Source organism: Urocitellus parryii, unplaced genomic scaffold, assembly GCF_045843805.1.
Source record: "Urocitellus parryii isolate mUroPar1 unplaced genomic scaffold, mUroPar1.hap1 Scaffold_145, whole genome shotgun sequence".
Taxonomy (NCBI): Eukaryota; Metazoa; Chordata; class Mammalia; order Rodentia; family Sciuridae; genus Urocitellus; species Urocitellus parryii.
Window position 1 is genome coordinate 36048 of NW_027552032.1, and position 144179 is coordinate 180226.

At 39.8% G+C, this 144179-nt stretch overlaps 1 protein-coding gene across 1 annotated transcript; it reads left to right on the top strand.

The window, feature by feature from the left end:
- The first annotated feature begins 8464 nt into the window (after window positions 1–8464).
- LOC144251650 (DNA polymerase alpha catalytic subunit-like) lies at window positions 8465–76080 on the top strand. The gene is given in 11 exon segments (XM_077794460.1): window positions 8465–8684; window positions 13688–13803; window positions 17848–17944; window positions 18974–19054; window positions 25038–25153; window positions 25621–25683; window positions 26515–26607; window positions 27039–27126; window positions 27383–27584; window positions 28125–28300; window positions 75999–76080. Coding segments are annotated over 11 exon segments (1305 nt in total). The 3' UTR covers window positions 76052–76080.
- The last annotated feature ends 68099 nt before the right edge of the window (window positions 76081–144179 follow it).

Here is a 144179-nt window from a genome sequence, read left to right on the forward strand (position 1 = left end):
CTAGATATAAATCACAAAATCCTCATGCTGCCATCCTCTGCTGAAATTCACTATTGACCAATTTATATGATTCATACTTTAACAACAATTCTTCTAATAACTTTAATACCTCCTAGACGAGTTCTAGTTTTCTATTCCTATTAATTAAAAATGCTAGTTTAGAGGGTTCTGAAGTATATAGCAGGTTTTAGTACAACTACAATGCATGTTTATACTGTGAGTCATGCCTAAGTTGTCACAAAGGATCTGCCAGGTCAATAATTCATGTTAGATCACTTGAGAGCAGGGATCTAACATTGCTCTCTAGGAGGGAAGGACTAAAGACATTATGCACTAGTGGGTCTGAGGAAAGGATACAGATGTATTGATCTGGATGGCTAAAATTAGCTATATAAATGTGGGACTCAAAGATGGTTAATTCTCACTGAGTTCTTGGCTTAATTAATACTCTTTAGTTAAGATATACATGTAGATGTCTTTGTTTTTTATTGTTTTCTAATTAATTTATTTTCATGGCTGTCCTAAGAAAATGAAATTTTCTGTCCAGAAGCCACTAGGGCTGTGGGGGTTAGGATTCAAGTCATTCAAGAATATACTTTCTAGATTCAATGTTTTGTATTCTAGTCTCTAGGATTAAATATCAGAGGGTATAATATGCAGCACACATCTACATGACCAGGACACAGTAAATTGCTGCTGGTTTTTCTGGAATCAGGTAATAGGTAAATTATTACTAGCAGATATGAGATGGAATGGATATGAAGTGGAATAATTAATGGATAATTCTAGTAAGTCTTCTCACTTCTCTCAATTTTATAGATCTAGAAAACCACACCTTACAAAATGATTTTTTGTCTGAAAAGGATGAATGAATACAAATGTCAAAGTCATTTTTCAATGAATTAATACTGTGAGAGACAAGACAGAGATGTACTCATGAAGGTGAAGCCCCATAGGAAGGTTCCCTGGTTAGAGAGGATTGTGGTCTGGAAGTGCCAATTTCTCATTGTTGTAGGAAAGCCTTCTTAGGGTCACCTTTCTTGGTCTTCACAGTCTCCAGGGTCCTGTCCTTAGTGTTTTGGGTATTGACCAGATTCCTTTAGAGCACCCATATATGGTCTTTTAGGGACAGTTCTACTCGACACTTGAATTAAACTCATAACAGGTTATTTTATTTTTATTTTTTATACTGGAGATTGAATGCAGGGGTGCTTAACAACTGGGTGACATTTCCAGCCCTTTTTATTTTATATTTTGAGACAGGGTCTAGCTGAGTTGCTGAGAACCTTGCTAAGTTGCTGAGGCTGGCCTTGAACTTGCAATCCTCCTGTCTCAACCTCCTGAGCTGCTGGGATTACAGGTGTTCACCACTGTGCCCAGCCATAATAGACATTTTAACTAGAATAGGCACCTATTGATTGATTGTGGGGACCATCATGTTCTAAATGCTGAAACTGCAATATTTTTATCCACCCTTTGTTTATCATTCTTCTGCCCTAGTTTTAAGCTTTTTAAATACTAACCAGAAGATTTCTTGATGAGCCTGGCATGAGAATAAAGCAGATAAATAGAATGGTGTATCAGCCAGGGATATTATTTGCAAGCAACAGAAATTAACTTCTGGCTTATTTGAGAAAAGAGGAGGAAGAGAAGAGGAAGAGAGAGAGGAGAAGGAGTGTGTAGAGGAGGATGAAAAGAAGTTTGTGAGAGAATAGCAGATAGTTCACACAATCACTAAGCATCCAGAGGAACCAGGCTCAAGTGGACAGACACAAAGGGAGCCTCTAAGTTGAAATCATGGATAAAAATCACGTTTCTGAGGCACTTGACAAATAGCATCCTAACCATTTCTGCCATTGAAGGTGGCCTAGATGCTGGCTGACCTTTGCAGTGACTCTGAAGAGTTTGCTGCCCAGAAGGAAGCAAAAAACTGCTACTGCCAACACAAAGAATTTTCCTTATTTTTGTGCCAGTAGCTCCAAAATTAAAATCTCTTGTGGAAATGGCCAATAGACATGCTCATGCTGTAACTGGCAGGGTTGCTGGAACAAAAACATTTTCAATGTGTAGTTATAGTTAGGTTGGCTTCCCTCAAAACTTAGAATGTGGAAAATTCCCCAGACACAGGAAAGGGGCATTAGGTATTAGGTAGCTAAAACAATGACAGGTGTCCATCATGAATTAATTAAGGGGTTGTTATCAACATCAGGAAAACCTAATGTGTGTATTTATGTATTTATATCTATTTAGAGATCATATCTAAGGAACAAGTAGTTTGCTTTTCTTCCCCAGTGTCTCTTTCACTAGCGCAATGTTAGATCCATTTGATTTTCAGGAAGTTATCCTGTTTTACTTTACAGGTGATTATATAGAGTCCATTCTTAAGTCAAAGTTTCTCTTACATTGTGTTTTGATTCACTTAGTATCAGCCTCAGAATCATTGTTGTTTTAAGCAAATGACTTAAACAACCACCTTGAAGATTACACAGCATAGGTACCACATGACCACATGGATACAGGATGGCAAATACCATCCAGAGAGGTGTGTTTTGTCTATGAACAGTGGGATGCATCAAGGGTTGTGCTAGTGAGGGGGCCTACACACTGTCATTACACTTTTTTTTAATAGTCAAGTAAGGTAAGAAAAGGGAACTTGCAACTTAGGTGGAAGGGGAAATTGTTTGAGCTTGGGCACTGCTAGCTGTCCAGGGGAGCTGTATACATTTTCCTATCAATAGGACTCTTTGTGGGATGTTGAGAGCATATGTAGCCCCTGTCACTGCTTGCCTATTTCCAGCTGGTAGACAATTCTCTCACCATATCTATGTAAAGAACATCCTAGTTGTAATTTTGTGGATTGGTCTCTGTGTCCTCTATTCTGTACCACTGGTCTACCCACCTGTTTTGGTACCAGTACCATGCTGTTTTGTTACTATTGCTCTATAATATAGTTTGAAATCTGGTATGGCTATACCACCTGTTTCACTCTTCCTGCTTAGGATTACTTTAGCTATTCTGGGTCTTGTTTCTCCAGATGAATTTCATGATTGCTTTTTCTATTTCTGCGAGGAATGCCATTGGGATTTTGATTGGCATTGCATTAAACCTATAGACAAAGGTGCTAAAAGCATGCAATGGAGAAAGGATAGCATCTTCAACAAATGTTGCTGGGAAAATTAGAAATCCATATGCATCAAAATGAAATTGAATCTCTTTCTCTCACCATGCACAAAAGTTAACTCGAAATGGATAAAAGAACTAGGAATCAAACCAGAGACTCTGCATCTAATAGAAGAAAAAGTTGTCCCTAATCTCCATCTCATGGGATAGGGCTCCAAATTCCTTAATAGGACACCTATAGCATGAGAGTTAAAATCAGGAATCAACAAATGGGACATATTCAAACTAAAGTTTTTTTCTCAGCAAGAGAAATAATAAGTGAGGTAAATAGAGAGCCTACATCCTGGAAACAAAGTTTTACCCCTCACACTTCAGATAGAGTGCTAATCTCCAGAGTATACAAAGAACTCAAAAAGTTAAACAACAACAACAAAAAATAACCCAATCAACAAATGGGCCAAAGATCTAAACAGACACTTCACAGAGGAAGATATACAAGCAATCAACAAATACACGCAAAAAATGCTCACCATCTCTAGCTATCAGAGAAATGCAAATTAAACCACTCTAAGATACCATCTCACTCCAGTAAGAAAGGCAGCCATTATGAAGTCAAACAATAACAAGTGCTGGCAAGGATGTGGAGAAAAAGGTACACTCGTACATTGCTGGTGGGACTGCAAACTGGTGCAGCCAATTTGGAGAACAGTATGGAGATTCCTTGGAAAGCTAGGAATGGAACCACCATTTGACCCAGCTATTGCCCTTCTCGGACTGTACCCAAAAGACCTAAAAAGAGCATACTACAGGGACACAGCTACATCAATGTTCATAGCAGCACAATTCACAATAGCTAGACTGTGGAACCAACCCAGATGCCCTTCAACAGATGAATGGATTAAAAAATGTGGCATTTATACACAATGGAGTATTACTCTGCATTAAAAAATAACAAAATCATGGCATTTGCAGGGAAATGGATGGCACTAGAGCAAATTATGCTAAGCGAAATTAGCTAATCCCTAAAAAACAAATGCCCAATGTCTTCACTGATATAAGGGAGGTGACTCAAAACAGAGTAGGAAGGAAGAGCATGAGAAGAAGATTACCACGAAATAAGGAAAAGAGGAGGGAGGGAAAGGGAGGGAGAAGGGAAAATGCATGGAAGACAGAAGGAGACCCTCATGGGTTTACAAAATACATATACGATGGTGTGAGGGGGAAGGGAAGGGAAAAAAAAGAGATAAGTGTCACAGTAGTATGAGTAGACAATAGGGAAGGGAGAGGAGGGGAGGGAGGGGAGATAGGGAGGGCAGCAGAATACAACTGACACTAGGATTGCTGTATGTATACACATGGATGTATAACCAATGTGATTCTGCAGTTTGTACACGTGGAAAAATGAGAATTCATACCCTATTTGAATCAAATGTATGATATGTCAAGATCATTGTATTGTCTTGAACAACTAATAAAAAAATAAAAATTTTTAAAAAAGAATATCCTAGTTGAACTAAGAATCTTTGTATAGCCACAAAGCTGGTTTTGACAATACAAAGAAAATCAGACTTGAGGCCTAGACTCATACTAACAAACTCACGCAGATATTGATTGACACCAGAGTGCTAATTTATTAATTTACAATGAGAAATAAACCTGACAGAGTATAATCTGGTTGACTGTTTCTTTCCCTGCTTTTTTTTTTTTTGTTAGTAGGGATTGAACTCAGGGTGCTTAACCACTGAGCCACATCCCTAGTCCTTTCTGTTTTTTTTTATTTTGAGACTGGGTCTTGCTAAGTTGCTGAGGCTTGCTTTGAGCTTGCCATCCTCCTGCCTCAGCCTCCCAAGCCACTGGGGGATATGTGCCACCATGCCTGGCTTTTTGTTTCCCTCTGAAGAAAAAAATCTAGTTTACAAAAGAAAGATTGCTTGAGGAGTAGAAAATATTTGATTTGGGGGCTGAGGTTATGGTTCAGCAGTACAGCACTCATCTAGCATGTGGGAGGCCCTGGGTTCCATCTTCAGTACCAATGAAAATAAATCAAATAAAGGTATTGTGTCCAACTACAACTAAAAAATAAATATTTTAAAAAAAGAAAGAAAATATTTGATTTTGCTTACCATCTTATCCCTAGGGTCTTGAGTAGTGTCAGAAAGAGAACAGGCACTCAATAAACATTTGATGAATGAATGAGTGCTATGAAAGTTGTTCATAGGGTCTTAACTGCTACTGCCATTGAGATAGACACCCGTTCACCAGAAATAGAGAAGTTACACAATGTAAAAAATGGGTCAGTTTTGGTGTTAGACAAATAAGAGGCTAGATTCCCCCATCTGAAACTTACTTTACTGTTTCAATTAGTAAAGTAAGTAAAGTGAAAGTAAAATAAGTATAATTCATATAATTAGGTTTGATTATATATAAACCCCCCAAACAACTTCTTTGAATATGTTCAATGTTTAGTTCTCCATCATGGAAAAGACTGGAGGAGGGCAGCTCAGGGATGGTGTAACAGCTTCACAATGTTTATGGACTCACATTGTTACCACTCTATTCCAACATCTCAGTGTGTGACTTTCATTTTTACAGTTATATCATGACCCAAGATGGCTTCTGAGCTTCAGCCATCACATCTGCATTGCAAGAAGAAATACATGGAAAAGGCAAAATGGCAAAACAGAATCCCCTTTCAGACATGCCAGATTTCTTTAAATAGCCTTCCCTCAAATCCCCTCACAACACTACCACTTATATTTTGTGGTCCAGAAATCTGTCATATAGCTAAAACTTGTTGCAAAGAAGACTGGGAAATGTGGTCTTTTCATCCTTCTGCCAATGTGCCCAGTTGAAAATCCACATTCTATTACTAGAAAAAATGGGGAGAAATGCCTGTATGGATAAATAACTTGAAATTTCTTGAATAGAGATTTAATATAATAGGTAAAGCACCAACATGCTCCAAAAAATGATCATAACCAAATATATTCACTGAAAGAAATTTCTGCCAGCTGATACACTTAATTAGTTTAACTATCATATCCCTTTGATTATGTTGATACCAACACACTGACAAAGTGATAAGAATAGCTGTTTATTAAATGCTTTTTAGGTGTGGACTTCATGATGGCACTATACATGTATTATTTCAATTAAATTTCACAATAGCTTCTTAGGTAAGTATAAACATTTTATAAAAGAAGAGCCTGAGATCTCAATAATCAGCACAAGTTTAAACAGAAGTAGAATTCTAAGAGTCAACTCCCAAATCTGATTCTACATGATGCTTTAATCCTTCCAATATAATATTAAAGAGAACAAATTATAAACAATATTTTAAAATAATAATTCTACCATCTCAGAAGATACAGTCCATTTTGCATATCGCATTCACATAATTATTCAATATATTGTTGCAATTAAATGAGCATACATCATTTTGCCCTCTGCTGTTTTCACTTTATGAAATATCATAAACAATTTCCAGGTTTTGCATTTTCCTAATTACTTTCCTTTTGATATCACATCATTAATCTGCTGCTCTGGAGTGGACGTTTAGATCCCAAATTTTTGCTAACATAAATGGCACGCATTAACATCTTTGCATTTCTTTTCATCTTTATTATTTCTTACAAAACTTTTATATGTGAGTTGGGCATGGTGGTACATGCCTATAATCCCAGCTATGCAGAAGGCTGAGACAGGAGGATTGCAAATTGGAGGCCAGCCTGGGCAATTTAGAAAGACCTGGTTTCAAAAGAAAATAAAAAGGGCTGGGAATGTTGCTCAGTGGTAGAGTGCTTGCCTAGCATGCATAAGACTTGGATTCAATCCTCATTACTGAAAAAAATTTACATAGGGAAATAATGGCTTAAAATATATAACCATGCTTATTGTACTCACATTGCAATGTTATGTTCCAAAATATTGTACCAATTTACACTGCCACCTTTAACACAGGAGCAGTGCACACTTCACGTTACCAGCAGTGGATAGTGTTTATATAAAGAGCTATAGAGAGTTAAAAAGGCAAAATTATATTGTTATGCATGTATGAATATGTAACAAAAAAATCCCATTCCTATGTACAACTCTAATGCACAATAAAAAAAAAAGTAGAAACATATCAAGACCAGGCACATAAGAATTTTGAATGGGATTCAAAAATATTTTGTAGGTTATGTTATGGACTGAATATGTGTCAGAAGGAGAAACAGGGAGTAAAAATAGGTTTATTGGGTATTAAGTAATGTTACTAATCATTATTTAAACAAAATGGTCATCACACGAAGAAGAGGTCTACAAGCATGTGGGCAAAAGTGTAGAGAAAATATTACCAATGTACAGTAAGCATTATTCAATAAAATATACCTATTTGGAAAAAGAAAAAAATGAGATGCTTACATTGCATGTATTGTACCATACACAAGAATCTAATGCCCTTTTGTCTTTCAAAACATTAACATTTTGGAGGAGTCCAGGCAAGATGCTTTGTAAGTCATCCTGCACTGTGTATCTATAAGTGGTCCTATACTTTGAAAAAGTCTGATTGTTTCTTCATGTTTAGATTCAGGCTAGTGTGTGTTGTATTTGCAAGAAGAGCATATAGGCGATGTTGTTCTTTTCTCAAGTGCATCACATCAGGTCAAATGTGATGAGGTTAGACTGCCACTTATTAGTGATGCTTCTTTTGGTCATTTGGTTAAGATGATGCATATACTTTTTTTTTTTTTCTTTTGTACCAGGGATTGAACCCAAGGGTGTTTAACCACAGAGCCACATCAAAGCCCTTTCCATGTTTTTTTTTTAATTTATTATTAATTTTGAGATAGAGTCTCACTAAGTTGTTCAGGGCCTTGCTAAGTTGCTGAGGGTCGCTTTGAACTCATGATTCTCCAGCCTCAGTTTCCCAAGTTGCTGGGATTACAGGCGTGAGCCACTGCTCTGAGCGGTGCATATACCTTTAAGTTAGGACACACACACACACACACACACACACACACACACACACACAGTGTTCACATTCCTTGAGGCAAAGGATCAGACAAAACTCAGAGTGCGCACCAGGAGGCAGTCGTTTTCCGGGTTTGGGGGAGGGGGACCAGGGGGCCAGCCCTACCACGCCCACCTTCCTGCCCGCCCGCGCCTCTTTGCTTAGAAAATCATTTCTCAGAACCAGAGAGCCCCTACTCCCACGAGCCCAAATCTTTTCCCAGTAGCTTGCGTGCGCCTGCGCAGATCCTCTGCCAAGCTCCTTTACAGACCTGACCGCTTCTTTCTCCAGCTCTCTTCCGGTCTCTTCTCAGCTCAAGTTTTTCCCTGAGGGGTCATCACAGGGCGCCAAATGCGCGCCCGCGGGAAGGCCCGGGGGGCGGGGCGCGGTGCTGTGCGGCACGTCAGTGGCCTTCCTGGCGGAAGTCCACAGCCTCCCAAGCCTCTGTTTGGCTTTCAGGCTGGCGCCTATCTCGGCCCCCGCGCCAGTTTCGGGCTGGTTGGCGCGGAATCGGGAGACTGCGGGACTATAGCGCCTGTGCACGGTGACGACTGCGAACTGGGGGCAAGCGGTGAGGGACGACTCCGCACTCAGAGCACTGGTTGGGTGTGTGGGGACAGCAGCGTGATTGCGTGTGGTGGTGGTGGTGGTGGTGGTGGTGGGGTCTTTGCTTTATTTTTTCCGAAGGAGGCGTGCGCCGGGTTCGCTGTGCGGGTCTGCTTTGGCTCAGACCTTGTGGTTCAGGGCGGGGGGCCTTTCGGGTTCAGAACCAGCATTCTAGTAGGGCGGCTTGCAAATCCGAGCCACCCTTTGCAGGGTTTTCTGTTTGGGAGACTGTCACATCTCTGTCAGCAAGTGACCCCTTTTAAAAATTCCTTTGGTAAGTCATACCCACGTGTGGGAACAACTTCAGCGAGACTGGGGTCGGTGGGGCACTGGCCTGATCGAGGGTATTTCACTTCTCCCACCCGCTTGAGGACTACGACAGAAGATATTTGCCCCTCCCTTGCTAGAAACTCCCAGAAAATTGTTACACTTTCTAACTAGGCAGGAGAGAAAGCTGCAAGTGCTGACACCATATACAAATGCGTTTTGTCTTTTTAGTAATGGATTTCTATTTTATGCAGTAACACTTTTTCTTTCAAATTATTCTATGGAAAGTTCTTCAAGTGCTGCTATTTTTTAGCGTTCAAATCTAATCATTTTGGCGAAGTTCCTAAAAAATACATCAATTCAGCATTTCGGGTACATTGTATATCACTCAGTTTGTCAGTGATAATCTTTTACTTCCAAAAATAGAATACAAAAATGCAAATAGATTCGTCTGATTTCTGATTTTTGAACAGTGTTCAACTAAAATGTGACTTAACTTCCGTGAACTTCTAACATAAAATCAGATGCTTCACTTTTTTAGCCCAAGCATCTCCTGTCACTCAAATACATCACCATTAATGAGAACTTGCTTCCTAATCAGCTTCCTTTGCATTCAGCTAGTTGTAAATCACAGATTTCAATTTGTTCTTTAGCCTTTCGTTTTTTAAGACAATTTATTTTGGAGAGTCGACTAGCCTGGATTACAAATGGGATATGGGATGTGAGTATCTGAACAGTCTTTGCAGCCTTCTATCAGTGATTTGCCACTAAGCCCTTTCTTCACCCTAAAAACTGTATGCCATCCATGAACATCAAGAAATCACTCTCTGGAGGATACTGTGCAATCTTGAGACCCCTCTTAAGTCATGATGTTGATTAAGTACTTGCTGAGAACTTGTGACTGGAATTTTTCCTTTAGAGCAGACTGAAAGATTGTTACCTGAAAGACTTCTTTTGCAAGCTAGTGTCTTGGCCTGCTTTTGGGGAGGATGGAGGTACTCCAGATAGTAATTTTAAAACAAATATTTAAGTCTTTGAAAATGGATTTTTTTCATGCTTATTCCTTTATTTACTAGTTACTTACATGAAGCATTAGAGACATGTTCCAAAAAGGGAAATCTGGATTTTGTTTCTTTTAAATGTTAGTAGGTGGAGCACCTTGACAATAGCAGTGAAAAGTTGAAATATCTATAACTATTTTTATGGATGAAAAGAGATCAAGGGGAGTTTAGTGATCAAAAAAGTGGGTATAATGGTTCATTTGTAAATATTTATTATGTACATACCAGGCATAGGTATTCTGCCAGGCTCTGATGATGGGTAGACTAGGCATGGTTTTTGTCCTCATGAGTTGAGATGAATTTCCAGTTATATGCAGTGCTGTGATGAATCTTCCCTGATGAAACTGCTTTGCTTTATTTTTGCTCTCTGAAACCAGACTATGTATGTGGGAGTATATGTATGTGTATTTGACTGCCCTGCATCTACACAAAGAGAAACAAATATAAACATTAAATTAGTTTATGTTGCTAAGTACAAATGAAGATAGCCATCCTCATGTAATCCTTGCAGCTTTATGAAGTAGACAGATGTGGTTTATTTCCATTTCACAGGACCCTCAGGTTCTGCATTAGTCAGAGAGCTTTGGTATAAGCTGAAGGAACCAACTCTAGCTAATTTAAACTGAAAAGGAATTTATTAGAATTCCATAGCATTTGCACAAATCCTGAAGGACTGGAAATCTGGTCTGCAGGTTGCTTAGCCAGAAACAGTGATTAAAATTGTGCCACAAAACTGGGCCACTGAGGAGGTCATTACCAACCATGACTAAATACTTGATGCTAGATCTTGTACCTTGGGACATTGCTGGCACTGTTGCTTCACATTCTCAATCTTCCTGCAACTCTTACTACTTCTAGAATCTTCCTTAAGTCCATATATCTCTTATTGGGACATTAGCCACTGGGCAGGTTTTTCTAATCATTAGAGCCTATTTTAATGCCCTAGCTCCAGCTGCAAGAGTGTTTGGGAAAGGGAACTTTCAGCTTGTATAGGCATAGGCTCTGTGAACCCATGGGACTTAAAGTGTGTGTGTGTGTGTGGCGTGGGGGGGGTTCCACAGATTGTTTCAGATGCTGGGCAGCTTCAAATAAAACAGCTGTCCACTGCTGAACTGGTTAACTTGTAGTCTCATATTACCTACTAAATGGCAGAGCTGGGATGTGCTACATCTTAATTTCTCATTTGTACTGCTCACTTTACACTCATGTCAAACTTACCTTCTGCACTGATTTTCTCTTGATTCCTGAGTACACTTTGGATTTGAATACCTTTGTAGTTTGTCTCACACCTCTTCCTCTGTTTGTTCCACTTTTTACCCTGTTCTGTGCTGGTGAAATTCCTTCTAGGCTTGTATTGGAGACCTCCCCTATGAAAACTGACCTGATTTCTCACGGAAAATTAATGGTTCTCTTCTCTACATTTCCTGTCTGCTGTTCTTACCTCTTCTATGGCACTATATTTGTATTATGATGGTAGTCTCAGGGTCTTTTGCTTTACTTGACTGTGAACCTCTTGAGGCTACAGGCAGCTCTGTCTTATTTGTAATTGTACCACAAACCCTGTGTAGTGGAGCAGTGTTTCCTGTGGAGTAAGTCCATTTGAAGACCTTTAGATTTTGTCAGATGTCAAGGGAGTCTTAAAGGGAATATACAGCGGCTAGCTTTTCACTCTTATTGATTGTGTTTAATAATCTCTGAAACCTTTTCATGTAAGCCTACTCAAAAATTTTAAATCATTTGAATTATACCCAAGATTTTGTGACTATCATCATTAAGTACCCACATTACTTAATTTTTACTTAATGCCTTTCCAAAAATGGATTTAAAAGTCAAATGTGAAAGTCAAACAATAGGCTAAGATGTTATAGAGATTCCATTTACAGGAAGCTAAAAAATAAGATTCTCTAATTATACTTGACCTTTAAGATATAATTTTCAACAGTTTATTGCCAGTATTTGGTACATGTTCTTTAGATTGTTTCTTATACTTCAAACAGTCAAACAACTTAGTGTTGTTATGAATATGCCATTAGGGTTGGAGCTTTTAAGATGCCTCTTTATCAATACATCTCCCTTTTTGTGCCTACTCATTTTAATAAATTAGCATGGAATATAGTAGATGGCTGCTGAGCCCAAACTTATGGCTGGCAGGCAGCACTGTCATCTTGATTTGATTATTCATCAGCTGGTATCTGTGGATGAATTCATTTCAGTATGTGTGTGGGGTGGTCAGTTTGTAATGACCAAAAGCATGAAGAGTTAAAAAGTTGAATGAGTGAATGCTGAGGCCCTCTGGTATTTCAATCAGTTTTGACAAAATATATTTTAACCTTGGTAATGTGTTATTATTAACCTGTAATATCATGGTCCACTGAGGTCTTGAAGTCAGTGATAGAATTAATAAGATGGTTCCTTAGAACCATCTTTGTTTTTGTTGTTGTTTTGTTGTCCTCTAATCCTGTCATGATCTTTCAATACCACTATGAACTTTTTTTTTAAATATTTTTTTTTAGTTGTCAATGGCTCTTTATTTATATGTGGAGCTGAGAATCAACCCTGTACCTGACACATGCTAGGCAAGTGCTTTACCACTGAGCCATGACCTCAGCTCACCACTATGAACTTTAAAATTCCACTTTTTTTTTTTGGTTTTAGATGGACACTTTATTTATTTTTTATGTGGTGCTGAGGATCAAACCCAGTGCTTCACACGTGCTAGGCAAGTGCTCTACCACTGAGCTACAGCCCCAGCCCAAGAATAATTCCACTTTTAATGTTTTTACTTTTGCATCTTTATATAGTATCATCTTGTATTAGAATTATGGTACCATCTTTGTTAAATACCCCCAGTCTCTAATGTATTTCTCTTTGAAATTCCAGGTACTTTACCTGAACTTCTATTAGGGCATGTGTTCTACATATTCTTTAAGATCCAATTGCTACTTATCTCCTACATTAGATTGTAGGTAAGGTAAACACAAAGACCATATTTTTTGATCTTTTAGTCCATCATAGCACCTAGTATTTTGCAAAGAACAGATCCTTCTTAAAGACTTTCAAATGTTGATTAATAGGAAGCAAAATGAATTGTTCTTTTATGACCTACTGGATTATTTGTGGCCTGTCATTTCCAATGGAAAGGCTGTAGACTTGCTAACAGCTAATATTTCTGTAGGGTATCAGTTGGCTTTGAGACTTTCCTTTTTTTTTCCTGGAAAAAATTAACATTGGCTTCAGTTGTAACAGGATCTTAGAGAAGATTTTTGAAGAACTACAGGATCTGCATATTTGGCCATGAGCTTTGTGAATTATTTTACATTATAATATTTAATTTAATATTACATATAATAAAATTGCATATTATTGTTGACTAGAAGTGTTCTTCATTTTTTGGGGGGGGGTACTGGGGATTGAACTCAGGGGCACTTTACCACTGAGCTACATCCCCCAGCCCTTTTTATTTTGAGACAGAGTCTCATGAAGTTGCTTAGAGCCTTACTAAGTTGCTGAGGCTGGCCTTGAGCTTGCAATTCTTCTGTCTCAGCCTCTCTAGTCACTGGGATTACAGGCATGCACCACCATGCCTGGCTGTGATTTTGTAACATCTCCTATACCTTTCTGTTTTTATCACCTGTGTCAGATTCAGGAAGTTTTGTAACTTCTCGGGCTCGTCGAGAAAAAAAGTCAAAGAAAGGTCGCCAAGAAGCTCTAGAAAGACTGAAAAAGGCTAAAGCCGGTGAGAAGTATAAATAAGAAGTAAGTAACCATTTTTCTTCCTGTACTTTATCTAATTTATAGCCTGCTGGTAGTGTGTGTCACCTCTGTAACTGTATTAGTCATCTTTTTGTCCCAGTGACCAAAAGACCTGACAGGAACAACATAGAGGAGGAAAAGTTTGCTTTGGCTCTCTGTTTCAGAGATTGAATTCATAGTTGGCCAATTCCATAGCTCTTGGGCTATGGAGAGAGGCAGAACATTGTGGCATAAAGGCATGGCAGAGAAAAAGCAGCTCAGAATATGGCAATGGGGGGAAGGAGGGAGAGAGAGAGAGAGAGAGAGAGAGTGAGAGAGAGAGAGAGAGAGATTGATTGATTGATTTCTGCTCACCAAGGACAAAATATAAACCCCAAAGGCACACCCCAGTGACCTACCTCCTATAGCCACACCTTATCTGCCTATAGTTAATGCCCAGTCAATCGATCCACCGATCAGGTTAAGGCTTTTATAACCTAATCATTTCACCTCTGAACATTCTTGCATTGTCTCACACATGAGCTTTTGGGGCATACCGTATACCTAAACTGTAACCTGCTTGAAATAATACTTTCCCAGAATAGCTTCAGTTGAGGACTGAATACAAGTCATTAGTAACAAAGCAAAACTACAAAACACCCTTTGACTCTTATAAAGTTGTTTTAGGGTTTACAAAGTGTTTTCACACATATTTGAGCCACCAAAGAAGAAATCACATGGATTTAGAAATATTTGTGTATTTCTAAATACTAATTTAATTTAATAGTAATTATGAGGTAGATTTATAGATTATGGAGAGTACTCATTCCTTAAAAGTTCCTGTAAGGCACTTTACAGATGAGTTTAAAATTCCAAAATTAAAGTAGCTATATCTATACTTTCCTTATTTGGTGTGCTGTGTCTCTGCTAGGTCCCTTGGCTTCGCTGGGGGAACTGAGCGGTGCTTTAACTTTAAAGTCTTTAGCAGCCTAGTTAAGTACCTTCTCCTTGGACAGTATTGTTTTAATTTGCAAGGGAATGGAGACTTGGACCTTACTTCTGCAATGTCCTGCTTGTAAGATTGAATGTAATACACTTTTGGTGGTTTTCCTCTGCTCATTATTTTTGCCCTGTATGCAAAAAGTAAAGTGATTACCATCTATATATCATGGTTTAGCTTTACCTTCAGCACTCTTTCTGAGTATCTTAACTGCCAAGGCTAGAAAGTGATTAATGCTAGAAAATAATAATACCTAACTTTATTTTTCAGCTGACACTATTATAAGTGATTTTACTAATATATTTATTCATTTAATCCATCTAGTAACCATATATAAATTAGATACTATGACTAACAACAGTTTGAGGTGAGGGCACAGAAATTCAGTGAGATCACATGGCAGATCCTTTATTTAGACCCAGGCAGTCTGGGTTTGGAATATGCACATTTCACTATGGCCTTTACTGTACTGGGCAATTAAGCAAATAGAAGAGGATTTTTTGCCATGTGGCTGGCACCATTTGTTCAGTTAAGGGAGGCAATCAGATAATAAAATGTTGCTAAAAGAATTAGAGTGAAGCAAAAGTAAAGCATTTTTAATGTAGGTTTTGTGGGGCATTTCTGATGTTGGCACAATTTGGCTGATTTCTCTTTAAACACTGTGATATTAATTGTATGGCTCCCCAGCACTAATAAATAAAGAGTCAGGGCCTGGGATTGTGGCTCAGTGGTAGAGCGCTTGCTTAGTGCGTGTGGGGCCCTGGGTTTGACCCTTAGCACCACTTATAAAATAAATAAATAATAAATAAAACAAAGGTATTGTGTCCACTGCAACTAAAAAATATTGAAAAAATAAAGAGTCAAAAGAACTTTTTATTCAAAATGATTTTTTTAAATATTTATTTTTTAGTTGTAGGTGGACACAATATCTTTATTTTATTTTTATGTGGTGCTGAGGATCAAACCCAGTGCTCCACACATGCCAGGAGAGTGCTATACCTCTGAGCCACACCCCAGCCCCCAAAATGATTTTTAAAAATAGTTTTCTTAGCCAGGTGCAGTGGTGCATGCCTATAATCCCAGCAACTTGGGAGGTTGAGGCAGGAGGATCACAAGGTAGAGGCCAGCCTAAGCAACTTAGTGAGACACTATCTCAAAAAATAAAAAAGGCTGGGGCTGGGGCTCAGTGGCAGAGCACTTGCCTAGCATGTGTGAGGCACTAGATTTGATCCTTAGCACTGCATACAAAAATAAAATAAAGTCATGCTGTCCATCTACAACCAAAAAGAAAAACAAAAAGGACTGGGGATTTAGCTCAATGGTAAAGCACCCGTGAATTCAATCCTCAGTATCAAAAAGAGAAAGTTTTCTAGGATCTTCTTAATATTATATAAATCAACTGGGCACAGTGGCACCTGCCTATGGTCTCAATGGCTCAGGAGGCTGAGGTAGGAGGATCACAAATTCAAGGCCAACCTCAGAAACTTAGCAAGACTCTATCTCAATATAAAAAGTAAAAGGGTTTGGGGATGTAGCTCAGTGGTAAAGTGCCCCTGGGTTCAATCCCCAGTACCATCCCCTCAAAAATAGTATATAAATCAGTTGGACGTGATGGCACATGCCTATAATCCCAGTGGCTTGGGAGGCTGAGGCAGTAGGATCACGAGTTCAAAGCCAGCCTCAATAATGGCAAGGTGCAAATCAATCCAGTGAGACCCTGTCTCTAAATAAAATATAAAAAATGGTTGGGGATATGGCTCAGTGGTCAAGTGCCCCTGAGTTCAATCCCCGGTACCCCCCCAAATAGCTTATAAATCAATTATTTAAATAAAAAACAACAGTATCCCTTCAACCAACAATAATAATTATGCCAGCCTCCCCTCCCAAAAAAGAAAATTGGTTAATATGATAATATTAATTGGACTAGTTTACATTTGGCTTGTTAATAAGTTTGGTAGAGTAGGTCGTTTTTTATCAAATGGTAAAAGGCCAAATCAGTACCTGCCAGTGATCCCTAGAGAGTAAGTTAAAAAAGAGGTGAAACAAAGCCTAGTCCTGTAATCATTATATGCTTTATAGGTGTGGCAGAAATCAGTCAGCTCTGTTCATCAAGCTCTCAAATCTCTGTGTCCCAGGTTTTTCCTAGAGTCTTAGCTCTTCAGGTAGAGTTAGTCATCTCCCCTGATATCCTATTTGAAAAATGCAGAACTCTTGAGAGAAGGCGGATATTTTTCATGAGATATCTATGAAATCTTCCTAACCAGCTCACCAGATTCTCATTTGGGGTGTATGTGGCCTATTACCATGGGCAGTGGCAGCAATGGTGCACTTCTGTTATTTTGTGCAGAGGTATTCTACTTTAGTTGTACCAGTAGCTCATGGTACTATGACCCTTTGACAGGCAGCTAGTGTGGCTACTTTCTCTGGACTTGCCTTTCAAACAGCTCAGCATATAAATCCCTGTGCAGTTTCAAAACCTGAGAGTGGTGGAGGATCAGTGGTGAAGCAAAGAGCGAACACTCAAAAGCCTTTTCTTGTTGGCTTATAGAAGAATATGCTTGTTTTGCCAAATTTTTGTAGGGGGCTGGATGAGGGAGATTTTCCTTTTGCATTTTATTTAGTCAAACAGGCATTAAAATTGTTGTCTATTTGTAGAACATCCATCAGTAATGGAGAAAGAGGTGGTATGCCTTACAGGTTTGCTAAGTATAGGAGCAACCAGTCTAGAAATTACAAGTGAATAATCCCCAAAGCAGCTAATGAAGAATTGGCTATAATTCAGTTTGTTTTTTATGAAGTAGATGAGTAATTGATGGTGTGACAAGTATATTATGCTAATGGAATCATTTAATATCTTATGTTAACACCCACCTAAAAGGAATACTAAGTTAATTGATGTCTATTTAAGGAAAACCCTGTAGTGGTATTGAATGTCAGAACTCATGATTTGGTTGCAGCTTCTCCATCAGGCTGCCATTCCAGTTTCAATTTGACAATTTTTTTTTCATAAGAATTGTTTAACACTTTCACTCCATTTGAAGCTTTTTCTCAAACTTGTATAATGGCAGATCGAGGACTTCACAAGTGTTTATGAAGAAGTTGATGAAGATCAGTATTCGAAGCTGGTTCAGGCACGGAAGGATGATGACTGGATTGTGGATGATGGTATGTAGGAGGAAATTACCTGCCAGGCACTGTGTTAGTTGCTTTTTGTAGGTTTTCATGTGGAGTTTCTACTTTGCCTGGGTGGAGGGAAGGCATTGTTAGAATCATACCTTTGGTTTGGATCATTTTTAGTTATTTGAGGATGAGGAAGCAGAACAATAAGAAGTTGATTTGGCAACATTTTGGAGAATCAAGGCACATACCTCAAGATATAGTAAAAATCATCCAGGAAACAACTCTGTGGGAATTGTGAAGATGCATGAGACCCTGCATTCAACCCCCAACACCAAAGTGGGGAAGGGTGAATTGGGAGGAGGGTGAATTGGAGTGAATTGTTTCTGTGGGGCCAAAACACAGCATCTGAATTAAGGGACAGAGGTTGAGGTTCTCTTTTCTCCTTTGCAACTGTGTGACTGTGGCCAAGTTACTTAATGCCATTGAGCCACAAGTTTTTATTCTATAAATGGAGATAAGAAAACTATCTCCCTGATTGCTGCAAGGAGCAGGTGAAGTTTTAGGTATGAGAGGTAATATGAGCAATGGAAAGTACTGTAAAAGCTGGTTCTTTTCTACTGTTCTTCTGTCCCTTGTATAAAGCTTCCTGCTTATATGATTGCTGACCACAGGAAGGAGATATAGACTGTGTCTGTGATTATGTTTCTATTTCTGTAATAGAGCTCAGCTATGTTCTAATTTTCCCATGTAGACTAGGGTTTTTAAAAAATTCTTCTGGTAGAGTAAAATACCTGTGAAGCAAGCTTTTGTAGCTAAGTTTTTGATCCTATGGGACCAGATCATTTCCCTGTTTCACCTAGCTAGGTATAGTATATATTTGGTTTTGATGCCACATCTGCTGTGTGGATGACCTGCATTGTCTGAGACCTGTTTGAATAGGATTCTGCTGTACTTATAAATGGAACAGACTAGGAGAACATCTGAGTGGGTACAAAAGTATTCTTTTTGCCAAGGCTAAAATATTGTTGATGACTTGTGAAAACTTGATCCCAATATTAAATTTTGTTCCTGCAGATGGTATTGGTTATGTGGAAGACAGCCGAGAGATTTTTGATGATGATCTTGAAGATAATGCTCTTGAAACCAGTGAGAAAGGTACCTACAAGAGAATGTCATTTTGAGATTTGAAGAATTGTCTAAACTTTTAAGATGACTTGGTATTCTGAAACAGTCTCCTTTTGAGGGAGAAGAACCTACACAATTATTTTTAGATAGAGTATATGTTCTGACAGTGAGAGAATCACAGTTGTGTAGAAAATTAAATATAAGAAACAAAAACAGTACCAGAAAGTATGAAATTTTTAGTCCTATGGTCAGTTTAGAGTTGTTGATATTGAGGACTGCCATAGTAAGTGATGTGTTTTAATTCCTACTGAAATGATGAACTCAGAATTTTAGCTCTTCAGTAATTGTACAGTACAATAATAAAGTTTAATACTAGTGTAATCAGCTTGCTTTGTTTAATTGAAATTTAAAATGATATGAATGAATGTGTTAAATTTTCTTAACTGTACAATCTTGGCATTTTTTTCAGGTAAACAAGCCAGATTTAGTTCTGTAAAATGAGAATGGGAAATACTCCTTGGTTTTGTTTTTTTTTTTTTTTGGTTTAGTTTGTTAATTGGTCTTCTACCACCAAGTGATAGATAAGTGGTCAGCAAACTGTGGCTTAATTTTTTTGGAAAAAAAACCACTTCATTGAGATATAACTCACATGCTGTGTAATTCACTCATTTAAAGTATAAAATTCATCACAGAATTGTGCAGCTATAACCATAGGTTATTTTAGAACATTCTCCATTAACAGCCCCCCCCATATCATCAAATCATATCTGTTTTTATACAGCCATTGAGCTAAGGAAAGGTTTTTATGTTTCCAAAGTGCGTCGTGTGTGTGTTTGGTGCTGGAGATTGAACCCAGGGCCTTGTGCATGGGAGGCAAACACTCTACTAACTGAACTATATCCCCAGCCCCCAAAGTGTGTTTTTTGAAAAAACGATAAATATAAAGAATACATAATCATGTTACAGAATCCTATTTGGCCACAAAGCCTTACGTCTCTGCTATCATGCTCTTACAGAGGGAGTGGACTCTCATTTGCACATTAATGTTTTGCAACATTTGTTTCCTCTCCCCTTTCCAACCACTGACACAGACTAATTGTTGGTGAAATTTTTGAACTTCAGAAGTCCCTTTCTAAGAATAAAGGCTCTCATCTGCTTAACCACAGTAATATTATCATTTATCATTGTCTATAGTAATATGTGTCCAGTTTGCTGAGTCTTTTGCAGCCTTTTTTTTTTTTTTTTGCAGTATTGGAAATTGACCCTGGGCTTGCTTCGCATACACAAGGCCCTGAATTCATGCCCTCTGTAAAGAGCATTCCATTCCCTTAGTGTTGATAATAAATTTGATCTCCTGGTTAAGATGATATGTCAGATTCCTTCTAAAGCTACCTTTCCCCCTTTATGATTAACGCAAATAAGTGGTGATAATTTGAGACCATGTGTATATCCCATTTTCCCATGAATTTTCACCCAGTGCTTTCAGCATCTGTTGATGATTCTCTCCTTTTAAATTTTTTCTATTATTTTTGAGATAGAGTCTTGCTACGTTGCCCAGGCTGGCCTTGAACTTCTAGGGTCAGGTGATCTTCGTGCTTAAGCCTCCTTAGTGGCTGGGTCTACAGGTGCATGCCACTGCACTCAGCTTCTTTCCTTTTTAAAATTATCAATTCAAACTCATGGGTTTCTAGAAAATTTACTGTTATAATTCAGTGCTACCATTTCTCCTTTCGGTGTTCAAATTATCCCAGATTTAGCTGGTAGGAGTGAAACCCCTTTTAGTTGGTGCCTGCATCCTTTTGATGTGATCCAATCAGTCTGAGCATTTCCTATCTATCAGGGCTGAGAAGATGTTCAAAGTTTACCTTGTACTCCTCCTGTACCAGACTTGGAATCAACTGTTTCTAGCCACTATCTGGTTCCTTTCATGGGGAATATTATTCAGATCTGGGAGAAGGATGTGTTTATTGCTCTTGGGGTATGATGGTTTCTAGCTTCTAGGCCCTTTTGGTGAACAGAACTAGGAAATTATGTATGTTTTGAATTCATACTGATAAATTTTATCCCAGTCCAATACTACTGAATTCATCTTCTCAATTCATATTTTTACACTTTCAATGAAAATCCTTGTTTTCTGAAATATACACAGTTGATTTAGAATTACTAAACCAACAACCTTTCTGTTTATTTTAAGGTACATTTTTTTTAGTTATAGGTGGACACAATATATTTTATTTTGAGGATCGAACGCAGTGCCTTATGCATGCTAGGCAAGCACTCTACCTCTGAGCCACAACCCCAGCCCTCTATTAACAACCTTTCTAAGTAAAGTTTATGATTTCTTTGCAATTTTACTTGTTCTTGGTGTATATCCCTCTAAAGATTTATTGTGAGAGTTTATAGGTTCATTTGTTTTTGTATTCAAATTTTTAAAAGTCTTTAACTTTTTACAATATTATAAAATAACTATATAATGTCAAAATCAAAATGATATCAAGAGATATATGCAGAAAAGTCTTGCTCTTATTCCTATGCCTTCTGACTTATTTCTACCCATCTCTATAAATAACCATTTTAATTAATTTCTGGTTTATCTTTCCTTTATTCACAGTTATTAAAAAAAACATATGTTTGGTTTTCCCTCAGAGGGGATGTTATTTATTCATTCATCCATCCATTAGAGTATGAATGGACCAATTTCTGCCAAACTGTAGTGTAGAAACTCTATACACTGGGACCCTTTTGTAGAATTGTGGCGAATTGTGTATTTGTAGTTTATATGTGTCCTGGAAGATAGAATGAACCCATTTACTGTATTATGTCCCAGAATCAAGGAGACCTGTGTTATGGCTATATTGTTAATTATATCAACTGGACATAGTCCCGAACACCTATGTAGATTTTAGTTTTGGTCAGCTGCAAATTAGGATGTTGGACTGGTTAAGGAGCTTCTCAAAGAAAGGACCCATGTCCCACTCACTCCAGGGCTGATCACAGCAGCAGACATGAAAGAAGTATGCAGTATTTGTTGAATAAATGAGCCACCACTGTTTCTTTTCATATTGTTATCTGTTTTGGCAATACATTAGTAAAGAGAATGAGTTGATATTCTGGAAGACAGCTAGTCTTAGAAATTTTTATTTCATGCTTTGCCACTGTCATTCACCCACAAATCCCCATTGTTTCAGTGAACCTCACTAAGAGCCCACGTAAGGTCACAAGATATTATGAAGGCAAACAGAATTCTGAAATCCATTTTAAAAATTTACAAGAAATTGTAGTTTTGAGTATAAAGTCAGCTCCTTATGGTGTGAATCCAGTCCCTGGCATGCTGTTTTCAAATAGAGAAAAATATTGGTCAAGTCCAAATGAAGAAAAATAACTGGAAAAGCACAATAAAACAAACACTAATTGTGGATTTCTGCATACTAAACTGTGTGTGTGGGGGCGGTTGCTGGGGTTTGAACCCAGGGCCTTGTGCATGCAAGGCAAGCACTCTACCAACTGACCTATATCCCCATATCCCCAGCTCCCTTGCATACTAAACATTTTAACCATTAGGTATATTCTGTCTTCAAACTGCTCCAGTTGGTCTCAATAAAGATACAAGTTCCTTAATGCAATTCTCTGGTCTCACATATTTTACAAATGTCCTGTAAACCTTTTCATAGCCTTGCCATGTGAAAAATGCCTGTTTTTATTATGGTAGAATACATATCACAGAATTTACCATGACATTCAGTACATTTGCAGTGTTTGCAGCCATCACCATTATCTAATTTCAGAATATTTTCATTGCCCCAGATGGAAACCCCATACTCATTAAGCAGTCACTCTCTAGTCTTCCTTCCCTCAGCACCTGGCAACCATTAATCTGCTTTCTGTTTCTATGGTTTTGCCTGTTGTGGATGTTTTATATAACTGGGATCATACAATATGTAACCTTTTTTGTCTGGCATCTTTCACTTAGCATAATGTTTTAAAGTTCCTTCCATGCTATAGCATGTATTAGTGCTTTATTCTTTTTTGTGGCTGAATAATATTATCTGGATATGTGTTGCCCATTTTGTTTACCCATTCATCAGTTGATGGGCACTGAGTTATCTACCTTTTTTAATGCTGCTATGAACATGTATGTTGAAGCTTTTGTTTGAATACCTGTTTTCATTTCTTTTGGATATATACCTAGGAATGGAATTGTGTGTATGTATTTCTATTTTCTTTCTTAGACAAAAGATATCATCTATAGATAGTTTTGTAGTTTGCTTTTTTCATTTAAGATATTCTGAAAATCACTTCATATTAGTACTTAACAGATTTTTCTTATTTATGTCTTTATGGCTGCATAGTACTCCATTATATTGATATGCTATCATTTATTAAAATAATTATTTTGGGTAGACATTTATTTTCAATAATTTATTATTACAAATAGTGCCACACATCCAGTAACTCTTGTGCATATTATGTTTTCCTTGGAAAATTCCTAGAAGTGGAATTGTTGGCTCAGAGAGTAAATGCTCACAAAATTTTTATTAGGCGTTGACAAGATATTGCCAAGTTCTCAAGTTCTTCTAGGAGTTTTTCTTTTGTACCCTCCTATGAACAGTGTCTGAGTGTGTATTTCCCCAAAGCCCTGCTGATAGTATGTTGTTAAGCTGAATTTTTGTGAGTCTGATATGCGAGAAATGGCATCTCAGTGTGGTGTTCATTTGCATTTCTTTTATACATAAAGTTGTGGATCTTCTCATAAAACTTTGTATTTATTGCTCACATTCCTTTTGAGTTTCAATTGGTTGTTTTAGATCTTTATATCAGGGAAATGTTTGTCAGGGTAATGGATACTTTATCTGTGATACATATTGTAAATATTTTCTCCAGGTTTTTCTTTAAATTCCTTTTCTGGTGTAATTGAATTTATCAATCTGTTTTTTCCTTGAAAGTGGATTTTGAATTAGTGTTAGATTTTTACTATACCCAGGTTACAAAGGAATTTGCTTTTCTAAAGTACTTGCATAGTTTTATTTTTAAAATTTCCTTTTGATGTTTATATGGATCTTACAAATGGCTAGCCGACACTATTTATTTATAAATCTATTTTTCCCCAAGTGATGTAAGTTGTCACCTTTATTATATGCTAAATTTCCATATGTGATGGGGTCTTTTTTCTAGATTGTATTTTTTACTCATCTGGTCTCTCTATGTATATGCCACTACCACACTATTTTAATTATTCATTTAGTTTTTTTGAGATTGAGACTATTTGGGGATGAATCAGAAAGTGAGATTAAAATCGACAGTATTAGGAAAGTTGATTTACACATGGTCAGAAGAGATTAAATGGCAAAAGTTTTCTTTTAATGAGCAAATGCCTCTGTGCTGTTTAGTGTTAATGTGACATAGTTGCATGTGTCTAGTTGCTGTTCTCATAAAAATGGAAATCAGGATGCTACAGTATCATAACTGGTAATTCCATTTCTTTACAGTTAAGTTGTTCTGTCAAATTACATATAAAATCAAAGATATGATCTCATGAAGGTTACTAGGATAATATCTTGATTCCAGCTTGGCTTTATCTTTCCTATATCACTTTTTTTTACACAATACTTTTATTTATTTTTATGTGATGCTGAGAATTGAACCCAGTGCTTCACACGTGCCAGGCAAGTGCTCTACCATTGAGCTACAACCCCAGCCCTCCTGTCTCACTTAAAAAAAAAGACTTTTTATTAACACTAACATTAGCAATTAAATAGTCACACTTAACTCATCCTGATATTTAACTTGTGTTTTATCAGTTTTTGTAATAACGTTTAGCCTGAGTTTTTGAATTTAGCTTATTTTAAAGTTTCTTCTTTATGTACCTCGTGTAAAATCTTATATATTTGTATTTTGAAGTTTTAATATTTTCTTCCCAAATTCCCATATATGGAGAACAAGTGACTACTAGGCTTTTTGTTTTCCAATTTGAACTGGGACCTTTTGTGTTTCTAAATAATATATGTTCCAATAGGAAAGGATGCTAAAGCACGCAACAGAGACAAGAAGAATGTAAAGAAACTTGCAGTGACAAAACCAAACAATATCAAGTCAATGTTCATTGCCAGTGCTGGAAAGAAAACCACAGATGTGAGTTTCATGGTTTCTGTATATTTTGTCTTTTCCTTTGTGAAATGAATTTAGAATATGATTATACAGATATTAGAAACTTAATACATATTTAAATAACATTTTCCTAGCTTCACTCACTAAGTTGACTTTAGTTTTCAAATGATTTAAGCACCTCAATGATTAGAATTTGGGACATAGAAAAGAAAGATTGAACAGGAAAACTGAATTGAAAGTGTGTTTAATTTCAGTGACTAGAAGGAATATCATGTAATGAGAATTAAAATAGAGGATGGGAGCTATAAATTTAGAATTTATGTATACACAGGTGGTAGTTAAAATCTGAATAGATTTGAGCACTTAGAGTGAATGAAATGAAGATGTAAGGACTGATTGGTTAGGTTCTTCCTTTCATAGTCATGTGTGTGGTCTGGGTGAAAATTTAATGTGCAGGGCTTTCTCATTTTGCCTTCCTTTATAATCTCTAGAAAGCTGTAGATTTGCCTAAGGATGAACTGCTAGGTGACATTCTACAAGATCTGAACACTGAGGTAAGTGATTCTTTGGGAGTTATAAAATGTGCAGGGAACATTGGTTCTAGAAATAATTCAGAAGTTGTATGGAATAGACTTTTGCTAGAATTTAAAAAAATGCAAGGACAGTACCACCAAAAGAAATATCCCACAAAAATAAAAAGAAAAATAAAATCTTCCAGTTAGTTTCTTCTCACCATTTTAGGTGAGTAGTTTCTAGCTGTTACAGCTATGCGATTATGTAGATGGGGCTGTGTGGGTGTATGTTGGAAGTAGTAAGAATACACCCAGGAATCAGTTCTGTGAATGCTCACTGCTTGTGTTCAGTTGCTATAGCATATGTTCCCTAAATAGATTGAAGCCTGTCAGTCTTTAATTCTGAGTGGGAGTGAAGAAAGAGTTAGTGTCCTATTCCTGATAGAACTCAAATAGGCTCACCTACACTGCGAATTTGAAATTTGGGCATTTCTCATAAATTCTAAGTGCTTATTTAGAAGTGTATTTCTTTCTAAATGGCCATAGATCAAAATAATCTAGCATCAACACTATGCAGTCATATGTATCTTGATTGTTTTTAAATGTAATATTCTGGAAGGATAAGTGAAAGACTGCGTTAAATTTTAAAAAGAAAAGAATTGGTGAGGGGTGGATTCAGTATCTATTCAGGTTTTCTAGTGACTTCTGTAGTATTGTTGCTATAGTAACCACAGTGTATGAACATAGATCCTGCGGGGGGCGGGGGGCAGGGAAGTAAAAATGCTTATTGGGTTTCAGTGAGCGAAATGCACTTTCTCTGTTACGTGGTAAACCAAGCATGGCAGTGAATATCTGTCTTACCCTTCCTTTTAGAAACCTCAAATAACTCTTCCACCTATAATAATACCTAAGAAGAAAAGATCTACTGGAGCTTCTCTGAATCCTTTTGCTGTGTACACCCCCAAGGTAAAGTGTATAGAGATACCCTTTCTGGATTTATGATATTGTTTTAAATTTATGTATTTTTGCTTTTCTATGTGAAGGAAATGCCTTTGAATTTATTTTTGATTTTTTTTTAAATTAGGACTGCCATTCAATATATAGTTTTGTGTATTTCAAAAATAGCATGTGCCTGCTTTTTTCATAGTAAATTTTGTAGTAACTAATATGTGTTTATTATAGGTATCACAACTGTGCTAAATGCAATAATTTTCCTCCTGGAAACAAGTATTTTTTTCTGTAAATCTAGGTAACAGTAAAATAATTGAAGCTATTACATTAATAATACATAAAATCTTTTTATAAATGGGAACTGTCATTATCTTTGGTCAGGGTAGGACAGTTACATATTTTTAGTATGCAAGTCTAAGTGACTAAACATTTAAAAATGTTTACAGGCAATTCCTTCAGGAAAAACTGCTTCCCCTGTCGCCAGGAAGGAGCTTTCATTAACTCCTGCTCCTCTTAAACGAGCTGAATTTGCTGGTAAGTCTGATGTCAGGCAGAAGTGCAAGGGTGTTGAGCAGTTGTTTTTACAGCAGTAGAAGAAGTGGAGGTATTGTGATGGCAAGTCTAAGTGTGAAAGATTTGGATTTGTAGCACTAAAAGTTAAAAACATCCAATTTGGAGACTAAAGAGAAATACAAGTGTAGGAAAAGGGATGTGCTGATGTTTCAGTGTTGGGTAAACCATTGTGCCCCAGGTACTAGCATGTGACAGGAATATATGCTGATGTCTATAGGAGAGCTGGTGCAGCCAGAGTGTCCGGATGATGAGTTTGAGTCAGGGGAAATGGAGTTTGAAGATGGTGACTTTGATGAGCCCATGGAAGCTGAGGAGGTGGATATGAAGCCTGTGGCTGCCAAGACTTGGGACCAAGAGAGTGAGCCAGCAGAGAGGATGAAACATAAGGCGGATCCTAGGAAAGAGACCACGTCTTGCTTGTAAGAGCATTTTCTGGTATTTTTTTTCCTGGCAGATAGCACTCTAATCAATCTGTTAGATTTTTTTTGAATTTTTTTTAATATTTATTTTTTAGTTTTTGGTGGACATAACATCTTTGTATGTGGTGCTGAGGATCGAACCCAGGCCGCACGCATACCAGGCGAGCACGCTACCGCTTAAGCCGCATCCCCAGCCCCTCTGTTAGATTAAAAAAAAAAATTTTTTTTTCATTGTAGATGGACACAATACCTTTATTTTATTTATTTATTTTTATGTGGTGCTGAGGATTGAACCCAGTGCCTCACATGTGCTAGGCAAGTGCTCTACCACTGAGCTACAGTCCCAGCCAAGATTTAAAAAAAAAAAAAAAGTTTTCATAGTTATAGATGGACAGCATGCCTTTATTTGTTTAGGTCTTTATGCAGTGTTAAGGATTGAACCCAGTGCCTCACACGTTAGGCAAGTGCTCTGCCACTGAGCAGTAGCACCAGCCCTACTCTGTTAGATTTTGAAAAGGTTGGAAAATTTAATTTCTGCAGGGGAAGTTTTCTCCCAGATGACTCTTGTTGGGGCATTGATCAGGAAGATGATAGTTTCTCAGCACAAGAAATTCAAGTGGATTCCAGTCAACTCCCATTGGTAAAAGGGACAGATGAAGAACAAGTGTTCCAGTTTTATTGGTTGGATGCTTATGAAGATCAGTATAACCAACCAGGTAATCAAAGATAAAGTAACCATATGTCTTGATGGAGTAGCAAGTTTTCCTTTGAATATTTAGTGCTGAACATTGGCACAGGCTCTGCCCTCATGTAAGTGTGTTATAGGAGAGCAGGACTTGTTCATTGTAAAGTGTGTGAGCCACCGTGTGGTGTGAATAGTCCTTAAAATGCTTATTCCAAAAATCAGTTATTTGTGATTTTTGAATGTGCTTGTACTTTGCCATCGATGTATCTGAAGTTGCAGGATTATTCTGCAAATGGAATCAGTCATTAATTTGTCTCTTTATTTAGCAAATTGGACACATGTTATGTTTAAGGCACTGAGAGGGGGTGAACAAACTGCACAAATTCCCTATGCTATAATGTTGCTTATATTTTAATGGGGTGGGAGTGGGTGGGGAGAAATTGGCTATAAATAAAAGAAACTGATGTAAAAGGGAGTTAGTTGTAGGATGCTCAGTGAAGGCCTGTCTTAAGAGATGATCCCTGGGCTAAGATGTGAGGCACATACAGAGTCGAGGAAAGGACATTTCAGCTTAAGAATCCAGTAAGTGGGAAGGACTGACACGAAGAAGGTGGCCTGTGTGATAGTAGCATAGTTATCAAGTGATAAGATTGGTATGCAGAGAAGTTGGAGATAAAGGTAAAAGGCCATATAATGATGGATGGTCCCATAATTGACTTTGCCTTTAAACAGGAATTCTCTTGTCTGTGAAGAGAATAACAGACATGTTATTCTGTGTGTGCATGCTTGTATATATAGCTGTAGAAGGGTGAGCTAGAGTGGGGTGGTAGGAAATTATAGAAGCCCTGGAGATCAGTCATTCCAGGGCAGAGGTACTAGTTACTTGGACCCTGGAGGCTGGGAAGGAGAGAAATGAAGGCATTTAACAAGTATTTTGATACAAACTTGTTGATGGATTGAATCTGAGCATTGATGGAAAGAAGAAATCAAGACTGATTCCCAGGTCATCCTAATGAACTAGTATTGTGAATTCTTGATTCACAAAATGCTAGGGATAAATTGAAGAAGAGGGCCACACAACAAATGAAACAAAAAGTTTATTCTCTTTTAGAATTCATAGGCCTGACCTTCTGATGAGGGGAGCCTTACTAACTCCCTCTTTGTAGAGGAAAAAAAAATCATCTTACAAGAGCCAAGAATGCCCTTAAGATGACAGAGGAGGGTCATTCCATTTTTAACAACAGTAACTGTTAGAAAAGACCCTCCTCAAATTGAACAAATATGTTTCTGGTGGTGCTTCTGGGCCTGTTTCTCTTTAACCAAATTGAATATGTATTATTTCAGTTCTTCAGGATAACTTTTTTTAAAATTTAAAAATCACCTCCAAATGAATGTTTTTTCATTAAACAGAAATAGTGGAGATTCTCTGTTTTTAATCTTTACCCTTTGCCTAAAAGATAGGAGGCAAAATAATTTTGACATATCTCATTTGTTTCTCATCTCTGAATTTGAGTAGCTGCCTGTTAATTCTGGGATTTTTTTAAGTCCTGTTTTTTTTTTAACCTTCTTCCTGTTTTCTAAGACCTCTGAGAGAACTTCTCAACTTCATGGAACTGAGAGGTGTAATAGGTAGCATAATGACCCCTCTCCCTAAAGATGTCTATGTACTAACATTTGGAGCTTGTGATGTTTCCTTGCATGGTAAAAGGGACCTTATAGATTTGATTAATTATTAACCCATTGGTTAATGGTTCCATCAAAACCAGAAACCTGGAAGCCATCCTTGATTCCCTCCTTTTCCTCACTTGTTAGTTTACTTCTTCTAAAGTAGATAATCTATCTCCTCATAACTGGTGCCCTGAACCCTTCTTGCCTACCGAATTCATTGTACCAGCCTCCTAATTGATCTCTAAACTGTTGTCTTCCACATTACTGCCAGAGTGATTGATCAGAAGAGTAACATTGACTATATCATTTCCTCATTTAAAAAAAATCCTCAGTAGCTATTGCTTATAACACAGAGTCCAAGCTCCTTAGCAAGGTTTCTGATGCCTGCTGTCTATGAATTTTTGCCCTAGAAATTGCTGCTGCGTGTCCCTTTACTCATAGTATTTGTCTGACTGGGATGCCCTTATCTGACACATTCTTCAAGATTCAGCTCAGTTGTCATTTCCTGAAAGTTTTCCTAAACCTCTAGATGGACCTTAGAGTCCTATGACCCCATCATACCCTTTCTCATTGTAGTTTTGTCATCTGATTTTGAAATGATCTGAATCAGTTTTTTTTCTCTATCTCAAAGCCTTTAAGCTGCTAGAAATCTTTCATTTCCAGTATTCAGTATAATGCCAGGTCCATAGTAGGCATTCAGTAAATGGTCTCTGAAATAAACTACACAGTGATTGACAGTCTGGTGGATGCACATGGAGAGTTACAGAGCACCAGAGTTGAATTTGCTGCCATTATTTAGTTTGCTTCCTAAATTCTTGTAGCAGTGTGAAATAAGAATGAGTAAAACAAAAGTGGATGGTGACCCCCTCCCAAGTAAGTGCCTATAAAGCATCATTGCCAGCATTGGTTGCCAAGGATCAGAACCTTAAACAACAGTTCTGGGTTGGGGTTTTAGCTCAGTGGAAAAGTGTTGGCCTATTATGTATGGTGCACGGAGTTTGATCCTCAGCACCACATAAAAATAAGATATTGTGTCCATCCACAACTAAACTCTTTGTGAAAGAGAGTTTGTTATTTTTATCGTTTGTTTTTTTGGTTTATACTCTTATTAGTAAATACCATTGTTTCACAAGGCAGGGATCTACTAAGGTACCATAATGTCCAATATAATGGCCATTTGTAGTTCTTTTAATTTATACTGTTTAAAAGGAAATAAAATTTAAAATTCAGTTTCTCAACCAGTAGCCACCTTTTAAGTGCTTAATGGCCACATGTGAAAAGTAGCTACTATATTGGATGGGTCAGATACCAAATAAATAGATATCATCACAGACATTTTTCTTAATTAGTGATGGTTTGTAGTAAGGGATATTGGAGGCTAAGATTGAAACATGGAGGCACAACTAAATTTTCAAAGTAATTAATTTCTGATATCAGGCCAGTGTCATAGATAGGTTTTTTTTTTTGTACTGGAGATTGAACTGGGGGGCACTTGACCACTGAGCCACATCCCCACCCCTGTTTGATATTTTATTATAGACAGGGTCTCACTGAGTTTCTTGCACCCTGCTTTTTTGCTGAGGCTGGCTTTGAACTCGTGATCCTCTTGCCTTAGCCTCCCAAACCTCTGGGATTATAGGCATGCACCACCACGCCCGGCCATGGATAGGCTTTTAAAATCAATAGTGGGGAAAAATTTTTTGGTGGTGCTAAGAATTGAACCAGGGTATGTACTCTACCACTGAGTTGTACCTCTGGCCCAGGGAAACATTTCACAATTATCTTTCTTTGATGGGGGAATCTCACTATGTTGCCCCTGTTGGACTCAGACTTACGGGCTCAAGTGATGCTCCAGCTGGACTCAAGCAGTTTTCCTGTCTCAGCTGCCTGAGTAGCTGGGGCTACAGGCACATGTCATGATGGCCAGCTCAGTTAATATTTTTTTTTGTCATACAAGTGCTGAAAAAAGCTTCAGAGATTATCTAGTCTAGTTATTCACTTAGTAGGAAACAAGCTCTGGGGAAAAAAAGTAGTTGACTCTTCAGTGGCAGAAGTCGGGCCTTCTCATTGTCAGTCCACTTTGCCATTCTGTGGTACTTTGCAAGTTGTGTTCTCTGAGGTGGCACATCTTTCTCTGTTTTTGATGCCAATGGGTTAAATAAAATAGCTTTTTTTAAAAGTCCTTTAATTTCAGAGGGTTGAACAGTTTCATCGTGATAGTAGGTAATGATCACTGAGCTTTGTGAAATCAATGATGCTAATAAAAACGAAGTACTCCCAAAGACCCTGTTATTGTTTCTCACTTTCTTACAGATTCTAAGTCAGTCAGTTGTTGCTGAATGCACCATAATTATGAAAAGAATCTTACTCTTTGCATATGGGAAGATATCCTGTCTTCATTATGACTTTTTCAAGGTTGAATAATCCTGACTGCACCTGGTTTCAGCTAGTAACTTTGGGGGGAATGTAATCTTTGTTTACCATGATCTTTTTGTGGCAAACGAGGCATAAACAGTGTCAAATGTGTTGCATGAAGTGTGATATTAGTTTGACTGTAAAATGAGCTATTTGAATCTTTGAATCCAATATTAGAGTCTTTATTTTTCTTTGCATGGAATTTTGTTTTCCCATCTTTAACTGTCGTGAGGATGACTTCTAAATTTCTGTGCTACTGTGATTTTTTCCTTTAAATCGTCCCACGGTCCGCCCTTTCCTCTCCCTTATCTTCCCCACTTCCCTCACCCCAGCTGAAAATCACACAACTCTTGTAAGAATTTTAATCATCTGCAGAAATGAAAATCCTTAGATAGTCTTATTTCTACTAGAATAAGTGACAAAAGGAAATACTGATGATGAGCTGTCTTGTGAAACTGGGGTAATTGGCTTTGTGATGTACCACAATTTTCTTAGTGTCTCAGATAAGTGGCTATGTTGATTACTGCTGTCTAGTTCATGGAGCCTGGGAATTTTTTTACAGTGACCATCTCTTGGGTTGACTATCAGATCTTAGGAGTCCTTTCTTTCTTTGTTTTTAAAAATATTTTTTAGTTGTAATTGGACAGAATACCTTTATTTTATTAATTTTTATGTGATGCTGAGGATTGAATCCAGGGCTTTGAACGTGCTAGGCAAGTGCTCTACTGCTGAGCCACAACTCCAGCCCAGCAGTCCTTTCTTAATGGCTAGTTTTCTGTTGAAGAGACGGGAGAACAATAACTTGATGTTTAGAAAGGCATGTTTTTACTTTGTTGTGTATATTTCTGAGGGTCACAAAAGAAGGATATCTACTGATTTTATTAGTAAACCATTTGTTAAATAGAAGCAGAAGAGAAAGGAACAGTATAAATACTACCTAGCTAGATATGTTAAGTAACTTGTGATATAGAAAGGGTGAAATAGATTATAATAGAACCCTGTTATGAGATATATATGTTTATATAGAATAAGAGATGTGTTAGGCAGCTTTTTATCACTATGATCAAATACCTGACAAGAACAACTTAGAGGAGGAAAAGTTCATTTGGGGCTTATGGTTTCAGAGGTTCAGTCCATGAACGACTGTCTGACTACTGCTCTGGGCCCAAGGTGTGGCAGAACATGGCAGAAGGGTACAGTGAGTCTTTTCTGCTCTTTGACTTCCAAGAGAACCCATTCAAATAGAGAGTTTTAGTCACTTCATACTTTGCCAGTTTTGAATATTAGCAAGATAGGAAAAACCAGAGGGACCTCTTTGTGATGCTCTCACCCGTCCAGGAACTCCAGTATGTAAATTTCCAGAAGAAAATAGCTCAAGCACTGCCCACTGGCCAGCGATGCTGCTTAGATTTTTAGAAACCACATGGGCTCCCTGTCAGACACCATTCTATGAGCTTTAGTATGGCTTGGAGTGTCAAGGAATGGGAAGAGGACCCCCAACTGACCGTGGTATGCAAGACAAACCAAGTCCTGAAACCCTGAGAGAGTGACAATCAGAGCCTTTCCCTGAAGTTCTCTGCATGCCCCACTAGAGTGCTTTGGGGTGGCCTGTGGGTTGGTCAGCTTTTCATTGCTGTGACAAAATTCCTGGGAAAAACAAAGAAGGAAAGATTTATTTTGGTTCATGTTTCAGTCCATGGTCACTTGGCTCTGATGGTTCTGGGCCTGGGTGAGGCAGAACTTCATGGTGGGAAGGGCACGGAGGAGCACAGCTGACCACCCCAGGAGGCTGGGAGGCAAAAAGAGACAGAGAGGAGGGTCCAGGGACACAGCATAGCCTCTGGGACCCACCTCTTCCAGCCAGCCCCCACCAACACCCTATTGCACCACCAGCTGGAAACTGGGCCTTAGACACATAAGCCTTTGGGGACATTCCAGATGCAGTCGATGACAGCCTGTGACCTTCTTATATCTCCACTAGACTCAACTGCTCACGGAAAACACCCCAGGCCTCTCTCGCCTCATTTTCAGTCCTGGGATCCCTTTTACCTACAACTTCCCAAACCTCTCTTGTAGTATCCACCCTAGTTCTGCCTTATGGTAAAATTATTCATATTCTTGCCTTTGCCTCTCACCCAACCTCACTCCAACACTAAATTTTTATCCAGGAAGCCCAGAACTACAAGAGACTCATTTAAAACCCATCCTCCTTTAGATACCTGCATGGTGGGTTCAACATGAGTTCACAGTACCAGAAAGAAAGATTCAGTGCCATCAATGGCCCAATTCATTCAAAGGTGGGATCACTAGAGATAAAGAAAGAAGTCTGGCTCGATCCTCGTGACTGAATACCAGAGCTCAAGAATCAGCCCCAAACCCAATATTATGTATAGTGCATTAATAGGCATTAATAGAAACATTTAAAAAAGAATCAGCCCCAACAGGCTGTCCTTCTGCAGAGGAAATGTTTAGGCAAAGGATAGCCAAGGTGTGATGGAGGCGGAATCTGTTACAGGAATGTCCCTGAAGCTCCCATGTCACTGACTGGCCAATAAATTGGTTAGAACCCAAATAAAACAAAAGGAAAATACCTGGCCTCCATCAGATCCTTCCCCCATATGGGGGCTCTCTGGTGTGCCCTTAGCAACAAAATCTTAGTAAGGACACAAAGACCTGTGTAGAAACAGTTTGCCTCGCTCTCAAGTGACATTATTCCACATAGTTTAAGAATGATATTCCCCTCCAGCTGGCTCTGGAGACAGCCAGGGAAAATAGCAGGTCAGGAAGCCAAGGAGGGAGTTGGCATTTTACTGTTCTGCAGAAGGACTTCAGTGTGGGTTTGCAGGTGATGCAACTGTGGGGACAATCAGGGCAGCTCTCAGACCTGGCTGTCCCCACTGGGGCGCCTGCCATAGCTGAGCCATGCAAGGAGGAAGTGATAAGAAATCATCGGATCCCTGTGGAGCATTGGTTTGCCACTGAAGCAGTTTCCTTTTCCTGGTTTTCTGGTTATATAATTCTTTGGCAATGAGGGACATGCAGGGATATGGGATATGGGACATTTCACCTGGAGGAGGGAGAATAGGGTTGAGGATGTGCATATTCACCCTCCCACACATAGATCCCTTTGTCTGGCTCTGTTGCCTCTCACCTCCTTTTCGTAAGGTTCCAAACCCATAAGCAGCACGTTATGGTGTGTTGCCTTATTGTATCTCTGTCCATGATGCTGTCATTCACCAGAGAGCAGAATGTTTTAGCAGCTCAAAGTAAACCTTTTCCTTCCCTGTGCTAGTCAGTTTTCCATTACTGTGACAAAAAAACAGAGATAAACTATTTGAGAAGAAAGAAAGATTTATTTTGGCTCATAGTGGTTTCAGTGGTTTCCGTCCATGGTCACTTGGCCCCATTGTCTGTGGGGAAACAGAAAATCATGGAGGGACGTGTGCATGGTGAAGAAGTTGCTCATCTCATGGTCGCCAGGAAGCAGCAAGAGAAAGCAAGGATGTACTCTTCGTATATCCCCATTTCCTTCCTTCAACTAGGCTCCACTTCCTAAATGTTGTACCACTTCCTAATAGCCTAGGAAGTGGATTAATCCATCAGTGGATTAATCCATTGATGAAGTCAAAGCCCTCACAACCCAATGACTTCCCAAAGGCCCACCTTGGAACACTGTTGCAATGGGGACCTGGCCTTCAACACGTGAGCTTCGGGGGACACTTAAGAAGGAAACCACAACACTGCCATAATAACAGTGGTCAATGTCGGGAAGGCTTTATTTACAGTGTTCTCTGGTTCTTTTGTGCCTCTTCATACGTGGTATTTGTGAATGGGCTGTTGAAACAACTTTATTACTTGATGGTGGCAAAATTCTATAATTCCACACACCATTACTACATAGAAATGAATACTAGGGGCTTGTAGCCAAATTGGAAGAGACCATGGTCAGCAGTCCCTATCCACATCATTCCATCTGTGCTTATAAATGGACAGAGCCTGCTGTCACTAGGTGCATGTGAGTGGCCAGTAGCCTGCCTGATGATGTTTCTCCTAAGCACCCAATTCATTCATTTATTCCCTTAGTGGGTGGCAAATGTCTCCTGTAAGCACAATCTTAATAAGAACTAACATTTCTGGAGCACTTACTCTTTACCAGACATGTCCCCAATCCTCTACATGTGGGGACTCGTTGAATCCTTAGAAGGAACCCTGTAACCCTCCCCGTGTGAGAGATAAGGAAGGCTGAGACGTGTTGAGCAGCTGCTTTCTCTTGGCAGGCCTGTCCTTGAATCCAGACAGCCCAGGCTTTACATTGCCTCACATGTATGTCTGTCTCTTGATCTGTTCCAAATAGATATGAAAAATTGTTTTTATGTCCGGGTGATGTGGGAGAGGTTCTTACATTTTGCTGTCTGAACTGTAGTGTCAGGAAGCACGGATGGTGGACATTGGTGTGGCAGGTACAGCTCTTGTTTGGCAGCTGGGAAAGAAATACGCCCATCAAAGATGCAACGAGGGTAAGGGATGCTCCTGGGAAAAGAGCTGGCATGCTCACAGTGAAGAAGCAGGCACGCCCGGAGTTAATGAAGTTCCAGCCAGACCTAGTTCTTGATTGTAAGCGCTACCATTTGCATGGGCTGGCCGACCCTCTGCCCGTGGTGAATATCTGTAATTCCGTTTCACCCTGACATGGCAGCTGTGGCCCATCATTTGATCTGTCATTTCCAAGGAACTCCTGAGGTTTCTTCTCTTCCTTCTACCCGTCTGTGTACTTGCAATTGGTTTTAATCAGAGGCAAAGATGCTGAATCAGCTTCTAGCCTGAATTTTTTCAGCTGGTGCAAAGATTCCATGACAGGGCTGCTTTGACATTTTTATCACTGTCTCTTAGACCTGAATAATTTATCATGTCCTCCCAGCCCTCTCCTCTCTTCCCCCTATCATTTTACATAACCAGAGTGAAGCTCTTGCCTTAAAAACCAAACGCACTTGGGATGTGCCTGCCTATTCTCATGGACTTCTACACACTCTTTTTTTCTGTCAGTGTGAATTTTGTATAACCACCCCCCTTCTCTCCTCCTACTAATTCAGCTTAGTTTTGTGGGTGGATTCTATGTATGAACTCCTCTTTGAAAGGTATAGATTCTGCAGCAAATGAAATGATTCTTGATTAAAGATTCTTGGTTAGGAATCTGATCTGTTCCTTAGAAATGAATTATTTTTTTCCTACTAAAGAGATTAAAAAAAAATAAAGGGAGACTATTTGAAAGACCCCTCCTGCGAGCTTCTTCCCTGGGCAGTTTCAATGTTCAAACATAGAAATAATAGTTCTAGCAATACCAACCCATTATGTTTGTGGAGTTCTTCCCTCCATGCCAATAACTGCCATGTTGTGCTTGAATGTCCATGTGCCTGCTCAGGAACCGCTTTATCAGACCTGAATGGAGTTATTTCCTCCATTTATAAGCTAAGAAAATTAACACAGAGATGAACAAAGAAGAAACACATCCATGCCCCAGCCCAGCTAAAGGCCATGGAACTTTGGGGTTTGATATTAGACACACAGGAAGGTTTCCTCCATCTGGACAAAGAAAACTACTGAATTTATTATTTCGTGAAAAGATTCATCTTGGGGTCCATCAGAAAGCAAGGTCCTTTTGTAGACATAAAATAGATTTTTAATTACCAGCCCTTAAGAACTACTCAGTCTATTTCAGCGATCTGCTTTGGAGCTAGGTTATGTCGGGATTTATGACTATCCATGGTATTAAAATATTCAACTAAATATGAGCTAATGTGTTTCCTTCCCCACCCCAAGCCACAACTTCCTCTGAGGGTCTGGAGCCCATAGCACATCAGGCTTTAGAGACTCTGCCTTCCCAAATCCAGTAGGTTTCCAGATGGAAAATTATAATCCTTTCTGGGAGAGATTAATACATGACCAACCGTGATAAAATGATTGTTAAATTTTTGGAGATTTTGCTGGGGATTGAACCCAGGGGTTCCCGTGTATCACTGAGCTACATCCCCAGGTCTTTTAAAAATGTATTTTGAGACAGGGTCTCACTGAATTGCTGAGAGTCTCACTAAGTAACTGAGGCTGGCCTCAAACTTGCTCTCCTCCTGTCTCTGTCTTTTGAATCACTGAGATGACAGGCGTGCGCCACCACACCCAGTTGATGATTGTTAATTGTATGTGTCAGCTTGGCTAGGATGTGATATGGGTGGCCTCATTCAATCCACTGATGGTCCTAAGAATAAAGACTGAGTTCAGGGATACAGCTCAGTGATAGGGTGCTTGCTTAGCACACAGGAGGTTCCTGGGTGAAATCCACCAAAAACAGACAAAAAAACAAAAATCAAGACAAAGACTGTCTTGGGGAGAAGATATTTGACCTTGAGACAGCATTTCAGAAGCTTGGCCTGAGTCTTTGCTGCTGACCTGCTTGTGGACTCAGGGCAGCAACATTGACTCTCCAGAATCTCCCCCATTGGCCTACGCTGTGGCCACACTACAGCCACACAACAGCTACTCCTTAAAACCTCCCCCTCCCACCCCACCCCACCCCACCCCACCTCTCCTGTCACGTCGGTTTCTCTGGGGAATCTTGACTAATCCAAATGGCAGCAAGTCCTCCTGCTCAATCTTCTCTGACAGGTGACACCCCTTGGGCCAGCCCAGTGGGCTGGGCTCTCTCCACCCATGATACTTTTTTTGTTTCTTTTAATGAAAAAATTCAGTACATTTTTGCTTGTTAGATTTAAACTGCAATTTGTAGCAGTTGATTCTTAGTGGTAAATGCTGAAGTCCCAGCCATTTCCTTGGCCAAACCTCAGTGACATCCTTGGACTCTGCTCACAGGCCACCTCTTCCAGTAAGCTTGCCCTGAGGCCCCTCCCAGCCTTCCCACGGCTCCCCTCAGCTCCACTCTACGCTCCCACGGCACCATCTGCACAGATATAGCTATCACTGGATGTGGCCTATTCTATTGGAAGGTGTTTTGTGTATAGCTTTTTTCCTGCCATAATCTGGGCTCTTTAAGGCTGGGATTAGGTTTATTTATGTTTGTATCCTTGGTGGATAACATGGTGTCTGCCCACGATAGGGGTGCATGTATTTGACCAAGTTAGTAAAAGGATAGTTTTATATCAGTGTTTCCATGTCATTTCTAGAAGGTTCTCCTATGCCCCCAGAGTGGGCTGGAAAGGATATGCCCTTCTGTGCCTGCACCCTGCTCTTAGTCCAACTACCTCCTTTTCTAACCTCGGCAGGTCTTTCAACCTCCTCGGCATTCCTTTCCTTTCTGTGCAGTGGAAATAATGTGCACCTGCCCCACGGGGTCACCATGAGGCACCACTGGGTCACCATGAGGATTAAGTGATCTGGGAGTGGGATGTTCTAGGAATGGGAGTGGCAGCCCCATATCACTAAGCATTTGTTCAACACACATGTTCTCAAGTTCTCTGAAGCTGAATATGCAGAACAACCCAGTCCTCTCTGGCTGCACCCTCAGTTCCCATGTTTTCCTTCTCTTGCTAAGACGAGGGCATTGCCTGGGCCCTGCCTCAGTCCTAGTTCAGGATAGCCTCTCCCTGCAACCTAAGAAGCCTCCTGGGGTCTCTCAGGCAGGCAGGTTTGATTTCAGAGGCAGAGTGATGATTTTCTTTGCTTTCAGAGATTCCTTAGATATGTGATCTCAAGTGGGGGTGGTTTTGCCCCCCCCCACTCCAGGGACCTTTGGTAATGTCTGGGGACACTTTTTATGCCACAATTGGAGAATGGAAAATGCAATTAGGATCTAGTGCATAGAGATCAGAGAAGATGCTCAATGTCCTGCAATGCACAGGACATCCCTAGATAACAAAGCATTGTCTGATCCAAGAAATCATTAATGCTGGGGTTAAGAAGCCCTGTTCTATGCAATAGTCACGACCTTATGCAAAAGATGCGTCCTTCTTCAACACACAAAGGCAGGCAAAACAGGCCACAAGTGTATGTCAAAAAGGTTCTCCAGTGACACAACACTGGTAAATATCTCCATTCATTGTTCCTCTCGGTTTCCAAACTAGATCACTACTTAATTATTTCTCCTCTATACTAACATTATCACAGAGGATATGTTTACTTAATATTGATATGGGATTTGATTGGGGAGGTAGGTAGTGACAGAAATTGATTGGCATTCGATGACTATATTGGATAATAAAGGAAATGAGATGCATTAACAGACATTAAGATGTCTACTTGTTTTATCAGTGGGTAGAGACATTCAGCAACATAGCTTGTGGTTCAAAGTGTCTTTTCTCCACATAGGCCTGGTTCTGCCCTGGCTCTGACACAAGCTGTGTAGTATTTCCCAAGTTACCTAACTGCTCTGTTCTTTGGCTTCCTCACTGTACAATAGGAATAACACACCCCTCACAGAGTTATTGGGAAGGTAAGGGACATAAAACAAGGAAGCATCCAACTTCAAAAACCCTGGCTCTACAATTTTCTAGTTATGTGACCCTGGACAAAAACATTAACCCTTTGGAGCCTCAAGTGCTGCGTCCATGAGATGGAAATACTAATATTATCTATTCCACAGCACTGTTGTAAACATAAAATAAAATATGGGAAGTGCTTCTTTTACAGTAAGCTGTGTCTAAAAAAAACTGTACAAGGTTTTTTTTTTTTTTCATTTTCAAACAGCTGTTTTTTGGGATTCAGAAAGAAGGACTGAGTATGGAATTCTTTACTGACTGAAAGCAAAGCTTGTGTGGTGTCTAATTTTAGGTGTGATTTAGCTAAATGAAGAAATACCTAGATAAAGTATTATTTGGGGTGTGTCTGGGAGTACTTTCAGGAAAAGGTTAGCCCATGAGTCAGGGTGGACTGGGTGGGAAACTCTGCCCTTGTTAGGGTGAGCATCACCTGGATGACCAGGACCTGGAGACCACCAAGTGGGGCACCCTCACCTCCCATGTGACATCAGGGGTCCAGGCTCTCCGGCCACTGGACTGCAAGACTCTTCCAGCAGCCTCTTCCCCAAGGTTCCCAGGCTTTCAGCCTCAAACCAAGAGCTACACTGTTGGTGACCCTGTTTGGGGGGACTTCAGATGTGCCATGAGAGTCTGCCACTGTCCCAGGGCTGCACAAGCAGGCATCCTGACCTGGGATCTCTCTGCTGCCTCAGTCACGTGAGTCAATTTCTCTTCTCTCCTATGTCTCTGTGCATGTTTTGTTGGTTCTCTCTGAACAATGCTGGCTGATGAATACAGCTTAGTAAGGAGCATTCAAGATCGCCTATGAACTTCCCGTCCTTCCTTCTGGCCCAAGAGACATGGAAGTCATTTGCAGCTAGGTGAGAGGAACCTCAGCACTGCCCTGTCTTAAGAGGCCAAGGAAAAATGTAGGCTGTGTGTAAATACTCCCTTCTCTCATCCCTATTTCCAGCAAAACACCCACAGTCCCTTGTTCTAATGACATTCTGAAATTCCAGAGTAGGAAATTTGCTTAGTAACAGAGTCAACATGGTGATGTTTGGGGAGAAGAAAAAAAAACCTTTTTCAATCCACAATAATCACTCCTCAGTTCAAGCCTAAAGTCACGATCTTTCATGGAACGAGGGCTGAGGAACGTGTCCCTTGGGCTTCTGGGAAAGATCAGAGACACAGTGTGGGACGGTCATGTGAACCCTGCCTAATGGGTTGGGGCGAAGAGCAGTGGGCCATCAATCTGTCCTTGAGTTCAGCCTTGCCCATGACAATTATAGGCAAATTTGAGCATAATTTTGTAGATAATTGAGATCAGAAGTTCGTGCCACTTGCATGGTGACCACTAACATGACACATTCTGCCATCAAGGCAGAAGACGGATGGAAGGAGCTCTGGAATCTTATTTTCATAAGGGGTTATTATTAGTGCTCATCATAACTCACAGGGAGACATGCCTTACTTTATGTTTGGGATATGTAAAAACAATGGGGTGTAGAAAATTAATCAGAAGATATCTAAAGTTCTTAAAGGAAAAGGAGATACTAAAACTGGCTCCAAAGCAGAATCAAACCGCATCATCTGCAGCCCATGCCAATCCAGTTCACTTTACTGGGATTCCCTCAAACAAACAAGTGGAAGTAATCAGGCACACAAAGACTGCGAGTGACCAGGCAGATAGAAAGAGATCAGAATAGGGGGCTGGGGCTCAGGTAGTACCCATTCCTGGCATGAGTGACACACTGGGTTTGATTCTTAGCACCACATGTAAATAAATAAAATAAATGTTTAACAACAACTAAAAAATTATTTAAGAAAAGATTAGAATAGAACATAAAAATGAAAAATGAAGTTGTTATAATGAAATGTTCCATGTATTTTAGATTTAAATTGGGTGAACAGGAAGATGTGTGGAATAAATCACCCTTAATGCAAAAAGAAGAGACAGGGAAGCATGTTAAGAGATGTGCAGATGTAATGAGGGTCTAACATCCAGAAATTATAAGAAGGGGGAGATGGAGACACTGAGGGAGATCCAGTCTTTTAAGAGAAAAATGACTAAGATTTTCTAGAGCTGATTAGCGAATAACAGTGAACACTTAGGAAATACAATGTATACCACCATTTGACCCAGTTATCCCAAGCCTTGGCTTATACCCAGAGGACTTAATATCAGCATACTACAGTGATGCAGCCACATCAATGTTTATAGCAGCTCAATTCACAATAGCTAAACTATGGAACCAACCTAGGTGCCCTCTAACATGAATGGATAAAGAAAATGTGGTATATATACACAATGGAATACTACTCAGTCCCAAAGAATGACATTTGCTGGTAAATAGATGGATCTGGAGACTATCATACTAAGTGAAGTAAGCCAATCCCAATAAGCCAAAGGTTGAATGTTTCTCTGATATGTAGATGCTAACATACAATAAGGTGGGGGGAAGGGAAGAACAGAAATATAGTAATTAGACAGAGGGGAGTGAAAGGAGGGGAGAGGATATGGAGTAGATAGGACAATGGAATGAATCAGGACATTGCTATCCTATTTGCATATATGATTACATGATAATATAATGAAGGATCACATTATAATTCTACATCATGTACAACCAGAAGAATAAGAAGTTATACTCCATTTATGGATGATATGTCAAAATGCATTCTACTGTCCTGTATAACTAATTAGAACAAATTAAAAAAACAGAGAATTAGAAAAAAAGAAAAACTAATGTAAAATATGTAAATAGAGACACAATGTATTGAAAATCCAGAACTCTAAAGATAAACAGTGAGCCAGAGAAAAGATTAATTCAAAGAGTTGGAAAATCGGACTGTTAAAAAACTCATGCAGACAGTCCCATCCCCCACAGAGGACACTCCACCGAGGCAGTCAGCGGCCACCATCCGGTAAAGCTGAAGGATACACCGCCACTCTCCTTCAGAGTGCAACATCAAAACAGGTTTGTGTCATTCAGCTCACCCCCCAGACAGCGGGAATTCGCATAAAATCTCTCCTAGGCTTGCCGGGAGACGGAGTATCAAGCTGAGCCTCCATAAAGACTAGGGGGAAACTAGAGACACCTGACCTCCAACCCCTCCTCCCAGTAGCAGCCAAAACGAAACCTGGCTAGCCAGCGCTGGGGGAGGGGCAAGCAGAAAAAATCAAAGTGATAGAGTGCCAGGGATCCCAACAGCCAGCAGCAGGACCCGGGAGATCCAGGCCAACTGATTCGCGCAGCCTGCCCTGCGGCTACAGAAGGCGTGGCTCCTCAGAGAAGCCATTAATTAGCAATCAGGGATGTTAGGGCCTGCCATTAGGTGGAATCCCGCCAGCCAAGCCCACACGGACCCTTGGGCCGAGCACGGGATCTCAGAAGGGGAAGGAAGCGGTACAGTCCAGTCCCATCCCCCACAGCGGACACTCCATCTAGGCAGTCAGCAGCCACCATCCGGGAAAGCTGAAGGATACACCACCACTCTCCAACAGCTTGCAACATCAAAACAGCCAGCAGCAGGACCCCGGAGATCCAGGCCAATTGATTCGCGCGGCCTGCCCTGCAGCTACAGAAGGTGTGGCGCCTCAGAGAAGCCATTAATTAGCAAGCAGGGAGGTTAGGGACTGCCATTAGGTGGAATCCCGCCAGCCAAGCCCACACGGACCCTTGGGCCGAGCAAGGGATCTCAGAAGGGGAAGGAAGCGGTACAGTCCCATCCCCCACAGTGGACATTCCACCGAGGCAGTCAGCGGCCACCATCCCGTAAAGCTGAAGGATACACCGCCACTCTCCTTCAGAGTGCAACATCAAAACAGGTTTGTGTCATTCAGCTCACCCCCCAGACAGCGGGAATTCGCATAAAATCTCTCCTAGTCTTGCCGGGAGACGGAGTATCAAGCTGAGCCTCCATAAAGACTAGGGGGAAACTAGAGACACCTGACCTACAACCCCTTCTCCCAGTAGCAGCCAAAACGAAACCTGGCTAGCCAGCGCTGGGGGAGGGGCAAGCAGAAAAAAATCAAAGTGATAGAGTGCCAGGGATCCCAACAGCCAGCAGCAGGACCCGGGAGATCCAGGCCAACTGATTCGAGCGGCCTGCCCCGCGGCTACAGAAGACGTGGCGCCTCAGAGAAGGCATTAATTAGCAAGCAGGGAGGTTAGGGCCTGCCATTAGGTGGAATCCCGCCAGCCAAGCCCACACGGACCCTTGGGCCGAGTACGGGATTTCAGAAGGGGAAGGAAGCAGTACAGTCCCGTCCCATCCCCCACAGCGGACACTCCATCCAGGCAGTCAGCGGCCACCATCCGGGAAAGCTGAAGGATACACCACCACTCTCCAACAGCTTGCAACATCAAAACAGCCAGCAGCAGGACCCCAGAGATCCAGGCCAACTGATTTGCGCGGCCTGCCCCGCGGCTACAGAAGGTGTGGCGCCTCAGAGAAGCCATTAATTAGCAAGCAGGGAGGTTAGGGACTACCATTAGGTGGAATCCCGCCAGCCAAGCCCACCGCCCACGCCCGGAACAGGCCCAGCGACCTGCCAGCATGGTAGTAACGACACCCCAATTGGAATAGGGGCAGAGCAGAGCCGCCTTCCACTCCCGGAACAGGCCCAGAGAGCCGCCAGCGTGGTAGACACGTCACCCCAATTGGAGTAGGGGCACAGCTGCCGCCCGCACCTGCAAGGGAGACTTTTCAACTATACAAGAGCAACATAAATAAATAGGGGGTAAATTTCAAAAACACAACAGTTGCACCAAGCAGAAAGAAACGTGAGCAGTATGAAAAGACAAGGAAAGAAAGGACCACAAGCAATGCAGGTCAACTCAACTTTAGAAGAGGTAATAGCTGCAACAGATGGAATATCAGATAAAGAGTTCAGGATATATATGCTTCAGATGATCTGGAGTCTCAAGGAAGACATGAGACAGCAAAATCAGACAATGAAAGATCACATTGACAAACATATCCAGGAAGTAAAAGATCAATTTCACAGGGAGATAGAGGTAATAAAAAACAAACAAATAGAAATTCTAGAAATGCAGGAAACAATAAACCAACTTAAAAACTCAATTGAGAATACTACCAGCAGAGTAGATCACTTAGAAGAGAGAACATCAGACAATGAAGACAAAGTATTTCAACTGGAAAAGAACATAGACAGCTCAGCAAGTCTGCTAAGAAACCATGAGCAGAACATCCAAGAATTATGGGACAATATCAAAAGACCAAATTTAAGAGTCATTGGGATACAGGAAGGCACAGAGCTCCATTCCAAAGGAATAAACAGTCTATTCAGTGAAATAATACGAGAAAACTTCCCAGAATTGAACAATGAGACAGAATCCCAAATCCTAGAAGCCTACAGGACGCCGAATGTGCAAAATCATAAGAGATCCACACCTAGACACATTATAATGAAGATGTCCAACATACAGAATAAGGAGAGAATTTTAAAAGCTGCAAGAGAAAGAAAGCAGATTACATTTAGGGGTAAACCAGTCAGGATAACAGCTGATCTCTCAACACAGACTCTGAAAGCTAGAAGATCCTGGAATAACATATTTCAAACACTGAAAGACAATGGGCTCCAACCAAGAATCGTGTATCCGGCGAAAGTAAGCTTCAGGTTAGAAGATGAAATTAAAACCTTCCACGATAAACAAAAGTTAAAAGAATTCGCAGCTAGAAAACCATCTCTTCAAAAAATCCTTGGCAAAACATTACAGGAAGAGGAAATGGAAAATAACATTGAAAACCAACAATGGGAGGTAGGACAGTAAAGGGGGGAAAGTAGTCAAAGAGGATAACAAATCAGGTTTAGTAACATCAATAAACAAATATGGATAGAAGAACAAACCATATCTCAATAATAACCTTAAATGTTAATGGCTTAAACTCACCAATTAAGAGACACAGGCTAGTAGAATGGATCAAAAAACAAGACCCAACAATATGCTGTCTACAGGAGACACATTTGATAGGAAAAGATATACATAGACTGAAGGTGAAAGGTTGGGAAAAATCATATCACTCATATGGACCGCGGAAACAAGCAGGAGTGTCCATACTCATATCTAATAAAATAGATTTCAAGCCAAAGCTAATCAAAAGGGATAAAGAAGGACACTTCATACTGCTCAAGGGAACCATACACCAACAAGACATAACAATCATAAATATATATGCCCCAAATAATGGTGCAGCTGTGTTCATCAAGCAAACTCTTCTCAAGTTCAAGAGTCTAATAGACCACCATACAATAATCATGGGAGACTTCAACACACCTCTCTCACCACTGGACAGATCTTCCAAACAAAAGTTAAATAAGGAAACTATAGAACTCAATAACACAATTAACAACCTAGACTTAATTGACATATATAGACTATACCACCCAACATCAAGTAGCTACACTTTTTTCTCAGCAGCACATGGAACCTTCTCAAAAATAGACCACATACTATGTCCCAGGGCAACTCTTAGACAATACAAAGGGGTAGAGATAATACCATGCATCTTATCTGATCATAATGGAATGAAACTGAAAATCAATGATAAAAGAAGAAAGGAAAAATCAAGCATCACCTGGAGAATGAACAATAGGTTGCTGAGTGATCAATGGGTTTTAGAAGACATCAAGAAGGAAATTTAAAAATTCCTAGAGTTAAATGAAAACACAGACACAACATATCGGAATCTATGGGACACATTGAAAGCAGTTCTAAGAGGAAAATTCATTGCTTGGAGTTCATTCCTCAAAAAAAGAAAAAACCAACAAATAAATGATCTCATACTTCATCTCAAAATCCTAGAAAAAGAAGAGCAAAACAACAGCAAAAGAAGTAGAAGGCAAGAAATAATTAAAATCAGAGCTGAAATTAATGAAATTGAAACAAAAGAAACAATTGAAAAAATTGACAAAACTAAAAGCTGGTTCTTTGAAAAAATAAATAAAATTGACAGACCCTTAGCCATGCTAACGAAGAGAAGAAGAGAGAGAACCCAAATTACTAGCATACGGGATGAAAAAGGCAATATCCAACAGACACTTCAGAAATACAGAAGATAATCAGAAATTACTTTGAATCCTTATACTCCAATAAAATAGAAGATAGTGAAGGCATAGATAAATTCCTTGAGTCTTATGATCTGCCCAGATTGAGCCAGGAGGATATAGACAACCTAAACCGACCAATAACAATAGAGGAAATAGAAGAAACCATCAAAAGACTACCAACTAAGAAAAGCCCAGGACCGGATGGTTATACAGCAGAGTTTTACAAAACCTTTAAAGAGGAACTAACACCAATACTTTTCAAGCTATTTCAGGAAATAGAAAAAGAAGGAGAACTTCCAAATTCATTCTACGAGGCCAACATCACCCTGATTCCGAAACCAGACAAAGACACTTCAAAGAAGGAAAACTACAGACCAATATCTCTAATGAACCTTGACGCAAAAAATCCTCAATAAAATTCTGGCGAATCGGATTCAAATACATATCAAAAAAATTATACATCATGATCAAGTAGGATTCATCCCTGGGATGCAAGGCTGGTTTAATATACGGAAATCAATAAATGTTATTCACCACATCAATAGACTTAAAAATAAGAACCATATGATCATCTCAATAGATGCAGAAAAAGCATTCGATAAAGTACAGCATCCCTTTATGTTCAAAACGCTAGAAAAATTAGGGATAACAGGATCATACCTCAACATTGTAAAAGCAATCTATGATAAGCCACAGGCCAGCATCATTCTGAATGGAGAAAAATTGAAGGCATTCCCTCTAAGATCTGGTACAAGACAGGGATGCACTCTCTCACCACTTCTGTTCAACATAGTCCTCGAAACACTGGCCAGAGCAATTAGACAGACAAAAGAAATTAAAGGCATAAAAATAGGAAAAGAAGAACTTAAATTATCACTATTTGCAGATGATATGATTCTATACCTAGCAGACCCAAAAGGGTCTACAAAGAAGCTATTAGAACTAATAAATGAATTCAGCAAAGTGGCAGGATATAAGATCAAGACGCATAAATCAAAGGCATTCCTGTATATCAGCGACAAATCCTCTGAAACGGAAATGAGGACAACTACTCCATTCACAATATCCCCCCAAAAAATAAAATACTTGGGAATCAACCTAACAAAAGAGGTGAAAGATTTATACAATGAAAATTACAGAACCCTAAAGAAAGATATAGAAGAAGACCTTAGAAGATGGAAAAATATACCCTGCTCATGGATAGGCAGAACCAACATCATCAAGATGGCGATATTACCAAAAGTTCTCTATAAGTTTAATGCAATGCCAATCAAAATCCCAGCAGCATTTCTTGTAGAAATAGATAAAAGAATCATGAAATTCATATGGAATAATAAAAGACCCAGAATAGCAAAAACAATGCTAAGCAGGAAGTGTGAATCAGGCGGTATAGCGATACCAGACTTCAAACTATACTACAGAGCAATAGTAACTAAAACAGCATGGTACTGGTACCAAAACAGGCGAGTGGACCAATGGTACAGAATAGAGGACACAGTAACCAACCCACAAAACTACAACTATCTTATATTTGATAAAGGGTCTAAAAGCATGCAATGGAGGAAGGATAGCATCTTCAACAAATGGTGCTTGGAAAACTGGAAATCCATTTGCATCAAAATGAATCTGAATCCCTATCTCTCGCCATGCACAAAAGTTAATTCAAAATGGATCAAGGAGCTTGATGTTAAATCAGAGCCACGGCATCTGATAGAAGAAAAAGTAGGGTATGATCTACATACTGTGGGATCGGGCTCCAAATTCCTCAATAGGACACCCATAGCGCAAAAGTTAACAACTAGAATCAACAAATGGGACTTACTCAAACTAAAAAGTTTTTTCGCAGCAAAAGAAACAATAAGAGAGATAAACAGGGAGCCTACATCCTGGGAACAAATCTTTACTCCACACACTTCAGATAGAGCCCTAATAACCAGAATATACAAAGAACTCAAAAAATTAGACAATAAGATAACAAATAACCCAATCAATAAATGGGCCAAGGACCTGAACAGACACTTCTCAGAGGAGGACATACAATCAATCAATAAGTACATGAAAAAATGCTCACCATCGCTAGCAGTCAGAGAAATGCAAATCAAAACTACCCTAAGATACCATCTCACCCCAGTAAGATTGGCAGCCATTAGAAAGTCAAACAACAATAAGTGCTGGAGAGGATGCGGGGAAAAGGGCACTCTTGTTCATTGCTGGTGGGACTGCAAATTGGTGCAGCCAATTTGGAAAGCAGTATGGAGATTTCTTGGAAAGCTGGGAATGGAACCACCATTTGACCCAGCTATTCCCCTTCTCGGTCTATTCCCTAAAGACCTAATAAGAGCATGCTACAGGGACACTGCTACATCGATGTTCATAGCAGCACAATTCACGATAGCAAGATTGTGGAATCAGCCTAGATGCTCTTCAATAGATGAATGGATAAAAAAATGTGGCATTTATACACAATGGAGTATTACTCTGCATTAAAAAATGACAAAATCATAGAATTTGGAGGGAAATGGATGGCATTAGAGCAGATTATGCTAAGTGAAGCTAGTCAATCTTTAAAAAACAAATACCAAATGACTCCTTTGATATAAGGGGTGTAAACAAGGACAGGGTAGGGACGAAGAGCTTGAGAAGAATATTTACAGTAAACAGGGATGAGAGGTGGGAGGGAAAGGGAGTGAGAAGGGAAATTGCATGGAAATGGAAGGCGATCCTCAGGGTTATACAAAATGTCATATAAGAGGTAAGGAGGGGTAAGTCAAGAGAATACAAATGGAAGACATGATTTACAGTAGAAGGGGTAGAGAGAGAAAAGGGGAGGGGAGGGGAGGGGAGGGGAGGGGGGATAGTAGACAATAGGACAGACAGCAGAATACATCAGACACTAGAAAGGCAATATGTCAATCAATGGAAGGGTAACTGATGTGATACAGCAATTTGTATACGGGGTAAAAGCGGGAGTTCATAATCCACTTGAATCAAACCGTGTAATATGATGTATTAAGAACTATGTAATGTTATGAACGACCAATAAAAAAAAAAAAAAAAAATATTGTGCTAAAAAAAAAAAAAAAAAAAAATAATGTGAGTTGTCTATAGGTGTATTATGTCTATTTTTCTATGGATTTTTGGTGTGTCATTTAAAGCATAAGTGTACCTATTTTCTTTAGTCTGCACCTTATTCTTTTACTCCATATGTGATGATATTATCATGCAGATATTTAAGGTTATAAAATCTAAGACTTATCAAAAAAAAAAAAAAAATAAATAAATAAATAAAAAAATAAAAAACAAATACCAAATGACTCCTTTGATATAAGGGGTGTAAACAAGGACAGGGTAGGGACGAAGAGCTTGAGAAGAATATTTACAGTAAACAGGGATGAGAGGTGGGAGGGAAAGGGAGTGAGAAGGGAAATTGCATGGAAATGGAAGGCGATCCTCAGGGTTATACAAAATGTCATATAAGAGGTAAGGAGGGGTAAGTCAAGAGAATACAAATGGAAGACATGATTTACAGTAGAAGGGGTAGAGAGAGAAAAGGGGAGGGGAGGGGAGGGGAGGGGAGGGGGGATAGTAGACAATAGGACAGACAGCAGAATACATCAGACACTAGAAAGGCAATATGTCAATCAATGGAAGGGTAACTGATGTGATACAGCAATTTGTATACGGGGTAAAAGCGGGAGTTCATAATCCACTTGAATCAAACCGTGTAATATGATGTATTAAGAACTATGTAATGTTATGAATGACCAATAAAAAAAAAAATAAAACCCCCCCAAAAAAAAATGACAAAATCATAGAATTTGGAGGGAAATGGATGGCATTAGAGCAGATTATGCTAAGTGAAGCTAGTCAATCTTTAAAAAATAAATACCAAATGACCCCTTTGATATAAGGGGAGTAAACAAGGACAGGGTAGGGATGAAAGTTTGAGAAGAAGATTTACATTAAACAGGGATGAGAGGTGGGAGGGAAAGGGAGTGAGAAGGGAAATTGCATGGAAATGGAAGGCGATCCTCAGGGTTATACAAAATGACATATAAGAGGAAAGGAGGGGTAAGACAAAATAATACAAATCGAAGAAATGATTTACAGTAGAAGGGGTAGAGAGAGAAAAGGGGAGGGGAGGGGAGGGGAGGGGGGATAGTAGAGAATAGGACAGACAGCAGAATACATCAGACACTAGAAAGGCAATTTGTCAATCAATGGAAGGGTAACTGATGTGATACAGCAATCTGTATACGGGGTAAAATTGGGAGTTCATAACCCACTTGAATCAAACTGTGAAATATGATGTATTAAGAACTATGTAATGTTTTGAACGACCAACAATAAAAAAAAAAAAAAAAACTCAATGCAGGAACAATGGAACTGATACTCAAAATATTAACATCTTCAAAGATCTAAGAAAAACATTGTCAACCTAAAAAACATATTCCTAGCAATATGACCTTTCTAGACTAGGACACAACAAAAGTAAGTAGAGCTCAATCTCAAAAATACGATATTGCATGGAAGAAGCTAATTGTAGAAAACTTTGTAATGTATCATGCCATTTTTATACAGTTCAGAAATCAGCAAAAATACACAATTATTTTAGCTTTTTAGTTAAATATATGTGGGACAAAATTATCATAAAAAGCAAGAAATTATTGTAACTAAAAGGGGTTACCTCTGGGAGACAGGAAATGGGAAAGGAGGCAGTACACAGGGAGAGAGAACAGGACTCATAATGGTCTGGTGCAAACTGGAATGTAGTACAGGAATGCATCTTATTACTGTGCTTCAAAACTTAAAAACTATCTCTGGGATGCATCAGAAATATGTGTTTTAGTCAGCATTTTTGCCTCTGTGAACGATAGACCTCTGACTACAAGAACCTCAAGGAGGAAAAGTTTACTTATTCCAGAGGTCTCAGTCCACAGCGGGCTGGCTTCACCCTTGGGGGTCAAGGTGAGGCAGAACATCACTATGGAAGGGTGTGGCAGAGAAAAGCAAGTCAGGACATGGCACCAGGAAGCAGAAAGAGAGAGCTCCACTCCAAAGTCTCTCCGCCAGGAGCCCACCTCCTCCAGCTACACCTTGCCTTCCTACAGTTACACCCAGTTAATTCCTATAGAGGATTAATGCAATGATCAGATTAAACCTCTTATAATCCAATCATTTACCTATGAACTTTTGGGGGACATCTTATCTGTGTGTGTGTATGTGTGTGTGTGTGTGTGTGTGTATTTATATACATAGATCCATATATATTATACAGACAGATCTACCTCTCTCTATATATATAGATTGATCTCTATATAATATAGATCTTATATATTATATAGATACATATATGGAGAGTAATATCAATTATTTAAGTGGCAGTTCTCTTTGATTAGGCACACTAAATTTTAATATAATATAGTCAGAAGAATTTTCTAAAAATTTAGAGAGTGGGTTCCAGTAATCTGAAACAAAATACTAAAATGAGAGCTCCATAAAGTTTCAAATAAATAGTGGGAAACACACTCTATCACCCCAAGCCCACCCTTTGGAGTATAAGCAGGACCTGTGACTTACTTGCTTTTAACCAACACAATATAGCAAAGGTGTTGGGATGACACTCTCTTGATGAGGTTTGTTATCTGGTAAAGGTGCTCCATGATATCACTCTTGTGACAAAGTTTCATTGCATAAGAAGGTCCTAGCAAACCGGAGAAGTTCTCCCACTGGCCTTGCAGATGGAAGAAACCACATTGTCAACTGCCTATGGAACGTGCAGAGAGGCAGGGCACTGAGGAGCAGAAACCCCTTAGAAGCCGGCCTCACTCCTAGGCACAAGGAAATGAATTCTGCCAATGCTTGTATGAGCTTGGATGTGGATTCCTCCCTAGAAGGGTCTTTAGATGAGAAAGTAGCCTGGTCAGCCCCTTGTTTGAGATAATACATACTTGTTTTTTCAAAACCGCTAGAATTGGGGTGATTTGTAACAAAGCAATAGAAAACTGATGCTTGCTGTATTCGTTATCTTTGTATCATTCCTGTGACACAGTGCAGTGTTTAACTCAGCGTACTGTGTAAATATTTTTTTTCTTTATTTGTCTGCTTATTTATTTATTTAGTGAATAAATGGAAGAATTAAAACAAGCCCTCACCCCTCCAAGCCTGTCCCATCAGGATGCTAATGGAATGATGGAATGTTCTGGCAACAGAGGGAGCTTCCTGTTCTGGGAGGTGAATAGATAAGAAGCCAGATTCACACAATGCCATGGGCCCATGGGCTGGTGGGCAGAGGAAAAGAAAGGGCCTGAACCTGGTCTGTTTTCTCAAGTCCCTGAGGCCTAAAGGAACACGTTCTATACAGTAGCAATAGATTCACCAAGAAGCAAATGAACTTAAGCTTTAGAGCCCTTAATTTCCACCTGCTTCTTCCAAAGCAGTTTTGCATATAATACTTTGAGAGGGTCTCAAAGACTCCATATGCTCGAGGTGCCATCAAACCTGTATCCACCTACCTCTGATAAATTATAGAGAACAGGGACACTAAGTATTCTCCTCTGCAACTGAGGGACACCAAATAGGTTGATTGCAAAAAGAGGTACCAAATAAATGCTTAAACTGAATTGCTATTTTTCTAGAGGTATCACAAAAAAAACAACTCTAAAGATTTCATTCATTCATTCATGCTTAAATCTAGAGTTATTGGTTGTAGACAATTGTATATAAATTGTTACAGTGTATAATTTTTACCCCTTGGTGTGTGCACTTTTGTCTGTGTGGTTAACCCCTCTGTAACAGATAGACTATTGGAAATACTCATGTTTTCTGTTTGCTTCTTTCTGTCTGGTGGTGGCCTTGAGCCTGGTCATCCCTCTAGGGATATAGTCAGGAGGCAGGGACTAAGATTCTATAATCTACTGAGGTCTTTTCCAAGTTCAGATCCTTCTTAAGATTACTCTCTCCAATATTTCTCAGTGAATAAATTGTTTTATGGAGGGACAATATCTCTTTTAGATTATATTGGTTTGGTTTGAATAAGTTCAAGTAGAAGGCAGAGCAGAGACCTCAGTGGTGAAAACTAAATAGAAGTACTAATAAAATCGTACCTGGTGAGTACTATCATTGGTGGATTTCTTCTCTTTCTTTCTTTGATTTTTTAGTTATTGGGTGCTTACTATTTTCCTGGGCCTCTGGGTCCTAGTAAATGGAGATTCTTTTAATATTCTTTATAACTATTTCCTCTCTTCAGTACAGATATAAATTAAAGGTACAACTTCTTGATCATTTAGTAAAAGTATTTGAATAATGTTGATTGCATGAAAACTATCCATATGTCATTTCTTCCACCACCTTCTTCAATCTGCCAGAAAAAAAGACAGCTCTTTGTAGAAATTCTAATGTTCTGACTACCCTTGTTCTACATCTTGCTTCCCCTTCTCTCTGGGGAGTGAGTCCATGTAAATGCTCCATGTTCCTCAGCTCCTGGAACTAACCCCTTGCCCTGATCACCCTTTTGCATTTAAGACTACATAAGATCTTACCAGTTTCACTTTAGCCTATTAGGCTCAAGTTCAACCTCCATCCAAGCTGAAACTACCCAGGGCCAAGAGTCTTACATTTTGTAGGCACTTGTACTTCTGTTCCTAGGGCCTCAGGCCATACTTATCCTACAGGGACTGTTCTGCTACTACTTGCATTTCTGTAATGCACATTGATGTCTCCCCTTGACATATGAGAGAGTGACGTCGGTGTAACATGGATCAGTGGGAGGAAAGAAGACAAGCTCTCAGTGTAGCCATGGTGTAGGCACAGGGATGTTTTCACTGCATTTTAAGAAAATTAAGAATTTTTATTGCAGCTGGGAATTCTTCCCCAGGAAGGTCACCCCAGGTGTGTGTTGGCAACTTGCGGCTGTTCTTTGGCAGCCTTAAGAGCTGACCCAACAGCCCGAGGCTCCAGGGTCATCAGCACTGCCCAGTACCCACTGGACTTGCTCTAAATGAAGGGCTTCTGACACACTCACTTGGTTACCATTATGCATGTTTGATGTCTGGCCACACTGAGGTTCCAGCTGCTTTTGCTCATTCTCTGACACCTAGGCAGGATTTAGGTGGAATGTCCTACCCTACTTTTCCATTGGCCCTGTCATTTGTAGGGGGCAGGGTTTTCAAGGGTCTGTGTCATGTGGCTGCAAGTGTACTTACCTGGGGGCAGCGCTGAGCCTTCAGCAGCATGTCCTGATGCTCATAGGATCTTGGGAGCTTTGCCCATCAGCCTTTAGTCTGCCTATATCAGAAACCATGATGATGACTCCTGTCCAGCATCTGTAACTTAGTGTCCCCAGCTCTCCTGTTCTTCCTCTGAGTCTGGCAATCAGAGAACTGCACTGTCCTGAATTCTTCAGCTTCTCACCTGCTGTGGGCATTTTCTCAACCCTGAGGCCAATGGTGTCATTGGCGTCTTTGTGAAATGCCACAGTGCCTGAGCATCTGGGATGGCTACTGCATTTGCTTTGAGGGAAGAGGCTCAACACAAGGATAGAGCTCAACACTGCCAACTTACCCCCTCCCAATCTGCTCGTGTGTCCCGGAGCTGAAAGCCATAGGCCATAATTGCTACACACTGAATGGATAAACAAACCGTAAATAACTCTGTGAACACATCATAAACATGGGGCCAACCTGTCTCTCCTAGCCTGTCTGTCACCAAAGGCTGAAGGAGTAACATGAACAAGGATGCCTCTTTCCCAGGACTTGAGGCAGCAGGAAGGGATCAAAACTGGAAGCAGAAGTTTCTCTTATGGGTGGAGTGGGGCAGCTGGACTTCATCTTGCTAAAGCTGAAGCAAGAGGAAGGGGGTGGTCTAATGGACAGAGGGAAAAATTGCAAAGCCAAGGAAAAGAGAAAGAGCCAAGGCTAGATTCTAAGAGGGATGAAGAGCCTCACTTTCTGAAAACACTAAAAATACATCTTCTTGCCACTGCACACATATGAGCACAAATGTGTGTGTGTGCATATACACACACCTCTGCACCACTAGAGACTCATCCTTTCTTTTCTATAAAAAGAAAATTATTGGTAACCAGGTCTGGTAAAGGCCACAAGCAGGCTGACACTGGCCTGTCAATATGTTCTGTCTTTTGTTCACATAAGTTTATGAATTATTTTTACATGAAATGCCCTTAGTTAGCGGGTGTACACTGTTGTTTGCTGTCGTCCCCACCATGCCCTAACAACACAGTGTTTCTTATCTCCCAGGTCTCTCTAGCAGGTTTTTCTCTCAAATCCAGTACTCATAAATTTTTGTAGAGGAGACTTTCCTGTGGGTTGTTGGACAATTAGCAGCCTCCATGCTTTCCACCCACTAGATTCCATTGGTACCCCATGCACCACCCATAGCTAAAATGTTTTGAGCTTCAGAGACACAAAGCAATTTCCTTAAAGTCCCGTGGCTAGTCAGTGCCTGTACCAGGAGTAGTTCTATGATCTTACACACCTAGCTTAGTTTTTTTCTCCCATGGTATGGTAGTACACCCACAAATTAGCAGTTTTCCCTTTATGTAAAGAATTTCCTGAGTCTCTCTGAAGACACCTCTTAAGGTAGATTACTTGACACTCTTAATGTACAGTTCATGGTAAATGGCTAGATGTATTATTTAGAGGTGATGACCCCCATATCTCTGAGCCCACTTCCTTTGCCTATTCAATGGGAGTAATAATGGTACCCAACATCAAGCTGATCTGCACTAGTTGGCCAGAAGTTGGTTGGGGTTCATATTATCTGGTTGTTTGGTGTTTGTGACTTACTGGATCTTAAATACTTTGATTCACCCGACACATCTTCCTAAGTTGTGATGATGATAAAGAGAGAGAGTCCAGATATGATTGGCACATTGTAAATTCCAAGTAGACATGAGCTGCTATTTTCATTACCCACAGCCATAACTGGGTAAAGGAAGCTCACCTGCCACTCTTACGTTATATCCTCTCTCCTTCCCATGCCTGCCCCACTCACAGGGTGCCTTCTTGTTTCTCTACTTTGGCTGACTGTGCTCATTCTTGCCTTGGAATCTTTGCATGTCTTGTGCCTCCTGCCTAGGGTACTCAGACCAGGCCTTTATTCTGCTTCTTGATTTGTAGAGTTCTGTTCAGGTGCCCCATCTTCAGGGAGTCCTTCCCTGACCTTCTTCTATGAATATTAGGTGTCCACTTAAAACTCATGGGTGATACAGGCAAGAAAATTTAGAGGTAAAATGACGGTTGTGAAACCCTCGATCTAATCAGTGCATTGATTCCCTGCTAGGGATTAACTAGGTGATGACTGTAGGCAGGTAGGTGTGGCTGCAGGAGCTGGGTCACTGAGGTTGTGCCTTTGGAGTTTATATTTGTGAGTGGAGCTTAGTCTCTTCCTCTACTTCCTGGTGTGATGTCCTGAGCTGCTTTCCTCTGCCTCATCCTTCCTAATGTCATGATGCTCTTTCTCACCTCTGGCCCAGAACAATGGAGTCAGCTGTCTCTGAACTGAGACCTGTGAACCCAAGAGCACCAAACAAATTTTTCCTCTCTAAAATTGTTCTTGTCAAGTCTTTTAGTCACTGCAGGAAAAGGCTGACTGAAATAAGTACCCTCCACCCAATTCTGAATACCACTGTGGTAGCTGGACTACTAATGACTTTTGTTATTGTGTGTCTTCCTCCTGTCTGTAAAAAGGAACTTGGTATGTGTGTGCCATAGCTCCACATTCTGTCATGTCTGGAAGAGTCAGAGAGCCCAGCATACAGCCTCGGTGCGCAAGACATACTTGTGGAAGGAATAAATTAAATAAGAACTCTGACTCTGATTCCAAGGCTAGTATTATTTCCTTTTCATTAGATGTAAGATGAACATGATCCATTCACAATTTGTTCACTGATTCATTTGTCCCTTGGTTTTTTTTGTTCATTCATTCATTCAGCAAACATGTACTGTGTACCTTATCGGTAATCTACCTTCTCTGTGCAGAAAATTTCAATGAGCAAATTTCACTTTTTCTTATTCTTCATTATCAGCTGCAAGTGAGTAGAAAAAATAGAGGCTTCCAAGACAGATGCAGACATGTTTTTTTCATATCAGCATTCTCCAGGTCTTGCTAGCCCACTGTCACCCAGTGCCTCTTCTGTGTGCCAGGTGCCACCCAGGCACTGACTCTGCAATGGAGAGGTCTGGTTCCAGGCCCAGGCTGATTTTTCATATCACAGTCTTCTCTGCTCTGTTCTCCTGCCATGCCTGTGCTCATCACCCTGGCCTGGATGCCTGCATGGCTTTCTCAGGCGCACACAGACTGGCCTCTTATTGATCAAGACAGTTCAGCTGCTGGCAGGCCTCAGGGAGACAGCTTGCTGCATTCTTTTCTATTTAACCACCACCAGCTCATCTGAATTCCTAGGATTACCCTCTGGTTTCAAGACCATCTGTGAACCAGTGCACGGCTTGCTCAGATCTTCCCTATTATGCTTTGCTTTTCCTTAAAGCATATACACTCTATTCTTCATAAGGATTTTAAACCTAAACATTATGTGTCAAAAGTCAGGAGTAAGGCAAGTCATGGACACAGGGAACCTGTGATGTCTGGATCCTATCTCTCTTTCTTAGGTGGTGATTTTAAGGTCTTTCATTTTGGAAATCAATCTGGTTGGCTTTCTGGACTGGGTAAAGAGGGCAGTTTTAATTTTAGTTTGGCAAGTGGCTGTTTTCATAGGACTCAGCCATTTCTGCAGCGTGTATTTCAGTCAGCTCTCCACACAATGCTCCTGGAGCTGAGCTTTGACTGTGCTCAGAGGCATCATCTCCCTTGGGCCCCCAGAAATTCATCCTCCACAGTTTTGGGCTGCTGTTGAGTGTCCTTACAGATCACTTGTCAGCTTTAACCCCTGAAAATATACAGTGCCTCTCCATGGGTCCTCCTGCCTGCTCAGCTGACTCAGAATCTGGAGGACAATTTTGGCCCAAGACCTAGTGAATGTGTTGGAAAAGGAAGCTCCGGGGAACATCCAGGCTTTGCATCCAGGAATTATCACCATTTGAGTTCTAAACACCAGGATGGCTGGTTGTCCAAGAACAGACTCAACATTAGAGTCCACCTCATTAAAAAGTCCCCATGTGCTAGGAGGACCACTGTTCTCTTTACAGATTTTAGAGCAAATTCTTGTGATTTCACCCAGACAGTTCTAACTATTCACAGAGCTTAGCAAATCATAAGGTACTGGGAGTGGATAACTCTGGCTCTCCATAGTCAGCCAGCATCAATCATTATATGACATTAACATCCCTAAACTTTGAATCCAGTGAGATTCAGAAGGTTCTTTTTTTTTTTTTTTTAGGAATTGGTTGGGGTTCCCTGAAAATGCTGGAAGTTTTTAGTTTTTATGAGGCTGTGTGTGAAGGGAACATATGATCAGTAATAACCTAGATTTTCTGCTTTTGCTGCTGCCTGCTCATGTGCATCCCGCAGCTCTCAGGCGCTTATTGGGTTCTCACTGGGTTCACTCACGTGTTTCTCTGTCAACACCAGCTCATTATTTAGCTTTTGTCATATTTTCTGTCTCCTGCTCTGGTTCCCTAGAGTAGTTTCTTCCATTTCCAAAGCCCTGCAGGGCCATCAGTCCTACCCCCACCAAGGTTAATCTCCAGTTTAACACCACTGTTTATGCCAAGGGGACTGTCATCTTAAGTTTTTGGTTAAGGGCTCTGCTAAGATCTAGGCTAAGGAAGAACAATGATATACTCCCCACTTTCTGTCACACATTACCATAAAATAGCACTCACAGAGTCCTTTATGGTTATGGTGTCCCCAGAAGTGGCCTCTGACCCTGAAGGCCAATGGTCTGTGAGGCCAGGTAGTTTTCTTCATTACCATGTAGTGTTTCAATAGACCTCAAATGAAAGAAAAGGCCCCCATGCATGTCTGCTTTGGCCACATACACATAGGCCTTAATTTCATTTCAGAACACCTAGGACCATCTGGACTACTCCAGGAGAAGGGACAATTTACCTTTATGGGATGACAGAATAGAACTGCCTAATAAGGGTCATCACCATTGGCCCAGGTGAGATGACTTGTCTAACCCCCACCCCTAATGTCTATGCTCCTGTGCTCTTTAGTCCCAGGCTTCAGCTCCTTATTTCCCTAGATTTGACATTAATTCACAGCCCAAACCCTGAATAGATCTAGGCTTTGTGTGACCTGGACCTTATGTGAGAGACTGGGAAGGCAGGTATCTGCAGAACCTTCTCCCTGGGATTTGGTTCTATTCCATCATTCATCCACCTTATCATTGAGGTACATGTGAAGGGGACTGAACTGCCTTGTTACCCAGTGAAAAGTGGATAAAAAAGAGGGGACTGTGTGGGACTCTCAGAAAACCTCTCTTCAAGAGAGAGTACATCATAAGCCCAAATGTACAAGATGTTCTCTATTTAAATTCTACTCACTCTTTTGGGGCCCAGTTGGATGTCATCTTTTCCATGTGTCCTTTATCCTTACTCTAACACTCATTCAACATTGTGGATTTGCACTCCATCTTCAGCATGATCTCAGTGCTCTTTGGGATGTAGCTGAGGCCATCAAAGCATTGTATACCATCCATGTATATCTAACAGGAAACACTTGTCTTGAGATGGTGGAGCCCTGTAACTACTGACCTCATGCCTAGTTCTGGGCTTCATCTTGATTGATGCCTATAACGCTGCTCTGGACTTCCATTTCACAATTTTGTTAGAGAATGTGATTCTTTGAAGTGGGTATGATAAATTCATCTTATAAGAGCCTTTTGCAACATTTTTATTAAACTTTACCATGCCCGGGTTCATAAATAAGAATCATAAAAAGATGGATCTCTAAACAAATTACCAACTTTTTCCTTTACATCACAAAAACTATTTTGGAAGAATGATCCTTATTCTTCCACTACTCCTGGTAGTCAGGAGTCTGAAGCAATCCTGATTTGCGCTTTTCCTAGATATCCTCTTATGGCTACAATTAAGATTTTCCAAAAATATGAAAGCTTCAAAGTTCTTAGGGATGAAGAGCCTGGCAGTGACAATGTGAAGGCTTGTGGAACATGGCATTATGATACTAATGATTTGGCCATATAAAGTGTCCTACTTGAAGCACACAGCCTGGATAAGACTGAGGCTGAAATTATTGAGCACACTTAGGAAATTATTTTTATTCATTTCTGGTTGTATTTCTCAATTGTTCACCTTGTTCCAAAAGTGATTTGTGGCAAGAGATATAATTTGTATTTGATTCATGATATAAAGACTTATGAATTTTCTTAGCCCACAAATTCAACATGATCCAAAAGTAGTAACTTTATGGTGCTTTCCCTAGGCAGATTCATCCCAGGTAAAGCACCTGGGTTGGGTGCACAGGAATGGAACACAGAGGAAGAATGTAGGACAGTGAAGAAAGCTTGAAGGGCCCAAGAATATGATGTTAGTCTTGAGAAAAAAAGAATAGATCTGAGAAATGCTCACTAACTGTCAGAAATGCCAAACTATTAAAAGAGATTTCAAATGAGTAGGATGCACTTTTTTCCCAAACCTGAATCAGGTCAGATGCACAAAAGCTACAAGACATCAAATTCTCATGCAGTAAAAGGAGTGATTTCTAAACAAAGATTTCTAATGGAGCACACAACTTTCTTGTGAGACAGCCTGCTCCCCTTTATCAGCAAGGCTCAGAAAGAGACTCTGGCCACCTGCAGGGATATTGTGCCAGTTTCTTCTCTCTGGTCCTCTGGGGCCTGGGCCAGGGAGTGGGAGCAGTCTGGGGCTGAGCCAGCCTGAGCGGTGCCTGGTACTAGGATTGTAGCCCTTGGGTACTGTGCCAAAAGAAGGGAAGCAGATATTAAAACAAGGACTGTGCAAAAGGACCAAAGTACTGGGGGCCAGGTATGTCACAAATGGGTTACCAAACAGGGAAGGGCAGAACAGACAGGAAGCAGGATGAATCCAGTCAGGGTAGGCGGAGACCAGCGGGATCTGATTTCATGAACTTGGTCCCTCTGTAGTGGCATTCCATTAGCAAGAAACTAACTTGTCTCACTGAGTCAAGTGTGTAGTTTTTTTTTTTTTAATTTATTTTTTAGTTGCAGGTGGACACAATACCTTTATTTTATTTTTATATGGTGCTGACGATCCAACCCAGTGCCACATGCATACTAGGCAAGTGCTGTACCTCTGAGCCACAACTCCAGCCTCAAGTGTGTCCTTTTTATAATTGGGAATCTCGACCTGACAGATTCCATTCCAGTAGATTAGTCTTCTTATGTTACTTGTGTCAGTAATTGTCCTCAGTGAAGACACTGAGAATAAATCTCTGGCTAATTCCATACATTTCAGCCTCTTGTATCTTCTCAAAGACTGAGCACAAGGTTAGGAAGACAGATTCCTTTGTTCTTTATGTATCTGCCATGCTCAATCAGGAAAATTAGCCAACTTTCTTGGTTTTCAGATTCCTTATCTGAAAAAAGAGGAACTTGCAAGTAGCTCTTCCTCTAAGTCTAAATCACCAGGGAGGGATTAATTTGTTAATTTTCTTTGTCCATTGCATTCATTTTCCTTTACCCTAGGCAACATATTCCATGACACATATTAGCATGTTTTTTTTTCCCCTTGGCCTCCAAGTGTATTACTGTTTTCCAATTGATATATGTTTGTGGACCAGTTAAAACACAGTGGAAATGACTAGGGATGTAGTTAAGTGGCAGAGCATTTGCCTAGCATGCACAAAGCCCTGGGTTCCATGCACAAGGCCCTGGGTTCCATCCCCAGAGCTGCAAAGAGCAACAACAAACCTTTTGCTGTACTGGCTATAGATGTCATAGGACCCAGAAGCGGGGAGGTCAAATCACCAAGGAGATGGCAGAAAAGAAGAACTCCAAAAATTTCTACTTATAGAAATCTGGATTCGAGGCTCAGTTTTAAAGAACACTGAGAATGAGAACAATGCTTACCTCAAAATGACCAATTCTTACTGTGATTCTGTCACAAGCAGAATTTGAGATAAGCCAGATGTATGAGTGACTTATCCAGGAATGTGGCCTCAGCGTGCAGGAGCAGGGACATGAAGAGTGGACTGAGAAGGAGGGAGAGTGGCTCCAAAGATGCATCCCTGAGCTGGTTATCACTAGGGACAACTAGTGGCGTGGCCTGTGGGAATAGCACAAATTTTAGAAAGTACATTTTAGAACTATTCACTTGGGGTGGGGGGGACAAAAAGATATCTGTCCATTAGTTCCCATTTCCCACTGGTCAAAGGTTACTCTGTAAATGTTAATTCTCTAGCTTTTTGAGCTAGTGCATTAACTGAATGGCCACAGGTTTCCCAGTTTCCCATGCTGTGACATCAGAAAGCTTCAGATAGTGAAGCAAGAGCATGAGGGTTTCTCAGGTGATTGGTGGATGAGATTTGATGCAGTCTTCAGGAACTGATCTCCATAGTCATGGGGGAATAAGAAGTGAAACAGCAGGATTTATAGTATGCAAATATGGTGACCCAAATTCACTACCTCTCACTGCCACTCCAAAGCTTTGTGGCTGATAATTTTGCACATACACTTGAACAGAGGATCCTCTGGGCACTCTCACCACTTCTGCTGGAGACTGCTTCTCCCCTTGAGCACAGTCACCTCTGCAGGGTGCCACTTGTGCTTCTGCTAAGAATTGCCAGCTCTACCCTAGACACCATGCGGCACTTAAATTTCTTCCTGTCCTACAACTTCAGGGCTTGGTTATTTGGCTAGAATTCTTACTCCCAACTCATCCATTTTAATGAAACCTTTTTTCAGGAGGCTTTTCAGTCATGGAAATGTACTCTTAGAGGTAGTCTCCAGGCAGTCCATTGGTGAACAGAGCTTAATTTGATGTTGGGACTAAAGCTACATAAATATTAGCTTGAACAAGTACAAATATGTTTATGTGCTCTACTAAGCAGAAGTTCTAAAACATTCACAGATAGGAGTGGAACATAAAGAGAGAATAATGCAGAGTCAGAGAGAAATGGGAGAGAGAGAGAAAGAGGGGAGAGAAGGAGAGAAAGGGAGGGAGGGAGGGAGGGAGGGAGAGAGAGAGAGAGAGAGAGAGAGAGAGAGAATGAATCTTGAAGCTCAGTAAGAAAGCAGAAGACATAAACACTGTCTCCTAAGTCTTCGCTGTGTGTACAACTATGACCACATGTTACTAGATACATGAAGTAATCATCCTAGGGAAAAAATGGTTTCCTTGTACTGGTTTAGATCTAACAGTCATCCCCACTCTGCCTCCACCTCTAAGCCACTTAACTTGAATTTCTAACATTTTCCAGAGAAGGTATTTAAGTAACTTTCATTATTTATCTAATGCTATTAAACTGTGGTCACTATCTAGAATTCCTTGCAAATGATTACTCTAAAGCCCCTGTGCTGTATCCTAAGCCCAATTCCTAGTCAAACCCAACAGAGAGAGAGAACAGCTGTTATGTGCTGGGCACCCCCACTGACTTTATAAAAATGTTTTTGACTGATTAACTAGGTGATTCCTATTCTCTGCATCTCGGTTTCTCATAGTTTTGAAAGCTGGGGATCAGTTGCTACCAAAGTCATCTTTTCCCAAGTGTAATTAATCCCTGTTCTGATAGAAAGTGGGAGGGAAATCCAATTTACAACTATTTGAACCTACAAATCCTTCTCCCCTCGATCCCCTCCAGTCCCAGATTTGGAGTGTCCTGAGAGTGCTGAGGTTTGAATAGTGTCTCTTTTCAGAGAAATCACTTTTCTCTGAAAAGAGACACTATTCAAACCTCAGCACTCTTCTTGCACTCCTCCTTGGGTGATGCTAGTAAGATAAAGACAAGGACAGAGGTAGACAGTCATGACATCTTCAAGGTCAGGAAGAGAGTGTCATAGAAGGGTGACAGGTTGCAGAAGTTGGAGGATGAGATAAAATTCCTAAGTAAACTCATTTACTGTTTCTTTATAAAAACACTGACTCTATCTTAGCCATTTTTGTGTACTGACCATGATGATTGAGCTTGTAGGCACTGACAGAAAGGAGGCCTCTGAGGCCATTTTATATAGTTTGATGTCTCTGGAAAGAACTCTCCTTAATATATTTACATAGAACAGAGAAGAGAGCGGGGTATAAATGGAACAGCCTGGAATGTAAATCTATATAACAGTGATCGATGATGTCACTTAGGGTCTGACAGGCTCATGCTTACTTGATCTTCTGTTAATCCTATTGTATTAGTTAAGACCCCTTCAAGTGCAAGTGAAATAATCTTAAACTAGCTAAAACTAGTTCTGGGCTTTGGGTTCTGTTCTGCCTGGGCTTTACACAATACCCATTGGACAAACAGTATCCCAGGCCACCACCAAGTGCTCAGTTGTGGATCCACCGATGCAGTGGTTTCCAGGGACCTTCCCCAGGCTTCCCCTTGGTGGTCCTCTTCTGCTGCTGTGTGTCCTTGTTTCTCAGCTTCTCTGGCAAGCTCTGATGTGTCCAGCCTCACCACAGATGCAGGTAGGCAGCTAAGTGACTAGTTCTGCAATCCTGTAATGCCTCCTGTATATCTCCACTCTTCTGCACCATGAAGGTCTGATTCTGAATAAATTCTCTTATTCCCACCATTCTTGCAGTGGCTGTTGTCCTGACTGAAACCTTAACAACACACTGGACATGTAAAAGAGACATGTGGCACGTAACCCTGCATGTGTGCCTATTATCCTCCTTTTATATATAAGAACACAAAACAAACGTTCAGAAGAGTTAACAATTCTTCTCAGATCACAGAAATTTCAAGTGAGAAGGTCGGGATTTTAACCCAAGCCTGTCTGACCCTAAAGCCCAAGCTCTAAGCTGCCAGCTAAACCTACCTGTCACATTTTTCTTACTTCTTAGTCACAGATTTGTGACTTCTTAGTCACAGTCTTGTCTCTTAAGGATTAGGTACATAGTAACAAGAAAATAAAGCAAATAACTTCAAGGGAGAGACTCAGGTTTAGATTAGCTGTGTTAAAAAAGAACAAATGGACAACCAAATGCCACTGCCTGAGAACTGGAAAAAGAAAGCTGGGTGCCTCTCCAGTTCTCATTGGCCTGAGTGACCTTCTACTTGTGCCTTTTGGGCTGCGTACCTTCCCTGGCAGTGCGGTCCATCTGTGGACCATGCCCTGGTGTTTCCACGGCTAGCTGCCAGGATGTGGGAATGCCTAGAAACCTATTAGGGCCACTCAGCTAAACCATCACCCCACTTTCTGTCCTGGTTGTTCATGACACCTCTCATATGTTTCACTGATATTTGCTTCTCACACAGCTAAGTCAAGATGTACCCCCATGCTCATTTGAACTGAAAAAGTGGGAAAATGTACTACACCCCAAACTTCAACTATGCCTGGGAGACCTGGGACCATTGCAAGGTTTTCACTAAAGCCCTCCAGGTCTTTCTGAGAAAATAGAATTGCTCTTTCAAATAATACTTAAATCATTTCATATTGGAGTATTTGAGTGGAAGGGTAAGGATATTAAAGTATACAGATTAAAATTAAAAATTTCAATTGAAGAACAGATGGTTTTCATAAAATATTCATCAGGTGAATGAGTGTTTAAGTGGAGTTTATTAGGAGATGTGGAAAAGCTCCTCTGACGTGTTGGCCACATGAGGATGGAAAAGCTCCTTCTAGAAGGCTTCTCTAGGTGGGCATGGACTTTGTCCACTGTGTACCTGTTCCATAAAAGTGCTCAGTAACAATGCTTGTTGGATGTAGAACTAAACCGAGTGAGGCTTGGATCTCATGTACCAAGAAAAACAAAGGAAAAATAGAGAGTGTGGGATGACAGTGAGTAAGAAGGAGCCGAGTGTTCACAGCAAGAGAATTCAACTTTGTCAGAATAACACGGCAAAAGTATTGGTTCATGGAAGGAAGGATTAGAGTCTCACGATCCCCATTCCCAGGTGTTGGCTAATTCAATATGGCCCTAGAATTCTACTTCTTTGCTCTGAGTCTCAGTTTTCCTCTTCAATAAAATGAGGTTGACTTAAGTGGTCCTTGAGGGCCTTTGAGCTGTGTGATTACAGTTGGGAAAAACCAGAAAGGGCTGGTCTCTGTCCTCTGTCTGGGAATAGGTCGTGGTTTGGGAGGTGTAGAGAGGAGCATGAGCTCCCATCTACTCTCTTCATCCTGCCTACTCTCTTCCTTGCTCTCTGCCCTTAAGAGCATGGATTCTTTCTCTGGCTCAGCTTTCCAAGTCTCTTTGAACCTGCTCTGCCTACTGCCTACATTTCCTGGCAGCTCAGTTGGCTGGTGTCCTTAGGAGCAGAACAGAAGGGGCATCTCTGGATGGAGCAGATGAGGACAGAGGGGCATGGACTTTGACATGGTGTAATGCGGTGCCAGGCCAGAGTCAGGGCAATTTGTGCCCCAGCCAGAGCAAGAAGGTGGCAGAGGCAAGCTGAATGCACACCCTGGGTCCTTCTGGAATCCAACCAGCACTGGAAAATTTTCACAAATACTAAATTCACTTACCACTTTATAGGAAAAGCTGAGCTCTGAGCCATCTTTCCCTTAGCAGTTCCAGTTTGTTTTTCCAGTTGCCTTCTGCCTTACCCATGCCCTTGAGCATGTGGGTCTAAGCTGATGGTCTTGTGAAATACCCAGAGACTCATACTCACACATATACACAACCTAAATCACCTGTTCATAAACCCTCACATGCCTCATAGGCCCAAACACATTTTTATAATTCCTGTCCTTGTCCCCAAAATAAGTTTCTGGCCATTGAACTTTAAAAAGAACCAAGAAAATTTCAAAGCAAAGTTCCTTACAGTATAAATGCTTAAATTCAATTCCCATTTTTATCCTATCTCATCATTATCATTATTATTTTGTTTAGTAAACTTATTACAGTGATGATGATTTGCTTTTTGGAGTTTAAATGATTTGGCAGTTTAGATTTCTTTTTTTTTCAAGAATTTCCAAATAATCCCTTTATGAAATGAAATGAAATAGAAAGATGTGTAAAGTACCATTTTCTAAATTACTGTTGCTGTTGTGTGTGGTTATAAGAAGTGGCAAATATAAGGACTACAGACAAAGCAGGAGAGTAGTAAAAAGAACACTGTGTTTAGTCCTAATTCAAATCCTTATTACTAAGAGATGTGGCTTTAATCAGATAGTGGAACCCTTTGGACCTTTGGTTATCTCCTTGGTGAAACTGGAATAACAAAATCTATCCAAAGGGCTAAGAAGAGTAAAGAAATAACACAGGCAAAAGTACCTGGTACATGTCGATATTCTATGACATTTGAATCTATCATGATGTTGGGGGATATGAGGTATCCCCCAAAAGCTCATCTGTTTTAAAAAATGCAAGAAAGTTTAGAGATGGAATGATTGGGTTATGAAGGCACTAATGCAATCAGTGTATTTATTAATCCACTTGAATGGGTTAGCTGGATGGTAAGAGTGGGCAGGTAGGGTGTGGCTGGAGAAGGTAGGTCTTTGGGGTTTGTATTTTGTCCTCTCTGCTTCTTGGTGGCCATGTCCTCAGCTGCTTTTGTCCACCACATGCTTCTGCCATGATGTTCTGCCTCATCTTGGGCCCAGAGCCATGGAATTGATCATCCATGGACTGAGACCTCTGAAACCATGAGCCAAAAATAATCTTTTCCTCCTCTGTGTTGTTCTTGTCAGGTTTTTTGGTAATAGTGGTGAAAAGTTTGACTAAAACACATGATGAATACACACTTATGCAGAATTAGTTAATCTGAAGATTTTGAAAGTAGCTAACTATAATTTTTCCTTAAATCCTGTAAATAATTATTATTCAGGATGACATCTGCAAGATTTTGGTGTGTTTCCCGAATAACAAAGTGAAGTTGAAGATATATATGTATGTATATTCCTATACCATATATATATATATATATATATATAATGGTATAGGAATTCCTGATTTTCAAGAAATCAGCATACGATAAAATAGTTTATGTGTGAAGCAATGCTCAGATTTCAGATAAAATTGCAGACAATTAGCCAAAAAATCCAACCTTACTGACACAATCATTTCCATGTAAGAAGCCACACCTGCCAAACTCAGAAAAACAGGTCCTTTGTGATTTTTCCTGGAGCACTAACATCAAGGAGCTGCCAGGGCGAGAGGAAATGAATGGCCTTTTCAGTTCTCTTAATTCCTTGGACCCATATTCATCAAGATACTGAACAGTCTCAGAAGGGGTTAGCTTCTTCCCCTCATTCTCGACCTTAGTCTCTACCCTAGAGGCTATTTAATGAGACATGACAAAGTTCAATTTCCTCTGGAACACCATCTGGGCTTATCTTGGAGTCCAATGCCCAACAGTGTTTGCAGCCTTAGTTCTCCAGTCTCTTGTTCAAAGTCATAATAAAAAGAACATCTTGAAAGGATCTGTCCTGGCTGTGGAGGTTTCCAGGCAGCCAGCCAGCAGGGCACGTCTTGAGCTCATCCTTGCTCTCTCTGCAACATGGCTTCATTGTGGGACTAAGCTCAGACGGGGACAAATGTGAGTTGGCAGGACATATGTGTCCGCTTCATCATGGCACAGACAGTTACAGATTAAAAACAAGGGTTTCTAGTCCATTTAAAATCAGCAAGAAGTATTAAGCCCCCTTTCTGATTTCCTTTCCGTGTCTTCCTGTTGGCTCCCCTCAGAAAACATGAAGTTCTCATCTCTTGACACAGCTGAGTATGACTGAGAAATCGTTTTGAGACTCACAGATAAAGTACTGTAGGGGATAGAGATACCTCCTCCAAGGAAAGACTCAACACTTCCTCGCTCTTGAGGCAGACAGGAAAGGCTTTTTTTCAACTACAGGTTTTCAGTATTTTTCAGATTGATATAGATGATCCATATTTTTATGAACAGATTTCCAGAAAACTGCATGCCTGATTCATGATTGATTTCTCTTTTTATAAAACATTAAACTTCTATATTAGGTTAAGTCTTAAAGAAATACGAACAACTAGACATGAAACAGTCAGGCCTTTCCAAACATTTATTAAGCCTCATTCAGATCCAGACCATTTCCTTAGGCGTGTATAATGGGATTTCACCCTGGAACTTTGTAATCCTGGATCAACTACGTCAAATATGACAGAGCCTAGACTTTCTGAGACAGGACCCAATAAAACATTTTCTCGTAGTTCTCATAGTCAAACGTAAAGACTTGCAAATCCATATTGTATTACATATATTGTATCATCTAGAATATTAATCTTTCCCTGAAGAATATTGCCAACATTTAAAGTAATTTACTGATATTCTTGCAGTTATATGTGCCCAAATATAATTTGTTATTTTTTTAAAATTTATTTATTTATTTATTTATGACAGCAGAATGCATTACAATTCTTATTATACATATAGAACACAATTTTTCATATCTCTAGTTGTATATACAGTATATTCACACCAATTCGTGTCTTCATACCTGTACTTTGGATAATAATGATCATCACATTCCACCATCATTTATAACCCCATGCTCCCTCCCTTCCCCTCTAACCCCTCTGCCATATCTAGAGTTCGTCTATTCTTCTTCTATTCTTCTATTTCCTTTCTTGCCTCACATTGGTAAGAAAATTTTTTTATAATTTCATTATTTTTTTCCTTTATGATCATATTTGTTATATTGTTTAATGATTATCCTGGATATTGAAACATGTTCACAACAGACTAGAACTTTCACCACTTCCATGACATAGTTACAACCTCTTTCCTTTCCCTTTTCAGCAATTACTTTTTTCAAGAATTTTAGTTTTACATATATTTTAAACTCCATAAAATTTGCCATTATTTTTTTAAGAATCAATGTTAATTTATATTTTCTCACACACACACACACACACACACACACACACACACACACACATATATATATTCCAGTGCTCTTTATTCTTTTCTGAATTTCCATGTTTTCATCTGGAATGATTTTTCTTTTGCCTGGGAAAACATCTCGTTATTCACGTGATGCACACCTAGAAACAACAAATTCTACTCTTTTGTTCTGAAAAACAATTTTTTTTTTAGTTTTCTGGGTATAGAATTCTGTTTGGTATTTCATTCTCTCAGTGCTTTTTGTCTTCTCTTTACCCATTCCATTACCTCTTGGTGTCCACCATTTCTATTACTATGTGAGATATCATTCTTATGTTGCTTTACTGAAGGTACATGTCTCTTCCCCTTCTACCCTTCTGGATTTTCTCTCTGCCTTTGGTTTTCAGCAGTTTGGTCATTATGTCTTTGGATATGATTTGCTTTGCATTTGTCTTGCTTGGGTTTCACTGAGATTTTTTTAATCATTATGACCTTCATCAGTTTTTGAAAATTTTTAGCCATTCCTTCTTCCAATATTACTTTTGGGTCATTTTGCTCATTCTTCGATGCCAATCATACATATGTTATACCTTTTAACATGTTCCACACCCCTTCTCCATCCTCTGTACCTACCTTTGAACAAACATAATACTTGAGTCAAAAATACCATAACTATTTCTACTTTTATTTATTTATATTAACTTTGGACATTGTACTTTTATTTCTAGAGTGTCTATTTGATGCTTTAAAAAAGCATGTAAAATCAAAATGCCTTGAATTTAGTCATATTTTATATTTCTTCCGACCATATTTTTCCTTGTTTTCTTGAAAATATCAGTTGTACACATTTTAAAGTCCTTAACTAATAACTCCAATGTATGCATTATTTATGGGCCTACTGCTATGGTAGGATATATATATTTTGTATGTAAAATAACCACAGACACTCCAGATGAGACTGACTTCTACCAAGAGGGGCCCTCTTTCCTCTGTTAAGCAAAAAGGGTGAGTCATGGATCTCTTCCATAAAATCAGAAATTGAGCTTAGTGTGGGTTGCACTATAGTTGTAAACTCTAGTTTACTTCTTGATTTTCTTCCCTTTGTTCTGTGTGGTTCTTAGGCTTTTGATTGAAAACTATGTGAGAATGAGTTCTGAACTTGACATATTTTCAGCACAGCTTTTTAACCTTCTTCCCCATGTAAAGTCAAAGTTTGGTGAGTGTCTTGAGTTAGGCAATCTCCCCTGGTGGATCTTTGTTTCCTTAGCACCATGAATATCTTCCCTTTTCAAGCTTTCTGCCTAACTCTCACCTTCTGGGAAGGATGCAGTAGATTCATCAGGTCACAGAGGACTGGAACCAGTAAAGCTGCAGAGACTGAAAAGCATTTCCAGATGATGTGATCAATATCAGCTATTTCTTTTCCACTGGAGACATTTAACAAATATACGGTATTCCTTATTTCTGCAGACCTCCAGTCCTTCACAAATGTGATAATGCTGTGGGCATAATGACCTGCCTAGCAGTCAAACCATAATTTTTGAATTATGTTCTAATTGGTTGACTTAGTCATTGTCAATTTTTTGTGATTATTAAACATAAAGATAATAATGTGTAAACAAACTCAATACACATCTGCTCATTTTTTGTCAGTCTTCTACTCTCTCAAAATTATATATCTCCTTATCTTTGTAGACAATCAATATTTATCCAGTTTCTTTCTAAGAAGTAAAAATTTATTTAATAACTAGCATCAATTACTAGATAAGTTTTGACTGAGTTTTTAATACTTCAGAAGTGAGTATTTTACTTCTAAGATTTTCCAAGAAAATCCCTCAAATATAATGTGTCTACTTGCAACTTTTTTGAACTTTTAGTCTTTATTTGACCTGTGAAAGCCACCATAAAAGTAAGGGTCAACCTAGATAATATAAACTTTTGTAGAGTGTTTCTCATATTGAATCTGCATCCCTACACCTTATACCTATTGTAAAAAATATGTGTTGAAGAAACTCTCTATAGAGTGATCTAAAGTAGATTGTGTTCTGGTCCCTCTTATTTTCGCTTATAGTTTTACTAAATAAGTGACTTTAAATAAATGCTGTTGCAATTAAGAATAGAAGGTAATTGCTGATGCTATACTTTATGCTGAAAATATGATTTCATTGTCACATCAGAGGTGATTAATAGATAGTCCCTAGTCAATACAAAAAGTCACATTCAAAACCAAAATTATCATAATTGGCCAAATAACCACTTTTCAATTGGTTTCTATCAATTTGCTGCAAATTGGAAAGCAAAATATTTAATTTGAAGATTTAGGAGAGTATATTTTGCAATTACTTTAGTCTGGTAGATTTCCTAGAGTCAGGATACCCCAAATCAGTCATTTTGTAGAGCATTATTAAAGCTTTCATTATGTATTTTAACAGACAACTTGAGCAACTGGTTGGAAGATTTTCAACGCTAAAAATCTTGGCAAAAGTTCCACAATGGCACACTCTGAGAAATCAGTTGAGCTCTTTTGTGTGCTGGAATTGGTCCCAAAGTGCCTATTGTGAAGACCTCTGGTTTGCAGGTGGCAGCAAAAGACCTGGGGGAAGCTACTCAACTTTATTTTTCTATCAATATTTGGGGCTTAGGGAGCTGTTCTCAGAAACTTCTACAAATACCCAAATATTCAGTATTCATCAATGAATGCGACTTTGAACCCTCTGCTGTCAACATCTAACAAAAGCTTGGCTGACAAGGGAGATTCTGAAGGCTATGTTTGGTTTAAGTTTGCTTATCTAAAAGAATGGACTAAAAGGCTTTTTCTATTGCTTGTTTAGTTGATAATAATTATGTCACTTTTGCTTTGTGAGGCCTACAAACTCAGGAGCAATTTGGAACTCTTGTTATATTTGTGCTGGTCTTTCTGATCTCTGTATTTGTTTTCTTGCTTGTCATGGTCTAGATTTTCTACTTCTCATTCTGTTTCTTCTTATTACATTGCTTTTATTTGTTTTATAACTACGTTAAATCTTTTTGAGTGTGAGGCAACATATAAATGCATACATAAATTAAATGTAAATGTCCCTCAATCTATTTATGGTGTCTCCCCATCTCCGTGATCCTAGTCCATTTAGGACTGATGTTCAGCTATCTGTTTATTTAATCCTGGCTCTACGTCGTAGGGGTTATCTGCAATTTTCCCCTTTTGAACGTCAGGAAGAGATTCTCCAGGTTTTGTGATTTTTTCTGGTTCTCCCACTTCTTCTTTCTGTTTTTCTGCAAAATTTTCCTGTCGTGGGCACTGTGATTTGGGGGTAGTGTGTAACTACAGCATAATTTACCCTCAATCGTATTTAATGCAGTCACCAAATTCATACAAATCAAGTCTGTAGCCAGGAGAGGCCTGGTGAACCAAAGCATGATTTGAGGCAGATGGTGCTTCCTGAGTTCTGTTTGCATTAGGGACTCTGTTAGTGGCCACAGCCGGCTGGGGGACAGGGATGATAGGAGAGGGTCAGCACAAAGAGGGCACAGAAGAAAGACATGAATTCAGTCCTCTTTTCAGAGCAGTGACCTCATCCAGACACAATATAGAGTCAGTAGGGATCTTGAGGCAGCCTCAACAGGGCCAGGTCGATCGGCTGTCTGTCTGTGCAGGGCAGATTCAGACCGAAGGCAGAGGACGCAATAGAGATCTAAGTGAAATGTGCTAGGCATTTTAATGACAAAAACATACATTCTATACTACTTATTTCTTGTAAATTATGTACTAATATTGTGCAGACTCTTGAGAAAATGTCAATCATTTGTTAAAATGGAAATAATAATGATCAATAATTGTTTTGTCTATTAGAACCTCCAAAATAAACCTGGCTGATGTTGCCACAGGACAGGACAGGTATTTATTTGGTTGTTGCTGTCCTGGATTGGTTAAAAAAATACACATATGTATATAATTAATATATATTAAAATAATATTACTAATGTATATTATTAATATATATTAAACTATATTATTGATGCATATTATTAATATGTGATATATATATATTTATATTTTCTCACTTGCTTTGGGTTAGTTTGACTTGATCCGATGCAGGTGTCCCAGTCCACACAGCCCATTTCTCTGCTGTCACCCTCTCTCCACATGGAATCCATCCTGCTTAGGCCTGTCTGAGTTGCCAGGGCTGGCCCCAGATCCCTATCTCTGTGCCTCACAGAATCTGTCTTCTTTTCAGGAGAGCTAAGTGTTAACATTGTCCTGAATGCAACTGCCTTTCAGGAAGATTAATGGAGTTCAGCGTGCAACAGATATGCCTGCCTGGGAGGAGCAGGAGAGAGCTAAGCTGTGTCAACAAGGCCTAAAGACAGGAGAGAACCGAATTGATGACTCCAGTGATCTCTGCTCCCCTCTCCTCCCCCTCCCATTTTCAATTCTAATACGATTTGATGTCTGTATATAAATCCAAAGATAAATGAAGAAGCTCATCCATATGAGATGCTAAAATGTACCTAGAAATGGAGCAAAATGGATACAATTATATTGCCCAAGGAAAGCACCCATGGAGTTATCAAAGACTATGACATTCCCACACGGTGGGGGAGGGGATGCAGGTGCAAACAGACAATTTGAGACCCTCAAAGTGCCCCCTTGAGTAGTGATGATTGCTAAAATTCCTTGTCAAGGATGATGAATCTGTTGATGATATAATTCATTATCCTAAGAGAGGTTGCAGGAAATTTTACAAAGTGAGAGAGGAGCATCTACCAAGGATCACTTTCCTCCACTGTCTCCCCATACATTTAAAATAAACATTTAAAGGAGTTTACTAAAGTATTATGCTGCCAGGAGCATCTACATCAAACTGCAGCTCCATTGTCTTTTCAACCTGGAGTTCCTCTTCTTGTTTCTGAAGTGAGTAGAGACTGCTTTCTGACAGATCTGTTTTGCCTTTCATATATTAAAGGTCTCTGTAAAGTTCTCGTGGATTCAAAATCCTCCTTCCCTGGGATGCCTCCAATTGCTGACATTGGAAAGTTTCTTCTCAACATTTCCCCTGGGGTTTTCTCCTTTCTCTCAAGGGTCTCTCTTTAAATAACTCAGAGATCAAGGAGTCCAGAGAGGTTCCTGGCTCTCAATGATTCAGTAAAGATGGGAATAGCTCTGTTTGGTAAGGATTCACTTCCTGTTTTGCAAGTACCATCTTCTCATAGTAGACTCACAGGGCCAAGAACAGAGAAAGGAAACATGCTTTCTCCTGCTTCTTCTTAGGTGTGACCTTAAATGAGTCATTAAACCTCTTGAGGCTTCATGTTCTCTTCTATGAATGCATTATTAAACCAAGTTATCAAATGTAATTCACTCAGCTACTCACTCTTACAGGATTGTTGAAGACTATTGATAATGTCAAGATTTTAAACATACGTTAGTTATTCTTATTACTACTGCCACTGCTAATAATGAGAACAATGAGGGTTAGTTGGCCAGCATTATGGGAATTATCCAAATATCACAGGACCATAGTAAGTCCATGGTATATAGTGTATGTTTCCGTTAGCAAATAGTTTCAACCGGTTCAGTTTATGGTGTCTGGGCAGAAAAGAATAAGCAAGAAGAGAGAATTTGATGATGATATAGAAGAGAAACTTTGTATAGGACACACTTGCAACTAAATAAAGCATGCATCCTTACACAGTCCCACATAGTCAGAATGGTTGCTATGGACTGAATGTCTATGTCCTTCCCCAAATTCACCTTTATCACAAGTGTGATGGTATTTGGAGATGGGGGTCTTTGGAGGGTAATTAGGTCATGAAGGTAGAATCACTGTGATGGCATTTGTTCTCCTATATGAAGAGATATGAGAGATCTTACTTCTTTTCTCTGCAAGGATGTGTTGAGAATGTGGACATTGGCTGAGCTGGAAGTAGGCCCCCACTCATGAGACATTGCATGTACTAACACCTCGATCTCGGACTTCCCCAGAACTGGGAGAAATATGTTAGTTTCAAAGCTATTCACTCAATGGCCATTTTTCATAACAGCCAAGACTGATGATATTTGTATGTAATAAAATGCCTGGCAACATGATATTTTGGCTGGTCTTAAGGCCTGCAGCACAGGTTCTATGGCAGAGGCCACCTCAACTCCTTCCCCATTCTCTGTGATAAAAACTCCAGGTGTTTCTGGCAGATGGCTAGGACATTCTGCTTTCTCTTTGTATCACTCACCCACAGATGTATAAAGATATGGGGGCAAGGATATTGTCAACCCCATGTCTAATGGTGCCCTAGACTGAAGATAAATCACAAAACAGCAGAATGAGGCTTCTGAGACGGAACTCACTCCAAGGGAAGGAACAATCTGGCCTTGTAAACCAAGCTTACAGCAGGGTTGAATTATAAGAAAAAAATACAAAAGCAAACACAACGTAGCACCTGAGTGGGACCTTGCCCAGATCCAAATAGGCACATGTGTCCTGTGAGTGAAGGGATACAGTTATTTCAATATAAATACTATTATGCTTTGGCATTCAAGCAGTGATGTGAAACAGAGAAGCATTTTTCAGCCCATTGCACAAGAGCTGTGAGAAGGACCTCTGATTCTGTCATCTCAGTTCACCATCGTTTGACATAGCAGATCTGGAAAACCCTGGCAGATTGCCTGACTACCTGATGCGAGGTCTGTTTCAATCTTGTCTCCAAGGGAGCATCTGGCTCCTTCCCTGCTTAGAGGAGATGGGGCAGGATGAATCCACAGCCTTAGCACATTCTCAGGAATAGAAAGTCAACAGAACACTGCAGAAAGCCTGAAATTCCACCTGGTAAGGAAGATGTGGTTTCAGAGCAATTTAGTGTGGGACATAAATATATGTGTGATCTAATTAGTATTTGTTATTTGAAGAAGTTGGCAACACAGGGTGACTTCGCCAATTTGCTTAGGACTGAGGTTTTCCTGGGTTGTGAACTTTCCATCTTAAAACTGAGAATACAACAAAGCTGCTCTTTCTATAATACATGTGTGTGTGTGCATGATGTGTGCACAAGCACATGCACACATACACACAGGTATATAGGTAGAGATACAACAATGAAAGTAACCAACATATAATACTCATGTGAGTCAAGGAAGGTTCATCTTGTTCTTTCATTTGTAGTGTGTTGGACTTACATATGCCAGGAAAGTATCCATGTAAATTTTTAGGTAGCCTAGTCTGGAGGGCTAACCTGCACTAGGAGATGGAGTTTTTGTGAGCCAACCTTAAGAACCTTAAGAAAGATGGTTTGTAAACAGCAGAGAATAGAACTCATTGTGCAAAGCTTCTAGCACCTGGAGTTGCCCCCCCACCCCGACCCCACACTTCATACCTTCTCTCCCTCTAGTCAGGATATGGCAAAGTGGATTCTGTCCAGAAAGGAAAAAGCAGAGCCCCCAGGAGAAACAGGTCTCTATTGAGGGAAATAAAAGGTCTGAAAATTTTTCTGCATTGCCCCATTCAGAAGCTTCCAACAGGAGCACTGATTTTTGCCCCATGGAAACGATCAAGTATGAAGGATTGATACAGGACCTTGAAAAGAAACTCCCATTTCCAAAGTGAACAGTTTGTCTTGTAGGAGGGATTTTGTTTTCTTTTCATACTGGACCTAAATTTGGCTCCTATGGAAGGTTTATGGCCCGGCATTACCTGAGCTCAGCCCGTGTTCCCACTAGGAGTGGCAGCTGAGAGAAGTTGAATGAATGGGCTATTTTTTTTCTCTTTCTTTCCTCCCCTCAACTCCATATGTTTCTCAATTTCTAGCTCATAAATTTAATTAGGAAAATATTTTTAAATGTGGAAGATGGAGAATGTGAGAACTTGACAAATATAAAATGAGCTTCTATGGCCCCTGCACTTGTGGACACACGCTCTGTGTTTAGAGAGAAGGGTGTTGGGAAACCTTCATAAGGAAGATGAATTGGAGTTTCTCTGGAAGAGAGGAAAGCTGTTGGTATTATTTAAACATGAGGTAGGGAGGCCAAGGGAGCATGGATAGCCCTGGGAGATGACACTCTTGCCATAAGCATGTAAGTGTGTTTGTGGAAATGGAGATATTTGTACAATCTACTTGTTGGATTATCTTCAGGAAAAGGGGGAGTCAACAAACATACATTGAATGTTTTTTTTTGGAATCCCATGGTGACATGCTCTGTCTCCAATGGCAGTCGCAGAGCACGAAGAATGAGACTTCAGATGACCAAGGCAAGGTTTCAGGCAAATGTCTCAAAGTGACCCCCAAGAGAGGAAATGAGGCTCATGCTCTAAATGGTTGCTACAGAAAGCACCATTGCCTATGTGACCTCAAGCTAAAGAATGAAAGGCTAAAAATTTATTGCACTGTAGAATAAAGCTTGCTTTTCAAAGAAGCATGGGTGTGTTTGACATTCTGAAACTACCCTGTGTGTGTATTAAGCAAATAAATACATATATTATAGATAATGTTCTCATTTTCAGAAAAGGCTGTTGTGAAAATATTTTGGTAAAGAGAAAAGATAGAATGAATCCAATGGTGTTATGAAACTGGAGACTTCAGTGTGAACTCATGGCAATTATTACATAGAAAGAGATCGAGGAACATGGCTATAAATATAGAAATGTCTGCAGGTGTAGAGATGTGTGTGTGTGTGTGTGTGTGTGTGTGTGTACATACATCTATTTCCTAGCTCTTTTCTCTTAGAAGACTTAAAACCAATGGAAGCCATGGCAATGAGCACATGAGCACATCTGGCATCCAGATCTTAGATTCAAAATGCCATTTTCTATTAAAAGGAATTGGGACTCTTTGAAGAAATGGCTGGATCCATAGTGGAGGAGGGAAAGTGAAAGATGAGCCTGGAATTCTGTTTTGTTTTTGAAAGGAAGAAGGTGCCCAAAGAATGATGGGGACATGTCAAAAGAAGAGAGAAGCCAGCCGAAAGGAGCTTCCACCTGCAACTCTGAGGCAGTTTGGACAGCAGAATAAATTATGATTGTAAATGATTCTGGCCTATTGAATAAAACAACAGCCTATTGACTTGACAAACTGAGGAGAAGGGACAGCTCTTCCTTCCATTACAAAGTCAACTAATAAATACAGAGGGGAGGATGAAATTAGGAAATCACCATTTGACAGAACGGGGAGCACGCCTCCAGAGTGTAAGTGCTTTTAAACTCCTTTATAGGACCTCACTGAACTTGCTGATTGACCTTTGAGGGGCAAAGCATCTGAGTTTTGCAGCACTAATTACATAAACCTAGACAGAGTCACGTCTCAATACTTAATAGGACTGTGTCAAAAACCTACCGTTTAGGATGATGCGTTGGGTGTGGAATAGGGTCCCTCCCCTGCCACAAACACTGGTGATTTCACCCCATGTAAAGACTGATCTTAGAAGCTGAAGACAAGCAAAAAAAAGTCTCTCTCTAACTTAGCCAAATCCACTGGCTTGGAGGGACACTGCTCCACTCAGAGGCAGCAAGCACGTCATCGTATCTCCTTGGGGACTTGGAACAGGGCAATGTACATGGAGAAACTTAATAAGCATTTGTTGAATGAATGGAAGAACAAATAAACGGAAAAGTCAGTGAAAAGTCTTAAACTAGTCATTAAGGACACTTAGAAAGGAAAAGGGTACCTGTTTCAAGAAGATTACAATGAATTTTACTCCAATGGTAAAAAGAGAGTAATTTACTTGTTTTGGAATCCAAAGACATCCATAATTCTCTGCACACCTCTTTTTCAACTCTGTCTTCTCTCGGGTTTATGAATGACAGAGAGCATGCTCTATGAAATACAACCTTTGTAAACGCTTCCTGAATTAGAACATCGAGTTGCTTTGTGATCTGCCTCCACTTGGGATTCTAAATGAGTCCAAGTGGATTTGCTGGGGGCCTTGGGTAGCTGGAGAACCAAGGAGACAAGGCATGCACACAGGACATAAGCACACATAAGCCAACATCATAAACAGACATCTAACTTGAAACAGCTGTGAGGAGCTATTTAGTGAACGCTTGAGTAGCTGGAGCCATTAGGATTGGGTGGGAGTGAGTTCAAACTCCCCCCATGAGGCCTTCCTAAAGTTTTGCAGGAGGGCAAGAATAAGGTCTGTGAAGTGGGGAAATGGAACGGCTCATCCTGTCCTCAGTGTCTGGGTCCCTGCTGGCTCTCCACTTCCGCTCAAGATTACACACTTTTATTTATGCTACATTCAGGCAGAAAGCAGCCTGCAGCACTCTGGGGGTATTAACCAAGAAGAAATACAGATCAGATTTGACCAAAGAAAGCCTCAGACATCTGCATGGGAATAAGAAGGTCTAATATGCTCCTTTATCTGGTCTCTTTCCTGCTCAGGAAAGTCAACGTATAAATGATAAAAATTTATGAAGCATGGAGGTTGAGAGGCAAGATGCACAGTATTCAAGCCTGAGTTCCTGGCCAGATTATGATATTTATTCTTCCCTGAAATTACTTATTTCCCAAGGAATCAGGTCTGTTGCTACACAGTAACCTCTGTCCCCATGTCCTGAGTAGGAAGTTGTGGCAAAGGCATGCCTTTATTTTGAAGATGTGAAATTACACTACTTTAAGTGAAAATGATCTCTTATAAGGAACAGTGTGTTGCAGAGTCACTTATTCCTAGACCTGGAAGAATCTTGGAATTCATGTAATCTAAGCTTCTTGTTATGCAGAGGAGAAAATGGAAACATGGAAGGAGGAAGGAATCAGCCCCATGTCTCAGAGAGACTAAACAGAATTGGCAGTTGAACTAGAGTTAAAAATCCAAATTCCGTCCATAAAATGATCAGGAGCCAGACATCACATTGTCATCTAGACAACTGAATCATTTTTTTCTCTTGTCACACATTGGTTGTCATCCATCTAATCAAGCTGGATCACTCACCTCAGTCATCTGATATATCTGGGCCAAATTTGATCTCTGTGCAGCAACCACAGGAAGCAATGTCTATTCTGACCAATTCCCTCAGTAGTGCCCAAACTCTGTGGACTTAAAAAGCATAATTCCAGTAAAGTCTTGAACCATGGAGGCATTGTTGGCATAGGCATGGAATTCCCAGAGTGCATGAGTGACGACTGTCCATTATGGTGGTTCAAGTTTGGATTTTGAATACTGATTCTGACATTTTCTGGCTGGAGTTTGGAGCAGTTGCTTATTGCCTGTTTCATGGGGTTCAGTGAGCTAATGTGTGTAAAGCACTCAGTACAGTTTCTGCATTAAAATCACCACCATTCATTTAAAATGTATTAATGCTGTTTTATCATTTCTGTTTCTAGAATAAATCTAATACAATCATGGGATTATTGGAATAATCCAAAATATTCCAATAATATAAGACAGCATAAATGGGAGTTTTCCCTCTCTTCCTTTTCCTTGTGATCTCATCTATTAGAGTCATGGGCAGAAGTCTAGTCTGCTGAAGAAGAAGAGGCAGGAGTCCTGTGTCCTGCATTAACCTGCCCACCAGCATGGCGACCACCAGACCATGGATATCAACCACCCTCTATCTGACTGCTCGGTCAATCGCTAATTCATAAGCAAGCTCAGGTATGATCAGCTAAGCTGGCCTAGACCATAATTGCTCAGCTGATCCAAAGAATCATGCATTGTTGATTTCAACTATCAATTTTTTGAGGTGATTTGTTATGCAGCCAAAACTAACTGGTGCAGTGTTCCTCTGTGTTCATTTCCCAAATGAACAAGAGATGAGATGTGCGGAGAAAATGCCAATAACTCCCCAATGGCATAAGTCTTTTTTTCAGCAGACAGGATGCTTTTGCATGGAATTATCCCCACCCTCTTCCTTGGTCCCTTCTTTTCCAGTGAAGATTGTAATTTGTGACCTCAGAAAGGAGACTGCTGGTTGGGTGTGGTAGGGGACCAGGAAATGACCTGGCCTCATTAACACCATGCTTTTATTAGCTGAGTGAATCAGCCTGTCTCTGTCCTCCTGGAAACTCTTACCACCCTCTGTCTCCCAGATGAGAGCACCCCACCCATTAGTCTTCCCTTCGGAACAAAGATGCATGTGAGCATGTAGCGGAAAGGGCAGGCAGTGAAACTTGGCAGAAACTTGCTGTTGGGGTTCCATAACAGCAGACATGCCACACTGGAGTGACAGGTACCAGGAAGTCCCAGACCGGGCACAGCAGTCTTCCGCCTGACAGCCCTAGGATGAGAACTGCACTTGTTCCATCAGGAACTCACTCTCTTGCTTTTCCATTTCTTTCTGGGAAAGAGGCTTTTGTGCAAGTTGCCCCTGTAACCTCTTTTCTGCATCTCAGTCCTGGGCCATATACTGCTCGTTTCACCAGTGTTTAATATTTCAAAGAAAATATATCTTGATGTGAAGACATTGGTCAAACCTTCCATCATCATCTTTTTACCAGCAGGTAAGGGTAGGAGATGAAATAAAAATTATGCCCTCAGCTTGGTCAGTGTTTCGTGGTTTTCATTCATTGTTGTACATTCTATCAACTTCTGTCCAGTTCCTGTAGGATCATGGCTCCATGTCTCTTGAAGGAAATGGTACATACCAGGGGATGAGTTTGTCACCTCTTCCAGGACCACCTTTTGTGCCCTAGCCTTTCAATTCTGCACCCTCTGACTACCAGCTACCCTCTTGGCTTTCTAGGCTTTAGAAATCAGTGCCCCTAATCTGTTATTAATGCTCTGGTGTTTTATTTTTTAAAATATAGGATAGCCTTTGTTTTAAATCAGGGTATAGAAAACCTTTTCCATGAAGAGCCAAAAAAAAAAAAAAAACATAAATTTTACTCTTTATGAAGAGGCTTCATCACATACTTTATTTTCCTTTTTCAGCATTTAAAATATAAATGATATTTTTCATTAAAGCTGTACATACACAGGTGTGGGCTGAATCTGGCCTGTGGGCCATGGTTTGCCAACCCTTCCTTTAAATTAGAATCTATTCTTAAAACACAAATAATCCTGAAGGTGGTACACACATAATTAACAACTGGATGTGAATTAGCTCATTCTCCTGCTTTCTGGTTTCATTGAAGGAATGGGAGAGCTGAGGATACTTTGGGTCAATTTAGTAGTACCGTGAATAGGAACAAGGAGGGTCCCCATAGCCATGGGTGGCAAGGACAAGGAAAGAAAAGGCCCTGATGGTTGTGCCAGGGGCAATATTCCCAGTATTTAACAACTGGTAAGGCAGGGGTACGGTATGGGCAAATCAAAAGCATGCCAAGTGGCTTTTGTGCAAGATTAAAGACCCAAAGTCCAGTTGCACAGGCATAATGTGCTCCTTGCTAGATCAGGAGGAAGTCCAGGCTCAAGTTGATGTGGAGCTGTGAAGTTTTAGATTTCTCAAAAAGTTGGAAACTGCACGAGAGAATACCTGTCACCCCTCATAGATTCCCAACAAATAACATTAGTAAAGTACATTTTGTCACAATTAATGAACCAATATTGATATATTATTGTTAATGATTGTTTACATTTATTTCAAAAGTATTTGCTCTGAATTCACTAGTATTTACCCAATATCCTATCCTGTTGCAGGGTCCCAACCTGGATAACACCTAAAATTGAGTGTGTCTTCTTAGGCTCCTATTGGCTGTAGTGATTTCTCAAATTTTCCTTGCTTTTTTCTTGATGATTATGAAGAATTGTGATCATTTTGTAGAATGATCTGCAGGTGGGATTTCTAAAACTATTCTTGAATAAAAAGCTTATTTAAAAACAAGTGTAGATAATGAACCAGTAAAACATACGGAAAAAATAAAAAGGCTTTAAATAACTGAGAACAAAACCAAAGGTGGTTATCAATACAGAATTTATTATTTCCACATAAAAACAGTGCAGAGCAATATGTTTTGTATATTCCCTTTGGCATTGTTTGAACAGTAAAACAGGAGACACAAAGAAAGAAGAAAAATCCTGAAAAGAAAACCCCCAAACTTCTCTGGAAGATAATACACAAAACTGAAGAGAAACTGAGAGATAAAAAGTTTTTGTGGTATTCTCTCTTGTAACCTTCCAAAGATCATTCCATGGGAATATGTTGTTATTTTTAAACTAACTATTAAAAATAATAAAGACCCCCAAATAAAACCATTCCCCATAGTGGTGCAGGAAGAGAAGAAATAACCCTGGAGCTCCCTGCAAACTCAGGATTATGAACCTGACCCTGGATTCTGCAATCTACATGATGGCGTCACTTCCTGCAGATGGCAATCGACACAGAGGGAGCTGCTTCCAGAAGAGGCCAAGGAGCTTCAGAGATCCCATTGAGGTAGAGGAGCACAAAGAGCAGCATCAGGACAAGGAAGCTGAGGGTCCAAGCGGGATGGAGCAAAGTGAGATCTAAAACATCCCGTCAAAGGTCAGAATAGCTCGCCAGATGGTCACACCTGTTTTCAAGCTTCCTCATGCTTCTGCCCCCAGGAAGGGATGTGACCAGAGTGTTAATTGGAAGGGAGGACTTGGACACAGGAGAAGAAAATTTCTAATACTTTTGCTAGGACTTCACCTGGGGCTATGAGAGACACTGACTAAATTTCACAAGCTTCTTTTATTTTTCTTTTTATATTATTTATTGAATGTATATAGGTATATATACATATATTTTTTATTCCTATTATATTCCTTTTATTTTTATTATATTTTATTCTTTTTATTCCTATTTACTTTGTTGAACTCATTTTATAACATTTTCTAAGCCCCAGACTAGAAGCTTCAGTTTGGGAATTCTGTGGACAAAGTCGTATTTCTTCTGTCATCCACATCACGTATATGGGTTCTGATCAATCACCTACTGAACTACATCTGTGTACCTTCCTGTATTGTTCTCCAGAGACAGCGATGCACAAGACTTGTGTCCTATATATAATCAGCACACTCCTTGGGAGGATGTATGTGTGTACATCTTGTACATCCCACAACCATCTCAGGGCAGACAAACAATTATTTCATTGTTCTGGATCAACCTCATCTGTCTGTCCCCAAACTTCTATGTGAGTGTTGCACTTCTTGACTGAGGAGAGCATACAATTTATTGTCCCAATGTTGAACATTTTCAAGAGTGCAAATGTGATGGAATTAATACTGTGGAACATCAGGTATAAGTGGGAACTGCCCCAGGGAAAACCAGAGTATAAGATGGGGTCCATCTGTGATATTGGCAATTGCAGTAAGGAGAAAAGAGAAGGAGGTAAACAGTCTACATATCGAAACTATACCTGAAGCTAAGAAAGCATTCAGTAAATATGTACTCTCCTTCTAATATAATATGGTGGCTCTTGGTGACCTGACCTCCAGATTTCAGTCTCTGGCCCCTGGAACACCTCCTTTGTTCTCTCCCTTAGAACCTGCTCATGGGCATGTGTTGATAAATCAGCTCACATTCCAAGCTCATGCTCCTCTTGGTCACTGGCTCCCTGATGTAGGAGACATTGCGCTTCCTTAGGGAAAGAATTCTAGGGCCCTATGTACCCAGAATGTGCTCTAGAAGGTGGAACACCAGTCAGGAGTGGGTATGATCCTATGGTCTTACAGATTCCTCATGCCCTTAGAGAGAGATGACCAAAGAGAGCCAGAGAAATGCCCCATACTGCCAGCCTTCTTGACTGGTGTTATGAACTCAGTTGATTTCCCTCAATAGTTGAAGCTTTAACCCCCAACGTGACTGTGTTTGACCAGGTCCACAGACTGATGTCCTTATAAAAGAAAGGACAATACATTTCTCTGTCCCCATGCATGTATCAAAAAAATAAGATAAAAAATGCATGTATGGATACAGTCAAAAGGCCAGGAGATGTCCCCTCTGTGAGCCAAGGAGAGAGGTCTCACCAGAACTGAACTGTGCTTGGGCTTGCAGTCTGCAGTACTGGGAAGAGTCACCTTTCTGCTGTGAAGCCAGCAGCTCATGGTGCTTTGTCATGGCAGCTCATGGCTTAATGCACCTAGGAAAGAGTGCAAGCCTGTGCAGTCACCCCTTGTTAGACTCACTGTCTGCCTTCCGTGTGGTATGAATAGGAGAGGTGCTTGAAGCAGGAGGCCTAGCTGAAGAGGAAGGGAGTGGGAAAGAGGAGCAAGGTGATGAATCCAAAGCTTGGAGTGCTGTCAGGAGGGCCAGGACCTGTGGGCATTGCTCCTTCATTCCGGCACTTATTTCAAATATGTTAAATAAGTGCTAAATGCTGGACCCTAAGACTCTCCAGGAACATGCAAGAGGAAGACATTCTGGGCCCCATGGAGCACGCATACCCCAGGGCAGCAGTGATGGCACAGGTGTGCAAAATCTCCTGGATAAAAGTAGAAAAGTTCTTTTCAGTCCAGTCCATTGGGATTTTTAACTCCCTCTACTCCCTTCCTCCATTTCACAAGTAGAATTATTCTATCTTCACAGTCTTTTGCACTAACAATTTTAGAACTGAAAGGCAGCTAGGATTTCACCCAAAGGATTGAGGAAAGAAGATAGACACAGACAGAATAAAACCAAGCTCAAGGACTGACCACCCACCATTCAAGTGACCATCCACCTCTCCAGGGAGAGCTGGCTGTGAAAATAGGAGATTTGACCTTTCCTTTAGTCCTTTGGAGGGTTCCCTCTCCCCCAAAGCATTTTAATTTGGAGATTTGCTTGCTTAAAATCTCAGAGATGAGAAATTCAAAGCAATATGCTGCAACTTTGGAAAGTCAGTGTCATTGTCAAGGTACAAATATGTACCAAAAAATAAGATAAAAAATGCCAGGCGTGATGCTAGGCAGTGGAAAAGCAGTTTGAAAAAGAAAAGTCCCCTGCATTTGGTGGAACTATTTTCTAGAAGAATCTCAAGGTGGTAGCCTTGGAATGGTCCCTTAAATCCTAAAGAGTTGGATGAACAACACCGTTTTGGAAAAGCTTACTGGCCCACAATTCCTCAACCTCATTTTCCATATGTTCTTCATCTTTGAGTTTGACCCCAAAGGGAGGGGAGTCCCTTTGTTGACTTGGTGATCACATTTCCCCTGACACCTCCAGCAATTGTCAGAACAGAGGTGTGATAAGCCTCTGCAGCCTTTAAACTCAGCTGGGCCCCAGATGTGGCTCTGGGGAGCCGGTAGGATTAGGAGGTGGCAGAGAGGTGAGCTAACACAGTTCTCTAATTCCCAGGTCCCTGTGTGAAGAGGTGTGGGTCAATTCAGAGACTTCAGGATGGGAGTTGTTAGCTTCCTGAAGGTCCTGAAGTGCCTGTTGTGTCCAGTCTCCTACCTGTCAGTCACTGGACTAGAAATTTCCCAAGATTACCTTTGATTTTCACCAGCCCAGAAAGGGATTCTCAGCACTTTCCTGCTTTATTTTATTTTATTTATTTTTTTTAATAAATATTTATTTATTTTTTAGTTCTCGGCGGACACGACATCTTTGTTGGTATGTGGTGCTGAGGATCGAACTCGGGCCGCACGCATGCCAGGCGAGCGCGCTACCGCTTGAGCCACATCCCCAGCCCCTCCTGCTTTATTTTAAAAGGGAAAAAAGGAAAATCTGGACTTCCTTCTCTTAAATCTTTCCACCCTCTTCCCAAGTGTGACTTCTCAAATTCAACTCTGTGTCCCTAAAATGGCATTATTCTGTGTCAGGATTTCAGGCAACGTGTGATTCTTGGGGTCTCAACATAACATTAACCTGATTAGCATTGATCATCCATTATCTACATAATGTTTTAGAAGGTATTTGTTTGTTTTCTTCAGGGAGAAATTTTATTTTCTCCAGCCCACATCTTATTACTATCGGCTTGTTTCAAAGTTATAAATGTACCAATTGGCCCCACACCAGAACATGCCTTTGGGTTTTCATGGTGTCAAAATCAGAGGGAAAACTCCCAAATTCTGAGCACACTTTGAAGTAAGGAAATGAAAACCATAATATGTTCAACTCATACTTTGACCATGATACTGGCTTTCCATAGGTGCTGCATATTGCTTTGAATTTCTCGTCTCTGAGATTTTAAGCAAGCAAATCTCCAAATTAAAATGCTTTGGGGGAGAGGGAACCCTCCAAAGGACTAAAGGAAAGGTCAAATCTCCTATTTTCACAGCCAGCTCTCCCTGGAGAGGTGGATGGTCACTTGAATGGTGGGTGGTCAGTCCTTGAGCTTGGTTTTATTCTGTCTGTGTCTATCTTCTTTCCTCAATCCTTTGGGTGAAATCCTAGCTGCCTTTCAGTTCTAAAATTGTTAGTGCAAAAGACTGTGAAGATAGAATAATTCTACTTGTGAAATGGAGGAAGGGAGTAGAGGGAGTTAAAAATCCCAATGGACTGGACTGAAAAGATCTTTTCTACTTTTATCCAGGAGATTTTGCACACCTGTGCCATCACTGCTGTCTTGGGGTATGCCTGCTCCATGGGGCCCAGAATGTCTTCCTCTTGCATGTTCCTGGAGAGTCTTAGGGTATAGCATGTAGCATGAATCTGATTCCCTCCCAGTGCCTAGATCTAAAATCAGCCCATTTCCCTGTGTTCCTCATCCTGATCTCCCTGGCTTCACTGACTCACTGGGTGTGGTTCTTGGCTGGTGGACCTGGAAGCCAGCAGGGCAGGAGAAGTGATGGCGCCACATACCCTTGGCAGTTCCAGGGAAGACAGGCAGGGCATGAGCGTGCAGTGGATAAGGCTATTGCTTCCAAGAAACTGCCTTATCCTCACATAGCTGGGGGAGCCTGGCCTTGTGTCCCTTTGCAGGCCCCAGAGAACTTCTGAAAGTTCTCCTTCTTCACAGAGCCCTCACAGAAGAACCAAAGGGAAAAGGAGAGTGTGAGACTCTGATCATTTCATGTGCTTACTCTCAGAATACGTGGCATATATCATTGTTGGGTATCTTCCCAACCAGCAAGACTGAGCATGTGCTCCAAGACAGAAGGCTAAGCAGGAAATCAATAGAAAAGAGAAAAGCTAATCTCTAATGAAGTTTTGCATAATTTTACAATAAAAATATCTACAGAGGATAAAACCAACTGATTTTTACTTTAGTAAAACTTATAAATCTTATCTAAATGTGAATGTCACACCAATTTCCCCCCATGTCTGAGGCCTCTTAGTATCTTACTCTATCCCCTGCACATCATGGAATAGCATAGGGTTAGAGGTCCTTGCAGATGAGGGACCAGCACTTCTGTGTCCCAGCTGTTCATGTTATATAATTCTAAATCTTAAGTTTCTTTTCATGTCAAGTAAAACTGGGCTTCATTGTTTAAAATCCCTTTCAGCTCTTTGAGTCCATGATTTGAGAACTTTATAGCAATATATTATTATTCATGAGCCAGATAATATTTAAAAATTCTAATCAACTGGTTGTTTCCATCATGACTGGGAGCCTTGGAAGCCACAGTCATGGGAGGGCAGGCCTGAAGCTCTGGCATTGCTTTGAATGGCTGCTCCTGGAACATGGTGTGTGATTGCGGCTTGAAGAGTGAGATTCACCTTCCCTGAGACAAATGACTCTGTAAGTCCTGAATATTTACTGTAAGCTGTAAACCTGTAACAGACTACCCTGTTTTAAGGAAGCAGGCTGGTGGAAAACAGAAGTTGGACCCACATTTGTACAGTTTGATTGTGCAACTTCTTAGCTCTGTCTTCCATTGGGAAAATCAGAGACCTGCCTTGACCTCCTTTAAAGACCCAGTCTGCCTTCCCCCAAGGAAATCCTGGTTGGAGCCTGTTGTAAGAGGGCCCACCCAGCAGATAGCCCCTAAGGAGCCTTTAGGTGCCTGTGACTCTATGAAACCAGCGTCTGTCTCGGATCAGAGGTGGATTTCCAGGGAATCGGCCACTGCCTTATCACCCTATTTGCAACCAACATCCCTCAGCTTTCAGCGCTGCCTAGTGTGGAAGGCAGGCAGTTCACAGCAGATGCAGCCACAGGAAAGAGCAGTGAAACCCCAGCTCCACCATTTTGTGCGCATCTGGGGAGGAGGTGCAGGCAGCCTCCACCTGGATCATCCTGGGAGTCTTCTTAGGGGAAGTGCGAGGCTGGAAGTATTGTCAAGAAGCGTGAGGAAGACAACTTGGTAGATTTTGAAATAAAAAAGGAGGCTCTCCACAGGCTAAACCAAACTGATTAGGAGTCAGAAATGCTAGAGGGGGTGAACTCTGCACACTGCCTCAGCGGGTGGTCCTACTCTTGTGCAAGTTTCCCATTGACCCCCAGAAGAAAGCTCCTGTTAGCCTGGACCAGGAGGCAGCCACAGGCCTCAGTCTGAGGAGACCTGGCAAAAGTCAGGGGGAAAATGTGGCTGGAATCTTAGGACAGGGTGTCAGGCCTGTGAGGGTGGCTGGATGTCCCAGATGTGATGCCACCACACTGCTCCCATCCGCCCTTCCTTCCTTCATCTCACCCTTTTCTCCAAGGCCCTGCAGAACAAGCACTTCTCCTGCCAGATGCGTTGAATCCCCTTTCCCTTCCTAATTGAAGACAGCTTTTCTTCTTCTAGAGAAGAGGAGGAACATGCCCTACAGCTTTCTTTCCTCTCCCCGCCCCCTCCTTCCTCTGGAAAAGCTCTCCATTTCCAAGCAAAAGGTGGAGTTAGATGGTTCACCCAGCCCTTTCCCAGCAGAAAGCAGTTCTCGGAAGGAAGCCAGCCCTTTCTTCCCAGTAAGAGGAATGTGGTCCCCACTGATTGTCCCTCATGGCTCACCCTTGCAGGAACCCATCTCAGTAAGACAAACCCCCTTCCTGCAGAGCTTTGCCTTGCAACAGTGCTCAGGAGAACAATACCTCTTTACCCCAGACCAGACACCTCTCCCTGGAAAGCCCTGAGGCCAGTTAGAGACAACATTCATTTTTCTTTCTGAGTAGTACTAGGACCACTGGGTTAGAGATTACTATAATTGAAAATCAGTTAGTCTCCAGGTCAACAAATTAACATCAGAAATCCTGGCATTTCCCCCAGTGGATCTGCATTTGCCAGCCCTTGGGCTTCTGTCCATTGAGTTTGATGTTCTATGATTCTGGGGATCATGAGGCAAAGTGAAAGAACCTTACAGAGCACCCTGACATTTCATCAGTAGCTTCGACTTTCCGGACCTCCCAAGTCTAGGGACACAAATAGTATCCTGAGAGGAAACACAGAATTTTTCCAGGAAAATGCATTTCTAGTCTGTAGAAATTTAAGCCATCTCCAACATTTCTTCCAAGTTTTCCTGGGTTTCTGAATTCCTTGGTGTTCCATCGGTACTCTCCAAGGGGGTCTCACATATGCTCTGCAAAATGGTGTGACATGTAGTGCTCCTCTTCTCTCCCATCCTGGCTCATTTAGGGCCATAACTGGTCACTGCTGAAGCTCTGTCACTGACATCTACCTAAGGAATTCAGTTCCTGTGTCTGATGCCGAGGTGGATGATGTTCATGGTGGGCCTCCCCGGCCATTACTACAGAAAATGCTGGCAGACAGCATTCTGCAGACAGCCTACATAAGAATCCTGGCCCTTTTAAAAATTTTACCTTGTTTGATTGCAGGCTCTATAAAGTCACAGTGACCAGTAGCAAGGGTAGATAAAATCTTCCTTTTCCTCTAGAACTAGTGTCTCTGTAACCTGTTAGCAAATACACCTTCCCCCATGCTAACTTCACTCTGTACCTGGCAGAATAACTTCATCCATTCTCTACACACGCCATACCTCTTCTAAACCCGAGCATCCAGATAATCTCAATTAAAGTTGAAATGATGCAGAATCACCACTACAGTGGTATAGCTAAGTGTTTGGGTCTGAATCCTAGATTTGTCTCATGCCAGCTTTCAGCCTTCATTTCCTGATTTGTTGGATAAATAGTCCCTATGTCATAGGGTTGTATTAAAGGCAATTAATGTAACAACCCACTATTTTTAGAATGTGGTCAATAGAAAGATGTTTGCTATGATAATTATTATTTATTTTTTAAAAGATTCAGAAATTGATGAAATTGAAAGGGGCGAAGCGAGATATCAAAGATCACACAGGCAGTAATTGGCAAAGCTGAGAAAGACAACCTGTCCCCAGCCATCCGACTCACACTTCAGTCCCCTGGAATAACATTGCCTTCCATAGCTCTCCTGGTGAGCTTCTGCCTGAGCTGTCCCCGATGAATCCCCAGATGAGAAGGCTTAATGGACAGAGCCAAGGAAGGGCAAGGAAGGAGATGGAGAAAGGCCAGACTGCAAATTCCATCGAAGTAAAAGGAATGATCATTAGTCCTTTGCTGTTGGTCAATGTTCTCAGCTCCTTGTTTTATGCAGGAAGTAAGAAGACAAAGCAATGGGGATTGTTCCCTTATTTCATAAAGCTACACCTAATACCTACAAAGGGAAAGGGATTTTGACAATATGAAACATCTAAGTCTGAACAGACCTGGAAATAGAACCCAGGCCTCACGCCTGGTTTAATATGGTCTTGGGCTAGAATGTTTCCTTAAGCCTCCAGAGTCAGACCTTGAGAAGGGATGAATTTTTTTCCACATCTGTCTCTTTTGGGGTGGGCTAATGGAGGAGCCCAGCTCCTCAGGCTATAGACCAGACACAGACAACCAGACACAGGCAACCAGATGGCAGCCAGGAAGCCCTCATTCTTCTATTCTGCTATTGAATCTTAGTGTCAATATCTTGATAGAAGCAATGTTCTCCCACAGGCTACCCTTTTCATGAAATAAGGGAGGACTGGCTAATTCTCTATTATTTCATTACAAGTTACTGCAAAACTTAATGACTTAAAACAATGAACATTTTATCTTTGTTTCTGTGAATCAGGAATGTGAGAGTGGCTCAGGTGGGTGGTTCTGGCTCAGGGCCTTTCATGAAATTACGGTCCAGATGTCAGCTGGGGCTCTAGTTAATCAATCACCTGAAAGCTTGACTATGGCTGGGAGATCTGCTCGCAAGATGGCACACTCCGATGGCTACAGGCAGAAAGCTCATTCTTCACAATGCCAAAGAGACAGACAGGTGCTGAGAGCCATAGCTAAGTAGGAATGATGCATGGCAATTTCCTTGTCAGCCTACCCAATGTTGCTTAGAGGGAGGACTCTCCATTGTGGAAATGGGCTTGCCTTGGACCCAGGTCATTTGCAATGACATTGCATGAATGTTTGAGAGTTTTGGTTTGAAAGGTGACCCTGCTCAGGGATTAGGGCGGCTCCAGGTTTATGGTGGATCCTGCTGGATTAGGGTGGCTCCAGGTTTAGGGTGGATCCTGCTGGGAATAGGGCATATCCTGCTGCCTCAGGAACCCACTCCTTGAGTTCCTGTGGAATTCTCGAGGGGTTCTGAGAGATTTGGTAAGCAGAGCCCGGTGGAGGGAGTGTATTTTTCCCAGAAGAGTTGGGGAATAAAGAATTGCTGTTGGAATCTACATGTTTTTGTGGTGGCTCAGTTATTTTGTGCCCAGCCGATTGCGGCAGACAGGAAGCTATTGTCCCAAAGCTGGAGTTATTCAGAGACACCAAGGAGGAAATGTCAATGCCTTTTATGACCTAACTCTGAAGTTACCTAATATTTCTACCATTTTTTAATCTTTAGGAACAAGTTACTAAGTTCAGTTTATACGTAATAGAGAATTAAGCCTCACCTCTCGAGGGAAGAATATCAAAGAATCTGTTAAATCCTCTGTTCTCTATTAGCGTCAGCATTATACATTTGTTTAAATCATACCATTAGTGAATCCAAGTGAAAGAAGAAAATAACTTTTTAATTTTCTGAACAATTTAAATTTATGTTGATTGTAAGTGTACAGAATAGCACTAACCAGCAGTCAGAGGCTCAGCTTCTGTTTTTACATCCTGCTTCTGACATGCCAGAAACCTCGGATGCCATTTCTTCTTGTGGGCCTCAAAAATCATTTGTAAAATGAAATTTATGCCTTTTAATCAAATGATGCTGGGAAAACTGGATATCTACATACAAAAGAATGAAGGTGGATTTTTATCTATAATCATATACAAAAAGTTTAATTTCAAAATGATTAAAAACCTACAAAATCTAAAACTATAAAACTCAGAAGAAACCTAGGAAACTTAGGAAAGCTTTGTAACACTGACTTCGGCAATGATTCTTGGATATGACATCAAAAAAAGCAGGCAAAAAAACAGAAAAGCAAAAATACACAAATGGAACTTCACGGAAATTTTTAAGAATTGTGTATCAAAAGATAATATCAGTGGAGTAAAATGTCAGCCCACAGAAAAGGACAAAATATGTGTGAATCATATACCTGATACAGACTTAATATCTAGAAACTGTAGAGAACTCCTAAAACTCAACAACAGAAAAATAATCAGCCCAATTAAAAAATAATTTGTACATGCTGTTGAGAAATGCAAAATGGTACAGATGTCATGGAAAATATTTGGGTGGTTCCTTCAAAAATTAAAAATAACATTACCATTTGATCTGGCAATTTTACTTCTGGACATGTACCCCAAAGAATCGAAAGTGGAGTCTTTTTTGGGTCCTGAGAATGAAACTCAGGGATGTCTTATATACTCATCTCTTTCTATTTTAGTTTGAGACAGGGTCTTGCTAAGTTGCTCAGGCTGGCCTCGGTTCCTCCTGCCTCAGTTCTGAGTAGCTGGGTTTATAGATGAGCATTCTGCTCCTGTTGGAAGCAGAGTCTTCAGGGATATTTGTATACAATGTTCATAGCAGTTTATTCACAATAGCAGTGCAAGTGGATTAGTAAAATATGGTGTATACATACAATGGGATTCAGTCCTAAAAAGAAATTCTTATATGGATCGATATGTTGATGATATCATGCTAAATGAAATAAGCCAGTCACAAAAAGAGAAATGGTATAAGAGTCCACTTACGTAATGCACTTAAGATAGTTAAAATCATAGAAATAGAAAGTTTAATGGCGGTTTCTAGAAGCTGGGGTTGATGGGCAATAGGGAGTTCCTGCTTAACAGGCCTAGAGCTTGTGCCTCACAAGATTAAAAAAAAAGTCTAGAGATGGATGATTGTGATAGCTGTACAACATTACTGAATATGTGTGACACCACTGACCTGGATACTTTGAGATATAAAATTTCATGTCACATATGTTTTATAACAGTGACAACAATTTGGAAAAAAGCAATAAATAAGGTGCCTGAACTAAATGATTTTTAATGTCCCCCATGGCTCTGATATTCTCTTCTCCAACATTATCTATTAGACTTCAGGGTTCAAATATCATTTATGACAATCTCTCTTAGGTGATCTATCTATAATCCTGTGTATATATATTTAACGTGTTTTTACACATGTCTTTGTATTCCAAAAGCCTCCTTCAATAAATCTTTAATGACCCTCTAGTCTTCAGAGGGGAGGTGAAGCTGTTTATGTTACAGGAGCACATTTCCTTTGCCCACAGCAGCCAGAGCACAGCATGCTATTACTATAAATGGGGCATGATGGTGTTTTGTTATGAAACACCATTTGATATAGGACAGCCACAGTGCAATGACTTCCAAATATATTTCAGCCTACTATAAAAAATAAAATGACAGATCTTCTCATGGCCACAGGATCTCTGCATACACTTCCAGGAACTTGAGACCATTTACTATATCCAAACAGAGAAACAATGTTTAAAAGAATACACATGTGTCCATTCAGCTTTGAACAAAACTTGTCTCTTCCTCCTTCTCCTAGCCCCTCATGTACAAAGACAAGCATGTTAGCCTGTATGGAAGGGAGGAAGAAAAGTTGGTTTGGATTACTTGTCTTCTATTCACATTTTGTTCCAACATTCTGTTTCTAATGAGTCAAACACCCAAGCATCTTTTCAAGATAAAACACAAACTCCATAGATCACCCTTACTATTCCTTAATCTACTACCACCTCATATCTAGAATATCCATTAGTCAGATGGTCTTTATTTCCTCTTAAGGACTTCCCAATCTTAGAGAAAAATGCTTCCATGAAAAATATATTCTTTTAAAAGTAGAAATACTCTGTTTCTCCAATTCTGAAATTCCAAGTGCTTCCTTAGTTTCTGGGTATCCCATTGTGCATACATATCCCAGAGAAATGTTAGCACAGGTTCAAAGGTGTTCTTGCTCAAGACATTCACAGTATGGTGTTTGCAGCAGTATAGAGAGAGTTGGAATCTTTATCTAGAAGGAAGCAGACAAATAAAACCTGGTAGATTCGTGCTATGGATACTCTGCAATGACTAGAAGCATAGCATTTATCTATTGCTGTGCAACAAATTATATCAGATTCAACATCTTAAATCAACAAACATTTATTATATCACAGTCTCTATGCGTCAGGAGCCAGCATAGCTTAGCTGGGTCCTTTGGCTCAGGGTCTCTCACAATGCTGCAATCAAGTTTTGGCAAGGGCTATAGTCATCTCGTATCTCATCTGGGTTAGGGGAAGATTGGCTTCAAGCTCACCCACCAGGCTGTTGGCAGGATTCAGTTCCTCTCTGTTATTGGACTGAAGACCTCAATTCCTTGTTGGCTGTTGGCTGTTGGCTGGACGTCTCTCTCCGATTCTTGTTATTAGATTTTCTATAGGGCACCTTACAAATTCTCAGCTGACTTCTACCAAAGGAGAAAGTGAGGAAACGGGAAAAAAAAAACAGAGAGTTTTCTTGTGATGTAATTTTAAAAGTGACATCTCATCAGTTTTCCCACATTACATTCATCAGGAGAAGTCACTAGGTCTAACCCATGATCAAGGACAGGTGATGGCAGAGGAGCATGAATACCAAGGGGCTGTCATCATCAGGAGTCACCTTAGGAGCTGCCCATCACAAGCAGCAACAAAACGAAGAGTCACACAGCATTAAGTATGATATTTCACAGAAAAAGGCAAAAGTTAAATGAAGTCTACAGAATGATACAATTTGTTTAAAATACATAGGAAACAATGCCATTTGCCTTACATGGATTTAGACCAATTCAAGGGTGTAGAGCAATCCCTGTAATGTTCCTCTTATGGTGCACAGAGTTGGGGAAATGAAAACAAATAAGTACATAAACTTTCATGTGGCCTGATAAAAGCAGAATAAAATTATGGACTATGAACCCAGGACCAAGTTCAACCTCTGTATCTGAGGTTCAACATAAAGGGAAAGTAAAATAATAACACAAATATTCTGGACCACCCAAATATTCAGGCCCCCATGGAAGTCTCATTAAGATCCAGTCTGTGGGAGCTCCCCACCCCACTATCACACTAAATTAAAGTTACCTCAAATGCTCGCAGACTTTTTTCAAATAAAAGTAGAATCTGTCAGTGGGGATAACTTGGAGTCTATTACACAGTTCAAAAATTTAGTACACGTGCAGTGCACCTGTGGTTAACCACCTGTCCTGGCTCCTGAATGTGGGACTTTTCATACTAAAACCTGATAAGGTTTAGAGAGCTAGGGAGCTTGTTAAAAATGGAAACTGAGACACCTTCGCAACAGATTCTGATTCTGTGTGCCTGAGCTGCTCTGAGAATCTGTATTTGAAGTAGCATCAGAAGCCCTTCTGATACGGAGAGTCCGTGATCACAATTTGAGGAACCATGACATAGAAAGATAGATAGCTTTGAAAGATGCTGCAAATAATATTTGCTTTCTTATTGTACTTTTTCCTTTATTTTGAACCTCAAATACAGAAAGGTCCCAGCCTTTCTCAAGTGTACAAACCATAAATGTTAGGCAGCCACCTCATGCAGTATCACCTTTACCTGTCAATAATCCTAGGACTTTAGTTCTCAGTTCACTAATTCTAGAATTATCTTCCTCATAAGACAGACGGCAAGATCCAGGAGGCAAAGTTCAAGAAGAGGTCAGGACAGGCATTTGGGGAGGAAGATTTTCCTGACTGGCTGTTGTAAGAAACCACACCCATGACTGGATTAGCCACTATAGAAAAGTGTCTCAGAAGTCACCCACCCCACACTTCGATCTTAAGAAAGTGCTGATAAGATTAAGGTGAGAACCCCCAGGTCTGCAGGGAGCTGACTGCCCCAAATGTAATCTCTGTAAAATATTTGCCGTATTTGGAAAATATAAATGGCTGCTCAAGTATGTTGTCAGGAGAAAACAGTGACGAGGTCATGGTAAATCCTATCAGGATGCAAGGAAGGCAAGTGGGAATCCTCACTTTGAGAGTGGACCTCAGTGGGCCGCAGGAGTACAAGGAAGATAGGTCCCCATGAGGACAAGGGTGCTAGACCTGAAAGTTTTGTCAAATATTCTTAGCAACCAATCAATAGTCTTTCCTCTCTTTTTATGTCCAAGTAAACTTTTCATCTCTGTTTATTTTTTGTTTTGCAGATACAGATTTAATAACTTCTAAATGAGAGATGCTATGCTAGGCAACGTTTTAGGGTTACTTAGATTCTGGGTTTACTTGTTCTGTCAGATTCTAGGTGCCATGAAAGTAGAGTCCAGCTAACATAAGAGTAGTTCATACAAACAAAGCATTTGGGTGGGTTCAGAAAAAGGCATCTCTTAATAATAAGAACTGTCACAGTTTTAGATTTCATCCTGAAGCTGACCCTGAGATAAGAATCTAGGCACAAGTAGTTTATTTGGGAGATGATCCCAGAACACACGTTTAGGAGAGAGGAGAGCAGATGGAGGAAGGCCAGGAAGCGTATAAGAGGGGCCTAGCGAGCCAGTCACCAGGCTGGTATTGGAGCCTGCTGGGGAGCTGGGAGACAATAGAGATTCTACACAAATTTCATTATACACAATGAAACATGTTTCAGAGTTATTGCAGACAAGGGGTATTCATCCACAATTCTCCATCTCTCATTGGTTGAGCATTGCTTCTTGGGAAATTATGTCTCAGACAATTCTGGTATGTCCTATGTGAAAGTTAAGCATGTTCTTTTGACTATGTAGAGTTATAAATATTTTCTATAAAGAGCTTTGAGAATGTAGATGAATTCCAAGGGGATGTGGGTGGGCCACCAACAGCAGCTGCTGCTACAATAGTTCAAATTTCTGAATGCTTACAAAGTTCCAGGCACCAGACTAAATGTATACCATCTAATTTAATATCAAATTAATGATCTCCATTTTCCAGACCAGGATACAGATATAGAGTGAAAAGTGACTTCCTCCCAGTTAGCAATGGTGGAGCTGGGATTTGAACTTAGAAATGTGGTTTTTATAATCCAAGCTTGGGACCACTATATTATACTAGAAAACTTTATAATTAGTAGAGGAAGTAGAAATAGACTGTAAGATGTAGGTGTAAGATCCACCTGCTATACAAAGTGTGGACCAGATTTCAGCTTGGATTCAGCACTACAGAAGTACAGACCCATGATGGGATTCAGGAAGGATCAAGGGCTGGAGTATAAATCACAAATAACTGAAGATAAGCAGTACTGGAGAGGATGTCAAATGCCAGATTAAGGAGTCCATGCACAGTGGACAGTGCAATAAAGAACTATTGAGGATTGTTGTGTAAGGGCTGAAGGGAGTAGCATGATAGAAAGTGAGCTTGAATAACATTAAAGGGTATTGTTAATGTAAAACTGTCAACTGAATAACATTAAACAAGACAGTGGAGTAGCTGGATTGATCAAAGGACAGGGAAAGATGAGGTACAGGATAGGAGGTATGGCAAGAGTTTGGGAGTGTGAGGATAGTTCTCTAAGACAAAAGGTTCCTTGTGAGAGTGAGTGGAGTAGATGGGAAGAGCTGCTCTGACTACAGCCTTCTAGAGGAAGTCATGGGCGTGGAATATAGATGATCAAGGAGTCTAGACACAGGTATTAGGATCATTAATGGAGTATGATAGAGAAAAGGACACAGACTGTCTAACTTGGACTTGGGCATGGGTAGACTTTCCAGTTCCACTTTAGTGTCTAGTCCCATCTCAGAGACAATTTGATCTGTTCACCCAGGGTTGTCAGACTCCAAGTGAACCGGTACAATGTTTTTTACCAAAGAAATAATCAATGACCAATGGCTTGAGAAATCCATCACAGTGACATTCATATTGCTGACAAGCCTAAAATACTTCAATTGATCAGCTAGTTGGTACATTGCCTTTCAAGAAAGAAATAAGTCTCCCTTTCCTTTTGCCAGCTGTTGTTTTTACTATGGAACTCACATACACACCTAATCCAAGATTTTATATATATATATATATATATATATATATATATCTTCCCTCTGGCCATGTTATCCAAACTCTCAACTATGTGTTTTGCTGATGAATTTCAAATTTTAGTATCTCAAGAACTCATCTTTTCCCTTGAACATAATTTTCAACTTCCAGCTAGACATCACTACCAGGATATTCCACTAGCAGCACCTAAAACCCCACATGGCCAAAATCAAGACTTAAACATCCTTAATTTTTGTCTTACTTTCCAATTTGTCCATGATGCAATCATTCCTCAACTTGGCAAGACTCAACCCTTGGAATTATCTCTGATTTCTTCTCAACTGCACATTCCATCTTGTGGTTATATCAAAACCACATTAATTCTATACTACTACAATGCCTTTTAAAGATGGTGGAACCTCTCTCTTCACACTGGTATGAAGAATACTGTAAGCATAGTGTAGTGTAATGCAGCAGAAGGTCAAAAGACAAAATTACAACTAATTTACTTTAAAGATTGAATTGGCTTTATTTGCAATTCTACAATCAGGCAGCTTCTCATTCTATAAACTAGAATGAGTGTTGTGATGAGCTGAGCAGAGGCTTGGCCTTATAGGCAGAAAAGAACTAGAGAAAGCAGAAATGGAACACAACGTGTACTGGTCATTTCAAAGTTACTTTCCTGTTGGATTAAAAGAGAGGGGACTTCCTTGTCAGGATGGCTCTGATAAACTGGGCCCCTATTGATTGGTTGGTGTGAATATTCTGATTTCCTAGAAAACTGGCCCATTTCAGAGTTCAGTTTGATTCTCTGTCACTTAGGATGATGGGGTGGGGGTCTGGTCTGCTAGAACCTAGGAAAAGAAGCTAGTTGAAAGCAATGTCCCCCAACTTTGCTTAGCAATGCTAAGGTATGGTAAGCTATGGTACAGTTGATATAATAAGCTATAGGAATTCACGTCCTCATGCACTGTTGCTTGCTTAGCCTTTTATCTGGAATGTATCCATACTCTTTAAATTATCCTCCCTAAAATAAATAAGACCCAATTCTCTTTTGTATGTGATAGTATTTTTCTATGTGTCATTATCTAATTATAGCTCTCTTATGATAATAATAGCTAAAGACAATACTGTGTGTCCATATTATGTCATCTCCTTGAGTGTTCTGTGAGTCCTGGGAGTGATGTGCAAGACCATGTGATTATCGCCCAGTGCTTGACCACTAGGAACTAGAATGAATAAGAATTCTGCTTGATATTAGAATTCAGAGGAATGTGAAACTGGAAGTCATGTTGCTGTAGAAGGGAGGCAATATCTAATCTAGTATGGATGATAAGCTTGAACCAGATCAGATAACTCAGGGAGACCCAAGTTAAGGAAGAAATGACCTGGGAGAAATAAGGTTATATCCTACCTAAAATACGACACTGGATTGAAAAACACGTGCTAAGTGCTGGGACTGTTCAGGCCTATTTTGGATGGACTTTCTTTGTTGCCTACCTGTAAATACACACTCTTCTAAACCCAACAAAAGAAGATCAGATTTAGAGTCTTAAGAGATGCGGGGTACATAGTAAGGGAGCATTTGCAAATGTGGGTGGGGCAGAGGCCCTCTGGGAGGCCGGATAACATTACTTTTTGGCTGCATGAGTTTGCAAAGCTCTTCTTGAGTCTGAGCCATGCTATTTCATGCCTCTGCTACAGACATTTTCTCTCTGAAAAATCAATGACCCAAGAAAGCAGTTGGTGTTGGGAGGCGGGGGAGTCCCTGAGTTAATCCTTGAGGTTGAGGCAGGAGCATGGCCGCTCTGGAGTCAGCCTGGGGAGATGAAGGAAGGCATGACTGCTCTGTTTGGAGAGGCCTGTCTTTAGTTGGCACCAATCTGAGCACTCAAGTTCTCTGTCAATAAGCACTTTACAGGGGAGATCAATGGATTTGGAACTGAGGGTGGGAGGAGGGCGTTTGGGAAAGAATATACACATTATCAGAGTCCTTCTACCAAGCCCCTTCCCTGAAGTGTTCAAGAATGCAGACCTGTTTTAGTAGAGGATGGGTGGTAAGGAGGGAGATTCGCCACCCCTTTGGGAGAACCAAGCTGAGAGGTTTAGTCTCAAAAATAATAGATGGCACTAAAGGACCAGATCTCTGCAGCTTGATTTACCCATAGGGATGGCAGGTACTGTGCTGAAAAATTATCAAATGACAGTTTAGCCACCAACACTAGAAAATACTAGCCTCTGGCGAAGAAAGAACATGAAAATTCATTCTGAATGAATGTAGATGGGAATGTAAATTAATACAGCCATTATGGAAAATAGCATGGAGATTCCTCAAAAGATTAGAAATGGAATTACCATATGATTCAGCAATATCACTTAGGGTTGTGTCTCCAAAGAAAATGAAATCATCTTGTAGAAAAAGATACCTATCAGCACCCTCATGTTCATTCCAGCATTATTCAAAGAAGCCAATAGAAACAATCAACCTAAGTGTCCATCCACTTAGATGAATGGATAAAATAAATGTGGTGTCTAAATAAATGTGGAAACTACTCACCCTCAGAAAAGAAGGAATCCCAGCATCCATGACAACATGAATGTGGCTGAGCTGGGCATAGAGATAAATACTGCATGGTCTCATTTATACGTGGATTTTTTTTTTAAAAAAATGAACTTATAGAACCAGAGAGTAGGATGAGGATTACCAGGAGGGTGGGGTGAAACACTGGGACCAAAGAGGTCACGGTAAAATGACACAAAATTTCAGTTAGATAGGAGGAGTAAGTTCAAAAGAGCTACTATACAACATGATGACTGTAGTTAATAACAGCATATTTTTTCATGAAAACTTCCAAGAGAGTAAATTTTAAATGTTTTCTCTGCACAAAAGGGTACATCAGGTAATATAAATGTTAAGTGGCTTGGTTTGGTCAGTCCATGATGTATATATACATACAAACATCATGTTGTATACCATGAACATATATAATCTTTGTCAATTAAAATCAATAAATATTTACAAATTAAAAGATACATTCAAAAATAAAGAATAGGTGGTAATATTCTACAGGAGATCAAAGCCAATATGTGAGCAAATTAAGGAAAAATTTTACTATGTTTTTAAAAATAATGACATCTACTCCCCTAAACATTTGCAAATCCAAAGAGAGTCTTTCCCAAGAAAGTACAGATTTGGGGAAAGGCAGATCCAGGCACATGCTAGTCCTGAGATATTAAATCATATATTAATGGCTTTATGCTATCAAACATGGCCTCAGAGAAAGCAGGCCAGGGAATCAGGCATGCATGTTCAGTTTCAGAGATCATGATTCTGAAAGATGATATTTAGATCCTCTTTTAATGCAACCAGACATTCTTAAATCCTCTTAAATAGCCTTGCATGTTTAGTAATGTCATTATTTGGTTGATTATTTCATCTGAAAATAAATAAAAGAATATCTCCTATTTATACTGACTGGAGAGATATTTTCCTGGCTACAGTACAGGCTCTCTCCCAACATACTTGCTGATTCAGTGCATGGACACACTATGTTATTGTTCCTGTCCTAGGCACATAGGTACTCTCTATATACTTCATGATCAGGCCATTACATCTAGCTCTAGTTTACATATTTGTAACCCTCTTGGCCACACGCCCTTCCTATATCATCTCAGAGTCAAGAAGTTTGCCCGTCACATTATTTAGAGTTCTTTTACTCTAGAATGATTTGCATTGCCATGAAAGATGAGGATGTCCTCTAAGATAGATAACTATTTTCCATTCTTATATTTCTGTTCTCAGGCTTCTATATTTTTGATCATATAGCTCTTTCTTCCTGGAATTAATCTCATGCACTTCTGTTATTACATGCCCCATTCTGTACTCTCTTCTCTCCCAGTCCCCAGCTCTTCTCCACCTGATCCCATCACCCCCAGCTTCAGATTCCTCAGCTCACTGAATAAACAATAATATAAAATCTGTTGCTAAAATGAGAACTGAGAAATTTTTAGCTACCCCTATTTTCCTTACTCTCCTAAATCCATCAATCATTTTCATTCAGATCTGCTTCCTTTTCTTTCCTTTCTAGCCCGTTTCTATCGTCTTTCAGCTCTGTTGTCTCTGAAGTGGGTACTCAGCAATGGAATGCTGAATGGAATTTTCTCCTGGTTTCACCATAAACCCTTTCGCTATCAATACTCCAACATCAGTCCTTCTTTCCTGCCTAACCCCAGATCCATATAAGTAGAAGACAGCAGAGAAATAGATGGGGGAATCATTTGATGACCTGTAGGATGAATGGAGAGTACAGTATATTCATCTCGTTGAAGGGCCAACCAAGATAAGAGCTGAGAGACACTGAGGGTGCTCTGACAGAACACAGGAATCCCCGTGCCTTCCTACAGGTTTGCATGGTTAGCACACTTGATGAATTTCCTTGTCTACATTTTCCCCCCTCCAACATTCCCCACCTCCCATTACTACCCCCAAGCAGAAAATACAGAGAACTAGGTAGAAAATGGAAATATCTGAATACCCTACTTTTATTTTGGTGAAAAGACGTGAGCTATCTTAGGGCCAAGTAGATGCCACAGAATGGATATGGGTTCATGCTGTTCAGCTGTCTTTCCTGCTCTCAAGAGGGTTAGCCAGTATCCTCAGCACCCAGCAGCAGTAGGTCCTGACACCATGGGTCAGGGAAAAGCACTGAGGGAGAAAATCAAGCTGGAAATTGGTCTTTCCAAGGGAGACAAGTGTTCCCCACAAAGAGGTGAAGAGATAACATTTGGAGAAGACATCTACCATCAGCCACCTGCGCAAGTAAGGCAGAAACAATCATTGGGGGAAAAATGGATACAACAGAAGCTACTTAAAAAACACACCAACTCCTGGATTTTGTTTGTTTTTTTCATTTCTAATACCTTGCATTGGCTGGAGTCTTGGAAAGTGAAGGGGAATATTTGGGGAAGACCATTTCCTCAAACCTATTTACAAAACAGGAAATAGAAGGTCAGTAAAACAGCAGAGCCCTCCACACATACTGAACTGCAAAGAGGAAAGAGGAAAGCCTTGAGTGGAACATGAGATCACAGCTTTAACTTGGATTACTTCTGATAACTGGAAAGAGCTCCAAACTGACCACCAGAACGTTCCATCTGAGATGCCATCACAAGTCCAGAATGGTGTAGCCAAAGAAAATGCTGGGGAGAGGGACTCCCCCAACTGACTTGATGTTTCTAATCACTGACTAGAGAGTGCTCAATAAATGAATGGCATAATGAAAGTAAGACCTGTCACGCCAGCCTCCTGATGAAAAGCTCCCAGTGACTCCTCATTCTCCACTGTAACATAAATATTCACTCTTTTGTGACTCACAAGGCATTTGTAATCAGGCACCTTTTGCCCTTGTTGTGTTATTTACTTCTTAATTCCATGGTGATGCTTGCCATTATCCTCAACAAATCAGATTCTCCAACCCCTCTGTGTCTACCAGGAAAATACTTATCCAACCCAATCTATAGGTTGGGTAATTTTATTTTGGGGTAATCTTTAAGGAAAAATCTATCAATTCTTAGTTTAAGCAAGACGTCTTCTGAAGAGCTTTCCTAATGCTTACAGAGAGAATTATTTATTTCTTCTGTTGTGTTCTTTTTATACATATGACTTAACTGTTTTTTTTTGTTGTTGTTGTTGTTGTCATCATTGTTGTTGTTGTTTTGGTACCGGGGATTGAACTCAGGGGCACTTGATGACTGAGTCACGTCCCCAGGCTTATGTTGTATTTTATTTAGAGACAGGGTCTCACTGAGTTGCTAGCGTCTCACTCTTGCTGAGGCTGGCTTTGAACTCACAATCCTCCTATCTCAGCCTCCCAAGCCGCTGGGATTATAGGCATGTGCCACCATACCTGGCCCTTAACTGTCTTTATGAATTACTAAAGGCAATAATTGTGTGTCCATCTTCTCTATAGATAAGAAGTTACTTGAAGATATCAACTGTGCTCTCCTGGTAACCCCATGTCTGGGAGTGGAGGGAGGGGTGGATGGTGAACAAATCCAGAGCCAGAACAGAGATAATAACCAGACACTTGCTTCTAAGGGACTTCCTTAAGTCTGTGTTGATGTAGACTTTGGAATGAAGTGCCAAAATCTGTTTTGATCTACTGGGGTTCTTTGTATCTTTCTCTGAAGGCCTATGTTATGGTATGGATATGGAACATTCCCCAAAGGCTCATGTATTGAGGGCTTGGTCCTTAGTGTGGCTTTTGGGAAATGACTGGATGATGAAGGTTTTAATCTCAACAATGGACTAATCCATTGGTGGAGTCATGATTGAATGGACTATTGGAAGATGGTGAAAATTATAGGAGGTGAAATGAGGTAGGGAAGGGGGGCATGCCGTGAAAAAGCACATCATGTCCTAGGCTCCTTCTCTTTACTTTCCAGCCACCAGAGGGTGAACAGTTGGGCTCTGCCAGGCATTTCTTGCTATGACGTTCTGCCTTGGCCACAAGATGCAGGGAAGCATATACAGACTAAACCTCGGAAACTATGAGCCAAAGTAAATGTTTCCTCCTTACGTTGATTTCCTCAGGTATTTTTGTCACCAGGATGGGTATCTAAATAACACCATCTAGTTGCTCCTAACCCCCAATTTCAGTTGATTCTAAAAGACTGTACCCACCCTATCCTACCATGGCAAAATCTTGATTCCCTATAGAAAGCCACTTTCTCCATGTCTCTGACAAGGGTTGGTATGTGATATTAAGATAAAATGTACAGAACTTATTGGTTACATGCTCTTTCTAGTTCTCTCTCTTTCTCTCTGGGCATAGACCTAATTTCATTTAGATTATAAATTTCTAAAAGGCAGACCTTATCTTGCTCTGCATTCTACATGGTGGGAGCACATTTATTTCTATAAAATGGCTTCTTGAAATCTTACCTGAGCCAGACCTTGTTGAGTGGCAGACATCCATTGGAGCAGGAATTTTCTCAGCTCTTAAGGACTCACACTCTGGGTGTTTTCCATCTGGAAAGATGTTCCCTTTGATTTTGAGGGAAGCTCCAGAGAGGTTCTATAGAGCAGGAAGGGGGAACAGGAGGGGGGAGAGTTGCTAGTAGCCAGGATGTCAGAAGAATCAACTTTGCAAAGCACAGGTTCCATCCCAATTGTCCTCACTAACCTTTTGATTCACAAGCCTGCAAAACCTTTGTCATGTATATACACGCACACATATGTCACCAATATCACACTTACACCCTTTGAGACTGCATAGTAACTCCACAAAGAGATGCATCTTAGAAGTGATTGAATCCAAATTTCATACGGCTTAAATAGAGCTGGTCAAGTTTGTCTTGGTGACTCGCCTCCTATGTTCCTAATACAGACCAAGAAGGCAAGTAGGGACTGAATAATAAAGTCTTAGAGCCTTTCCTTGTTTTTTTTTTCCATTCCCTAATTAGCATCCCCATCAGATTCACCCAACACACACACACACACACACACACACACACACACACACACACACACACACACCTTTCTTCTTCTCACTTCTCAATGAAATCCTCTCACTTTGCCTGAAATTATTCCTCTGCCATTGTCACCTCTCTAAAATCGTGTTAAGTTGCAACAGTTCTCTTTTATTCAGTATTGGGAATTGAACCCTGGGCTTCCTATATGCAAGGCTAGCACTCTCCCCCTCAGCCCTTTTCATTTTATTCTGAGACAGGGTGGTGCAAATGCCCAGATTGGCCTTAAAAGTTTGAGCCTACTACTTCAGCCTCCCAGGTATCTATGATAACAGGCATGTGCCACTACACCCAGCTGCAACAGTAGTTTTGATTTTGTTCCCATGAATATCCTCTGAAATGGTTCATCTGTATAATTAATATACATATCTGGAATTCTAAACCTCTGCCTTTAAATTTCTTTAGTTCTGGAAATAGACAAGGATGTGTTGGTTAGCTTTTCACCTTTGTGACAAATACCAGAGAAAAACAACTTATAGCAAGAAAGATTTATTTTGGCTCATGGTTTTGATCCATGGTCAGCTTGATCCAAGGCAGAAACATCATGGAAGAAAGGTACATGGAGGAACAAAACTGCTCACCTCACTGTGGTGAGGAAATAGGGAGAGAGAAAGAGGGACAAGATATAGTCCCTGGGGTCACTCCCCTAAGGACTCTCCTGTTTTAAGAAGGTCCCTCCGCCCAGCAGCCTCCACCACCTCCTGTAGTCCATTCAGCTATCAATGGATTAACTTGCTGATGGGGTCAGAGTTCTCATGATCTCATTGCTTCCCCAAGGCCGCCCCTCGGCACACCACTGCACTGGAAACCAAGCCCTCAACACATGAGCCTCTGGGGATGATCCCGATCCAAACCATACAACAAGTATCTATACAGTTTATAAACAGAGAGACACGTATGTGTCCATATAGGCATCACACACATGTAGGCTTACGTGTATATAGATGGAGACCCATTATTCATACAAGAATATAAAGCAGAACTATATTTCTTCTACCCCCTTCACTTCTCTAAAAAGCTCTGCTGCCCTCCTCTCTTGCTCACATACACCCCTCCCTTTCCCCCCCTCCTCTACTCATTCTTTAAACTTAGTTTTATCTGGATCCTTTCAAGGAATTGTGTGTGATACTCTTGAGTGCAGGGAACCAGCCTTCGAGCTAAACTCTGGTACACCTTTTAGCTACTAAGGACATAAATCTTCCCCTTAGTTCTCTCTCAGGGATTATTTAAATTGGTCAGATTGAGAATCCATCTATTTCTTTAAAGCCCAACCCATGAGTAGTTGTTAACACAATGCAAGAGTTGAAGGCATTAAGCATGTACCTGCAAGTTCTTCATTTCCTTCCCTCTGGGAGTGCTTTCTAGTGGGTGCAGGAGAGAGAGAGAGAGAGAGAGAGAGAGAGAGAGAGAGAGAGAGAGAGAGAGAGAGAGAGAGAGAGAAAGCCGAGAAAGCTGCTTTTTCTGGAGATTAATTATTTGTTCAGACAGGGGTCAGGGGAAGGGTCTTTGAGAGATTCCTTCAGTGTTTGCCCATCCTCTCTCATCGGGGTGGGAACCAACTCCCTGCCCAGCCACACTGTAGCAAGGAGAACTTTGTCCGGAGACACCGGTCGTCTGAATCAGAAGGGGTGCAGGCATCATGGGACCACACTGCCCAAACAAGAGAGGGGACTGAAGGCCAGGAAGGAAAGGGGCAGTCACTTTGGCCTCTTACCTTATCGCCTTAAGGTTATAGGCATCCTATCTCTCCCAAGGGACGTCTGTAGTCAGATTGCCCAATGTGGTAAGTTGAGAAAGGCACAAGGTTAGGGGAAGCTGCTGACTGAGGGGCAGTCAGGAAATGTCTGCAACCAAAGAGGGCTGCGGAGGCTGTTGGAGGCCTCACGGTGGGCCCCAGAGCAGGGGTTTCTTTCCAGGAAGTGCTGGGGTTTGCACATCTGCCACTTGGATGTCCCTCTGGAGAATCACTTAAACATACTTGCAGAACAGAAATTACTTAACAGAAAGCAGAAAAGAGGAGAAAAGCTCAGCAGTTGTCCAATCTGTGAGGGTTTCCAGAGGAAGACTGCAAAGGCCATGTACTTGGAAATGCCAGTTTTTCTGAGAAAGAAGGCAGGAGTTGATTAAGCCTGAGTTAGTCATAAACTTATTTAGATTTTATCCTCAAATTTGAGGATTGGAAATGCAGTGCTTTGTCGGTAAATATTTCAAAACTGTCTCTTCAAGGGAGTGGGAAAAATATCTTTACGTATTCTATTTATCATCTACCGATTTCTATGGTGCGAACAGTCCCATGGACCCTGATCTCAAGCACTTATACGAAGTCAGTGGATGTGGGATTGCAAAGGGAGGTGAACAATGGGCTCCTCAGAGTGCTGGAAGCCAGTTCCAACTTACTGCTGGCTGTAATAAATACACTAAAAAGCTTATTAAAGATTTTCACCAGTTCTTGTTCCTCAAGATGTTGCATGGTGCAGCTAAAAGAGGTGGGATCCACTTCTAGGGAAATTCTTCCCTGCCAACCATCCCTGCCTCTCCAATTATAATTTGTACATTTTTTTCTGTATACATATTCTATTTTAATAAAAATTGAAATATTTAAGCAATATAAAGCCAATAAATCTTTCTATTCCTTGCAACCACAAATATATAAGATTTCGTGTCCCTGATTCTCATCATCGTTTCTCAAATAGTTCTTGTTCCGTATAAGGCATAGGGTTGCCACACTGTCAGTGGGTGAAAAGAAGAGTTTCAGATTGCAGCTAATGTGTGGTCCCCTTTTTGAGACGTTTGAAAGAGAAAGCCCTGCTCTCCTTCCAGGTAAAGGTCCTGATTGACAGAGCCTGATGGAGATCATGGAGAGTTCTGGAAGGCAGCACCTCTCCTAGCCCTTGGCTTCTCTGCATGCCCCAAATAAACACAGATTGTTGCTGCTGGTTTCAGATGAATCCTGCTGTAAGTGCTGGCAGAGCAAGCTGGGGCCGCCATCAGGCCTTCCCTCCCTGGGAGGGAGCGGGGCAGGAGGGCCACGCAGATTCTGGAGGGGTAGGGGAGGAGGTCTCTGAAAGCCAACTGCAGCGTCCTCCTGGTTTGGCAGTTGGCCTGGGAGCCCTGGGGTGTTTTGGGGAAAAGCCAAGTAGAGAGGACAGAGTGAGGAGGGCCGTAGGAGGAGGAGGGGAGCTGTTTTTACAGGCTGGGTGGCTGCATATGCCTGTCAGGGCCAGAATTGTTGACTCTTCCCTGCAGGGACTTTCTCCTGACCTGCTGACGGAGAACAGGAAAATGACTCGGGTGCACTGGGATGGGAACACTCACCATTGCCTGTCCACCTCGTGAGTTACCCCAGGAGGCAGATTTTCATCACTGTTTCTCAGAGAGTAAAACTGAGGCCAAAGGTGGAAAGATAGACCCTGGGGCACAAAGGGAGTCCATGCTAGATGTGATTCTGCCCCGACCGCCTTGCCTGCTGCCGGTGCTCTCAGTCTGGTTTTGAGCTCTGTTCAGTCACCTCGGAATGCACCCTTTCAGCTGCACCAGCCAATCTAGTCCAGCATTTATGTGTCTGATTCTCGTCTGCTTCACTCTCTCGCTAGTAAACTGGCCCCTTGGTTGTTGGAGTGGCTGATAATGCTGCCTGGTGGCCTCTTGTGGCGATGTACAGAGTGTCTGTAGGGACAGATTCAATGTGCCCCTGGAAGCCACACCCAAGAATCTTTGCTGTCTTGGCACAGACAAGGCACCAGGGCTGCCTTCCTGCCAGGAGATTGTTAATGGCACCAATGATTTCTTCAACTTCTGGCTTTGGGTATGTGTGGAAGTAACTGTATGTCCTCAACAGAGCATCAGAGCTGGTCATCAGCTGCTCATCATAAATCTAGATGCTTCTATCTATCTGTCTGTCTGTCTCCCGGCTGCTGTGCCCTTCAGGCTGTCCCTGCACAGACAGAGAACTCAACAGACTCCCTGCAAGGGCACTTAGCCCTTGGCCCAGGTTCAGAGTATACAGGCAAGTCTGTAGCTGCTAAAACCGACCCCGTGAAGCAGCCAGCAGGGCACCTGCCTCCTGTCTTCCTGCCCCCTGTGCCTGGCTCCCTTCCCACTTCCATTTTGTCTTCTCTATTAAAAATTTAAACACTAGGCTGCTTTTAAAAAATAACTTTTGTTGAATTTTTATGATTCAGATGAACTCTTGTGTTTGTTGATATGGGGTCAAATAAGAAAGTTTTTCTCATTTAAACAGGTATATTTTACTGTTTTGTAAATAGAAATACTTATGCACAGACCTCAGGAGACAATGATAATACCTCCCAATAGCAATGGTAACATTTATTGAGTACTTACTCTGTGTGGGACATTATGTCAAATTCCTAATAAAGATGAGGTCTTTGCTTCTCACTATGACTCCACTGAGACTATTATCATCTCCATTTTCATATGAGGAAAATGAGGCTTAGGTAGTTAAAAGTCACTTAATTGAAAACTAAGCAGGGCATGGTGGTGCACGCTAGGAGTGGTAGCTATTTGGGAGGCTGGGGCAAGAGGATCACTTGAGATCACAAGTTTGAGACCAGCCTGGTATCATAGAAAGATTCCATCTAAATTAAAAAAGAGAAAAGTTTGCAAAACTAGTAAATAATAAGTCTGTATCCAGAAGTGGTATTCTTAACAACTATTCCATATAGTTATGAATCCCAAAATATTTATGTCTGCATAAATGACATTAAGTTGAACCATATGGAATGACCATTTTGTCTAATACCAGCAATTACATTGGGTTTATCCTCAAATATCCACCCAGAATTCTCTGAATGTGGTCACCAGACTTGATTAGACTATGGTACGAGGAGCCTTCTGTCTTTTATTACAGTGTCAACATACCACCTTTGAAAGACATGATTGAACAGGCATTCTGTTGAAGAAAGTGTGACAGCCCTAATGAACTCACTCCTATCTAACATTACTGATCTTGGTTGAGACCATGTTGGTTTTGATTCAATGGGAATTGATTTGAGAGTGAATCATCCCATGGTCAGAGTCCCTGGGATCAATCTATCTTTTCATCTCGATTGGTCTTTCTCCTTTGTTAATTCCACTCTCCAAGTGGGACCCCATAGGGAGAAGAAGGAGGAGGTGCTGGAGGAGACTCTGATGGGAAAAGATGTGTCCTGGAGTGGGAATGAGTCTCTCCAAGAGGAAGTGATGCAGGAAAGGTCAGTGGCAGTCTGACCTTCTGAGAGAGAATGTCCAGGTCATCTCTGCAGCCCTGAAGGACATTGCCTTAGGTTGTTATCTCTTGCTATAACATAATACCTGAGATAGGATACTTTAAAAGGAATAGTAACTAATTTAGTTCATAGTTCTGGAGACAGGGAAGTCCAAGTGCATGGCCACAGTTTCTGGCAAGGGCCTTGTGTTGAATAATGACACAGAGGAGGGGGAGGTAGACATATGTGAAAGGGACAAAGCATGAGGATTGCCTCATTTGATAACAACCTGTTCTTACTGTAATTAATTCAGTCCCAGATTAGATCCCAGAGTGAGAACCCACTGCTGTAATTAATTCCTCCTGAGGATCTGATCACCTGTTAAAGCCTCCACCACCTTTAAATAATGCTACACCAGGAATCAAATTTCAACATGAGTTTTCGTGGGACAAGCCATATCCAAACCATAGCAGACATCAAACCCAAAGATCCAGAAACCAGGAAACCAATGGTGTATATAGCTCCCTTTCTCCTCCTTGGGAAGTCTTTGGATATGACACAGGAGAGAAAATGAATAAAGATAGTGCAGAGGAGTGAAAGGGTGTTCACCTCCCCAGGGAGACACTACAAAAAGGAGAAATGCAAGGGAGACCAGGAAAGATCCTAAGCTCACCCTCACCAAGCGGAGCCAAGACTGCCTGTTTTAACTTCTTATTGCGTATTCTTGTCAGTAAGCGTTTGATACATCCCCAAATAAATGTATGTTTATTGATGCTGGGCTATCCACACTTGCTTCCATGCTGATATATACACTATGAAACGTTCACAAAAATACGACTTAAAATGAGTAAGATAAAAGACACAGAATGTAAGTTACATTTCTCTTCCCATACCCTTTATGCACCCCCCAGGGTTCACTGATGTCATTTTCTATCGGTTGCATTTTAAAAACATAAAAAAAGATGAATATGTTCTAATAGTACATTGCACTTAACCCAGTGTATCCCAAAATACTGTCATTACAATGAGTACTCAATATAAAAATTATTTATGAGATATTTTAAATTCTTTATTTCACAACAAAATTTTTATACCCGATGTGTACTGTACCCTCACAGCTCATCTCCATTTGGAAAAAGTCACATTTTGAGTGCTCAATTTGTTAGTGACAACTGTTTTGGCCGTTATGGCTTGGAGGATTATGACTCCAGGAGAAATAAGAGTAGCAGGGGACATTGGACATGTGTCTACAGTTGAGGCACAGAATGATAGAACAAGGATGCTAATCCCAGCATCGCCCTCAGGGTGAACTCCAATCTGCCAGCTCCTCTAGCCTGAGGCCACATCAGATTTCAGAGTAGCACAATTCCAATAAAGGGAATTATACATGTGTACACAATGCACTGCGTAGCAAAGACGTGCATTTGTACACACCCAGTGACTATTGGCCACTTTGAAGCTGTGGGATTGGAGGTCAGTGAATAGTAGTAAGTGATAATAAACTTATTTGTATAGAGTGTGAATTGTCCAAGCATACATTTGTTTAAAAACACTTTATTTTTTTTTATTGGTCGTTCATAACATTACATAGTTCTTAATACATCATATTACACGGTTGATTCACGTGGATTATGAACTCCCGCTTTTACCCCGTATACAAATTGCTGTATCACATCAGTTTCCCTTCCATTGATTGACATATTGCCTTTCTAGTGTCTGATGTATTCTGCTGTCTGTCCTATTCTCTACTATCCCCCCTCCCTTCCCCTCCCCTCCCCTCCCCTCCCCTTTTCTCTCTCTACCCCTTCTACTGTAAATCATTTCTTCCATTTGTATTATCTTGTCTTGCCCCTCCTTTCCTCTTATATGACATTTTGTATAACCCTGAGGATCGCCTTCCATTTCCATGCAATTTCCCTTCTCACTCCCTTTCCCTCCCACCTCTCATCCCTATTTAATGTAAATCTTCTTCTCAAGCTCTTCGTCCCTACCCTGTCCTTGTTTACTCCCCTTATATCAAAGGAGTCATTTGGTATTTGTTTTTTAAAGATTGACTAGCTTCACTTAGCATAATCTGCTCTAATGCCATCCATTTCCCTCCAAATTCTTAAAAACACTTTAAATGATTAATCTTTTTAAGCCCATGCATTTCTTTCAGAGAGTATACAGGTTAATCCTTATTGATAAAATAAGGTTATTTTAGTTATAAAAACCTGGATTTATCTGTATTGCATAAAAAGCCCTCACCTTTTCTTTTTTTCCTCTCTTTTTATCTTTTTTTTTTTCTTGATGAAAAGGCTGGAGGAGGGGTATTGGGATTAAGGTTGCCAGATAAAATATAAGACAGAGTTAAATTTGAATTTTGGATAAACTGAGGCTAAATTTTAGTAGGACCATGTTCCATCCAATATGTCCTTTAAATGTTGTATGGGGGTGGGTAACCTCATTATTTGCATGAGACTTACATATTTATACTAAAAAGTTATTCATTGCTTATCTGAAATTTAAATTTCACTGGTATCCTGTATTTTTACTCATCAGACTCCATTTGGGCTGCCATTATCACAAAGGAGCAGCTGTGGTCTTGAATAGTTGCTTTCTGGGTACCCGGGGGAGTGCTGCTTCCAAGGGAATTACTCCTATTAATAGTTCCCCACTGGGAAGTGATGGGAAGCATTTCCAATTCCTCCTGCCATGATACAGTAATTATGAAAGATTTGTATCTGTGTCTCTCATTCTCTCAACTCATTTATCCTTCAAATTGTGTCGTAGTTTCTCAAATTTGAATTCCTTCTCTATTGGTGTTTTCAGAAACCTGACTGGAGAAGAGATACTAAAATTATTAAATGTTCCCCAAATACTAACCATAGCAGACAAATGTATGTATTTTAGACTCAGAATTCAAAAGAATTTATAGTACTTAAGCATGGTGTTGGGATGGTGCAAATAGTGTAGATATGGTGCAAATACTGTAGATGTGGTGTGTTTGTGTATGTATGTGTGTGTGTGTGTGTGTGTGTGTGTGTATGTGCACATGCACACATACATGTAGTTGGAAGCCGTCACTCTAAGCCCAGCACATTCCACTCTGTGTCACTAATTACTGGTGATTAGATTGACATTGACTTACATTAAGCTTGCAGAAAACCAAACAGCATAAAGTCTTATGCAGCTCTATTCATCAGTCAAGTTTTTAGATTTACCAGGCAAGGTTTTGTTCTTTTCTTTGAATGATTTAGGGAAAACTTAACTTTGAATGGCTAATTTGTTAATCCACTCCAAAATGAAAATCCTTAAGAAAGTAACCGGCACCTGCTTCAAGAAACTACAATACTCTTTCCCTTGTATTTAATGATACAAGAATTCTTTGATCCAGAGCTTTATAGTCTAATCCATTAGCAGAATTGCTTTTTCATCACAGCCCACTTTACAAGATTCCATCAGCTCTGTCTGTAGAGCTGTACCACAGATTGAATAACACCTGTTTGCCTCTGTCTCCAAACATCTGTAAGTATAGCATTCAAACAAAAGAGGTATGCATATAATTTGAAGGTGACAGAATTAAATAGTGCTATTAAACATAATAAATTCAAACTTTACTAGTATGCAAAAATGAGTTAAGTTGAAATAATCTATTGTAAGGGTGCATAAAGTTGACTTGAGCCTTGATATTCTTCACCAGATCAGCAACTTGGCTTCAATTTCTTCCTTTTTCAACATCAATCCTGCATCCCTGAACTGTAGTAGATCTGAAAATCAGCAGAGCACTGGTAATAGGAACAATGTGTATTCACATGCAAAACAGGTGAACGTTCTAGGTCTGACCTTCAATGATGATTTTTTTGTGTGCTTTTTATGTTGTAACTGTACTTTGTTAAAAGTAGACAAATAAATGATAAATTGAAAGAATAAAATATTTTAGTGATTATAGTGATTGTGAAAGCTGTTGATTTTATGAACACAAAACAATTACCCAGAACATCCAATGAGCCAAATAAATAGGAAAATATATTTCCAGTTAATATTAATAAGGACAGTCCCCTGATTTATAATGATATATACATATATATATATATATATATATATATATATATATATATAGAGAGAGAGAGAGAGAGAGAGAGAGAGAGTTTACAGTGGTGCAAAAGTGAAAAACATTTAGTAGAGTTGCTATTTTGAGCTTTGACTTTAGATCTTTTCCTGGGCTAATGATTTGCAGCATAATGTACTCTAATGTTGGGCCTCTGCTGTGAGCCAGAGCTCCCGGTCAGCCTTATGATCTTGAAGGAAAGAAATCAATGTGATACCCCAGTGTGCTGTGCGGCTAAGCTGTGATGTTTAGTAGGTTAAATATTTCAAATTCCTTTCAACTTACAATATTTTCAACTTACGATCGATTTATCAGAACACAACATTATCACAAGTCGAGGAACATCTGTATTGAAATCACATCTTAGCCAAATAAATGTAGAAAGAGCATTGTATATTTTTGAGGCCATGCACTTAAAAAGTCTCAGTTATAAAGCATCACTATAATATGTATGTTTCTGAATAGGTATACAACAGAAAATAATTTAATCTTTTTGGAATTTTTGGTATAGTTTCATTAAAAAATAAATTAATATGAAGCCAAATCAAATAACCTTTACAAACTATATTGATTTTAGTTTTAAATTTCATTTAGGTCACAAATCATATGATTTATTTATTTCTTATACATTATGAGACTGGATTAAAAGCAGAATGCTTACTTTGTCATCTTAAAATATATTAAGGAGAAAAGAACAACATCTTTGGCTCTATATTGGTATAATAAAGAATTTAAATTTGAATAAAAAGGAAAATGTTAGAGAAAAATTACATACACCAAGAGTATATTACTTCCCAACAATCATGAATGAGAGGTTTGACTTAGTTTAACAAATGTCCAGCTAATGAGTTCAAGAGCTATATAATATCTGACTAAACTACCATTCTTGTACTCAAACTTTAACTGCCATATTTCAATAATAAAATTTATTATGATAATTTGTGAACGTCTAGTGCGTTCGGGTCCCTGGGTAAGGGTCTCGAAATCACCGGGACACAGGGGATGCAGAGCCAAGGCAGCAATTGCAACTGCATGCTGAGCTTTATTTGCATGTTTCTTTTATATTCTTCTTCTAACAAAGCAAGCAATTCTTCAGTAACATTTCATCTACATTGCACAAATATCATGTCTCAGCGGGTACACAGAGCTAAATTCAAGTTGTTCCTGTTCTTTTTGATAAGCACCCTCCCAAAGTTCTTTGTAGACATTATCTAATCCCCGAATGTACTGTTCCCAGGTCCAGTATGCAGGAAGCTTCTTCCTCTAGGCCAAACCATGCAGAAGCTTGTGTCTTGTGATAAGGGGAAAAGGACCTTTCCTTCTCCTAGCGAGGCATGCCTTCAGCTGACCTAAATCACAGCCACAGCTTCTTGCAAAGTGTCAGGCTGAGGGAGCTAAACTCTGCACACTTAAACCCCAACAATTCCTTCTTTTTTCTTTTGTTTTTCTAAAACAGCTTTCTACAAAGTTAATATAGAGTTTTGAGATGGTCTTATGTACATGCAATATATAATTATAAACAGGATCATAACTAAGTATAACACTATTTTCACTCCTCCAGCCGTATGGGTAAGACTTTGAGCAATTCCTTTGGGATTTAATCCCTCTAACTGTTTTAAAAACAATTTAGCAATTTGTGTAGCATCATCATGTTGAAACCCTTTTTCAAAAATTTCAAATATATCCTTTTGTAAAGAATCAATCATTAATCGAGCTGTTCCTCAACAAAATGCCATTCAACAAAATGTTTTGTTTGTAAAGAAGTATGTAAAGTTATCCCTGAAACTGTAGCAACTGTAGCCACTGCTATAAGACTTAGAATTTCAGCAACTACAAGTCCCACAAACTTTTTAGTACGTTTTAACAATTGTCTAAAAAATTCCAGAACCAAAGTATTTACAAGATCTTGGGACCATGGTCTTTGTAAGTTCACAGGAAGCCAAATGTGAGAGCGCTGTTGTAACAGCACAATGGAATAACCAGAAGGAATAGAAACAGATGTATTAATATAGGTATACAATTTACAATTAAAGCATAAAATTTCCTCATCAAAAGTAACATTTCCAATTAAGAACAGATATGGCATGGGCATACATGTGGTTATATTATATTCTTTAAATACAGTAAAATTATAAGAAGCAGCAGATTGACTAGTCTCAGAGAAAGAGCCATTAGCCAAGATTACAGGTTTAGTTGCAGCAGCAATCTTTGTGTTTGTAAATGATGAGGGTACTGCACTGAAGCCAAGTGTGGGTCAGCAATTCCGCCATCACCCCAGGCCATCAATTTGTCATTCCAAATGGTTTCATTCCATCTCTCTTTCGGTGGGATTTATTGTTGCCACCGGAACATTAAGCTCAGGATCTTGATTCCTTGGCTGGGGTAGTGGATAGGGTGCCCCCCTTGGTGCCATTCTGATTGTGATGGGTCTGGATCCACCGCCCTGGGAGCCACTGCTGGTGTCCATTTTCTGTTGAAACATAAGCATAGCCCTTTCCTCTACAAAGTAAAATCCCTGGCTGCCATTCAGCATCTGTCGCAATTTTTATCCAGATTGGTTCATGAATTATTTCTAAGGTTTTTTGCTCAAAATGTCGTTCTGCTCTTGTCAATATTTCTCCTTGTGGAAGATTAAGGAAATTTAAAATGAATAAGGCTTGATGTAACAATGCTTTAGGTTGATTTTGTAAATGTCTAAACAAGTGCATATTTAAATCTGTTATTTTCCTCCTTTTTAATTTTTTAATTTGTGTTTTATAATATTAACCTTTATGTAGATAGGGCTCTCATTAACTTAAAAAATACATTTAAATTGTACCTCAGTGTAAAAAGTAACATAAAACTTTATATATCTTATTGATATATAAAGAACATTAAAGGATATAAATAAATCTCCAATATGTTATTTTTATAAGTTTAAAATTACCATGTAACCTTTTGGAGAACACCAGCTTGATAAAGGCTTTTTAAATCTTTTATCTTAGTGACTTATATATTTGGAAAATATGAACACATTTAATATACAAAGAAGAGTAATAGTACCATAATTACTATTGATGTTTTTATATTAATTAAGTTTAGCTCTTAAAGAAATAACATAATAGAATATTGCAAAATAAAAGTTGTTATTTAACCATATTTTTATAATCTTAATTTTTTTAAGATTATTTGTTCAAAAATTTACATATATAGCCAACGTACATAGATCTTTTTTATCACTTACTTAAAACTATAGATCTAACATACATAGACCTTCTTTATTTACATTTTGAGAATTAGAAATTATTTGATTGTATTTTTACTTAAAAGCAAATTTATAGTAAACACATTTATCTCAAACATCTGTAACTGAAAAGGCAGAGTATCTGATAAATGTAAATATAAAACATAAATTATGGGTTTTTTGTTGAAGAAAAACAATTAGGCAAATATATATTAACTAATCAATTAGGCATGTGCTAATTAATTTATAGATTAACAAATATAGGTTATCTAAATATCTATAAAAAGATATACATATATTAAGAATAAGAACATAACTTATAATTGTATTAATTTTATGTAACCATGTGGTCTTAAAATATTTGGATCCATTTTAATTTATTTTTAACTAGGAGTGCACTCTTTTATGTGACGTCACTTGATATAACTGAAATAAGATCCTTGAGTATACATTTTTATTTTTATAGTTGGCACTGAGAATAAGGATTCCTTGGTTATCACAGGAACTTTGCCGGCTTGTTCCTGTGGCGAGCAAATGCATCCTCATAACCTTCAAAATTAAAAGTAAAGTATAAAGAAGCATATTTGATATATCTCATCAATAGAACATTATTTAGTAACACAACTATAGAGAAAAGTCAGGTTATTTAACTTAGAACTAGCTTAAATTTAGGACTGTAACATAGAAACCTGTGGAATTAAATTTTGTCTGAAAAAGATATCTTTTGTTAGCATTTACAGGTAGGCATTTTTAAAAATACAGACTCTGAGTAGCTCCGGTAGAAATCTAAAACACAGTAGTACAGGTTAGTGGCTGGAAGGTGGGACTAGAAGTCCTAAGTGACTGTGGAAGAACCAATCGGAAGCCCGCAAAAGTGTGGGAGGTGGGACCAGGAAGCCACTCTTCTGGCTAGGCACGCCATGGTTACCATGGTGATGCAAACAACATGGAGTCTAGCGCCCATTTTTCGGGCAAAATTATTGTAATGAATAGCAAAAGCATTAAGCAATTTTTTTTTACATAATGAGATTGAGGTCTGTACATTGTCACTGCCTTTTTTAATCTGTCAATATGATCAATCTCAATCCCCTCACACCGAGGTGGATGTGCCAGTCCATTAACTGGATTAGGCCTGATTATAGGAAAAGCAAAGAAGGGAGTTTCGTCCTCATTGTCAGAAGGCTTTGAGTCCATTTCCTGGACAGCTTTTAAAGAAGCTGCCAAAAAAGGGTTAATGGCCGGAGGGGCAGAGGGCCTGGTTCCAGATAAAGGTCTAGAGTCCATTTTAGCTTCTAATTTATTGAGACATCCCAGAACCTCCTCCATAAGGAGTTTGAATTGCTCCGAGATGGAACGATCATCAATCATCGTTTTTACTTTCGTTTTCTTTTGTGTCACATTACCAATTAAATCAGCAGAATTTTGTGAAGAATTATGAGTTAGTTGTTGCGTATCTTTTATTATTTCCTCCTTTTCACTAATATCTAGAGGGAGTTCTAGAATAGAAGGAGCAATTTGTAAATTGCCAATTAACCTTTCTTCCTCCATAGCTTTAAACATTGTATATAAAAGAGACCAGATAGACCAAAACCGAACTGGAATTTTTTCGCCTTGCCTTATGGCCTTTTCAATATTATGATGGACCCTTTTCCAATTATCCACATCCATAGATCCTTCCTCTGGGAACCAGGGATTCCATTCCCTGACCACCTCAAGACACATCTCTATATCAGAATGAGAAATAGTAATACCATAGATGGCAAGTGAATGCCTAAGAATATGTAGAAAAGGAGAAGATGAAGATTGTCCCATCACCCTGTAATATAAAGAAAAATAATTCACCCTTCCTGACAATCCAGCAGGGTCCCTGTTCGGGCGCCAATTGTGAACGTCTAGTGCGTTCGGGTCCCTGGGTAAGGGTCGCGAAATCACCGGGACACAGGGGATGCAGAGCCAAGGCAGCAATTGCAACTGCATGCTGAGCTTTATTTGCATGTTTCTTTTATATTCTTCTTCTAACAAAGCAAGCAATTCTTCAGTAACATTTCATCTACATTGCACAAATATCATGTCTCAGCGGGTACACAGAGCTAAATTCAAGTTTTTCCTGTTCTTTTTGATAAGCACCCTCCCAAAGTTCTTTATAGACATTATCTAATCCCCGAATGTACTGTTCCCAGGTCCAATATGCAGGAAGCTTCTTCCTCTAGGCCAAACCATGCAGAAGCTTGTGTCTTGTGATAAGGGGAAAAGGACCTTTCCTTCTCCTAGCGAGGCATGCCTTCAGCTGACCTAAATCACAGCCACAGCTTCTTGCAAAGTGTCAGGCTGAGGGAGCTGAACTCTGCACACTTAAACCCCAACAATAATTAAATTTATAAGAAAAAAATTTATAACACTTTTGTTCCAAAATTTTAATTTCTGATGATAATAACATTTGACTTTTATTTCAGACAAATATGATTTGGGGAAATAATATTTTTCTATTTGTTATTTGATCAAAACCTGTATTCACCACATGTCTAACTTTACTATTTTGAAAGATTAAAATTGAATCCTTCTTCTTGATAGGATATAATGAGATGGGCACTCTCATACACTTCTATGGGTATACAGAATAATTTTGTTAGATTAATTTGCCAACATCTATGAAAAAAGGACCTTAAAATATTTAGTAAGTGGATAGTTTAGGTAATGGCTAACTCATAAATCTGGAATTCCCAATGTATACTAAAAATACTAAAGAAGAAAAAAAAAGAAATGAAAAACCTCTATATCAACATAACTGAAAGACAAGGAGATTCAAACTTAGAATTTCTTGTACACAGAAATGTTAGAACCACATCCCAGTAAAATATCAACTAAATTCTCATCTCAATTCTTGAGAGAAATCAAATAAAATTCAGGGAAAAGTTGTATGAATGAGAGAAATGAGCTACTGTTCACACTAAAACTGATAAGAAGAAAAGCAAAAACACCATTAAAGAAGTCTACCCTGAATGTAAACCAAGGGTGTGTGGAGGAGATGGGGGACCTGGTGATAGAATCCCAACTACAGACAGAGCACAGAGAAGAGATTTAAATAAGTACATTAGAAGAAAGGGCCACCCTGACTTGGGAAGGCAGTTTCATAGTAAAAAGAAAAGGGAAATTTAAGATGACTAAAGTCAAAAGAAAAAATAATATAAAGATAAATTTTAAAAGGGAAGGATACACAACCCCTCTTTCCACCACTATGCCCCCCAACATCAACTGGTATAGAAGCCTTGTGTTATTACACTGACAGATGAGAGCATTCCTGAATGTATCTCATAAACCACTCCAAGTCACCAGCTTCATCCACAGAAATGTAGAGGCACAAACAATTTCTGTGTATACAAAATTCTTATCAAAAGAAAACAGAAAACAAGTGTCAAAATATTGCAGCTGATGAAAATTCCTCCATGACAAAACAATGATAAAGCAGAAGAAAAAAGCTCTCCAAGCTGAACCAAATATCCTCAAACATTTGTCAAAGCCCACCCGGAATCAGAAACATATAATTCACATACAAAGTACAACTACGAATTGAAAAGAAAATAAACCACACAGAAATGAGTTATTGCCTTCAGGAAAGAAATAGAAGACAAAGAGAAAATTCATATACAAAAGAGACTAAATTACAAGATACCAAAGGAAGACTAAAGTTGAATGATAACAGAATAAGGGATATTAAACTAAATAAGGAATATAATCAAGGAACTAAAATTATCCTATCAAAATAATCATATTTCAAAGATAAGCAAAAAAGCTTTTAAATATCAAAGTTATAAAAAAAATTTAATCATAGAAGTGCTCAGAAAATTTTATATCCATGAGCTCTTCATGAAAAATATACTTGAAAATGGAATTTATCAAAATAGGAGATTAATAGGGAAATTTTGCCAATAGTAAACATTAAGTATTATTTAATTGTCAATATAAGATAAAAGGAACATGAGGAAAAAATAGGATATTGTATAGTATTTTCCATAGATTATGAATTGGAAGTTCTGACAAAATATCAATAATGCAAAGTTTAAACCAAACATATCATTCTTATCAAAAGATGGGATCAGTTTAATTCATCTATTAAAATATTTTTTTATTCTGTCTAAAAAACAAGAACCGACTATGTATTGTTGTTGAAAAAACAACTCTAAAACAAATGATTTACAGAAAATAAATGTGGATGGACAGACAAAGTACTCCAATAAATGGAAACCACCAGAAACCAAGTATATTGAAATTGGTGCTGTACAAAGTAGAATTTAACTACAACAGCAGCAACTTATATGTAGTGACTAGATTACTTTTTCATTCTAAAAGATGCAATTGACAATAAAATAGAGTAGTTACAAATAACATAGCAATATTTTTTGAAGCAAAATTTGTAAGTGATCCAAGGAGACAAAAATAGAAACATGAAAATAATAAAAGACTTCAACAAGGCATTCTGAGCATAAGGCAAATCCAGCAGGCAAAGGAAGTATATTAGTTAGAGTTCTCCAGAGGAACCAAACATATATAGGTATGTCTACACACACATATATATTAGTTAAATATATAACAATTAATATATATATATATATATATATTAATGGGGATTGATTAAATTGACTTACACAATTAGAAGTGATTATATTTCCCCATATCTCCCACCTGCAGATGGCCACAGTAGGACAGTCTTTGAGCTGGAGTCATAAAAGCCAGTAAAATTAACAAGAGAAATAAATTAGAGTTCCCTTAAAAGAAAAAGAAAAAATATAAATCTATTTCTTCTTTCAGATTATATAATAATATACCTGTAAAACCCTAGAGAATCAGTGACAAAATGAATTAAAATTGTAAAGTTAATCACAATATGAAATTAGCATACAGAAATCAATAACTTTTGTACACACAGAGAAAGGCAGTCATAAGATAATAATGGTAGAAAGCACTTAAATAATAGCAAAGAAAATTAAGTTAGCATAAAACATAAAAAAATGCAAAGCATTTCTGAGAAAAATATGAAAACCTACCTAAAGAAACAAAAGTAGACTTCTATGATCTTGGATAGGATGATGCTGTATCAGAAAAAGTGTCCATTCCATGAAAGTTAGTTTTGATTAACTGAATTTATAGCAATTCCCATGAGAACAACATTAAAATCTCTTATAGAGCTACATTTCATATGGAAATATTGCAAACTAATGCAATCAGGGAAATGCAACCCAAAATACATTGAAATTTCATCTCACCCCAGTTAGAATGGCAGCCATCAAAAATACGAATAATGATAAATACTGCACAGGGTATGGAGAAAAATAACAGTTATGCATTAATCGTGGGATTGTAAATTAGTATAACCACTATGGAAATCATTATTGAATTTCCCCAAAAGACTAGAAATAGAACCACCATATGGCCCAGCTATTCCATTCCTTAGTATTTATCCCACACAATTAAAATCAGCATCCCATAGTGATACGTGTGCACCCAAGTTTAGAGTAGCACAATTCACAAGAGCAAAATTATGGAACCAGCCTTGGTGTCTGGCAATGGATGAATGGATAATGAAAATGGGCTATATACTACATAGAGCCTCCCAAGAGCAAGCGATCCAAGAGAATATGGGAAAAATGGAGGAACTGGGATTGGGCAAAGGGGGGAAGTGGAGGGGGCATGGGGGCAGAAAAGATGGTGGAATGAGATGGACATCATTACCCGAGGTACACGTGTGACTGCACATATGATGCGTGCTTCATCATATACAACCAGAGAAATGAAAAGTTGTGCTACAATTGTGTACAAAGAATCAAAATGCATTCTGCTGTCATATATACCTAATTAGAATTAATTAATTAATTAATTAAAATAAAGGGGAAAAATGCTAGAGTGAGGAACTGGGGAGTGAGGTGGACAAAGTATGCAGACGGGTGTCTAATTAGACTGTTACCACCGTGGGTAAGGGAGGCTCAGGATGAATGGGGGCCTATAAGGAACAATGCAGAATGTGCTTCAGAGCATCTCCTTCAAAAGGCAAGTGAAATCTGAGGTGGGCAGAAGGATTGTGGCACAGAGCACCTGTATCACTTACTACCTCCTAACCACTCAGGTTGACAGCTCTTCTCTCCTTGGTGAGTGTACAGGGTAGGATGGGAGAGCAGAGAAGGGCATGGATACAAGTTATCACCCCAATTATTCAGACCAAGAAACAAGCCCTGATCACATTGTACTATGTAAAATAGAAACAGGACATCAATACAAGTTAAATATCTCAGTGTCTTATCCCTAACACGACTCTCTGAGTAGAATTCCCTGCTCCATTTTGAGGTCTTCTGAGATGACCAGCACAATTAGGGAAAATCATGGATATATCTGTGGTTTTTGGTTTATACCAAGGTTATATTCCTATAGTCCTACTTGAAAATAGTGGTGTGTTAGTCATCTATTGTTGCATAGTCAGTTATCCCCCAAGGTTAGTGGCTCAAAACAACAAACAGTTATTATCTCAGAATTTCTGAGTCAGGAATTCAAGAGCCACTGGGAGGTGTCCTTCAGGGTCACTCATGGAGTTGCAGTTCCAGTTTCACCAAGTTGCAGTCACCAAAAGGGCTTGCCTAGGGCTGCAGGATCTCTGGGCAAAGTGGTCCATTCCCATGGCTGTTGGCCTCCAGCAGGAAGCCTCAGTTCTCTACCTGCACAGCTCTCTTTGGGGGCTATTGTATGTTCATTTCATGACATGGCAATAGAGCCCCCCAAGAGCAAGCGATCCAAGAGAAAAGAGTCTTTCATAAGCCAATCTCCATCATTTTTGCCCCATTACATTGGTTAGAAGTAAGTCACTAAATGTTCATACTTAGGAAGAAGAGAATTAAGCTCATTCCTTATTTTTTTGTTTGTTTGTTTGTTTTGGTTTTTGGTTCCAGAGATCAAATCCAGAAGGTACTAGGCAAGTGCTCTACCACTGAGCTAACCTCCAGACTCTAAGCTCCATCTCTTAAAAGAACACATATTAAATAATTTATGGACATATTTAAGAACCACTTACCACAGGTGTGATGGGAAGACTGGAGCATGGAGGATCCAAAGTTATAATTTCTTGAATTCAGCCGGAGTCAACAGAGCACAGTGGAGTAGTTAGGGTGAGATTTGGGGTAAAATGGACTCAATTGTAAGTCCTGGTCCAGGTCGACTTCACAGGGTAGTAACCAGTCCTGCCTCAAAAACCCCCAGACTTAGGAGTGTGGACACATCAAACCTTTTTTGTTCAATGCCATATCAATATTGAAATCTTAGTAATTAGTAGTAATTTTATCTTTGTACTTGTGTTTTATAGGTAAAGTCCAAGGAGAGCAGAGGAGATAGTTCTAGGGCCTCCCAAAAGATACCCAAGTCTGCACAAGCATTTACTGCCATTTCTTTTTGTTTGTTTTTTAAAATATTTTTTTAGTTATCAATGGATCTTTTATTTATTTATATGTGGTGCTGAGGATCGAACCCAGGGCCTTACACATGCTAGGCAAGCGCTCTTCCACTGAGCCATGACTCCAGTCCCCCACTGTACTTCTTAACATCCTACTCCTTGACAGTGTTTGTGATATCAAATGAGCTTGGGAGTTGGTAATTATTCAAAGCAAGTGCAAGGCAGGTGTATAATGTCTTAGAACAAGCAAGTAGGACCACTCAAAATCCCTAGAGGTCACGTTTTCCATTCACATCAGAACTTGCTTTGAATGCACAAAGAGGCAATGGCATACTAAGAAACAAGAATTAGCAAGGAACCTCAGCAACCTCAACCTTCATTACTCAATCTCCTTCCCGGCATTAGCCAATCACTTGCATTGAATATGAAGACCTGGAAGGAAAGAGAAAGATCAGGCAACACACAAATCCTTTTTATCCCTTTCTTTCTCAACAGGAAGTCAAGAGTGTTGATAGAATGTGCATATGTGTTAAGAAGTGAAGTGTATTATATTAGTTCCCCTCAGGGTTTACCGTCCAGGTGAGGATGGAGTACCCAGGGTGTACAATTAAGGAAGTAGGAATTGTGTGGTTTCAGAGTTGGAGGAGAGCAATGCTCTTATAGCTACATTTACAAGTGTCATTGTATAATATAGTTGTTTCTTGGTGTAGATGCTGAAGCCCCTTATATAAAATGATGTGGTGTTTGCATATAACCTACACACTCTTCTGCATACTTTGAATCATCCTTGGATTACTTATAATACTTACTTTAATATAAATGGTTGCTAAAATGTACTGTTTAGGGAGTTATGACAGGGAAACAAATCTGTACATGTTTAGTAATTTTTTTCAGAATACTTTCTATCTGTAGTCAGTTGGATCCACAGACGTGAAACCCATAGATATGAAAGGCTGATGATATTAGAATGAATGACAAAATCTATGCTAATAATCTATCATTTTGATTTTTCTTCATTCATAACAACTTTAAATATCAAATAAAAAGACCCTCTGTGACAAGTCAAGAGACATCTGGAAGAAAAATTTTAAAAGCCTTGTATTTTTACTGTCTTTAATGACAAGTTTTCTGGTTTTTTAAAATATTTTATTAGTTGTAGATAGACACAATATCTTTATTAATTTATTTTTATGTGGTGCTGGGGACCTTGCCACCTGAGTGCAAGACAAGTGCTCTATCACTGAGCTATAACCTTAGTCCTTCTCTGGTTTTTTGAACAAAGGATTCCTCATTTCCATTTTTCACAGAGAGTGAAAATTATGTAGCTGCCTTGGTCCTGGCTCCCTCTGTCACTCGTTTTCTCCACAATGACTTAACTGCTCCAAACTTTCATTTTCTCCTCTATAAAATGGGAATCCCTGCAGCATGTAACAGAGAAGGTTGTTAGAAGGATACAATGACAAGATGCTTTAAAATAGTGTAGTGTCTGTCTGTATTATGTTCAACAAATAAATGACTCTATTGTCACTGGGGACAGAGAGGAAGGACATAAAGGAGGGAGTGAAAGGAAAAGATAAAAGACAAGAAAGATCCCAGGTTAAAAATGGCCTCTAAGAGGGAGGTGCCCTTTGAGAAATGGTCCCTGATTTGGTTTGAATTTCCTCAAGGGATAGAATTTTCCTTGTGTGTCTTGAGATTTTACTTTACTCTCTTGTCTCATTGACTACATCTCAGATGAATTGCAACTGGGATTCATCTTTGAGGTGTCTGATCTTTGATCTCTGCTACATTTTCTATGTAAAGGTGTATCACATCCACTTAACCTGAGTTCTCAACTGAAAAGGAGACACTACCTGCCTGCTAAGTCCTTCGACTCTTCACATCCACTCCCAGCTTCTCAGCCATCAGTGCTGAGAAGTCATGGATTTGGCTATGGGAGAGGGGAGGGCCACCTTTGTTGAACCTCAGGAATGCAACTCCAGGTCCTCTGAGAGCATCTTGCCTGTTCCGTCTTCCCAGAGAACACCGCCTCTCACCCCTCCTGGAAATTATGGCAAGAGAAAAAAAAACTGCCAAGCCAACTAATAAGGAAAACCTAATTATACTTTCTTCTGCTGAAACGTGTCGGTTGCATTCTTAAGGAATCTGGCATTATCAATATCAAAACTGCTGTTACTATGGGGAAGTTCAAGTTATGAGCAAGAGAGTTTTAGATTAAAAAGAGTTATATTTTTCCATGAAAAAAATATGAACAATAAAGTTGGTTCTGACAGCTCTAAGTTATTTTGTTAAAGCTAAAGTAAAATCAGTGTTACAACTTCATTATCAAATGCCCCAAACAAAATGGAATATTGCTGAGAAAATTTTCAAAGGAGCAGCAAGTGTCCCAAATTTGCAAATGTCTAAGTGGATTTTTAACCAGTTCTCAGCTGTGCCACTCAGACAAAGCAATAATGTCTTTGAGATAATTTTTCCTCCAATATATGCCTGTGTCATAATAATCATCAGTTGCATTGTAACCAACAGTCCTGGGCCTGATGCCAATCCATGATCACAGTCTGTTTGGACTACTATAGCAAAATATCATAAACAGGCTGGCACAACAACACAAATTCTGAAGCCTAGAAGTTCATGATCAAGGTACTGGTAGATTTGATATCTGATGTGTTACCTTTTTGCCATGTCCTCACAGGTAGAAAAGAGGGATGAAGCTCTCTGAGGTTACTATTATAAAGGCACTGACTAATCACCTGCCAAAAGCCCCATCTCCATTGGTCATTAGGATCCAATATATGAATTTTAGGGGCATATAAGTATACTTATGAGATTATATAACATTGACAGTACTTAAAATGATATGAATTTTAGGGGCATATAAGTATACTTATGAGATTATATAACATTGACAGTACTTAAAATGACTAAGATACAAAGAGATACTAACTCTTCTCAAAGAAGTGAGAAGCTAAGCATAAAATGTAAAAATTAGCTTTCTTCTCTTTTACAGAGGTCCATGGAAATGGATTGTGAAAAGGATACCATAAAGCTTTAAAGGAGATATCTTCACAGGAGCCAAGTATGGTTTAAGCTGAGGACAGATGCTGATGATCATCAGCTAAGTCAGGAAGAGTCCATGGAGAGAGTGATTCCAATTTCAAGAAAAGAGCTGAACCAGAAGAAGGAACTGAGAAACAAAGCAAAAGTGCATATGGCAGCCCAAGGTGGTGGATCTAGAGCACAGGGGTTAGGCGTATATTAAAGAGAGAAAAGAAAAAGAAAGGAGGAAATCAAGTGTCTTAAGGTACACACACACTCTCAGCTGGACCCCAGCAGTGTGGGTTCAGTGGTGTGGCATGATCTTCAACTCAAAGAATGTGAGAGTGGGAGGGACCCCAGAAAACGTAAGTCAAGCTACTCATGATCAAGACTGTAAGCTGAGGCACAAAGATGGGCATACCTACCCAAAGCTATGAACTTGATACTAATGATAGAGAATATCCTTATTTGGAGTCTGCAGCTTTTTGTGTTTCATCAAAATGTCAGTCATAGGTCAAATGAATAGATCTTTCTCCTCTACAAGTGGAAAGTAGAGAGTTGAACAGTTTCATTTGGAAAGAGCAATTGTGAAAAGAGACCTGACTCCAAATCCCATGTCCAAAGTAACTTTTGAACTTCCAGCTCTTCAGAAATTTAAGGCATGTGTTGAGGTTCAAAGATTACTTCCCTGAAGACTATAAGTCCTGGAAGGTTAGGGACCAGGTCTTATTTACATTTCTATCTCAAACACCTGGACAACAATCCCCTTTAAATAAATAATTATACATTTCAAAATATAATTTATTCCCAGGGTCCCCTTTATTCTTATTCCCCTTATATTCTGTATACATTCACTGATCTCAGGCAAGTAAAGAGACGTCTATTGTCACAGAGGGCATTTAAAATAGAACTCCTTTCAACTCTTGGGCTCCTTTTCCTCACCATTGCTATTGCAATTCTACTAGGAGACCTAGGACAAGGTAATAACTGAAGCAAGAATGCATACAAATTTTAACAAAAATGCATCTGTTAAATAATAAGAGGCAAGGTAGAGAAGAAAAATCTACAAACCAGAATGTTGATGTTTAGTAAGAGATTCTTTAAAGTTCAAGGCTGGATTGTTCACAGGCATGTTGTTTATCTGCAATACCTAAACAAGGCTTGGTGTCCAGCCCTACATTGTTGCTAGAGTAAAATCAGTAAATCTTAGTGTTACATTCTTTAGGGTTCTCAAACTTTTGAATAACCTCTAAGGGGGGATTCCACAGCTTCCTTGGTACCATCATTTCAATTTATTTGTTATACCAGAGCTCTAACAGCATAAAAGTGACATTTCATCAGAATTGACAGAAATTCCTATGGTTATATTTTTAGATTTTTTTTGTTGTTGTTTATTTATCATGGAAAGTCCCAGCTACTTTCTTGACCTGGCAAAACAGTCTTTACAGAAAAAGGGATAAAGCAATCTTGATAAACAGCAAGTAAACTGATTTGGCTGAAGAAACACCAGAGCAGAATGTTCCTGTTTTTCCTAGAAAGCATTTCCATTCTGTGTGGCTTTGGGAACAAAGCCAAAGTCGGCTTGAGAGGACAGAGACTTCCAGTACGTCAGGTGGGCATGAGTGGCTGAGAGAGAGTTCAGACACCCAGGTGCAAACCTGGGAAGGGCAATGTGCTTGGTTTCTCTTGTGTTTTCAGACTGACAAGGCCTCTGAGAGAATGTTAAGGGCCAGAGAGGGATGAGATTATCCAGAAGACAGGAGCCTAGACACCTCCCATTCCCTTGCCTCAAATTCACAAACCACAAAAGCAGGGTGGGAACGGAGGGAGAAAAGGAAACAGATGTGCAGATAGGCGCTCCTTCCCCACTCTGCTAGTGAGACCTAACACGGCCATTCCTGATACTGGGTTTCACAATAGCATCCATCTTGGCCTCAGAAGCACCTCTTGGAATAGTCCCTGGAGATCAAGCATCATGTTTTTCTTCCCATCCTTCCCTCCAAATCACTCCCTTGCATCTATTTTTGCAGCACAGTGAACAGAAAAAAAAAGCACAGGTGCAGGATTCACGAAGGAAATGAGGAAAGAGACTGAATTTCTGAACAAATGCATGCACCAGACATTCTGCTAGGTGTTTTATCTACCTGCCTCTTTTATATGATCATCATCATTCCCCAGACCTGGGCTGTAGGCCAGGTTCTTACATCAAAGGGTAAGATGGTAGATGAGTTGCCAAACCTCTAGGCATCTGATGAGTTTAAAGTGTGTGTCTAAAGTGGGGTGATGGCACTTTCCCAGTTGCCTTGGAGTATTGTCAGAATCAAAAGGTAATGAACACCTTGTGAAATGCTGAGTACATGCAAGGGATTATTATTTACCCAATAACCATTCTGCAAGACAAAAGTCTCTGAGATTCTCCCACTTGAGAGATGGCTCTTCTCTTTTTTTAAAATTTTTTTTATTGGTTGTTCACAACATTACAAAGCTCTTGACATATCATATTTCATATATTAGATTGAAGTGGGTTATGAACTCCCAATTTTTACCCCAAATGCAGATTGCAGAATCACATTGGTTACACATCCACATTTTTACATAATGCCTTATTAGTAACTGTTGTATTCTGCTACCTTTCCTATCCCCTACTATCCCCCCTCCCCTCCCCTCCCATCTTCTCTCTCTACCCCATCTAATGTAATTCATTTCTCTCCTTGTTTATTTTCCCATTCCCCTCACAACCTCTTATATGTAATTTTGTATAGCAATGAGGGTCTCCCTTCATTTCCATGCAATTTCCCTTTTCTCTCCCTTTCCCTCCCATCTCATGTCTCTGTTTGAAGTTAATCTTTTTTTTTCCTGCTCTTCCTCCCTACTCTGTTCATAGTTGCTCTCATTATATCAAATAAGACATTTGGTATTTGTTTTTTAGGGATTGGCTAGCTTCACTAAGCATAATCTGCTCTAGTGCAGATGGCTCTTCTCTACCCCAAACATGCATGTTGACTCCCATGCAAAGTCATGGTTTCAAAGATCTGAACTAATCTTTGGCACCACCCAGCAAATCAAACATCTCTTCCTGACCCTGCCTTTATTTGCAATGTAACTTCCAAGGCAAGAAACCAAATATCAAGCTCCACAGTAATGAAATAAGGAGGCTCAAAAGCTTCACCTCCTACCTTTGAATTTGATACAGAGGGGTGATATATCAAGTGATGATAAAGGAAGACAGGGGTACAGTGTGAAAATGAGACATGGCATCAGAGGCAATGTTATTGTCCTGGTCATGATAAAAGGTAAGGTCTTGCAGAGGGTGGGGGTGGGGGAGGGGGCATTCTGTGGACAGTCAGAAATGCCAAATCATTCCTGAACCAAATAAGAAGTGCTAGAAGGGGAAATTAGAGAAAGCTTGCAAGAAGAAATTTCTAAAGGAAGGAAAAATTATTTGATTACCTGCTATGTGCCAGAGGCTGTATTATACATTCACACATGTATCTATGATCTCATTTCCTCCAGCCTGCCTCCTTGCTGCTGATGTGATGTGTTATGTCATTGGAGAGAAGTCAGCTCTGGGTGGTAATTCTCTAGTAGCACAATTCCTTTAGAAATCCAGACAGTACCCACCCATTGACTGCTGGAAGAAATAAATCTGGGTCAGGATGAGAACTGACAAAAAGGAGGGAGGGGACATGGAGCTTGTGTGGTGGCGAGGGTGGAAGTGCATCTCTTAGGGAAAATTCCCCAAAAGCAACTCAGACTCTGCCACTTACATGTGACCATCTGCTCACCTCTCCTCCCCAGCCCTTGTCTCTACTGAGCATCTACCAACACTGAGCTCAACCACTATCATCCTGATTAAAAATTGAGATAGGCTTGGATTCAAGTCCCAGTTCCTCTACCTACTGTTTGTGGGGCCTTGTTTTGCCAATTATTCCCTAAGACTTAGTTCCTCTTCTATAAACAGAGTCATGGTGTCTTCTAGGTGTTTAGTAAAATTGAGATGTGTTTGCAAAGTGTTGGACCCAATGCTCGGTTCTGTAGTTGGAGTTTTTAATTATTACTCTCCTAGGTGTCATCTCTGATCTGTCATCTCAGATAAACATCAATTAACTGCTGACTGCTTACTATTGAATTAGTCACTGATAAAACAGTCACAATCCTTGACCTTAAAGACCCCGCAATCTTAGGCAAATAATGAGCACTATTTAGACCTCCAGGAACATTCTGGCTGTGGTCCTCTCTATGAAGGTATGGCTATGGACAGAGGGTGGGCTTTCTGAGGGGCTCCAGAAGAACATGGGGTATAAGTCAGTGACAGCTGGGGTGCTCAAAAGCTCTGTGAATTCCCAGGAGTGGTGCTGAGTTGGGGATCTTGCAGAGGTGACCCCTGTCAGGGGTCTGCTGAACTCCGGGTGGTCTTCCCATGCTGATGGGACTAGGGCTTTGAGGAGGTGTCTCAGAAATCTTTCTGTGGAGGGAAGCTGGTGGAGGCAATGCTTTCTTTGTATCATCCAGAGCAGCACTGAGTTTATCTGTTTAATATATTTAAAAGCTGAATTGGATTCAAAGAAAAGATCAAGCTGTTAACAATATTTGTAAACAACGAGGGTAAATGATTTCTAAAATCTTTCTGAAGATAGAACATCAGTATTGTCTCTAGCCTCAGTGCAGAGCTGCCTGGAACTGACCCACCTGGGCCTGGGGTTCATCCATATTCAAGGCCTGCAGGCCCCTGGATGTCTGAGACTCTCCATCCAGAGTTCTTTAATTCCACCCTGCTTTTCACAGAGCACTTCCCAATACCTCTTTATCTTCCTGGTCCTTGACCATTTTTTCCTTCACAATTGCTCTTTCCTACCAATGCAGAAATCAGAAAAGAGGCCAATTGATCCAAAGAAAGGCTTAGTCTGTTGAGAATTGCTAGAGAAGTTAAGTTCTCTGTTTGCAGAGGAACCAAGTGCAAACATAACAACAGGCCCGACAACTGTTGACTTTATTTAACTTGAACCCCATTTCATCAGCCAAAGTCTTGACCTACAAGTCAGAGGTCAGGCCATCAGAAATATGCAAAAACAAGCTCTCCGGGCAGTGAGAGCCTGAGTACTCCACTAAGGAGGCCTTTCTGAACTGTGAAGTTCCCAGGGGCTGGAAGGGGGGACTATGGCTAAAAAATAGGGCCTGGTGTGAATTTTCTCATTATGTGAGAGCCACACCTAGATTGGGCTGAGCTCTCTTTCCCAGGACAGTTTGAATGCAAAGGTGGATTCAAGATCCTCGTTGCTTCTTTATGACAAAAAGCAACCTCCTTTCTTTCAAAAGGAAGTAGAAGAGAAAACAGAAAATGAAAATAATAAAGGAAGGAAGGGAGGGAGGGAGGGAAGAAGAAGAGGAGTCCTGAGAAAACAAGAATCACACACAATAAATGAAAACCAACATGTTTCCTCAAAATAGCAGCCTGTGATACAATCATGGCTCTCAAGTTTTAAAATGTGGAATATTTTTAGTGGGTCATAAACTTGAAGTAGAGCATAAAGTTGTCAAGACCTATTCTCATCCCTGGTGTTAGAAGCAGCTGACCAGGCAATTTAACCGTTTACACAATGGTTCCTAGTGTTTCCATCCAAAATAGACCTGTTGTGTCATATGTCATGGTCACATGTTAAGGGAAACACCCATCCTTCTGTGAAAGCAGCCAGGAGAAGCCATGTGAAATAATGACACTGTAAACTTTTCTCATTTCAATGATCTGTTTCTTATTATGTGAATGTCAAAACCCAATTCATACGTTGATTTACCTATCTGCTTGAGGAAAATTGTCTGAAATTATGATTTTATGAAGCTCCCTTTGTTTATAAGCAAGGATCACAGTGCAAATTTTAAAGTCTCATTCCCATGTAAGGGAATTTGTCTCATTTCCAACCTGGATCTTTTGTCCATAATTCCAGGAACTTTGCCCAACTGGAAAGATATTTGGAGCACATCTTCCCCAAAGGGAGGAGAAAGTTAAGTGGCACACTTCAAATAAAACGGTTCAGCATTATGTACTTAGGAATAAGTCAAAGAAAAGATCTGTGGAGACTTCCTCTTTTACTCAAGCTCTATCTTCTTTTTGGTTCTACTGAGAAACCCTCTAGAATGTAGCTCTCTTGAACTTCAATAAAGCAGTGCTTTAGCTGGTTAGTTCCCCACCATTTATTAAGGTATGTGTTCTTAGCATTGCAAAAGGTCATGTAAGTGGATCAAGATTTGAGTTTTTTATAGCCAAGAGTGGGCCAGAATCCACTGCAAGGCATGGAGATGGCTGAGTTTCGGGCTGAGCTTGCATCCTCTTTGTGCAGAGTCTTGAGTTAATTGAGACCTAGGCCCAAGAACTCACAGCATACCAAAGGCTTAATTGCTTGTGAAATTGACAGAGAGAGCACACTGGTTCAGAGGCCAAGGAGGCTGGCCACTTATAATTCCTCTCAAGTCTAAACTTCGGGACCCAAGGCTGAGTCTGGGTGACAAGATTTGACGCTTAATCACCAGGCTGCAAGGGAAACAGCACCTTTCCAAAACTACCCAGAGGCAGAGAATCCTGGGGCTGGTATGAGTAGAGAGCAAGGCCTTGTGTGTCTGAACTTTAACTTTGCTGACTGCAATCTCCTCTATCTCTCTCAGCAATCAAAACAATTTTTTTTATAAAGTCCTCTGTCCATGTAAAGGAGCCAGTGGAGGGTGGAAGGAAGGTCAAAAGAGTTCTCAGTATTGATTGTGCTGGAACAGATGTTGTTTCTCTGAGCCACAAGGAATGTAGAGAGGGAGAAACTCTATATCTTCTGCCGTCACCATTGCAGGATAGTAGAACAGGGCTAATAGCGTGGTGGCGGTGGGCACTGTCTGCCTGTGTTTAAATTCTCCTAAGGTCACTGTGGGGGTGACTTTGTAAAGGTTCTTCTAGCCTCTCTATAAGCCTCAGTTTTTTCAAAAGTAAAACAGGGCAAGTTACAGTTCTTTTGCATACTGTGGTTGTTAAGGCTTAAAGAAGATGCAATCTTCAGCCTGGGCAGCAATGAAACATGAACTGTATATACACCGTTGTTAGCTGTTTAAATCTGTTGGAGGGAGCGTTGAGTTTTTTTGTTCTGTTTTTTAGGCCCATGATCATCTTTAATCAGTGCTCATTTCTGAACTATTCCCGTGTCATACTCTGAGTCTTTCAGCTTTGTTGAGGTATAATTGATAAGCAAAGAGCTGGACCTATTTCACATGAGCAATTTGATGAGTTTGGGACATGCAGAGGACTAGGGTCTGGAGGGAACCTGTTGGTACCTTTTGCTTTTGTACAATTACATTTCCAGGCTTCTGTGCTTTAGTGATGGACCAGAATTAAAAGAGCCACATCTGTTGGAACAGTATGGTAGGCTGAAGATGAAACGTTCTGTTACATCCTTGATCTTTCAAAACTCAAGTGCTCATTTTGTGCAGAGGGAATTGGGAGAATGATCTAATGTTAAGTGCCTACTGAATGCCCCTTACCTGAAACTGGGCCCCTCTCTCCTTGATGATGGAGGACAACAATGGTCTGAAGGGAGGGCTTGTTGGTGGAATCTGGAAACTATCCCTGGGGGCCTCTGGTCATCAGTTTGAAGTGCTCTCATGAATCATGCAAAAGGGGGGAAGAGCAGAGGTCATGGCTGATAATGGAAGAGAGATAATGAGAACTTAAATGGGAGTAGGAGAATAATAACTATGATAGTGCCCACCAGCATTTTAATATATTTTTCAAATCCTGTATGTCCAGGTTTTGTTCAAAAGATTTACTCCTTGATTTAGTCATTGATTTATTAGATATATGTTTTTGTTTTACAGTTTATGGATTCTTCTATTTACTATGTTAAAATTTCCTTCCTGTTTTTTTTTCTACTTATTTTTCCAAAGAATTAAATTATTTTTCCAAAGAATGCTTGGTCTACTTTATTTTTATTTTTTCTCATTAATAAAGGAAAGATTTAAGAATATGAATTTTCAATCTGGGTAGGGCTTTGGTTACATTCCAAACATTTACTACTGTGACATTTTATAGTAGTTTAGTAATGCAGTATTTTCTAACAAATGCTCATTGCAATTTTTACCTCCTCTTGCATCCAATATTTGCATATGAGAAAATTTATTTTTTATTACTAGTAGTTTTTTAATTTCATACATTTCATACATTTTAATTTTAATTTTATTATTATGTTAGTGAAAAAAATGACACCTGAGTGAAATCAGCTTGTTTTCCTATCTTTTTAAATTGGTGCAGATTATAATTTTTTTCCTTATTATGGGCACATTTTTTAATGGGTGAAAATAGCTTTTATAAATTTAATACAATTTTCATATTGGGCCTAGGGGTGTAACTCTGGGGTAGAGCACTTGCCCAGCATGCATAAGGCCCTGTCTTCAATCATCAGCACCACACACAAAGAAAAAGTAATCAATAAAATAAAATAAAAAAGAATAAGAAAAAAAAGGATTTTCATCTGGTGCAGTAGATTACTAGTATTTGAGAGCACAGTGTGGATCATTGGAAAGAAGAGATAGGATCTCTTTTTCAGATACTAACCACAAATATATACATAAATTAGATGTATTTCTATAATTTAGATATATATGCATATGTACTAATATTGTATTAATTTTGTTTTTACATTATCACTCTTTTGATTTATCTCATCTGTCAAAACCAGTTAGATGTGTTGGAGTGTCTCTTAACAACTGGGTTAATTTCTTCTTATATTTGTTTTCTTATAGTGTATTGCAAATAATTTTGGTTATTTGAGGGTTTTATAGTTTGCTCTGAACTTTTTGGCATATAAGAATAACTTTGGTATGGCTATATGATGAGTATGAAAATTTTCAAGTCATGTTACTGACTTTTGTCTTTAATCCATCATTTTATTTGAAATATATATTGGTCCTGCTGCTTTTGGCTTCTGTTCTATTTATATAGGTAGATGATTGATAGATGGAAAGATAGACAGATAGAGATGTAGATATAGTGTGTACTTATGTATTTCTCATGCTATTTTTAAGGCATTATTTTTTAAAGCAACATGTACTATTTTGCAACTAAGTCCTCAACTTTAAATTGGGGAATTCACCATGGACACATGTGACTGCCCTCCTCTCATTGTGCTGTATGGGGACAGGACAGTTCAGCCAAACTGGGAGGACCTCTGTGGACACAAAGTCCAGGTTTAGACCTTGAATCTGCCTCCTATATCTGTGTGACCTCAGGGAAGTGATCTATTCTCTGCAAGTCTCTGTCAATTCATCTGTAATACTGAAACAATATTATTAAAGTGACTATAAAGAGTCAATTAAAAATTAGTAGATACAAGGCACAGAACAGAAATTGATGCATTGCAGGCACAGTGGTATATGCAATGACTGTTGGCCAGAATTCTGAATGAAATAATAAATGTAAACATAATTCTATACATAATTCTATTATTTTGAATTTGGTGTTTGTGGATCCTTATATTACTTCCTTATTTTTATCTTTTGATATGTAGCTTTTTATTTGTTTCTCTCTGTACTAATAATTTGAAGGGCTAATAAATTGTCTTCATCAGTGGTCATCTGTATGTTTTCCTAAGACATCATTTGAATTATTATTTTGTAATTGTAGTTTTTAATACTTTTCCAACGTATTTCATTTATAATGTTTTTATATGGCTCCTCAATCTTTGTTAATATAATCTGGGGTTTTCCACTGATATTTTTTTTAATTTCTTTTATTTTAATTTATATGTGACAACGGAATGCATTCCAATTCTTATTACACATATAGAGCACAATTTTTCGTATCTCTGGTTGTATACAAAGTATATTCACATCAATTCGTGTCTTCATACCTTTATTTTGGATAACATCACATTCCACCATTATTTATACCTCAATGCCCCTTCCCTTCCCCCTCTGACCCCTCTGCCCTGCCTAGAGTTCATCTATTCCTCCCATGCCCTCCTCTCCCGATCCCACTATGAATCAGCCTCCTTATGTCAAGGAAAACATTCGGCATTTGGTTTTTGGGGATTGGCTAACTTCACTTAGCATTATCTTCTCTAACTCTATCCATTTACCTGCAAATGCCATGATTCTATTCTCTTTTATTGTTGAGTAATATTCCATTGTGTATATATGTCACAATTTTTTATCCATTCATCTATTGAAGGGCATCTAGGTTGGTTACACAATTTAGCTATTGTGAATTGTGCTGCTATAAACAATGATGTGTCTATGTCCCTATAGTATGCTGTTTTTAAGTCCTTTGGGTACAGACCCAAGAGAGGGATAGCTGGGTCAAATTCCCAATTTTCCAAGAAATCTCCATACTGCTTTCCATATTGGCTGCACCAATTTGCAGTCCCACCAGGAATGTATGAGTGTACCTTTTCCCCCACATCCTCGCCAACACTTATTGTTGTTTGTCTTCATAATAGCTGCCATTCTGACTGGAGTAAGATGAAATCTTATAGTGTTTTTGAGTTGCATTTCTCTGATTGATAGGGATGATGAACATTTTTTCATGTATTTGTTGATTGATTGCATATCATCTTCTGAAAAGTGTCTGTTCATGTACTTGGCCCATTTATTGATTGAGTTATTTGGTTTTTTGGTGCTTAGCTTTTTGAGTTCTTTATATACCCTAGAGATTAGTGCTCTATCTGATGTGTGAGGGGTAAAGATTTTCTCCCAAGATGTAGGCTCTCTATTCACCTCACAGATTGTTTCTTTTGCTGAGAAGAAACTTTTTAGTTTGAGTCCATCCCATTTATTGATTCTTGATTATAATTCTTACACCAAAGGAGTCTTATTAAGGAAGTTGGGCCTAATCCCACATGATGGAGATATGGGCCTACTTTTTCTTCTATTAGACAGAGAATCTGTGGTTTTATTCCTAAGTCCTTGATCCATTTTGTGTTGAATTTTATGTATGGTGAGAGATAGGGGCTTGATTTCATTTTGTTGCATATGGATTTCCAGTTTTCCCAGCACCATTTGTTGAAGAGGCTATCTTTTTTCCAGTGCATGTTTTTGGCACCTTTGTCTAATATAAGATAACTGTAATTTTGTGGGTTAGTCTCTGTGTCCTCTATTCTGTACCATTGGTCTCCTGGCATGTTTTAGTGCCAGTACCATGCTGTTTTTGTTACTATTGCTCTGTAGTATAGTTTAAGGTCTGGCATAGTGATGCCACCTGCTTCACTCTTCTTGCTAAGGATTGCTTTAGCTATTCTGGGTCTCTTATTTTTCCAGATGAATTTCGTGATTGGATTTTCTATTTCTATGAGGAATGTTATTGGGATTTTGATTGGAATTGCCTTAAATCTATATAGTGCTTTTGGAAGTATGGTCCTTTTGATAATATTAATTCTGCCTATCCAAGAGCAAGGTAGATATTTCCATCTTCTAAGTCTTCTTTGACTTCTTTCTTTAGGGTTCTGTAATTTGATAATTTTATAATAAATTAAAATATACATAAAGTATATTTTTTACATAAAAGGTAACATTTGTTTCTTTTTAATCCTACTTGTTAGAGGTAAATATATGTTTAACAGACTGAATACAAATACCCATCCTAATATTCCATTATTTCTTAACTTGTATGTTTTCTCTTTTCATTCTTTTCTGAGTTTATGAAGTATGTTATCAAACATTTTTTGAAGATGAAAATGTGTGGCTTCCTTTCAAAATCCTAATACATAGAGAAATAGCTGAGTGGTATGACATCCACACAGAACAACCCTTTGGCACAAAGCAATGTGGGTTTTGCTCTAGCATGACCTGGTTTGTAGTATTAAAGGTACTTC